Raw genomic sequence first — 144179 nt, 5'->3', positions numbered from 1 at the left:
TTCCATGACTGTTCATTTTCCGTTTAACTTAAAAAAAGAATCACACTGTAGAAATAAATCAATGAAATGTGAACATATATTAAATTTTCGGCACTGACTGTCCTTTCAACTAGTCTACTGTTTAAACTTTTATTCAGATTTATTCACATCCAGAATTAAAGTATATTAAATTACATATTACAGCCAAAATCTAAATGTTGTCAAAACCACAAAGCTTAACAAAGCCACCAAATGGAGTAACTGAGACGACTCCCATCAGAAAGCCACAAGCCAACTGGGAAAATGTCTGCTTGCCTTGAGATGTGGAAACAATTTTCTCTAAAATTCCCAGAAAGACATCATTTATAGCCTCTCTTTAGATGAAATGTGGTGCAAAGTAGATTGAAACATAAAACCATGCAGCAGTTTTGAAATATTTCAACATTTCCATGAATCAAAACAAATGTTGTAGCAAAAGATCGAAAATGATTAACAGCTAAGATATGAAATATAAATTAGCTCAGAAATTGTCAGCAGATATTAAGGGTGATTTGCAGATAAAAAAAATTTTTTTTTTAAAAAGTAGAAAAGAGAACCACCCTCGCTAAATATTTCCAAAAATATTGGACACACTTAAAAAATGCTAAAGGAACTAAAAAAAAACCATGTAAATAAATGCTGCTGTTTACCTCATGATTCAATGTGCCATCCTTCCGTGTCTTCCTGTCCGACTCTATCCTAATCCTCAGGCTGCCACCAGCAGAGAGGCAGGCTCCAACAATGACAACCAGCACAACTGCAGGAAAATTACTTTATGTGTGGGTCAGTGGGGGTGGGGTGGCAGACAGAAAACAAAACGAGAAACCCGCTCGGATGCAAGAACGTGGAGCAGAAACGTCAAAGAAGATGAAGAAAAACTAACTTCAGTTGGAAGATGGGAGTCCAGGAGAGAGGGTCCAAAAGTGGTGAAGGGGTCATGGGATTTAACAGCCAGTTGGAAATCACTTTATCTACTTTTTTCACATCTCTGGAGCGCTTTCCTTCTGTTGTATGATTAGCATAAAGCTAGCTTTCTTTTTTTCTGTCCACCTACATCTTTTCAGCTCTGGTCATACCAGTTTCACCATTTAGCTTCCAGAGTAGCTGCACTGCAATTGCAAAGACACGACACAAATAAAAGAGGATGAGATATTTATATTTAGATGGAGTAATTGGATTGTTAATTGCTGTGATTCTCGTGTCAACCTCCTCCAGATGGTCGAGTCATAGCTAAGCTTCCCTAAACACACTTGTTAATAAGGTTTTGGAAAGCTTTTTAAGGCTTAAAATACAAGAACTTTCACTGCATAAACCAGAGGAACTGTTAGAAACTGTGAAAAGACCAGACGAAGTTTAAAGAGGGTTTTAACCAGAGATGTAGTCAGAGTAATTTTCACATCTTTCTTTTGAGGAAAAATGCCAACATATGCTACTTATTGTAATGATACACAAAGTTAAATAACCTGGGACTACTATTGAGTCACTTAGCTATTTTTTTTAGTTGTTTAATTGTGCATCATTATCTTGACTGTGTTATATTAAGCAGGAACTGCCTACAGATTTAAATGATCATTTTTGTGTCTGCTGCAACTACACAACTTCCTGCCTACCTAGCCCAAGAGCTAACGGCATGTGCCTGGCTTCAATACACACCTGTAATAACAAAAAAAAAACAAAAAAAAAAAAAACACTTTATCACATTTTAAAGTATCATAAGAACAAAAAAACAGCTTGACAAATAAATATATATTCCTGACAAAAGTATCAATTTAGATGACAAAGCTAGCTTAGCGAAAAGCTAGCATGTTTCATTTCAACGCTTCAAATTTCAATAAAGTAAAAAACATGTTTGAATTTTAAACTATATTTTTAAAAAGTATTAATGTGTTGAAATTCAGTAGTGATTAAATAAACACGTATTTCTGAGAAAAGTATGAATTTAGATGACAAAAGAAACACCATGATCTGAGAAAAGCTAGCTTAGCAAAAAGCTAGCATGTTTTACTTCAATACTTCAAATTTCAATAAAGTAAAAAACATGTATGAAATTTAAACTATATTTTTCAAAAGGATTAATGTGTTTAAATTCAGTCGTGTTAATTTCTTAAAAGGTAACCCACATCTCTGTGTGCTCATAGGATGGTAACAATAAAAGCTACTGTTAACTATAAAATACATCCAGGAAATAAAAGTAATAAAACTCGCTCATATAAAATGAAACCTGATTGTTGTATTGCAATTTTTTTTTTTTGTGCAAGAACTGAATACACAAGATTTATCGAAGACCTTGTCAAATTAACACCATGAATTTATTGGGTCCTTGTTGTTAGCAAGAATACGTAAAAAAAAAAAAAGAACTTGCCCATATATACATTTTATTTTTCTGTCATGAAAATTGAGGTTCTTTGACTTCTTACTAACTTTTCTAATAGGTTACACTTAATTTGAGCTCAGTGGTCTGTCACATTGATACAGGAAACAACCAGCCAATATCGAACTGACGTATACAAATGCAGCTGCTTCTTCATACTCCAGGCCTGTAGGTGGCAGTAATCCAGCTGCAATAGGTTTTGCATTGAACTGAACAATTGATACAAAAGGAGAATTTGTATTATCCCATTTAATTAAATCCACAAATAAATGCTGCAATCACAAAAAAAAGAAACCAAATGAGATTCACATCAGAATGTACTTTAATTTGGCTTCAGCTAATTCTTTCGCAATGTGCCTGTTCTAACTGAGCTCAAAGACAATTCAGCTGGCATAAATAATAAATAATGGCAAAAGGTGTTGAAACATAACGCGCTCAAATGGATGGTCCCGTTTAGCGCAGAGTCTCTGATGCCAGGAAAAAAAGGAAAATTATTACATTAAACACAATTTTTTTCATATTATAAAATTCATGCATGAGTATGAATTACAGAACAAAGGTTTAGGGTGAAGATTCAGGTCCCAATTTTTATTTTGTTCTACGCGATCTTAAGTGCTTCAAAACCAGGATATAATAACTTATAATACTTTAATAATCTCAGGTGAAAATAAACCAAAGAGAAGCTAATAACCAAGGTTTTACTGATTTCCAGAAATTCTCAGAAGAATTCAAGGTGAAGTGGTGTGTATCTCTACTAAAGCAGGTTTTATCCACTGTCGCAGCCCTCCAACTGGGAATCAGACTCCCATTACAGAAACGCTCATGATTAAAACCAGATGAAACAGATTATCATTGTCACTGTGGGCTGAAAGCAGTCAGTGAGAACACTGATCTTTAAGGCTCCTCTCCCAGAGGATCATAGAAGTCCTTATCTGTTGGCTTCACCAAAGGAAATTGATTTTTTTTTTTTTTTTGCAATGACTTAAATTTGAGTCTTCTTTCTACGCAATCACATTCTGAGAAGTAAAAACCATATATCACTGCTTTTTTGTTATTTGTTGTCATCTGGTCCCTTGCAAATACCCCTTTCAACAACTTACTTACTCATCGTTTCCAAGAAAAGACGTCTCTCTCCACACAACTTCCCTGCTCGGTCGTTCAGATGAAACTGTAACTGGATGCGGATCCTCAAAAGGTTTGGAGCTGCTGGGAGCTGTCAAAGGGGTCAAGGCTTGGTCGGAGCTGACTGATGTGAGGTCAGTGCTGAGGTCAAACGATGTCCAAGAAGAGTCAGTTGAGAAGGAAGGGCTTGTGTCAACCCACGCCTCGTGCCATCCGTGCTTCAAGTCCATGGCGAAAGTGTGAAAATGATCCAAAAAGGAGATAAACAAAGGAAAGGGAGTGGCAAAACTAGAAGGACGATAAATTAGTTTGTCAAGAAATGTCTTGTTTGAGGATTTACTTGGAGAGGAAAGAGGGGAGGTAGGAAACGCTTGGAAATTAGATGAACACCAAGTGTGTGTGCTCCTCTAAAAAAATCTGATGACTCCCTTCTGTCTCAGTTCGATCCTTCAGAGGGTGAATAGACCAACAGAAAGTGAAAATCCCGATCACAGGGAACAGTAGAGGTATGGAAAATGGATGCGGAACGCAGGAAAAATCAACCCACTCAACGTCTAAAGGAGTGAGACTTGGAGATCGGAGACAAAGAGGAAAGCGCAGGAATCCACAGCTGAAGTTGGTACATGCAAACACAACCCAAAGAGACGCATTCAGGTGAAAGGTGCGAGCAGCAGCACTTACGAGGTGATAGCTCACATCTCATTACGTCCCATTTTTGCCAGGCAACAATTGAATTATATGGTAAGTTGATAGTGACAGCAAAGGATGGGAAATCGATTTGAGATGCACGGAGGCTTGAACTGGTGGCTTCTGTGGTTACATGATAGTGGCAAGCGAGAAAGTGCCGTATCGAATTGCAACGATATGTGGTTCATTACAAGAAGTCTGATCCAGTCCAAATGTAATTACGGTTCACCACTAAAACCCATTAGATCAGCGATATGGGGAGACCAGCTTCCCGCAGGTGCAATGGGAGTAAACTAAGAGCATGAATCTGCAGACACTAAAGGTACTCTTTAAGTTGCAAAGGAAGCACTTATTAAATCTAAATCAAGGATAAGTTCCTCGTCGGGATATTCAGCCGTGCAGCAGAAGGTTAATGGCAACAGAGTCAGAACGTGAACAAAACTCAAAAAGGGAAAAGCTGAATAGGGAAATGCTAAGTCAATAGATATCTCCATGAACAGAAGCTACAGCTTCCCACATAAAAAGAAAAACTAAAGTATATTGCCATAATATCTGAATGAATAAATGGTATATTTTGAAGTATCAGCACAATGTACAGCAGTAATGTAAAAAAAAAAAAAAAAGGACAATGGAACCAAAACAGTAAGACTGTGTCCGGATGTCCATGCTGGTCCCTAACCCACATTTACTACACTATACAGTACACTATATATCCCACTGTCTGCTGAGGGACCTTATATAGACACTTTTGCCTTTTCAAATTATGTCCAATCAATTGAATTCACCACAGGTGGACTCCAATTAATTTGTAGAAACATCTCAAAGATGAAAAGTGAGAACAGGATGCACCTGAGCTCAATCGTGAGTCTTATGGCGAAGGCTGTTAATACTTATGTACATGTGATTTCTTAGTTTTTTTTTAAGAAATATATTCATATTCATAAAGATTTGGGACACTTGTGCCATTTTGAGCTCCTGCCCACAATACATTATGGTCTATATTGACCCATCTAGTGACTATTGATGTTCACTACTTTTCAAGATGCTTCGAGTGCATTACTTTTTCCTCTGCACATTTGGACACCCAGAGAAAATTACGTGCCCGTAGATCACTGTTGCTGTACTGTATATCAGCTCATTGGTTTCAGTGATGGTCACGGTAGGGATTGTACTTATTGCTGCATTCACTTCAGAAGGTTTTCAGGTGGTACATCACTAATTCTTGCCAGAGGGTGCCTCACTCTCAGCTATGATGCTGTCTCTTAGGCTGATTATCCCCTCACCCATCTCCATCTCTGGGGCTTGGTACCCAGTCTCAATGGGGGAGTTGACGTTATCTCCGCCATACCTTTCCCCACCAGTGGTCCCATTTTCAGCGTTAGTGTTGTATGTTCTCAATCTCCAACTGTGATAGCAGCTCCCGTTGGCATATGTTGGAATATTGTGTTACTAGGTGTTTCGGTGTCTTTGTGGACTGTGGGTATTGAAGTACCCATATGTCCCACAGCCTCTTCATATAGCCCCGCTCACTAGGGTTCCTTGCATAGTAGCATTCCTACAGTTCCTTATTAGCCTCTCGTGTCCAGTGTCGTCTACTTTGTGTACCAGTAGCCAATTTCTCTTCACAGCACCCTGGTTCCTTGGTGTGACGGGCGACGTCTGAGCCGGCATGTCAGCTTCATTATTTCCACTCATCATGAGGCAGTTGGACAGTAGCGCTCAGGGTCTCGCCCAAGGACCCAACTGGATGATGTTCCTTTGGAGCTATTTAAATACCTAATATCTAAATACCTAGGACCAAGATGCATTGTGGGTAATTGTGAGTGAATTACTTTTTCCTCTGCACATTTGGACACCCAGAGAAAATTACGTGCCCATAGGGGACAATGTAGTGTGGACATTCGGAAACAGAATTAGACTTAGACTTAGTTTGCAGACTTAGCATGGCGACTCCCATCACTTCCAGGATTATAGCTATCATTTATCAATTATCTCTGGTATATAGACTGTAAATGAGATTTGAAAAATGATCAACATTTTTCTTAAGTTTTTGTCCAATTTTTTTTTTTCCAATCACCAATCTGTGTTAAACTTCTGCCCACCGTTACATAAGAGAGGCTAATACTTTGCATCGAATGGTCAAATGTTTCAGTTTAAACAACTGATTTGTTCATGGTCTATTGGGAATAAAATGAGTTTATAAGATTAGAAATTCATCAACAGCAACAAAAAAAGAAATGTCAACTTAATTCAGCATTCACAAGGCTGTTGTATGAAAAAAAAAGAAACAAAAATAAATGAATTGCTTCAGATCATAAGTCATTAACATCCAGCAGGAATGTCTACGAAATGTAAACCATAAGCAGGTTTCTTTTGCATCTTCACCAGAACGTCTCATCCTAACTTTGAACCTTTTAAGGCCTAAATAGAACCTAATAATTCTTAATGCTTAAACCGAATCAGACCGAGTCTTAAAGGAAAAATATGGATTTTAACATCCTAGTTGTGGAAAAGTTGCATATTTCACAGAAAGGGCATAATAATATAAACTGTTTTCTTTTTCTGGGAACCAAGAACAAAGATTTACAAAGGTCATATTGCACAGTATGAGGATTACATATGTCATATTTACCGATCATTTCACAAAACACCCAGAGAACATGTCGGAGGTCATACGGCCATATTTAAAAGTTAATCAAATAACTAAATATTTCGGAAACACAAGCTTAAAGGAATCATAGTGTTGCACATGCAATGAGTATATAATGATCTAATTAATGAGACATAATCGTTCTTTAAGTTCCACACTTGTCCAACGACAATGGTAGGTTTTTGGTATTTTAACAGCAGTGAAAAGAAAAGCTGCTACCAGATTTCAAAATGAGACAGTTGTATTGATCCTAACATTGGAAAACAGTTGCAAAGGATCAAATAGTCAACCTTTTAAATGAGTCATCATCCGGAAATTGCACTTCAAGTTGAAACGCGTGTATTGGTGTTGCACTTCCGGCGATCAATCAGAGTGCTCATGAACATTATTTAAACTAACATCTATGTTGATTAAAATCTCGAATGAAATCTCATGAGGAAAGTCTTGTCATGAATAAAGGGTTAACACTTTTACAGTTTCTTGTTGAATAAGTTTTTGAACAATTATTTAAAAAAAACTTAGAGGACAGTGGACAAATGAAAAGAACAGGTTATGACTCCTTTAGGACCCCGTTGGGTTCCCAAATGGGAACCCTCCAACTGGCTCCCTCGGCCAGCTGGAGGGTTCACAGAGCACATGTTCATATCCGTCCTGCAGGAGTTTTCTTTGTTTAGGCAAGCCTGAAACTACTTTATTTTGTGCAATATGCCATCTTCCTCTACATCCTTCATCTCCCCTTTCTGATTTAACCAGAAGTTTTCGACCAGACCTCGTGCTTGCAGAGATACTCTTTTCATTACAGGTATTTTTTTTAGCTGAGCCCTAAAATTAAGCAAAGGGCTCAAAGGCTTAAATACATTACATCCATGGAATATGAAAACATAGTTAAGGCTCTCATGAGTCATTTGAATATGAATGTGTCTAATCTTGGGGAGGAAAAAGGGGGATTTATTTGACAATATTCAAAATCAGTCCCTAAAGTACCCAGTCTGACGCAATCTATCAAACTACTTTTTTAGAAAAGCCCTTTGAGTCTTCTATAAAGATCCCGAGTTAACATATTTTTGGCTTTTCTTCTGGCAAATACTTCACTTTGATTAAATAGTGTCTGTAAACTTAATAAAGCCTGCTGCTAGCAGCTAAAACGAAAAGAAGTATGAAAGTACCATTTTGACAAAGTGAGCAGATCCAAAGTGCCAAAGGGACTGGAGAATCGTTTCAATCAGCTGTAGTCTGGTGGCATGCGAGGTCAAGACAGCTGATGAAATTCCCTTGTCTTCTAAGTCCAACTGCATGCTCCTAGCCAGCTGATGTTACGGTGAGGGGAAGATACAGGGAAAGAAGGAAGACTTAGAGAATGGCCTGTGCAACACACGTCCCTCAGCGGGAGGTTGACTTTAGGTATATAAATGGCCTGAGAAAGTTGAGGAACAAAACTTTATTTTAAGTCTGAACAAGGCCAAAACGGAAACGGTGAAACACACATGTGCTGATCTGGTTAAAAATAACTGACACTAAACAAGGTATGAAGTATTAAGGTTCCAAACTGACATGTGTTGCATTTATTTACAATTTACAGGATAATTCTATTCGGTAATCATTGATATTCATGCTACAACTGACCTTTATGTACATATACTTCTGAGTATTTACGGTGTAAATTAAATAGATTTGCTGCTCTTAAACTGGTTTGTAACATCAGGAGACACAAAACTCTAAATAAAACATGACTGCAAAGCTGTGAAGGTGCCTGAAGGTGGCTTCAGGAAGAGAAGGAGAAAAATAAACAATTATTAGATAGAGGAAAAAAGCAAAAGGAAAATAAAGATGATTTTCAAAAGGTTTGGATGTAGAGAAAAATCAGAAGGAAAAACTACATTTACGACTCGTTTCCTAAACAGTCAGTCAACCAGAAATGTTCAGTGGTCCAATCTGCTTCATGGAAAGTGCAGTAAGTCACTCGGGGAGGGTTAAGCTCCCCAAAATGGTGCACGATCTCCTCCAAAGTATCCAAAATGAGTTTACTGGGAAGGAAAAAGAAGAATAGTTTCTTTTCATCTGTCTCTCTTCCCCCTTCCATGAACAGATCATCCAACAAAGCCGGAGCACTCTGGTGTTAAAAGTCTTGGTAAGTAAGAAAAAAAAGCAACAATGAGGGTTAGTAGAGGCTGTCTTTGAAGCTTTCAGTTTAAAATGACCATAAGAGAGGCAGCCAACGCGCAGAGGAGGGCATGCGTCCAAGCAAAGCGGCACAGGGTGGGCCTCACATGCAGGGTGGGTTAGTGGATATGATGCCAACAACTGGTTCTGCAGAGCAAGAGCAAGTAAATGTAGCAGAGGATGGCCCAACTTGAAATAAAGCTGGCATTTATTCCTCTAAAACACCGGCCCAGACGAGCTGTGGGGGGATTTAGGTCAAGGAAGAGACAAAAAAAAAAAAAAAAAAAAAAAAAGGCAAAGGAAGAGCCCACGTCTCCTTCAGTAAGCCGGCCTCGGCTGTTTCATGCTGTAGTGGGCCTCTGATGCCGACACGTACGCCGACTCGGGGAAAAAATCCTCATGGAACTCGGCCAGAAACCTGAAAGGGGTCGGAAGGAAGGGGAAATCTCGTGAGATATTCAGCAAACGTTTAGAGGTTTATGATGACAGGTGAGGACATAAAAGCATCTCACGTTATCATCTGGTTTTCCTTGACATCCCTGCCTCATTCTGAGATCATCTAAGACCCCCTCCCTCCCTCAGCGTCTGTGGACATTTCAGAGACAAAGCCCTCGTCTTTCACCCCTGTCCCACCAGCAGAAAACCAATCGCTACCACAGACAGGACATGAGAATGACTGAGCAACAGTCAGGGAAGGAGAGAAAAATAACCACCCCCCCACTAATCAGTCGTGGGGAAAACTAATCTGGAATCTTCTTAGTATCCGCTACTCGGCCAAATCCTCTAAATCTTGCCATCTCATCTTAACTCCACCGGCCTTCCTAATCTCAATGCAAACAAATTATCCTCATCAGAGGAGAACGGAGCAACTCTAACAATGACTAACAATCCAGAGTTGGCTTTTAAGCCACTAATTAGGTTTGCGTCGTTGCAAACAACCGTTAAAAGCAACAAAATTCGCCTGATTGATTCCCCCCCCCCAATCGCAAATATTTTGGTGTCACAAACCATCCCTGCGTGTGGTAATCTCAGCCGCTGCTGGAGGAGTAATAATACAAAGCACAACACGTGTGCACACTCGCGCTTAATCATAATCGTTCTCGCACAGAGGAAAGAGGGAGCGGGAGATCAGCTGTGGCCAAATCCCAGAATGCAACGCACATCAAGTCTTCTGCGACATCAATCAGTCGTTGGCCGCTTTGCACAATCTGCCACGAGGCTGATTACAGAGTAAGAACACCAAGCCTGTCCCGAAAGGCTCGCCCCCCTCCCCTCCTTTCTTAGCGGACAGCGTCGATGTGTTAATTAGATCCTCAGAAAACGTGGCGCTGCTCTCCGTCCTAAAAACAACCAGTCCTGCATGACGGGCTTATGGTTCACTGCAGAGCACATTGCAACTGCTAAATTAATTTTTTAAGTACTTTCCTCTACATGAGCAACTTGCTGTTAAGTAGTATTCTGTGGAAGGAGATGGAGTCGTCACTCGCAGCCTGGAGCCACGGAAATGAATTAAAAAGACCTCCTACCCTCTGACCCTACCACCGAGATGCTTTCTAAGGGAAACTGCTGATGCTTGTGGTATTGGTATTTAATTTACAGAGTGCTGTGCTCCACACGATGCATCCAAAATATATCCAATACAGATGATGCTCCATATTTTTAGTTTGGGGGTGTAATCCCTTTCCAATCCCACATAAATGTGAGCTATAACCGTTACCATGCAAGTTCTGAAGCTTTATGTATAAATAACATTTAGTCTCTGAAACATCACTGCTGCTCTCCAATTGCTCCCTGCTGGTGGGAGGCGGTACTGCATGCATTTGATTAAAGAATGAAGAGAAGCTAAATCCCTCAGGTTTGGGAGCAGCTGAACTGAAGATCGCTGGGGAGGATTTAAAGATTAGACTCCCGTGCTTGTGTAACGCCCACTCATCTCCCTCCCTCTAACACATGTTCGTTCTCGCTCCATGTATGACTCCCTTCTACATCTGCATGTATTTAAGCTTCCTCTATTTATTTAGTTGCTTCCAGGTTGTTTAGATCTTTAGTTTTATTTACGATATTTACACCTTGACATTGGTTTCTCCTCACGTATCTGAAAAGACTAAGTTCTTCTCACTTTTCTTCAGCAAAGCACTCCTATTACTTGTTTTATTTCTCACCAAAGATGAAGGCTGGAGCTGGAAATGTAACACTAAAATGTGTAAACAAAACAAAGTTAATGGAAAAAATGCAAATTAAGAATGTAAACCTGCAATCAAATGACAGCTCTTCAAACTCTGCGTTAATCTGCTGAATCAGAAATCTCCACCTGGCAAGTAGCTGATGCAATATCTTCATGATGCAGCAGAAAAATCAGCTTTTTGATTCATTTTAAAATTTTTTTTTTTTTTAAAAATTCAGGAATGTTTTATTTGTTAGAAAAAATGTAAAAGATAAAAACAAACCTGAAAAGAATCAATCCAGTGAGAATTTTTAGGATTTTAAAGCAACAAAGAAACAGCTGAGTTTATAATAGAGACGATTATTATTGGCTTTTTTACCAACACAACTTTCTGTTGCGATATCAGCAGATAAATATTTTTGGAAAGAATTGTACCAAACAGACAAACTACATGTAGAAAACTAAACCACATCTCATATTTTGTCATGTTGAGATTGAGGAGAAGTACCTGAAGAGTTTGTGTATGTTGCGTGAATGTTGTGCCATTAAAATCGCATTTAATATCAATATCTGGCTATAATATTGTTCTGCAGATAATATTGGACGTTTCTAGTTTTTCATTTAAAAAAAGTGAAATCGTTATGCTTTAATTTGAGCCTCTTTTATAATTCCTTTTAAAACAAATTATTTTATTTGGAAGTAAATTATTTCTAATTCATCAGATCTTTTCATTTCTTGCTTGATATAAAATATACTTAATAATAATAACTCCGTAAACACCAAACAAAACAACAGGATTTACTACGAAGAGCACTTTGGTAGTAGAAACAGATCCATTGATCTGTGTGTTGTTCATTCAAACACTGGCATTGAGACAAACAACGTAAACTGTTTCCATGTTTTCCCACAGCTGTTGGTGTTTATAGTTCATCTATGTTATTATTTTTAACCAACCACCCTCACAAAACAAACTCAGCTACATTTCTGGCACCAAAGTGCATCAAAAACATCTTAGCTTTATTCGGACACTTAATATGCTTACAACTAGGGTGGACAGGGTGCTTTTCTGTGACAAGACCTAAAATGTCTCTTTTTTTTCATTTTATTAAATTATTTATTGTGGTTGATTTTAGGATCATGTGTACTTATTGCTATTTTAACAGTTTGTATTTTAGGATTTTAACATTATTTTTCTTTTTCTTGTGCACCACTTTGAACACCATTTCCACTAATATGCTATATAAATAAAGTGGATTGGATAATGTTTTATTATCTTTCTTCTTTTCAGACATACAGGTGATTTCTTGCTACTTATTGATCTCTGACTGCTTCTGACTGGACATTACCAACAATTCAAGCTGTCTGATTGATGCATGAAAGTGCACAAAGTGGTTTCGCCCATTTCTGGGCGGTTTGACAGCAATCTTTTCGTGAATTGCTCAGATTTATGATAAGGAAACTATAAATAAACCGCACATTTTGCAGCTGGATTGTAAACTTCCCTGATGAAATGTCTATAGATCATCTTATGAATCAGCTATTGATCACAATGAACCCAGAGTTACACACTACTGTTCCTCAGAAAGCATTAACACACGTGCTCTGTAGCGTCAGTGGTCGAGCCCAGTTTTACTGACTTATTCTACTTTATGAGTCAAGGTGAGGCGAAAAGTACCTCAGAAAAAGTTCCAGGTGTTTGATCAGAGCTCGAAGATTCCTCTCCGGGATTTGCATCTTCCCCAGGATCTCTGGAAGCTTCACTGGAAAAGAAAAGCGAGCGCGTGACACAGAGAAGACGAGACGGCCGACAGAGGCAAGACTGGGATAGAAAAACCAACCAAAAAGCCGAAGGAGGTGCTGGGATCCGTACAGGTAGGAGGGCGGAGGAGGCTGGTCGCTCAGAGGGTAGTTGTCAGGAGTCAGCTTCCAGCTCAGAACCTGCTCGGTACAGAGACATCCACTTATAACAGATGCTACTGAGCTTCAGTAAGCAGCAGTAACACCACAAGCAGCAGTAATGATCATCACCTCATTAAGCTCGTTGTTTCTGCGGCTCTCCAGGCCGTAGAAAGGACCACTTCGCTCTTTGCTTGGTGTCAAGGGCAACGGGGAAGATGAGCCGCTGTGGACTGGAGTTTCTATGGAAGGAAGGGACAAAAGGATTATAGTCATATTGACATTGTTATTTCACAGCTGTTTATTCTTCAGCAATTTAAGAGAACGTTGGAGCAAAGAGGGGGTATGGCACCATCTACTGGGGTAAAGTGGCGACTACATGTTCAAACAGCAGGTCACTGTCAGCGTTGACTCCAAAGAAAAGGTGGAGATTTCTTAGAAACCACACAGCTGTGACTGGAGGATTGAGTGAACAGCGTTAGCTTACTTCTGTCGAGGTTGAGTAAGAACTTGGGTTGTGACGAGGCGTCGAGCGATCGCCGCTTTAGCTGCGGTGAAGCCGTAGCACTCCCTCCTCCTGTTAGACATTCATGTAAATATGAAGAGAAAAAGAAAGCAGATAAGTTCTCCAAAAGACTTGAAACACAACTAAACTGGAAGAGTTTTCAGTGTTTTGCAGCTGAATGTTGTGTAATGTCTGATCTTACAGGAGCATTTTCAACCGATCCCTTCCAACATGTAGTTTTAACCAAATCATCCAGTTGAACCAGGGGGGTCAAACTCCAGTCCTGGAGGGCCGGTATCTGGCAGGTTTTTGTTGTTTCCCCTCCACCAACACAGCTGATTCAAATCAAATGGATCCAGCAGCTTCTTGTCAACCAATTTTTGAGTTCCAGTCAGGTGGGTCGGAGCGTGGAGACAACAAAAAGCTGCAGGATAGCGGCCGTCCAGGACTGGAGTTGGACACCCCTGAGTTAGAGACTCATCACATCACCAGCTTTTCATCTGGCAAACACAAAATAAACACTTCCACACCAAGGCACTTCTCTGACAAGTCCACCAGAGTTCATAACCTTCCGACTGTGAAGCACATCCTCATGTCTGTGGTTACTTTACCTTTTGGGTTGGCAATGTGGTTAGAACTGGGCGATACAACCAAAACTTCATATCCTGATTAAGTTCATTTTATATCCCCATATCGATATACATGACCATCAGTTATGTGTCAGATGTTGCTAGGCAACGGCAGCAGTGATCTCCTTCCATCTGGAGGAACTATGGCCGTATGACGTTCCACAGGTAAATACCTGCTGCAGCGTTTGGTTTGGAGTTTATTACGAGCTTTCGGCTCCACTTGACGCAGCTTTTGCTGGTTGACTCTATTCTTTATTCTGTATTCTTTATCCTGATTCTTGGCAGGTGATAAAATGAGTTGTGTCAGAGTCCGTTGTTGGGACTGTGAGTTAGTCTGTTGTCGGTTCCACATCAGTCTTTTTATATCCAAACCGCATCCATGAGACAGAAATTTCCCCTCTTTTAGGAACAAGCTCATCAGTTTGGGTTGGCTGCTCATCTATTAGTGAATTATCCTCTGAAACACGTCTGCTACCGTCTTCCTCCGTGTTTGTTTGTATATTGCAGCGTGCCGTAAAGTGCATCTTGATGTAAAATTCTGCAGTAAAGCACCTAACTGTGGCGTAAACGATGGAGCCTCATATGAAACGATGGAGATTTTCTATCGTCCAGGTGATAGAGACGTCAGCCCTAAGTGTAATCATCTGTAACTACTTACACGTATTGATCTTTTAATACCCTTTATGTGTGTACTTTCTGCTGTATCTGTATACAGATACGTTCTTACAGTAAAATGAAACTGTAGCTCTAAAACAGTGCTTCTCAAACCTGTGGAATAATTCAGCCCAGGCTCTCCAAAACCAGGGGTCCATCTCAATTTACATTTTAGTTTAAGGTCCACAGACAGTACAGACTGGTCTCAGGTGAGCTGGACCAGTTAAACAACGGCACAATTACCTTTTAATGAGTTCAAAACATATTTAGCCCAAAAAGATACATAATTACAGAAGCGTAGAGCTGTCATCCCCATAAAAAAGTTTGGACCTTATCACATTACGTGATAGTTTTATTGTAAAAACGAGAAACGCATCATGCTATAACGTGATAAGGCCCAAATTTATATTCATGAGGATGACAGCTCGATGCTTCCGTACATAATAAAGATGTTTATATATATAAATAATTATCCTTCACAAAAACATTAACAGCCTGAAACTTCGAGTAAAGTCAAGTGAAATTTCAGTTTTATTTTGCTTCAGTTGTGCATTTACACTACTGTATCTGCATTTCGCGTATTTACCGTTAACCTTACTATTGGGCCGAAAACAGGAAATGATGTCATTCTGATAAGTCCGATATGATGACAAGTTACTCTGATATTTCTGTCAGCTCCATAGTGCTCTGCTCGCACTAAGAGACCTGAAAGTAACGCTGGTATAAAAATAACGTAGCGTTAAGAATGTAGCAAAACTCCCTCGTGTTGGAAAACAACTTAAACTCAGCAGTTTTTAATTATTAAGCTTTAAGTAACCAGAAAACTGACTGAGTTACTGACCTAAATGGACATCTAGTACAGTTTTTAATTATAGAAACCCGAACTTAAAAAGCCAAAAAAACGACGAATTTCCGTCACACCTGACCGCAGCGTCGTGCAGCGCAGACGGCTTACGTTTAACATCAGAACAAATTGGCGCCAATAGAGTGGGACATCTTCAAAATTTCCGAAGAACACAGTTACTTACCAAGTTCCACGAGGGGAAAGTAGCACAAGCTTCAATATGTCAAACCTGATCCGTCACCTGAATCGTAACCATCGCTTTGACTGAGTTTTTAAAAGCTTACGAAGACGCCCGCGCTGCTAAAGACGCTAATAACTTAAAGCAAAGAAGTCACCGGGACTTGCTGACATCCGCGAGATTTTTGACAAATCCAAGAAATTCGCCAGACATGATCCACAGGCTGAGGCTAATGAAGATTTACCGTACTTTCCGGACTATACGTCGCAATTTTTCATAGGTGAGCCGTTCCTGCGACATATACTCCGGAACGATTTATGGTTCTAGGTATGTACACTAATGCATCTCTACCTGAGATTTCTGATTTTGGCCCTTATGCACAGAAATTATCTGACCTTTTTTACAATCTTCTGTTACGTTAACGTCTAAAAACAACTTTCTTCATAATTTTGTATTAATAAATATTTTTAGAGAAACTACTGATGATTGTTTGGGTAAATGTGATGAACAACCCATCTATGCTTTGAAAGATGAAAAGTTTGGTGGTTGTACTTTTTATACCCAACCTTGGCATCCTCACCCATTTATTGATCACCTGATTGTAGAATCTGTGATTTGTATATTCCTTAAATTCATCTTTCTTTTCATATCTCAGTCTCTTTGTGTGTTGCAGACTTGTTTACATCTTCCTTACACAATGCGACGCTTTAAACTTTAATTCAAATAATGATGACAGATTTAAACTTGACGGATTTTAGGAAATATTGACGATCCAAAACTATAATAAATGTTTTGATAAACTGTTTTAAAAGAGTCTGCTCACCTCCGCTGCTTCCCTCTGCAGGACGATCCCCTCCTGATGTGTTCCTGGTGGAGCGCCTGAGTGACTGGGACTGGTATGAGATGCAGTCCATGTCCGGGTGGCGCCGGCGCTTTGGAGTTGGGGCTACAGCGGTGGGCGTGGTGGCAGACGTGTCGCTGAGTGCCGGCTGGCTGTCTGTGGACTGAGGAGTAGGGGGATTGTGCGCCGGTGGGCTCGGGCTGCGCTCTTGTTGAGTACTGTGGGGGAAAAAAACAGAACTTTAATGGATGATCACAGATCTTATCACATGACGACGTCTATCAGAGCGAACGTACTTGCTGGAGCATGGCGAGCCTTCGTTCATGGCGAGGAAGAGCCTGGAGGAGCTGACCTTTTTGAACTGAGCTTGCTCGCAGGGGTAGAGGAGGATCATGGGTAAGGTGAAGTCAAACGTGATCCTCAGGCCGTCCACCATTTCCTTACAGAGCTCCTCGCTACCAAACAAACACAAGGAAGCTACTGAACACAAAGTACAAAGGGAAGATGGGAAATCTTTTAAACAGTTTACAGCTGTGGTTGTTGACCTTTATAATAAACGTTGCTGTTTGTGACACCCTAACTTTATTCACAATGTTGGAAATATTTACATTATATATAAAGAGAGGAAATCGGAGCCTAGTTTGGGGGTCCGATACTTCTGAATTTGCCTTTAAACAACCAGTGATGGGAGTAATGGTGTGAACATAATCAGCACTGACAGTTCCTTTGTTCCAGTAACTGGTCATCTAAATAATTACCCTTGAAACGCGGTTACCGTTACTGGAAGCATTGAATGAGTATAGAGATGGGTGGAGCCTCCATGACGGAGCTAACCGGCTAACGGAGGTAAGCGGGCTAAAGCTAAGTCACGTTGTTAACCGGCTAAAAACCGCGGTTGTTCTACGTTCTTCTGACTTGAAGCGGGAGATCAGGTACCTGTCAATCAAAAGGACACACCCCTAAATATGCCGAACTTCGAGATTAAATTACTTTTAAACGGGCGAGTTAGAAAAAAATTCACTCCCCCCACAGTTGTCATGAAGGTAAACCTGACCTATTAAACCTAACATGGATTTTTGTACCAGGCTGTAAACATGTTTATTTCTGCTGTAAACATGTTTATTTTAAACAGCAAAACAAATAAGATAATTTATTCCATATTACATCAGTCATAAAGTAATATTTAGTTGAACAATCCTTTAAAGTTTCCGCTCCAGTCAGGTGTTTTCTGTTCCTCTCAGTCAGACTTCTGCACCTGTTGACAGGTATTTTGTCCCACTGTTCAACAGAAAAGTCTCTAATTTGTCCAGGACCAATTAGCTTGTTTTTTCTTTAACTCAGTTAAATGAAAAAAACAGTGTCTTATATTACTAAATTATATTTTTAGTACTTGTTCCTTTTTTAAGTCTCCAGTTATGTTGTAAATTCAGCCTTTTCTTAATGAAAGCGGATGAATGTAGCTTTAGAAAAGCTCTCCGTTTCTGCCGGATCTGCTTTGTTTTTCAGGGAAAGTTAAACAAAGCAGCAGCTTCCTTGCTTAGAAGTGGTTAGAAGGTTTTGAGTACATTTGCTTACTTTGTTCAGATTTTTCTCAGGTAGCCCATCACAGTTTTGGTTGGAGCTATTTTGGAGCGTTCTAGCATTCTTTGTGTTTCTCTTGGGTTTGTGTGCATCCATTTTGGGCGGATGCTGACACCGGGGTGGGTGGGTTGTTGTTTATTGTACTTGTTGAATGTGTGTGATTTTTGTTTTTTGTATATTCTTTTAATTCAGTGTTTCCTTTCTGCTGCAGTGCTGTCGGTCCATTCATTATATGTTAATATGACTTATTATTCCATTTATAAATGACTCAACCCAGAAAAAACTTCAGTCCTGGTGGTGGTGAGCTCAAGTTTGTTTCCTGGAATTGTAAAGGCCTTAATTCTCCAGTGAAGCGCACTAAAGTCTTGAATCATCTTCGTCATTTGGAGGCTCAGGTAATTTTTTTGCAAGAAACTCACTTTAAACCCACAACACATCCACAAATAAGATGTAGATGGATTGGCCAAACGTTTTATTCTTCATTTCACAAAAAATCTAGAGGGGTTGCGATCTTAATAAACAAATCCATTCCGTTTGCTTGTTCCTCAGTGGTATCTGATCCAAACGGTCGATATTTAATTGTGTCTGGCACTTTATATGGCACCCAGTTGCTTTTGGTTAATGTGTATGCTCCCAACTGGGATGATGCACAATTTTTTAAACATGTTTTCTCAAACATTCCTGACATGTCCTTTCACTTTCTTATAATGGGAGGGGACTTTAATTGTTGGTTAAGCCCACATCTTGACCGTTCCTCAACTAAATCTGCAGGAATTTCTAACTCTGCTCAAGTAATCAAAACCTTTATGGGTGAATTTTCTGTTTCAGACCCTTGGCGTTTCTTTAATCCTACCGGTAAAGCATATTCGTTTTTTTCCTCTGTTCATCATACATTTACTCGGATAGATTACTTCTTATTAGATAGTCGGCTTCTCTCTAATGTTGACCCTGACTCGTGCTCATATGAACCTATTGTTATCTCTGACCATTCTCCTGTTACCGTCAGTATTAGGTTTAGTGGTAATACTCAATTGCGGTCTCCTTGGCGTTTTAATACTAGCTTGCTGTCAGATGACAATTTTAACAGTTACATTTCTGAACAAATTGATCTGTTTTTAAGTTTTAATAAAACACCTGATACTTCAGCTTCTGTCTTATGGGAGACACTTAAAGCATATATTAGGGGGCAGGTGATTTCTTACTTGAGCCATGAGAGGAGTAAAAAGAAAGAAAAAATTGCTAGTCTTACTGAACAAATTGCTCAATTGGATGCTACTTATGCAAACACTCCCTCTTCTGATATTTACAAACAGCGACTTATAGCACAGTCTGAATTTAATACGTTAGTCGCAGATCATGCCGTTAAATTACTACATAAAACTAGTAGTGTATTTTTTGAACAGGGCGACAAAGCAGGTAGGCTTTTGGCTCACCGTTTACGTCAAAACATTTCCTCACATCAAATAGCTAAACTTAATACTTCCTCAGGTGCCACAGTAGACCCACTAAAAATTAATGAGGAATTTAAAAACTATTATGAAACTTTATACACCTCAGAAACCAATGTTGATGGCTTAGAATATGAAAACTTTTTTTCTGCTTTGGAAATCCCTCAGGTGGCTTCGGATACATCAGAAGAATTAGAGAAACCAATTACTAATGCAGAATTATCTAGAGCTGTTAAGTTAATGCCTACTGGTAAATGTCCAGGCCCGGACGGATTTCCAGTGGAATTTTATAAATGTTTTTTGGGGAAACTAGCTCCACTTCTAATAGACATGTATAACGAATCATTCGTCGTTTCAAAATTACCTCCTACACTTAATCAGGCCTCAATTTCTTTACTTTTGAAAAAAGACAAGGATCTTTTAAATTGTTCTTCTTATCGGCCAATTAGTTTATTAAATGTAGATTTTAAATTGTTGTCAAAGATGCTTGCAGTTCGATTAGAATCAGTACTACCTCATAATTTCTCCTGATCAAACAGGGTTTATAAAAAATAGACACTCCTTTTTTAACCTGAGGCGTCTGTTCAATACTATTTACAATCTTCCAACATCTACTCTTCCCCAGGCGGTCATATCCATGGATGCCGAAAAGGCCTTTGACAGGGTAGAGTGGGGATATTTATTTTACACTTTACAAAAATTTGGGTTTGGGGTAAATTTTATTTCTTGGGTGAAACTTTTATATTCGTCCCCTTCGGCTTCAGTTAGAACCAATAATAATCAGTCTTTATACTTCCCTTTGCATCGTTCAACACGTCAAGGCTGTCCTCTCAGTCCCCTGTTATTCGCTTTAGCTATCGAACCTCTGTCTGTTGCTCTCCGTAGTAATCCTTTGATCAAAGGCATTGTCAGTTGTGGTCAGGAGCAAAAAGTGTCGCTGTATGCAGATGACCTTCTTCTTTATGTCACAGACTTCTCTGGGTCAATTCCTGCTGTGCTCTCGCTTCTTGACTCATTTGGAGCTATATCTGGTTACAAACTAAATTTAAATAAAAGTGAATTACTTCCTCTTAATAAGGCCGCTTGTGAATACCCGACACACACTTTGTCTTTTAAGATTGTTTCCAGTCAATTTAAATATCTTGGAGTACAGGTAACCAAAAACCATGAGGAGCTTTTTAGCGCAAATTTTACTCCTCTCTTGGCTCAGACCCAAAAAGACTTAGATCGTTGGTCAGTGTTGACTTTATCATTAGCTGCCCGTATTAATAGCATTAAAATGAACATACTTCCCAGATTTCTATATCTTTTTCACTCACTCCCAGTTTTTCTTCCACAATCATTCTTTCAAAAACTCGATTCTATTATTTTAGACTTTATTTGGAACAAGAAAACTCCAAGATTGCGTAAACAATTCTTACAGAACCCAAAGAAATTGGGAGGGATGGCTCTGCCAAATTTCCGATTTTATTACTGGGCCGCTACTATTAAAATCATACAGTTTTGGTTACACTCGCATTCACAACTGTCTACTCCTGTTTGGTTAAAGATGGAAGGTGCCTCTTGTAGAGCTACTTCTCTTTCTGCTCTCGTTCATGCTCATGTCAAACTTTCCGTTAAAGAATATACTAATAATATTATTGTAAAAACAGGCCTGAAAATTTGGAACCAGTTTCGCCGCAGTTTTGGTCTTATAACATATTCAACTTTAGCCCCAATACTATCAAACCATGTCTTTGCTCCATCTTTAATGGATAGGGCTTTTAATATCTGGTGGTCTAAGGGCATTAAGACATTTAAGGACCTTTATATCGACAATACATTTGCCTCTTTTGCACAATTGTTAGAGAAGTTCTCAATTCCTAAATCTCACTTTTACAGGTATTTACAATTACGTAGTTTTGTAGTTGAAAAATTTCCCTCCTTTCCTGCTCCTCCTCCTGACTCGCCTCTAGATATATTCTTTGAACCAGCCCCTGCACTGAAAGGCATGATTTCATATTTATATGCTCAGATTCACTCACTAAGAATGGCATCTTTGACCTCTATTAAGGCTCTTTGGGAAAATGATTTGGAGGTTGAGTTGGGTGAGGATATGTGGAAGGAAGTTCTGGATAAAGTCCACCGCTCTTCAATTTGTGCCAAACATGGCCTTATACAGTGCAAAATTTTACATCGAACCCATTTGACGAAGGTCAGGATTTCAAAAATGTATCCAAATGTAGATCCCACCTGCGATCGGTGTCATCAGGCAGATACATCTCTTATTCATATGTTCTGGACATGCCCAACATTACTTACTTTTTGGTCCAAAATTTTCGACACTATAGAGTGAGGTTACTGGAGAAGTTATTGTGCCAAACCCTATTATTGCTTTGTTTGGTGCGACTTTAAATGTCTTGAGGAAAAAGATCTTTTATTGCTTTTGTGAGTTTGTTAGCTAGACGATTGATTCTTTTAGAATGGAAATCAGCCTCTCCGCCATCTCATGCTCATTGGATTAGGGATGTACTGTACTTTGCTAATTTGGAAAAAATTCGATATATGCTAAGATCTTCACAACAGCAATTTTTTAATATATGGAACCCTTTTTTTGAATATGCTCGGAAGCTGGACTCCCCTCTAAACTCGGACTGAGTTTTGTATTAACAAAGCTAATTCTAACATTATTTATTACCGCTTCACCAGCAGCTTGTATTTTTCCTTTTTTATTTTAATTTCGATTTTTTTTTTTTTTAATTCTGTTATTTTTTTGTGTGATAGCCCTTTGGTGTTTATATATCTTGTATATTTTTGTCCTCAGTTTGTGTATGATGGTGTTTGTTTTGTTTGTTTTATTTGTGTTTATAATGTTTAAAATGCTTAATAAAGAAACTGATGGAAGAAAAAAAAAAGAAGTGGTTAAAGGTAGAAACTTGTGCACGGTGCCGACAGTTTGGGACCTTTCTGTGCATCAGACGAACCTCTTCTCTGGAGGAACCGGCTGCGGACTGCTGTTCTGCGTGGCGCTCTGCTGACGTCTGTACCTCTCATTGGCCATGAAGGCTTTATTGATCGCAAAGTGCTTGACGTAGGACTCCAGGATGTGCACCACATTTGTCTGACAGGGAACCATGACCAGCTGCAGGAGGGAAAAAGGAAAGGAAAAATGTAAAAACAATGAATTCTGTTTGATCCAACATGAACCCAGCTGTCAGATTTGACCTTTTTCCTCTTGTTGATGTAGAAGCAGTCATCTTCCAGCTTCTTCTTCAGAACATCGGGGATGCTGATGTCCACGTGAATGATCTTCTCCTCGCATTCCCTCTTCACCGTAACATCCGGTTCGACCCTCTGAAACGAAACAAAAGCTGTGACTTCGACTGAGGCTGGTGTGGAAGCAAAGCGGAGGGAATCTCTCCCACCATCTTGTTGATGTCCTCAGAGAAGGCGCTGTCCCCGCTGTTGGAAGATTCAGGGTCGGAGTTGTCCCCGTCGCTGCTCTCTGAAGTGGAAATCAAGCCTGAAGACAAAAAGCAGGACGGCTCAGTTTGCCTGCAGGAGGAAAGGGAAGGGGAGGAGATAGGAGAGATGTCTCACACGCGTCATCGCTGTCGTCCTCCTTCGGGAGAGTCTTCAGAGAGGATTTAGAACCAGAGTGACGACGTCGCCTCTTCGTCCATCCTTTTCTCTTCCTGTCGCCGAGAAAGGAAACAAAGTTACGAGGCCTTTCTGCAGGCAGAACCAGGTCTGCTGTGTGAGAGCAGCAGCTTCAATAAAAGTTTTAAAACGACTAACATGAACTTTTTCTTCTCATTTATTCATAAATAACCCGGGTGGCCCCCATGGTGATGGCCTGGGTGGTCGTGGTTGGGGGTAGCCCTTTGTGTAGAGGCTCCCTGAGAATATCGTTTCCTTATCTGGTGCACATCTGGTACAAATGTACCCGGCCATTCATCTTCTTTTAACTGTTACAGGACTAATAGGGCATGGGTGAGGGTGGTTGTGGGTGGGTGAAAGGGGACTATGGGTGTGTGTGTGTGTTTTATCTATTTTAATGTAAATTGTTTTATTATGTAAAGCACTTTGTATTGTTTTTAAGCACGAAAAGTGCTGTATAAATAAAGTTTGATTTGATTTGATAAACCACTGATTCCAGATGTTGTATCCCAGCATGCAGGAGGTGCACTCCAGGCGGGTCGCCACAGTCAACATTAAAGGCGAGAAAATCAAATTGAAAAATCGAAAAAAAAAATTTGCTTCACAATTTTAAAAGTGATTTTTTTTTTTTTAAATCGATTTTTTCCCCCAAATAAATAAAAATGTCAATTTTATATTTTTTATTGATCTTTTTACTTGTCATCTTTGGCATTATATCAGCACAATGATGATCTGGTGACTGTATGGACGCTGTGACGATATGCTTTTGCCCTAATTCGATTTGATTCCAATTTTTTGGGAGCAGATTCGATTTAAATTGCGATTCTTCGATGTTGATGATTTTTGTAAATTAATAAACAAAATAAAAATTTTTCATTTTTCTTGATTTCAATTAGGAAAAAACAACGCAGACCATCATTCTGCTGCGTTAATGCCCAAGAAGACAAGTTAAAAGATCAATAAAAACAATATAAATGACAAAAATTTTAAAATGGACTATTTTTATTTTTAAAAAAATAATTTTTCTAACAAAAAAAAAAAAAAAAAAAAAAAAAAAATCGATTTTAAAATTGTGAAGCAAAACAAATCCCAATTTTTGATTTTTTTTAATTTGATTTTCCCACCCCTAGTATGGACTGTGTATTACAGGATATGTATGAATTGGCTTGAAAGGATTCTTGTATGTAAAGTGTCCTGTGACAACGTTGTTGTGAAGTGGCGCAAAACAAATAAAGTTGAATTAAATTGTTGGTTTTTTTTCTAATTAAAATCAAGAAAAATTGTGAGCAAAAAAAGTTTTATACATTTTTTCTTTTCTTTCTACAAAAAAATCTGAAATATCAAAGAATTGTGAGAATCGCAATTTAAATCGAATCGGCTTAAAAATACAAACAAAACAAAAAAAAAAAAAACAGAATTAAAACAGAACAAAAGTGAATCAGGACAGCCCTGGTAAACATAGAAAGAAAAATAACTAATTATGTTTACAGTTAGGTCTGCTCGATTATGGCAAAAATAATCATGATTATTTTGACTGAAATTAAGATCTTGATTATTTAACATCCAGTATTTTTAAGAACATGAATATAGTTAACATTAAACCGTGGCTTTTAAATAATGTCTGTAGGAGTCGACAAATTTTAGAAAACAAACAAATAACATGAAGCTTTGTCTTGACAAATACTGATGTAAACTGAATAAATATAATATAAGACAAGACTGAGTGTCGTGGTGTTCTTGACTGGATTTCGGGCATTATAACCGTCTAATGCGCGATTTTGAGTTGTTTAATTCGCTTTTACCACACAGTAAAGATTTTATAACAAATTTGTATTTCTTTTCTACAACATTTGCTGAAGTATAGGAACTATTTTACGTTGGCCTCGATGTACGGTTTATACCAAACAACCGCTGTCAGGCTGCAGCGCGTTTCTCTCATTCACCTGTTAAAAGACAGCCGATCAGAACCAGCTGGTTAACGCGTTGCTATGGTAACGCCCCGTAACGGAGGGATATTACAGCGTTTAACTGGCCGAACTATGTATAGGAAAATAATGCAGCCTGTTCCCACTGACAATGGTATAAACTATGTTTAGGTGAACTTCCACAACCTACTGCAGTTATTCTACATTGACCTGCAGCCGGAGCCGACTGAGACTGGCCGCCTGGGAGTGCTTTAGGACGGGAGAGGCTCCCGCTCCTTCCTTACAGTAACTGCAGAACAATATGTGCCTTCAAGTCAGTCGCCAAAACACCAGAAAAGTCTCCAATAACTCCAGTAAAAGCTGCTAGATTTGTCGCTTTTAACAAAAAAAGTCTCCAGATTTAGCGAGAAAGTCTCCAAGTTGGCAACAGTGTCTGAATGAAAGCAAAGCGGCTGTGGGAGGAGTTTACAGCACAGCGCTGCAACGCCAGAGACGCTCGATTAGCAGCTGAAGACAGCAGGAGAGGAAACTGCAGAGAGAAAAATAATCACACCCTTTTATTATTATCATCGTTGAAAACCCAGATCGTACTGAGATTAAAATCCGATTAATCGCCCAGAACGAGTTCACACCAACCAAACCATGCATGTCTGAGAGGTGGAAGGAAGCCGGAGCACCAAGCAAAAACGCTCCTATTAGAAGCTAACCACGTTACAACCATTCAGCCTCTTCTTTGGTTTAGTTTTCTCCACCACTCATTCCAGTTTGGGGTTCGTGGTAGCTGGAGCCCATCCCAGCAACTAGCAGACAGGAGGCAGGGTGGACACAGGACAGTATTTCCATTCCTCTCAAACTTACATGCGCCCAAGAGCTTTGCGAGCCAGTTTACGTTGCAGTTTACGGTTTTCTTCAGTGTCCCTTAGGACATGATCTTCTGCAGCCCAGCGATCCCAGCTGTACCAAAAATATACAGAGAAACACTCAAAGCTTCAGAAAAAGACAAAACAACAGTTTTCTGTAATCTATGAAGACAAATTGGCAAAAAGTTATAGAATATATAAGCACTGTAAAGTCTGTGCAACTGCGATGGTTTTTGGTGAAATAAACAAATCCAGGAATGCTTGTTTTGACCTAAAAGATATCAGGAGAGTTTGGGAATAACATTATTCTGCATGGATATCTGGGTATTTCCATTTGGACACCATAAAGCCGGCGTTCTCTTTGCTTTAAATAACTATAAATCAGTGCAAATTATTATTATTTTACCTCCTGCTCCAACCATTGAAGTGAATCAGGTACTTTGGGATTCGTCTTCCATGTTCATCTGTACCTATCAAGACATCAAGGACCTGCAATGTAAACAACAGAGAGTAAAGTCAGTGGCGAGGACTGGAAATAGACATTTTTAACAGTTTTAATCATAGTTTTTAATACAGTTTCATCTAAACTTTTAATGCAAAATGAAACTTCAAACAACTGAACATGAACACACAACTTGACAGTACTAGCACAATTATTTCTAACATGTAAAGATGCTAAATGTCAATGTATTCAACTCTAACTTGTTTGCAAACACATGATTCCTTTCAGATGCAGAATAAAAGTCTTTAACATTTAACACTTAAAGTCAGGCTAATGAATGCTAATGAATGAGCTAGCACCCTTCAAATGCTGCCCTGCTCATAAGAAAGAACATCTAGATAAGTTATGGTTGATGCAAACAAAGGAAGAACCTTTAACACATCAGGAAAAGCATTTTAAACTCACAGGAAAAGCATTTTTTAGACAGCTTGTTAGCTTAGCTTAGCTAAACATGTGTTTTTAATCAGCTCCTTTAGCTTATAGCGTTAGCTTCCTAGTTAGTCGCCTCGTAAAACCTGTGTGCTATAAGCTTAGCCTTTCTCAGAAGTGTTAGATATTAATTTATTTATTTACAAAATGATATAGTGTCTCCACAGCTAGCGAACAAAGGCTGCAAACTAGCGGCAACAGATGACGCTGCGCCTGTTTGCGGCGATCATGTTGGGGTTGGTTTGTTTTGCTTACCAGGGCTTTGCACGACAGGCGGTGACATCAAATCAAGCCGCCTCTTAAATGTTTTCCCTGCTTCAAAAATCTGTTTGTTTTTTTCTTTGACAGTATAATTCAATGAGTTAGTCGGTGTGTCTTTTTTAAATCCACAAAAAAATTAGATTTTTGGATATAGCCGACCCATTTTTCTTAAAACATCTCAGTTACGTGAACTCTTTAGGAATGACGGTTTTCAGCGACAAACATCAAATCGAACGTACCCGGAAAACAAGGCAAGCGTTTATTTATTTTTTTCCTCATCTTGAGACAAAAATGGTCTTCCAGGACAACATATCGTATGGAAACAACCCCATTTTCTCGGATAAATTACAAAAAACAACAACAAAGAGTTATATTTTCCAGTTTAAAACATTACCTTAGCGTCATACAACACTTTAGCCTTAGTAGGGTCGGGTTCAAAGCACAGGACTCGTTCTCCTTTGTGAAACTGATATTTAATTCCCCGCGAATTCATTTGTTCATGACGACCCGTGGGAGAGAAAGCATCGATCTGAACCTTAAAATCCCTTAACCCTTTCCTTTCCCGCGTGGGGTCCTCCCACCAAACCATGCTATGAAGAGATGGCGCTGTTGCGGGATAGCGGCAAACGTCTCTGCCGTTGCATTCACTTACCGCTCGGATTTCCTGCTTTCTTAGGAAGTTCTGGTTGCGGGAATTCACTTTTCTATTGTAGAGAGTGGAACTTATGCTCAACTGAAACTTAAATGGTTAATGAACAGACCTGCTTATGATAAAAAACCAAATACATACATACATACATAAAAAGCACGTTTATTAGTGTTTATGAAGTAGAAAGTTAAGCTTACCCACATGTCATATAAACCTGAAGGCATCAGTAAAAGCGCAATAAGGGAAGTTGAAATGACCTTTGACGGATGCCGTAATAGTAACGCAATTTCAAACACCGGTCAATAGATGTCAGAATAATCACACAGTTAAAATTAAAACGTTTTAAAGGCTCGACTGTTTATATGAGGTTCGTTTAGTTAAATTTGTTGACATTTAATTAAAAACAAACATTATCACGTGATAGTACTGTCACGTGCAGGGCCGGATTAAAAGTGAACAGGGCCGTGGGCCCAGCGTGGTCCAGGGGCCCCCTTCCCCACCACAACCTTTTAAAAATTGTGAATTTCTATCATCTCTCAGCCAATGGTACCAATAGCAAGATACTAGACCAGAGCTACTCAATTAGATAATCAGGTGGGCCGGATTTTCAAATAAAAAAATTATCAGAGCCAGTAAATAAAGTAACGCAAAATAAATCAGCAAAAATACATTAATTTTTTTTTTTTTTTTTTTTTAAAAGAGACACATTTACATTTTGAAAAATAAGTAGTTTTATTAATTTTTCTATTTTAAATTCAGTCCCACATGACAAGGCTAAATACACAAAATAAAATAATGAAAATTCCAGTCAGAAACTATATTTCTCCAAACATTTAACATAAAAAGGTCATATCAAACCAACTTCTTGATGTGGTGCCTCCTCATGTTATAATCTTTAAACACCGCCACACACTCATTGCATATTAAACACATCTGTTTGGTGCTCGAATGTGACGGAAAAATAAAGAAAAACTTATCAGTCCAGATGGGATAAAATCTGCGTTTTTTTGTTGTCAATTTAGTGTTTTGGGACAGAGAGCGACATGCTTGCTAGCGCTACTCTTACAACTTCAAAACACAACAACACGGCTGGGGTTGATGTTGCTAGGCAACCAAGTGTTGCATTCATGGTCTGCGCAATGGTAGGATTGTAGTTTACTTAATCAGCGTAGAAATGACTGACGGTTCTTGATTAATATCTTTATTCTTTACATAAGTTGGACCATATAGAAGTTGGTTCTGGGCCGCCATTTGAAGAGGTCAGCACTAGACACTGTGGTGTAACCATCTGGCTTTTATGTACAGTACGTTTCATGTCCAAACTGCTGGTGTTTGCCCAACTTGGGCCTCAAGTGGGCCTGTGCCCATAATGTCCATTGGATAATCCGGCCTTGGTCAAGTGTACTTGACATTAATGGAGTATCCCTGTATGGACCACATTGCCCATTTATATACTTTATGGCTTTAACTGATTTAAAAAAAAAAGCCTTTTACCTTCCCCCTTAAAAAAAAAAAAAGTCCGTCTGTATTTATCGCTGGATCTCTAATATAAAAGTAACAGCTCCAACTCCACATGTTTGTACTTTTCTATCTCCAAATTAATAACCGGAGGATCATGTATACCGTTGCTCAGAGGCACAAAAACATGTCATCTTTGGTATTCTCAACTGTGGGAAAGTCCCTTTTCCTTGAGGCAAAGTACACTGAAAGAAAATTCATCATGTCTGTACTGTCCAATCTCCCTCTATTGGAACAATATGGTGACAGCGTGAGGATGCAGTCACAGCAGGAGCGTAAAAAGTCTGCAGTCAGACATACATTGCTGATAGGTAAAATAAATAAAAATCAAATGGATGTAAAGCATCATGTACATTTGTAGACATATTCCTCTTATGTTTAGTCTCTTAAAAGGGATCAGATTTGTGTGCATGAGTAAAAAGCTGGATATATGGTCGATTGTTCTACAGACACAATTAGACAATAGCTTGCAAGCCGTTTACGAGTCCAGGTGTGGGCCTTCGAGGGATTTCTTTTATTCTTGGCCTTGCAACCTTTTTATTTAGGCTTGAACAATGAAATGCCCACTGATCCCCAACAGGAAACCACATCTCAAGCTGAATGCCGAATCGAGACTCATTTTGCTTAAAATGGTTTTCAGCGCTGCCGCTGCTCTACTATTGTCTACCAAATATGGACAGCGCGAACAAAACCCTGAACATGACTGTCTAAAGTGGAGCTCTGCTGATTTACTCTCCTTACATTTGACCCTGAATGGATCTTGTGTGATGTGACAGTCATATCAAATGACTTTTTGCATGAAACATTTCCCTAATCATTCTTTTCAAATGGGACCATTTTCAACCCAACTGTTGCTTCTGGCTTTTCCCCAGATTACAAAGCAGCATGGGCATTGCTAGGGGCATAAACTCCTCAAGTGCGAAGCACAATGTTTACTTATGTTGTGGCTTCTGTGTTCCACTCTCATGCCCTCCCCCCTCCTTCGACTGTTTTTAGAAGGGTCAAATCTATCTGGGTTGTTATCAGTGTTGTGTCACATTGTGTTGTTTGTCTGCAGCGTGGCTTCATAAACTGCTTTATCAGCCAGCTGGCACCCTCGTCTCCTGCTGTCTCCTTTCATTTTCCCCCCATACTTTTACATGCTTCTGCTTTGTCTCCTCTGGCTAACACACACTCTCTCCAACTGCTGTACTCCTTGACTGCGCGAGCATCTGTGTAAACTAATGTCTGGCACACAGCCTTGCAGACAGGTGTATAAAGTAAAAGTAAGAGCGATTAATCCTACGGCTCACTTATAGTTTGGTTAATAATAGCGCACGGCGGGGAGCACCGATTGGCCGCTCGCAGACAGACAGGTGGATTAATGGGAGAGGAGGATTAATATTACTATTTTCATCCAGAGCTAAATCATTCCCGTCTCTGTGCATGACCTACTGCCAGTCTGATTATTACATCTGTCCTTGGCTAATAAGCCTTATAAAAATGTTATTAGCTGCAGAAATCTAAAGCATTTTGAGGAGGAAAATGATTTAATATGGTGGCCCTGAAGTTAAAGACACAACAGAGGAAACACTTTATAAAAACAGAGAAGAAAAGCATTTAGCTACTAAAAAATGTCGCTACAGTAGTTTTGGCTTTGGTCTAAAACACCTTAGAAGATAGTTTAAAGTAAAAAACACCACCTAGAGGGATCAAATCTGCACTTTTCCTGCAAAGTTTTCAATTATGCAGAAGCTTTTTTTTTTTGTTAGTTGAAACACAAAAAAGTAAAGATTTGACATGTAATGTTGCAGGTTTTAATTCAATCTGTCTGTAGTGTGTGTTTACAAAGGAAAACCAGGGTGGGCACGGCAGCGTTGACCTCTGAAATCCAATTGGACACCCTGGGTGACCTATCCAGTGTGATTGACAGGTTACTGGGGGAGGAAGAAAGAAGCGTCTTTCCAGGCATGGATCCCAAGCATCCTTATGCCAATCTGAAGTCAAATTTATAGGGTTTTCTATAGACCGTATGTAAAAGATGGACGGAGCCTCCAGCGGTTAAAAGTGAAGACTATATGGAAGTGCATAAAACTGCAGTTCCCCCTTCATCCACTAGGGGCTGCAAAACAGAGCGAATCCCCATAGACTCCCATGTTAAAAAGACCAACTTCACAGCAGAAATAAACGTGTTTACAGCAGAAATAAACATGTTTACAGCCTGGTTCAAAAATCCATTTTCGGTTTAATAGGTCAGATTTACCTTCATGACAACTGTGGGGGGAGTAAAAAATTTTTCTAACTCGTCCGTTTAAAAGAAATTTAATCTCGAAGTTCGGCATATTTAGGGGCGTGTCATTTTGATTGACAGGTACTGATCTTCGGATTCAAGTCAGAAGAACGTAGAACAACCGCGGTTTTTAGCCGGTTAACAACGTGACTTAGCTTTAGCCCGCTTACCTCCGTTAGCTGGTTAGCTCCTGTTATCTCCGGGTTAGCTCGGTTAGCTCTTAGCTACAGAAAGCTCGGAGTTCGCTCGATGTCAATCATCCATCATGACGCTCACAGCCCCCCTCTCAGCTCCACTTCTTTGACCATATTTATATTTTCCGGGTGAGACGACACGTATGCCCCTGCCAAGATGGGGATGGTAGGAACCGCCCACAGAGCTTCAATTCAGCTCTTCAGAAACCTACGGGTGACGTCACGGAGGCTCCGTCCATCTTTTATATACAGTCTATGGTGTTTTCCTAATTATTTATTCTTTCAAATGTTTACATTTGCTTTCACATCATAAGAAAATAATTTATTCCCATTTCAGCACAGCAAAAGGCTATTTACCTGGATGTTAGCATGAAGCTAGGTAGCAGTGCTAATTGAGCTATACAGTAGCATTATTAGATCAGTTTTCAGAAACCAGTGTTTAGGGATGACACAACAACTCAGTAAACCAAGATTTTCATGTTGGAGCTGAAAATGAAAGAATGCTCCTGAAGATAAAGTTTCTTTAGCACTAACTAAGCTAGAGCGACATGATCAGTTTCATTTAAACAAGCTAGCAAGACTGCTAGCCTGCTTTTAAGTATCCATAGCATGGAAATGTGCATAATATATTTGTTTTGTACAAGATGATGTCAGAATGAAGAGAAAGAGAGAGATTTTTTCATATATTTTGTAAATAGGAAGGTTGAGACAGACCCAGTGTTAGCCGCCCGACAGCTACCAAAGTAAAGCTAAATCACAAGTCCGAGTCATAAGGATCCAGTTACCATCACCACCAGACACAAAACCACAACTACTAAGCAAGAAGCAGTTGATCCCTTTACTAAAACTTCAAGTGCCACATATGACCCAACATATTCAGCTTAACTTTATATGGACCTTTTTTAAGGTTGTTGCAAATATCACAGATTCAGATTATTAACGTAAAGATGTTTTATTTCTTGTGTCTCTCTAATTTAATTAATGACATTTATCACAGTAGTGTTTGTGAGCGTGTGTTTTAGAAAGGACACCATTTCCACATTGGTTTTGTTTATGCCCCCCCTCCCTTCCTTCCATGCAGTGAGTCCTGCCCCCCCTCCTCTGGCCAGTCTAGCTCCGCCACTGGATGTGAATTCATGTTGGAAATCATGGACATTTCGTGCAAGTTCAGACTTGGAAAAACTGAATCTAAAGTTATTTATCACATTAAACTGGCTAATAAATACATTTTTAAAAGTTTTTTTTAACCCCCCACCCCTTTAAAAGACAAGTCCGCGCACATGAACGCGCTCACTCCCTCACACCGTCCCGTTGCTCCAGACCAGTATGGGACTGGTCAGCATGCAGACGCACAGAGAGAACTAGGAGGACTTAATCCGTGTCCACTTTACGCAGCGTCTTCAGCTCGTTTTTTATTTTTAATGCGGCATCTTTAAACTCAGATGTTCTTCTTTGCTGGGGGAGACTTAGACAGAAGTTTTGAGTGGATCTGATGTGAGATTTAAAACCAAGGAGACATGTCAGCCGCGCAAGGACTCCTCAACAGCGTTTTCTCCTGCTCATCTCCTGCCTCCAAAGCCATCGCCAAGCGGCGGCTGCGCCAGACGCGCAGTCTGGACCCCGCTATCATCAGACACTGCGGCACCGGGACCGATGGGGTGGGTGGTGCGCCGTTTCTCCCAGCAGCAGCAGCAGCAGCAGCTGGGGGGGACGCAGGTGTGTCTCCGGAGCGCTTAGCTGCCAAACCGGCTTTACGCACCAAGATCCCGACACTTAAGGAACCCATTACCCCTTCAATCTCCACTCCTTCCATCCCCTTGGATGTATCTCCATCCTCCAACTTCCAATTTGACTATGACATAGTGAAGCGTGCTAAAAGGAATACCGCGGGGGATTTACCGTTTCTGGTGCGCGGCGCCGGGTCCGGAAGCACCGGCACGCTCTTCTCTCCACGGAGGTGGCTCCAGAGGAAGGCGCAGCCAACCTGCCCTCACGCCTACGTCGTTTGGAAATCTGAGGTAAACTGTATTTTAGTGGCATTATCTGGAACCATGTCACCTTTTTGCACTAAAAAAAAAAAAAAAAAAAAAAACTCAATCTGCTAAGAATCACGGGTTTTTTTCTGTCATAAATCCTCCAGATATTAAAGTTTCAGCTCAAAACCACGTGTTTAATTAAGTGGGCACTGACAGAGGAAACAGCTTTTGTTAACTTCTCCCTCTTGGGATTTAATTCCTGGTTGCTTCACCCCTCAATTGTGAGAAACAAAGGAAAATCTTAGCGCTTGTAAGGCTTAAATAACACCAACAAAAGGAGCAGTGAAGTGCAGAGCCCCCCCCCCTATGCTGCCATCACTGGCTTGATTGGACTTTTGCCTTCATATAAACTTCTAACCAAGTGTGAACCAGGAACAGGCAGGTATGAAATCCCATCCAAAACATACTTGGGAGACTTATTTTAAACGGGGCAGGAAGAGGGGGGTGCGTTGCAGGCTGCATACTTGGCATGAGTCCACATGCGCTGGTGGAAAGGTATGATCATTTTCCAGCTTCTTTGGAGGAATTAGTCTCCTTTTCTGCTTATGTTTTATTATTCTTGTGGCGAGCGTGGGTGTACGTGCAACAGTCCATGTGTGTGCCGATCTGAGGGCCTTAAGGACACATGGCTGTGGAGTCAGTTCTCACGACTGGGAGCGGTCAAAGGGTCAAAAGCACACAGCCGCTGAACAGCTCTCCCATCAGTTCCCATTAGAAGGAACAGCTCCAGCTTCACTCTCCATTTCACTTTCCTTCCAGCATGCCTCCATGTCTTTAAAAACACACACTCTGAGATGTCTGCAAGCTCCCTCCAAGCAGTTTCCCACAGCTTTAACTCTACTTTCCGTGCACTTTTCCCCCCTGATAAGGCCCGCCGAGTCGAGCATGAGGCCGTCAGCGTGGAGTCATTAGCACAATCTGGACCGTGAAGTTATTGCACCTCAGAGCGTTTGTAAAAATACGAAGCCAAAATGTGTAGCTGGAGTGCTGGGGCACGTCTCACACAGTCAAACCCTGAGATTAGGAATAAACAAAGACTAAATGAGACGAGGAGTTAGCGAACGCTGAATCTGCTTCGATATATTTCCACATGCAGAACCTCTTTTCTTCTCAAAGCATCCTGCTGCAACAGCAGCTGTCAGACAGTTGTAAACCATAAAAATCCCACTTTTCATCTTGATGGAGACTCGTTTCGTTAAAGCTGGACGCACCAAACCGATTCCAAGAACCACCAGCAACAGATGACCCCTTACTGCGTCTTCTCCAGTTGTTGGCATGTGTAAGAAAACAGCAACAAAAAGCTCTCCAACACACTGCAAAGATTACGCCAGCCCAGTTCAGATGTCGGTTTAGCCAAGAGTTGAACCAACAAATGGATTGATTCATGTTTTTACCAAACGTCACTGAAAGTGTTGAGTTTATTCACAACACTAAGCAGGATCCCAAGGTGTTGATACCATTAAAACATTTATTATTTACATATTTTATTTCACTTAGTAAGGTAGACTGGATGGAAAAAAGTGGAAAAGAAACCAAAACACAAATGGACTAACTATTAGATTTGTGTCTATAAACTGATTCTATGTGCTGGTTTTTTTTAATGACACACATGCACATTCATCATTGCTGCCTCCTGAATGTTGCATTTGTTTGGAGTGTTGTTTGTACGCGCAACCTGACTGGATTTAAGCAAGAGCAGTAAACATTTGAAGGGTTTTTACATTTTATATTCGATAAACAAAAAAACATACCGATAATTTCCAATACTGCATTTTAATGTCGATATTGTCTAATAATATCAGTGTGCCGATATTAGTAGATATGTGTAGGAGTTATATTTGTATCAAAGTGTCAGAAAAGATGCCATGTTTTCCCCCCAACACCATTAAATACCATCGAATGAGTTTAATTTGTTTTTTATAATTAATGTAAAGTTCTGCACATGATTAGCAAGTCCGTAAAATCCAAATGATATTTTATTGAAGATGATTTACTGAAATGGTCCTGCAATGGACTGGCGAGCTGTCTGGGGTGCACCCTGCCTTTCGCCCAGAGCCAGCTGGGATAGGCTCCAGCTTCCCCGCGACCCTTCATCGGGTGAAGCAGTCAGGATGATCAATGAATGGATTCACTGAAATTTCAAACACATGTAACTGATTGACCATAGACTGTATGAAAGATAGACGGAGCCTCCAGCGGTTAAAAGTGAAGTCTATGTGGAAGTGTATAAAACTGCAGTTCCCCCTTCATCCACTAGGGGCTGCAAAACAGAACAAATCCCCATAGACTCCCATGTTAAAAAGACCACCTTCACAGCAGAAATAAACATCTTTACAGCAGAAATAAACATGTTTACAGTCTGGTTCAAAAATCCATTTTCGGTTTAATAGGTCAGATTTACCTTCATGACAACTGTGGGGGGAGTAAAATTTTTTTCTAACTCGTCCGTTTAAAAGAAATTTAATCTCGAAGTTTGGCATATTTAGGGGCGTGTCATTTTGATTGACAGGTACTGATCTTCGGATTCAAGTCAGAAGAACGTAGAACAACCGCGGTTTTTAGCCGGTTAACAACGTGACTTAGCTTTAGCCCGCTTACCTCCGTTAGCTGGTTAGCTTCTGTTATCTCCGGGTTAGCTCGGTTAGCTCTTAGCTACAGAAAGCTCGGAGTTTGCTCGATGTCAATCATCCACCATGACGCTCACAGCCCCCCTCTCAGCTCCACCTCTTTGCCCATATTTGTATTTTCCGGGAGAGACGACACGCATGCCCCTGCCAAGATGGCGACGGTAGGAACCGCCCACCGAGCTTCAATTCAGCTCTTCAGAAACCTACGGGTGACGTCACGGAGGCTACGTCCATCTTTTTTCTATACAGTCTATGTGATTGACACATTTTACAAAAAGGATGCTTTTTAAACAGTGGAGGATGAAGAGTTTACACACAAAATGAGGAAAAGAAGCTGCAATAAACGACAGCAACCAACCTGTAGCAGAATAGAGGATTTGGGAGCAAGTGCTTCCTGCATTATCCAAACATTTATGTGATTAAATTCTTATTGTAAATCGTTTGCATGTACACCACTGAGTGTTTATGCATGTGTGTGTGTGTGGCAAGTCGCTCAAACTGATGTCCTGTTGCCTTTTTAAGGACGGAGACGCGGGTAGAGAGGTAGAAAGGCAAATAATAGAAAGCAGAGACAAAGAGCTGTGGGGTTTACACAAAAAGCAATGTCTGACAGTTTTACTGGCTGGGATTGCTTAACGGCTACTCCGTTTTTGTCCTTTTCGTGGCCAGGTTGTACGTGTTGAAAGAGCCGTGATTAGGGAAATGATCAGAAAGGGCCTCCTGTGTTATTACAGTAGAGGAGTCAGGGACTGGATTTGGCTGTTATGAAGGGATCGGCTCCAAATCTGGACACCGTGTCAACGCTTGCTCCTGCAAGAAAGAATGAAAATAAAAATGGCAAGAGTGTGTTTGAGCCTGTGAAGGATAAACTGAACCTACGCAGTGCTTCTACAATACTTTAGTCAGATACACACATGCAGGCTCAGCAAGGAAACAGTTGTCAGCCAATTTAACCCTGGTTGTTTATGGAGTGCCAGAATGTTGACATTATACTCCTATTTTTAGACCACTTAACGTAATGCTTTTAGCCGAGAGCCCAAGTGATGAAAATCATTCCAAAATGAGATCTAACCCATTTTGAAAACCATTCTTGAAGGCTTGATAAGAGAGTTTTATAAGAAATTCAACAGTTTGGGTGTTTTTTGGGGTGAATGCTCGCTGGTGTTTGCATGTTGTCACAGCTGCTTTAAAAACCAACAATTCCCAACTGAGCCGCTGACATGCAGTAGAGGAGTGGAAGAGTGTTGTAATCTAATGCAGACAGACACTATTTACTGTAAATTGGGGATAAATGGATTGTTATATTTGAAAAAAAGTGACTTAACTTGAATAAATGAAATAAAACATATACCCTGTTAAACTAAACATTCATGACAACTTGGAGAGATTCCTGGTTGAAATTTAGTGATTCCTGCTTCGGATTTTGTTTAAAAGTGTGCTTTTCCAGATGTTTTACGAGATGAACATAACCATCTGGAATCCCTGGACTTACTTTCAGTGTTTTTATCATTGTGCCACTACATTTCATCCTGAGATCTTATTCTGAAAACATTTGAAGTTACAATTTCCTACATGTGGCTTTTACTCTTCTTAAAATCCTCCTTCCGCCTCCACATTGACTTATGTTTCTGCACCATTGCTGAACCTACGTCAAGGTACTTCGAATTCAGAAAAGAAGCAGAGAGACACCTTTGAAATGGTGCAAAGAGTCAAGTTGTGTTCTTCCTTATTGGCTTTGAGCTCTAGCTTTGTGTTTAAATGTTGCTTCTCCAGGTATTCAGCCACATTGCTCCACCTGGATATTTCTGAACAGCAGATGGTAAAATGTTATGGAGATGTTCCACTATGCCTGAATGTGGCTCATTTGTCCCAGTTCTCCACAATCTACATGTATAATATCCAAGGTTGCATTTAAAAAAAGATTGGATCATTTTCACTGTCCAAGGAAAAGCCGAATGAAAATACTACAGTATTATATATGAGTAAACAGTGTTTCAGATTCATTTCTATTTGTGCTTTTTGACCAGAAAACATTCAACACATTTACATAATATAAAAAGACACATTTTCTGTTATTCTGACTAAGATTATGACATTGTACCACTAAAACAAGCCAATCACACTTTGACGTGTAGACGTTCATTATCTACCTAGACAGCAGAGCCGTAAAGTCCATAGTAAATGTATATTAATACATTTCTTCATAAAGCTTTCTTTCCTGATTTTTTGTGCTAAAAACACCAGAAACTGACTAAAAAGCAACCCAGTAAAGACCATGTGTCAACTTGCAGTTGCAGTAAGTATTTCCAAATTGTCCCACTGCTTTAATGAAATCCTGAATTTAAAACAAAAGCTGGAAAATCCGTTTTCAGGTGACTTAAAAGCAACATCTAACGACTGCCTTAACGTTTATGATGATATCCTACAGATAAAGTTAGACGTAGCAGGATATCTTGGAACCGTCCACCCAACCAAACCTCCTCTGTATGCAACCTTTTGCCATAACTAAACATAACACAAAAAAAGCAAGGTAATTTATCTTTGAAATATGATCTCTCCTTTAAATAACACCAACTGCTGTAGTATTATACCTTCTTGGAAAGCCTGACGTGTCCCTTTTACAGTGAGGTGTAACCTGTGAGGTTTGTGTGTGTGTTGAATGAGAAACACAGCTAAATGCGTACGTAGTGGCCCCCAAAAATGTGCCAAATCCTCTGCAATATTCTGTTGTTGGTACCGCTCTCCCCCAGAGAGCCGGGATCATCACTGAATGCATCTGGAATTTGGGAGTTAAGACGCTGCAATGGGCTCCCATTAGTCCAGATCTTAACCCAACTGGACATTTCCAGAAACCTGGGTTGACTGATGTGTTTAGTTGGGTTCGCTACAAACACCCAAGCAACACCACAACACACATTGCAAGGATGACTAGTCTGGCTTTCCAGTCATGTATAAACTACAACAATTGCTTTTATTAAAAGGTTAGAGATAATTAACCAAACGCAAATTTCCTAACTTTTGACGCTTAAGTTCATTAACTTTCCACTAACTTTCATTATATCTTTTATTTTAAGCCTCATATCAAAACAGGACTTCTGTCTTATCAATATCCTGCTTTATTTAAATGAAAGCTATGATGAGGCCTCAGCGGAATATAACAGAGCTGCTAATGGGATGATGTTGTGAAATAACCGTACACAGAAAAAACACGTTTTGACTTCCTCAATATGTTGAAGAATTACCACATAAAGAGGTATTTTTTAAGACAAATGACATGGAATCAATCCCTTTTCCTGTGACAAACAGGTGGAAGAGTAAGGGTAATATTTCCTTTGTAACATTCACAAATGGTAATCATTAGAGCTAACTATCACCGGTCGCCTGAACCTTCTTGAGAAAGTTTGCTGCTTCAACGAGACGCAGAGTTTCCTGTTTATTTTTACCACAATGTAATTCAAACTAACCCCCCATAAAGGTATGTAAAATATCTAATTAAAAGCTTTTTGCTGCATGTTTTGAGTCAGAACTGCTGCACATGTTTGCCTTTGCTTATGCTGTGAACCATACAAACTGGGGAGTTGACCTGGGCCATGGCTCTATGCCAGGAACCAGCAGCAGCATTTTTTTTTCCTCCTCAAACCTGGTCCACATTGAAATTTTTATAACAATAATAACACATCTAAGATCTTTTACCTTATTGGTTCAATCTGCCTGACAACGGAAGACTGTAGGAAGATCAGGTTAGCCGTAATCCTAAAACAAATAGCCAACCGAAGACGTTTGGAGAACAAAAACATTGATGGAAGATGGCAGCTCAGTTCTGCTTGGATACATAATGAAAACCACATTTTCCAAGAAGGATTCCAAGACAAATACCCTACGTCATAATTAGTAGCTCTGTCATGAATAAAACTTTCGCGATTCTGGATCATGTAAATTAGACCAACGGCGAAGATGAAAACGTAAACCGAAGCAGGAGAAACCTGGACGTTTACAAGCCGGTGATACTCCGACATGCCCTCCAAACAGAAATGCATGAACTTGTGAACCGAACTGCCATCTATTTTGCCTTTCCTCCCTTATTTCCTCCCTATGTTCCCTCAAAATGATGAGGCTGCGTTGGAGGAACAAGACCTTCACGGCTTGACATCATTGGAATGCGTGTTGCAAAGATACACTTTAAAGAAAAAGGATCGCACAACTTTTGGGTAGTTCAGCCAAGTTTCGAAAACACTCATAAATCTGGAGATGCAAATTCTTTTGGTTTAAAGGTTTTTATTTTATAGTATCAGCTAAAGAGTGATTAGACCAAAATCTCCATCAAGGAGTTACATATGGGACGTCATCATGCTGTTACAAGAGCCCCCCCCACCCTCCAGCAAGACACCGACTATGTTAAGAAATAGAGGTAGATTTTTTTTGGCTTGGAGTTGGAGGTTGTCGAACTGCTCACAGATGTCAAGGTTGGATCCCAAATTGGGTTTAAATAACTCCCACGGCGTCCGTTAATGTCCATGCTGGATTTAAAGCTCATTTATTGTGCAGAGCTGAAGAATGAGGTAACAGTACAGATGTGGTCATCTAACCCAATAAGCTCAGTAGCTTCACAGCTAATTTCTTAAAAGAATTGCAAAGTAGGAGAATACAGTCACGTGCCAGAGTTTTACTGGACTGGGGATGTCCGAGGCTCAGCCAGCCACATAAACCAGTGCTCCAGCATGAATCTCAGGGTTTTGCTTCTGATTAAATGTTTTTTTTTTTTAAACAAATGGAGATTGTTAAACTCCTTTGTGGTTCTTTTTCTGCTGTGAAATAACTGATATCAAGAAGTCGAGTGAGGCTGAGGTGATCAGCTGAGCGTGCTCAGAGAAGCCAGGGCATGCTCGTCATATTTGTGCACACAGTGGATTGATTGTTGGATGATGATGCTTCCTTGTTTGCAACTGCTGTATTGTTCCCTCGCAGTACACAAATACCTCCTCGCTACATGTGCTTTTACTCACAGGGACTACTTGTTCTTATTATGTTTCCATATTTGCTGTTTATCATGTTCTGACTCTGAATCTAAATGCGTATCGCTAACACCGAAAACTCGCCAGCTTTCGTCCATTGCCTAATTTCCACCAATGGGTGCAAGACGGGATGGTTAACTGTAATGTCGTTGCATTTCCACAGCCAACCATAACCTTACCTGAGAGGCGGAGTATCAGCAGCATCGCGATTGATGCTTCAGTTGCCAAACTGCGTGATGCCATTGTAGCATGACGCCTTCCTTCATTAATTTCTCTCTGGACTTCTTCCACTGCAATGAGTGCAGACAGCCACATTTTAAATGGAGATTGAATCAACAAAAAGAAAATCTGTTGCTCTAAACAAGGAGCCGTTCCTGCTTTGTTTTTATGCCAAGTTGCACTGGAAGTGACGTTTTTCCTTTTCTTGTTCAACCATTGTGTCAAGCTCTACTCTTTTAGGTCAAATTGGTTGAATTGATATCCAGATGGAGGGGTTCTAAAAAGGTAGCACAGGTTGGGTTAGAATTTAGGGTACCCTTTCCAGTCTTTGCATGTGGAAACTCAGCACCCATTGTTAGAAACGAGGCCTTTCTCTGCCAAAACCAGGGCCGGATTTATATAGAGTCTATCACAAAAGGGCACAAACTGTAAAAAAGGGGGCACAAAACTCAGTAAATACAAAAATATGTCGAGATTTTAAGCAATAATGACCTGATTATTACAACTAAGGTGGTCATGTAATGTTGAAAGCAGACAGACGGTATTTTTCCTCAGTTGTTTCTCCTCCTTCAGTCACAGTCACAGAAAGACTTGATTTTCATTGAATAAGACCATGAACCACACTGCAGGTTTCATCAGTTATTCATCATTATTGGCTGTTTGACTTCAGTCGTCACACCTGGTGGCGTAGGACTTTTACATCCCCTCCCCCGCAAATACCAAATCCCCATTTAATGATTTACAGTCAGTGAAAATATGCTATCCTTTTGAAGTAATGTCCTCTCGCTAAATCAGCGGCTTCAGGTAAATATTTCTTGTTGCCAAACATTTCTGCTTAGATGACCTCTGCAGAGTCTTTCCGTACAGTTTCCCTCCTGGGAAAGGATCTGGATGTATGCGTGCGGGTCTGCAAGGGGCTGTAGTTTGATTATGGCGCTTATTAGGTTTAATGAGCCCTGTTGTAAGCATGACACTGACAAGCAGGAAGGTGGTCTGCAGTTATTAGAGGTAAAAGAAAACTGGACAATATTCAACATACCACGTTTCTGAGCTGTAACTGTCTTTTTGTTGTGTGATTACTAATTGATCGGTCTGATCGGGTTATGCCAGATATCTGGAAACCCCTTCTTTCAGATCTTTTTTTTTTATTTTTTTATTTTCAAATGCTGCAGATGTTTGGTCTTTCACAGCATTGTGGATCAAAGTAATTGATTAAAATCTTCACTTTTTCTGGAATCTATGAAGTTAGTTGATGTTTGTACAACCAGTTGTGTCTGTTTAGGACAATAGCACAACACAAACTGGATTGGAAAGAACTCAGTTGGTAGCTGGGGTTGGATAGGGCAGTGGCTCTCCAGGACTCAGCCCCAGTACTTATGCTGTACCACCATCTGACACTTTAATTTAAAAATACATATTTTAAAACCTTATCCAGCATGACAGACAAATAGTTAAAGTAAAAGGATATGAACATTTTACATTGTGTTATTACCATGTAAATCATCTCAAAACTAGTTAAGACCAGGGGCATCCAAAGTTGGTACTCAAGGGTCGCTGTCCAGAAGGTTTTCAATGTATTCCTGTTCCAACTACGGTAGCGCACATTAAATAGGTCCAACAGTCTATGACGTTCTGCACAATGACTGTTTAGCTTGAATCAGGTGTGTTGGAACAGGAATACATGAAAACCTGCAGGATTGACGAAGATGGAGCTGTGTCAACCTGTTTCACTTTGAACCTGTCAATTATGCTCGAGTTTGGAACCATGCGCACCACCTCCTGTGCAAATGTCATTTTGTCATTTTTAATGTGTTTCTGTATAATTTCTCTTTTCCATGCTTTCTGGTAGACAAAAGACATTATCTTGGAATTTTAGGAAACAAACCAGCACCACTACATTTTGCTTTGGTTTCCCAGCGACTTGTTTGCAATGATCGTATGCTTACGGGGGGCTCAACTCAGGCCATTTAGATTACATCTTGCTAATGAAGTTAAAGAGTGATAGTTTCCCCTCTGTTCCCTCTCAAATGCAAATGATGTGAAAGTTCTTTCTTCTTACTCAGTTCTCCAGGTCATCCGGTTTAGCCTTGGGGGGAGTTATTCGCTTGACAGCTGAATCCAGTGTTTCTGTTTTGAGTGCTTTCTCTGCCTTGGTGATGCCAGTTTTGTATTGGGTCAATACATGCTGTTATACCTTGATTACTTTACTCGTCAATACAGGTACTTGCCATTCACATCAGTCATATATAATTATTACCATACTTACTCCAAAGAGAGTGATTCAATCCCGCTCAGCACCTCAACTATGCTAGTCATGTTAGCATCTGTGTTGTTCAATGGGCTCTGAGGCCTTGATTTTGCAACTAATCTTCTTCTGGGGATAAAAATTTCTCACCTTAATATTTTGACATATAGAATAATGTGTCCTTTAAAAGATACTAACAGCTTAGATTCTGGTTTGTGTGAAAAAACTTATCAAAATCCTTATTTAGCCTTCTTTCTTACAGTGCAAAGTCTAATTTATTTGACCTGGTTGGTGCAAACAGTGCCATATATTTTGAAAATAGTACTTTTACATGACAATTTACCAACTTCTAAAATATATAAAGATACAAAAACATGGTTATATATTATATGTATGCACATACAGCTGATACAGGTTAAACTGATTTATGCTGATAAAGTATATATTGTGTGAAAAAACAAACTCTTTCCAGATTCAATTTTTTTCTACATTTAAATTGAGTTAATTTAATTAGTGTTAACTTACAATAAAACCAATCAAGTCAGTTCAAACCATGTTCATCTGTGAGTGAATACAAGTCTGCCCAAGACAAGAGGTGATGGCATTTTTAAAGCTCACGACAAATATATCATCCAAGTCTGGTGTATTTACCAGATATTTGGTGCCAATCATAGACTGTAAATAAAAGATGGGTGAAGCCTTTGTTACGGCACCCGTCGATTTCTGAGGAGCTGAATTGAAGCTCAGTGGGTGGTTCCCACTGTCGCCATCTTGGGAGCATCACAAGTATCGTCTCTCTCGTAAAACACATAAAGGGCAAAGAAGAAGAGCTGAGATGAGGGGCTGTGAGCGTGGGGGTGGATAACTGACATCTAGCAAACTCCGAGCCTCTTGTAGGTTGTCACTTGGTGCCAATATACTTAAGTTAAGGTTCCTTTGCCTTAAGGAATATACGACCCTTAATATGAGGCAGCTCAGTCTTCACTGTTTTGCATGGTAAAATAATTTCTTACCTACCTGCCATAAACAAATCAGACAATTTTAATACCTCAGCATTCAGTCTGAAGTCCAGGTCAGAGGCCATAAAGACATGACATTAACAAGAGAGACTCAACATTTCTTGGCAATGTGTGTGAAACTATGTTATCCGCCTCCTCTCATTCGTGCACAGAAACACGATACCTCACACTGCAATTTTTTGACAAGTTTCCGTGAAACGCTGCTGAAAAGAACCATATGAAACAGCGGGGTTTGTTTGGCACTGTTTTGGTTTAGCAATCTCATGTCTCCTTTGGGATGTTTTCTCAACAATGAGGGAAAAGAGAGCAGCTTGAAATAGAGACGGCTGAAAAGTAAACATTAATTTCCGTAGTCAGAATCTCTGTGTCTGTTGCAGATTAAAGCTCTCCTTTGGTGAGAAAGAAGCAGTGTTGAGTTACTTGTTGTGTAGACAAACGTGCGTTTGTATTTGTGGGACAGAATCCAAAAATCAGTAGATGGATGATCTAATTGTGTGTTTTCTTGTCTGATGGCAAAAAAATGTTCATCCCCCCCTTGTGTATTACACTGATCCCAATGTCCACTAATGTTCACTCTAATGTGGTTTTTCATGGGCCAGAGAGGAAACCCTGATAAGATCCGCTCACATATGCCACACTGTGTTAAGTTTACAACTTCCCATTTATGTAGTCATCTCAATCAGAGTATAAACTCTGGTGATGTGATACTCACGGAGGGGAGATGTTTCACAACTCAAAAACACATTTTCTAGTCTTGAAACAGTTCGAAAAAGATAGATTTAAAAACTGGTTGTGTGCATTAGTCATGCTTCAGTCATCATTGTGTTTGGTCTTCCAGAAAGCTTGATTTATTGTCTTCATGATGAAAGGTTATAAAGAGCTACTTTATTTTTCACAAGCAGATGTATCTCACCTCTACTAATATAACTAACGTTTAATAACGTGAATGTACTGAATACTCCTGTTCAAATCTTCCTAACACAAATAGCTCATCAGCCAATCACATTACAGCAACTCAACGTCTTTAGCCATGTAGACATGCACAAGGTGACTTGCTGATATTCAAAGCTGGGGTAAAAATGGGGAAGAAAAGGGGATTTAGCCAAGTTTAAAGGTGATTAAGTTTTATACACAATGATTTCCAGGCTTTACACAGAATGGTCCAGTCGACAGCAGTTGTTTGGATGACAATGCCTTGATGTTACAGGAATGGGCAGACTGGTTGGAGATGACAGAAAGGCAATAGTCACTCAAACACTGGTTCCAACGTAAGAATGAAGAATGCCATCTTTGAAAGCACCGGACATCCAACCTCGAAGCAAAGGGTCTACAACAGACAAACCATACTGGGTACCACTCTTGTCAGTCAAGAACAGGAAACTAAGCTACAAGTAATACAAGTTGAAGAAAATTTGATTATAGAAGATCGGAAAACCATTACCCAGTGTGATGAGTCTCCATTTCTGCTGCAACATGAAGATGTTGGGATCAGAATCTGGTGGAAACATGGGAGTATGACTCAACGGTTCAGGCTGCTGGCAGTATAATGACGCAGCGGATATTTTCATGGCACACTTTGGGCCCCTTAGCAACAGCATGACATGGTTTAAACACCATGGTCGGTACTGTTGCTGACCTTGGCAACAGTGTAGCATCTTCTGATGGATACTTAGAGCAGGATAATGCACCATATCACAAAGTTCACATCATCTCACTCCAATAGAACCCCTCTGGGATGTGGAATGGGATATTCTCATCATGGAGGTGCAAATCTTCAGAAACTGTGATGCTTCATGTCAATATAAAGCAAAATTTCTGAGGAATGTTTCCAACACCTTGTTGAATATATGCCATGAAGGATTAAAGTAGTTCTGGAGGCAAAAGGGATTCCAACCAGACACTAGCGAGGTGAACATGAGTGTTTCGAGTCTATACTAATATAACTAACCAATCATTGTTGTAGTGGAGGTATGGTCAAAGTGATGACTATAATGTCTTACTTTTTCCTTTACCAATTACGGGCGGCTATAGCTCAGGAGGAAAAAACATATGTTTTTCAACCAGAAAGTTGAGAGATTGATTCAAGGCTTCCCTGACTACATGCCTGAAGTGTCCTTGGGCAAGACGCCGTACCCCAAGTTGCCCCCTGATATACCAACCAGGGTGTATGGGTGAATGTAGTTAAAAAGCACTTTAATTGGTCAATATAATTGGAAAAGAACTATATAAAAACAAGTCCATTTACCATTACAGCTGATGAACTGGTAACCAGCACAGTGATGCATGTCTTCCTTCACAGATGGTCTGTTCCTTAAATTTAGTGGGCATAGCATCATGGTTTTCTTTCTTTTGGATGAGCCCCAACATAAAAATCGCAAACGTCAATGTATTATGTCATACTTTGATTGTGTGTCTTTCAGTGTGTGTGTGTATCAATATTAAGGTTAATCAAAACAATGCTATGTTCATATCCTGTCCTGTTACGAAGAAACAAGCCCAGAGGAACGGAATCCAATTTTGATGTTTTGATATTATCAAGCTCTGTAACAGCTGATTGTGAGATTCAATTTGAAAGTCTTGTGAAGACAAAGACATCTTGCTCACTGCCCATATATTACGTTAGCGGTCAGCCTGTTTTAGCCACAACAATATCCCATGGACTCTTCTAATCTCCCTTCAGTGCATTTTAATTACTTGTATGTTCTGCAGAGCTTTTGACCCCGGTGTCAGGGCTCCACTTGCATGCCTGTTTATTAATGAATACAGCGGTTTCATGCTGTGTTTGGTAAGGATTAGCTGAAAGTTCCTGCTCGGCTGATGACAGCGCTTCCAGAGTGAATTGTTAGGCCCTAAATAAACCAAATACTTAAAAAAATAGTTTAAATAAGCCAAAGGTTTGGATAAATGGTTAGTTTTAATTGGTACATTCCCTTCTACCATGTGTGTATGTGACTGAACCTCTTCCAGTTTGGTGTCAGGGAGGGGTGGGTGTTATGGAATTCTTTATTTGGAATTCCAGGTTAGAGCTATATACCGATGCCTCAGGGCTGGCTACTGACTGAGTGACCCCTAGCTCCCTCTGTTCCCTTCTGCTCTTCGGCTGGTTTTATTTTTCCTCGCTCACTCTTCTCCTATTTATCAACTCACTTTTACAGACACGCTTGCGAAGCTTTCCCTTCTCTGTCTAAATTAATGCAAAAGGCAAAAAGACAAGCAAAAACTAATTATTACTCCAGTTAGATTTAATATTTTAGGTCACATACTGCTCTACTCTTAAAACATTTGCAGATGAAGCTGTACTCATGAACTGGTTAACTGTCAAAAGATTTTTCATAGGTGGTGGATATTTTGAGGAAATTCTATTTTAAGGGAAGAAAGACAAACTTTTTTAGTACCGTGTTCACTATCACGCCATCATTTCGGATTTCCTTGTATAGTAAAGTTCTCCAGGCAGCGTGCTCCAAATAAGGCATGAATGCAAAGTGTTTCCATGGTAGGTAACAAGTCATCTGCCACTAAGTCTGGCACTTGGTTTTTGGTTGAGATTTCACCTACACAATATTTTTTAGAGGACAATCCGACTATTCAACTTCCCAAAAGATCCAGAGATCTTGGATTATTGGAAGTAGTTGGTTTTTTCCTGGCTAGCAACACAGTCACAAAATCCTATTACTTGCTCGCTGCACTTTTGTGACAACTGCTTGTTTAACCAGGCTAAGTGCTACATGATGCTACAAGGTTGCTCCAGCAAAAGGGTTGGGTTTGAGTTTCAAGTGCTTGGTCAGTTTAGTTTTAGACGTCTGTGTTCTGTTGACATTAGTCATGTTAATGAAAGCAAGAGCGAAGAGACTGTGTTCAATTCTAGACCATATGACAGATGTGTTTTGCTTTATGGTGCAGCATCACATGCTAACAACTGGATATCAACACCATAGCCACTGACATACACAATGGTTAATTCAACCAAGAAACCAATGAGGACATTATTGATGGAAGTGAGGGGGAAAAAAGGGAGAAGGTGACAGAGCAAGATATAAGACGAGAGTCAACATTTGACTGGCCTTTACTTGTTGGCCAGTCAAGTCAAGTCAAGTTTCTACAGAGAAGAAACAGGGTGCAAGACGGATGCTGAATTAGCCTTTGTTGGAGGCACCATAAGGAGAAATTCCATCAAAGCTGAGTTGTGCCACTTTAACATGGGAGTAAACAAAAAAATCTGTATGGCCAGGAACTTAAAGAAACATGTGTTTGCAAAAGTTTTACCTTATTTAAGATTAACTTTAGCATGCTGAGTGGCAACATTGGCAGCCACTTTTGTCTCAATCGTCCTGTGAATTCCCTTGGAATTTGGCCAGTCAGATAAAGGACCAGATTCTCTCATTCCTCGTAGATTTATTGGTGCAGAGCTAATCTAGAAGTATGCAAGATTGAGAAACAGCTGTAAGGACCATACCATGTGGATTGAAACAAACATGCAGGATTCAGGTGGAAAATAAATCTGGGTTTCCCAACATAACTTCCATCTTTCTATTGGAGTATTCTAATGCATATTAAGTGAGAGTGCAAGACTGAAAGATACAGAAGATCATTCCTGCCAGCAGCCATCAGCCTCTGGAACAAGACCTCCTCAAATTAACTATCATATACAACAATATTGAATTTCCCTTTGGGGATTAATAAAGTATTTTTCATTTCATTTCATTAAGATTCCTACTTTTTAGTCTTTTTTTCTGCTTTTGGTCGGTCAATGCAGATCAAGTTGAGTGACAACCTATGGAGTTAGCTACATTCATCTATTACAAGTTTCCTTTCAGGGTCAGTAGGTCAGTAGTGTGTTTGGATAAGATGTGATTTCACAATATGAGAAATACTCTGGAGACACCGACGCAACCTACTCACTAATGAATTAATCACAAGCGAAACATCTTTGTCCCACCGGCCACTAGGAGTACAATCTTTCCATTCAAGGATCCAAAACAACACGTTTTCAGTTTCTAAAAGGCAAAATGATTTAAACTGGATCACCTTTAGTGACCTCTCTCACCCCTACTGCCACCCCCACAAATCTGTCAAACACTGAGGAAGCAAAACAGAATGAGACAAGCGTTTTGGAGATGGCCTGAGCTCAGCGGCTATAAATAGAAAATAGCTCAGCAGAGGAATGGGTCCTCACGCTCATGTTCCTGGAGTCGAGGCATATTGGTTTCAGGTGGGTCTGAGTGTGTTGAGGAAAGGACAGCCCAGCCACAAACTAATGCAAACAGTTTATGTTAAACACACAAAGCAAGGAAACCAACGGACCAGAAATCAGTAACCAAGATAAATGGGAGGCCGTGTCAAGGTGACCTTGTGCCATCTAGTGGACAATCATACAAACTAATTTCCAGTTTACATGCTTTGTCAAAATGCTCCATAATACAGTTTATTAAAATCATTCATATCATGCAACAAATTGCTTTTATAATTTTATATAAACACACATCTATCATTCAAATAAATTAATTAACGCTCATTTCTCCTTATTGTAAATATTATCTATTAAATGAGTTGAGCTGAAATTGTAACGCTGTATTGTTTTTTTTAGAGAGATAATTGTCATGCATATGGCTTCAAAGAGTGATGGCTGGCATCTTTGTCTTGCGACTACTTGAAGAAGCCTCTGACTGAACAACTGAACCTGAGTTGTGCAACATTCTCTAAACAATCCGCTCCACATCAGTGCCCAGTCGGCTACAGAGCTTGTCTTTGTGAGCTTGATTCTCATCCTTGAAAGATCATGTGAATGAAAAGTGAAGGCAGATCTTTTGCTTTGCTTCAACATGTCCAAGTTGAAATGCACCGCAGTAGCTTTCTTTGAACTTTGTTGTCTTGATCTTCTCACACCAATAATACCCAAGAGTCCAGGAAATGTTTCTACAGCCATGTCTTGAAACACATGATACTGCATTCTCTGTATTCCTTCTGCAACCTTGTTAGCATGTTGAGCTTGTACATTTGACTTGCTAGCAACTTCTAATTTTTCATTAGAGTTGCTGGAAAAGATAGTTAGATTTTCTTCCTCTTTTCTCCCTGCCTTGGTCCTCCCTGAATCTTCTTTAACATCTGTGGGATTTTATGTTGTTTCTTTACTGATTTGGTTTTTGAAGACATAAATCAGATGATCCCACTGGTAGATAACTTCTCCATGGCAAAATCTTAATCCTGGAAGAGCCGAATGTAGTACTGCCTCTTAGCCAGTGTGAATAAATCTGTTTAGATAATAGCAGTCCTCGAGGGCGACACTAGGGCTGCTTGATCATAACAAAAATGATAATCACGATAATTTTGACTGAAATTGAGATCTTGATTATTTTAACACAATTATCCAGTATTTTTAAACAACGCTACGCGTCGTGGTGTTCTAGACTCTGTGTCGTACATTATAACCGTCTAATGTACGGTTCCGAGTTGTTTAATCCGCTTTTACAGCTTATATAGGAACTATTTTATGTTGGCCTGGATGTACGTTTTATGCCAAACAACCGCTGTCAGGCTGCAGCGCGTTTCTCTCATTCACCTGTTAAAAGACAGCTGATCTGAACCAGCTGGTTAACGCGTTGCTACGCTAATGCCCCGTAACGGAGGGATATTACATCGTTTAACTGGCCGAACTATGTATAGGAAAATAATGCAGCCTGTTCCCACTGACAATGGTATAAACTATGTTTAGGTGAACTTCCACAACCTACTGCAGTTATTCTACATTGACCTGCAGCTGCTCCTTCCTGTGGGAGGAGTTTACAGCAGAGCGCTGCAACGCCAGAGACGCTCGATTAGCAGCTGAAGACAGCAGGAGAGGAAACTGCAGAGAGAAAAATCATCACACCCTTTTATTTTTATCATCGTTGAAAACCCAGATCGTAACTGAGATTAAAATCCAATTAATCGCCCAGTCCTAGGCCGTAGTCTTGCAAATGTTCGGAGTTTCCCTGCTGCAACACACTTGATTCAAATCAGTGGCTTATTAGCAGACTTGTGCAGAATTTAATGTCAAGCTCTGCACAAGTCTGCTAATTGGGTCTGATGTGTGCCAGGTCCCACCGTCCAAAGACATGCATGTTAGGTTAATTGGTTACTCTAAACTGCCCCTAGGAATGAGTGTGAGCGTGAGTCGTTGTTTGTCTGTGTAGCCCTGCAGTGGACTGGTGAGTTGTCCAGGGTGTACCCTGCCTTTTGCCCAAAGCCAGCTGGGATAGGATCCAGATTCCCCGCGACCCTGAATTGGATTAAGCGGTTTAGAAAATGAATGAATGAAATGAATGAATGAGTGTGCCAGGTGTGTTGCAGCAGAGAAACTCCTAACATTTGCAGGACTGCGGCCCTCGAGGACTGGCGTTGCCCACCCCTGGTCCAAAGAAAACTCCCTTCCAAAAATGAAAATAATAAAAAAAAAAAAAGGTTTGATCAGACCTATAAGATCCAAGACCGAGTCACAACTGTTGACAGTTTTCAGTAAATAACTCGACACCTTTCTCCTTCCTGTTTAGAGGAAATATTGTGATTTCTGAAACTGTCAAACATTTTCATTATTAAAGTTAAAACTATACAAAAGCTGCAGTTAAGTAGACATCATTATCTTGGAGACATTTAAGTCAATTACTGACAAATCTGGTTGAAGTAAATAGAATGGACTTATTGTGTCAGCAGAGGGCACCAGTGAGCTGCTTCTACACCTTCCAGTAAGAGGACAAACTTTAGGAGCATTCAGGGGTGTTTTGATTCTCTCTTTCTCACACACACACACACACACACACACACACACACACACACACACACACACACACTAACAATGAAATGATGAATCAGAAGAATATGTGTGTGGGCTTCACAGTGGCCAGTCACAGCTGTACACATCTGTCTTCTCTATGTCATAAGTATCTTCCAAAAACATCACAGTAGCTGATGCCAGCTGCAGTCAGAGCATATTTCACACCAACACGGCCAAATAAAACTGCTTAAAATGCATTGGACAAACCCAAACCCAATATTTGATCCTTGTTCTTGCATCATATCAACAACTCTCTCACACACACACACACACACACACACACACACACACACACTTACCTTTCAAGTTATTTAATCAATAGAGTTCCAGTCAATGTGAGTATGTATTGTTATGGTACACACTCGCTTCACGTTTTTATGATGTCAGCTGGCATAGAGCAGAGCTGTTTGTACTGTCACCAGCTCACAGATATTCACACACACACACACACACACACACACACACACTCACACAAGCATAACAATGTGTGTTTGTACTGCTCAATAGGGAACAGCGTCACTTCCAAGCAGAGATCATGTTCCCTCCTGCAGCGTACCTTCCCAGAACCTTCAGGTGTGTGTGTGTACTTATTTTACCCAATGATGGGGATATAACTGATGGTACAGCAGCTTATTGGGATTTATGGGGATTTTTAGGATGTTAGGTCTTGATTTTAGGGTTCGGTTTTAGTTTAGGTTTCGATTAAACGTGCTTTGGAACGAGTCAATGGAAAATCCTCATGAACAACGTCAACCAGACATGAGGCTGTATGTACATGAGATGCAGCAGCCATACATTACAAAAGGACTGGCCTTGTTTTCTAGTTACTGCTTCAATTGGGGGGTTTCTGTTTCACACGAGCCGTGCACGCCAACGCCAGCTCTGGAGGGATTGTTGGATTCTTGGAAAAACATGCCACTTACTCAGGAAGCGCATTTGAAACTTTAGGAAACAGCAACAGTGATTTGTTTGCACTAAACAAAAGAAGAAGAAGCGGGCAGATGAGCAAACCAGCCTCATCTCTCACATCTCTGCTTTATAAGCCTGTTGTCAGTGTGCTTCATCTTCTGCCTCGTAACTGAGCTACTCAGCTAAATGGAAAGCTGATCATTTATCTTTTTCTTTCACATCTTATCTGTTTTCATCTGTTACTCTCAAACACTGAAGATGAAAGCTTAGAAGAAGCTTGTATAAGCATGTCTGCCATGATATTAATTAGCATATGGGGCATCATTTCTAGGGGTAAGTTGGGACTTGAGTTGGCTTGGCGATGAAGAGGTGATGCCCTCAGCAGTCTGCTTCAGACTGCAGGTGAGATTATTGTGCCTAATTGGACAAACAGCAATGAATGTGTCAGTCTGGCGCCCCACTTGGCGCTACGATTTGCTTAAATTGGACCAAATCGGAGGCGGTTTCGCTGCCAGATTGAAGTACGAGCGTGGGAAAATTAGACTTTACCTGCAGCTTGGATGTCAAGATGAAAGACACCAAGAAGGGAAGAGACTGAGAAAAAGAAAGTGGGGAGAAAGAGAGAGGCCAAAGAATAAAGTAAGTGGACGGTGGTGAGATGAGGGGAATAAAAAGCCACAAACACACACACACCTGGTGTGGATTAGCTCTGGCTAGCAGGGAGGCTGCGTGTTAATGGAGATTTAACAGGCTCTGAAATTACTCACTGCAGTCGTAAAGTGTGTAAATCCCTTTGTGTGTGCTTCAGTGTGTAATTTTTATTTCCAGGCACAATTTCTGGACTTATGAAGTTATTAAATCTTTCTACTTTACTTGCTGTTACGAGTGGAGACAGTCAGCTATTGAAAGGTCAACATGAACTCAGTTGGGTTTCTCCATCAGGCTGAGAGGTGCCCAAATACTGTACATACTGGATGTAAAGCTTGGTCTTCTGACACGACTACCTGTACTGGAGGTTTCAAAATGGGTTGAACACAACAACACTACACAATTACCTGTGCTGAATGAATCCACTGAGCACAAAGTCTTCCAAAACGTCTTTTACAGATATGTTTCATTGACCTCAAGTAAATTCAACCAAAGTGATGGTTATCAAGCTGTCAGTCCTGGATGTTGTTAGCATTAAAAACTAATTGATGTTTTCATGCCATGTATGGCAGTTTAATGACCTATTACAGACATACACATGCAATCTTTGCTTTTAACTGCATGACATATTTCACAGGAGGGATTTAGGGTCAGTTTGGCTCAGTTTCTTAACCAACTCAGGATTTGAAATCCCAACTTTGAGGATTAAACCAAAGTTCTTCTCTTTACAGATACAGATTGCGTTGGAGGCTCCAACTCAATCTGTATCTGTTGGTTTCCTAATATAGGCTATTACGAATTGGCTTTCATTATGTTGTTTTCCTGTCTGTAAAGTGTCTTGAGATGGCATTGCCGTGATTTGACACTATATATTTTTATATATATATTTATATATATATATATATATATATATATATATATATATATATATATATATATATATATATATATATATATATATATATAGTTGAATTGAATTGAATTTACACGACTGCGATAAAACTACGTCTTGAACTTAAACCAGTTGCCTAAAATCACTCATTGCCAAGCATATCCTCAGAAAAGCTTGCATATGTACACCAAATGGTTTTTTTTTTTCAGGAAAAGTTTGAAGACAGCAACCCTAGAGACAAAACAGGAGTCAGAACTGCAAGATGCAGAGAGGTTGAGGTTTTCTTTAGAAGTCACAAGGATGAATAGGATCATGAATCCATACATCACAGGACAGCACATGTTGGATGTGTTGGAGAAAAGTGAAAGAGGCCAGACTATGATGGTACCGAGGCCGGACGGGGAGGTTGGGACCATCAGGCAAGAAGCTCAGACAAAGACAAAAGACGTTAATGGATGCAGTGAGGAAATACCTGGTGGAAGAGAAGAGCATTGATGACAGGGTTAGACGATTTGCTGTAGCGACCCCTGAAGGGGGCAGCAGAAACGGTAAACAAGGAGAAAAAACAGGATTTTGCATCATTATCACCTCAATCCATGGTTCTCAAAGTTTGATACTATGGACCTGCAGATACAAACTAAATACATCTGGATGATTGACTGAAGAACCAATGCAAAGATTGACGGTCAGTCAACATGGTAACAGAACCAGAACCTTGAATTTCCCCTCGGGGATGAATAAAGTATCTTTAATTGATTGATTGAACCAGTTTGAGTGCCATTTTTAATGGTTCACCATAACTTTTAAGAATATGACTGCCATACCAAACAGACTTTGTCCAAAACCCTCAAGAAGAGAGATCTTTTGGGATCCTTACAGCAAACTGTGATCGTGATACTGTCCAACTTCCTAAAACAAAGTCCATGTGTACATGTCTACATATACAGATACCTGTTGAGCCTTTACCTGCATGAAATGCACACAGTGCAGAGTATTAATTCCCAAATGGGATGCGAATAAAGTTAGAAGTATTATGAGTTTAATTTGTGCCAGCACAGGAAAAGAGATTTCTGATATTGCTGGGTTTTGTTGGAACTATTTTCCCAATTTCCGAGTCACAGTTCAAGTGCTACAAAAACCACTGGCACCACTGTTGCCTTCATGTCCCACGGTGTTTCAGCTTGTCCTTTAAGGCCTTGGTATTATAACTAGGTTTGGTGTTCACCCTAACTGCTGCGCTCATTTCATCCGATCTACACTGTTTGGCCTTTTCAATGGCAGATAATGTATTTCCACAAAAATCTCAGAAAAAGTGGAGAAGTGGTACAACATTGTCCAAAGTATCTTTTTACCTTCTTTTAATGCTATTGTTTTAATATCAATACACATACAAAACAGCTGGTCTTTCCTCAGTGTGACGTCAGGTAAATACAATCTGAAATGAACAAATGAATGGATATTTGACAAAAATCGTGCCCATATGTTAAAAACTATGTGCACACTGTACAATACCAAGCAGGGAAGACACCGGTTATGACCTTAAGAGAAGCATTTGCTGCTACTCATCAATCTGAGAAGGCTTATAAGTATGGATGTTTGATACTGGCTTTTTTTTTTCTTTTTTAAGAAACATTTAATATACAGATTTTGTCCAGCTCCTAATTTCTGATACCAAGAGAAAAATATTTTTGGAGCAAGTTGTGCCAAACAAAAATATCTTAAAAACTATACATCATCTATCTTATATTTTGTCATTTTGAGTCAGAGGAGACGAAGCTGAAGAGTTTGATATACAATTTGACGCTCACAGCCCCCCTCTCAGCTCCACCTCTTTGACCATATTTGTATTTTCCGGGTGAAATGACACGCATGACGCTGCCAAGATGGTGATGGAAGAAACCGCCCACCGAGCTTCAATTCAGTTCTTCAGAAACCTACGGGTGACGTCCATCTTTTATATACAGTCTATGGTCCCAACAGGTTCAGCCTCAGATCAATGGGACGTTTAGAGAAATCAAAAAATAACCTGAAAGCTACACCTTTGTTTTTATAAGCTTCTGGTATTCATGACTTTGTGATAAGAATATTAGCAGCTTTAAGCTTCTTCTCCTGAAAAACAACAACTTCACAGCTTAGATTTGCAAAGTTGTGTCTAGACAGACCACATGACTTCTGACACGCTGTCCTTCAACGCATATCTGTGCTTGTTTTGCTTCCATGGGGTCTGGACACCCTGCAGCCGTTGAGTCAACTATGAGATCTTCTGTGTACCAAAGTGTTCTAGAAACAGATCCCGAACGCGGGAACAAATATACAACAGGTTAGAATTATAGAAGACACCTTCATCACACAGATATTCAGATATTACAGGTAAATGAGTCTCTACAACTGTTGAGTCATTTAGTGCAGGTGTGCCCAAGTTCGGTCCTCGAGATCTACCATCCTTCCACTTGACATGTTCCCGATTTTACCTTTTTCCAACATTCCTGAATCAAACGAATGTCCCGTTTCCAGGCCTCTGCAGAGCTGGATGACATGCAGAAGAGGGAATTCAGCTGTGTGATTCAGATGTGTTTGAGTTCGCAGAACCGAACTTGGTCACCCCTGATTTAGCATATTTGTGTTTCACATACTGCATCTACGATTTGTTGAAAATAGATGTTAAAAAATGTGTAATATACTGCATTTCCCATCATGTAATCATACGTAAAATTAGTTTACTTTCAAATATTTACTTTTTATATTTGCTCCCATACAGCAACAGTCAGACTATGTTTCATGGATTTCTGAGCCTCTCTTGCGCTATGACCGTGAGGCTCTGTCTGTTGCCACAGCAACAACTCGGTGATGTAAACACTGCTGCTGACTCTGGCTGTAGGAGTGAGAACAAAGAGAGCATCTTTTTGAAACATAAGCATTTAGGGATAGTTTATAAGTCGAAAATCTCTGACGCAGTCAGCACAATGTTGCCGCAATGGAAAGGTCAAGGCACGACGAGGCTCAGCCATATTAAGATGGCAACACGTCATTTACTGCACCTTGAAAAATCCTTCATGTCTGAACAGATTATCGTAGCAAAATGTTTTACATAGGAGTGATTTAGGTCTGTGCTTTATGAAACATTTACATTTTTGTGCAACTCAGCAGCACAGCTGCAGTTTCTAAGCAGCACATGTCCTTGCAACTCAAATTGGGATGTCATTTGCCACTGAACAAAAATGGAAAAAAATGTCTGATTATTACTTTTCCTCACATTTTGTTTCCCATTATGGCAGGAGTGTCAAACTCCAGTCTATGAGGGCAGGTATCTGGCAGGTTTTTACTAATATACTACTAACATACTGTCCTCATCGATGGATATGAAAAAAAGCTATACAAGTATCTACCGTGGTGGACGCTAAGCATGACAAATCCGAAACAAACCATTTTATTGCCTAAATCCAACTCAAGTGTTTCTGTCATTGTGAAGTATTTAATAAAAAAAAAAAAATTAAAAAAGGCACAAATTTTGGCTGAAAATGTTCATCCTTCCCTCATCCTCTCTTTCAGAACATCACTACAGGTCCTAGTTAAAGGAATTAATAAACCTTTTTGGTTGTTTTGATTGGAGGATGGAGGAATATCTGCTGCAAGTCATAAAACGTAACTCACTTTGTGAGCTAAATTCAATACTATGATCAGCTTAGTTTGAAAATATATGATTAATATGTGTTTATGTTTTCCAAGTGTCATTGCAACATACACGCTTAGTTAGCATGACTTACTGCAGCTGATCTGAGAGCTGTTAGTCAAGTTCTTCATATGATTTTACAGCATAAACATGTTTGAAATGGTTGCGTTTTTGGCTTGTTTGTGAGCAGCATAAAATATTTCAACCTCATATTTATAATCACTTCACCAAATCTGAATCTCAAATATTATTGAAATAGTAAAAAATGAGAAAAAGATTTGTGATTCACTGCCTTTTAAAGCTGCGGCAGGTAATGTTGGGTAGCTAGCAAGATGTGAAAGTGGCACCCTGTCTTGGCTCCTCCCCCTGCTTTGGCTCCTCCCCACATCTTGGCTCCTCCCTACACACTGGCTCTCCCCATGTATTGGCCCCTCCCCGCGTCGTGGCCCTCCCCCTTCCTTAACTCCTCCCCATGTTTTGGCTCCCCCCTCTGTCTTGGCTCCTTGCGTGATTCAAGGCTTTTTTTTATTCGCAGCTTTTTCCACCAACGATTTTCTCTTTCTCGGCTGTTTAGCAGGAGGAGGCAAATAAACCAAGTCGGGTCGGGAAATCCTTCCTGCATTTTCTCAGCCATGTTTGCCTTCTGAGTTTCTTCTTCACTACTTTGTATTTTCATCCTAACACGCTGTTTATATGCAGGGTGTGGCTATCAGGTATGTGCTGCTGGAGGGGGAGGAGGGGAGCCGGGAGAAGGAGCTACGGAATATAAGAAATGAACAACTTCATTTGGGTCGGAACGTTTGGATTGATCAGAGTTTTTACAGATTTACAGTAAACTGAGGGGTCTAACTATATTTCTTATTGTTCATGATTACAGAATGTATAGACTACTATCAGGACGAGGAACCACTTCACCCAGAGTAAAAAAATGTCTTTGAGCAAGATGACCTACCCCAACTTTAAGAACTTTAAGGCACGACTCAAGAAAGGTCCATCAAAACCAATAAACATGGATAATAATTTGAATTTAATTAATGGAAAATGTCCCTATTGTCGATGCAGTCTTGCAGCTGTGTTCATGTTAGAGTTCTGTAGTGTGCCATGATGTGTTGGGAGTGTAGGTGGAGCCAACAGGGGAGGCGAGCTTAGATTCCAGCTGCATTCCACAGAGAGAAAAAGGGATGGGATGGATCTGTCAACCCCCTCCCCCTGTCCTTCTCCCACTTCTTTCTTCTCCATCCTGCACCTCCACCCAAACACAAACACTTGGCTCTGCCTGCTAAAGCTCATGTTGAACCACATGACAATACTGTCTGGGAAATTAAAAACCTCCTGGGAACATAAAACCTGCTGTGTGTAAATAAAAATGCTACGTTTATGCTGCTTTCTACAGTAAATGTTTCAGTCCGAATGAGAACCAGCAACGACAAGGGAATTTTATACTCTGAAGGGATTGTTTTCTGGAAAATTGAGTCTAATTCATTGTTGGAGGAAACCTTTATTAACCACCTCAGCCCCCATTTTTTTAGGCAAGCCTAATTGGTTTTTTCATTTTTGCATTGTCCCATATTAATTTTTGTTTTACTGAAAACCCCATTAACTAACATTTACACATCGACAAATCCTTGCTTAATTTATCCAAAAAGTATTGAATTAAATATTGTGGTTGCAGATTTATGCAAGATCTGTTTCCATGTTTGTGTACAGTTTAGATTATGTGCATCAGCCTCATCAAAATCTGTTTTACTAACTTTGGTTCACCAAGCTAACATCAAATATGTTGTATTTACCAGTTTCTGTTCACCAAAATGTTTTGATTGTGTGCTTAAATGTACACCATAGAATATGGTTTTGTGGATTTTCTGAAATTATGGATTTATTTATTAAAGTGTTTTTCAGCATTTGTTTCAAATATCAGGAAATAGCAGTAAGATTAGTAAAATAGTAAATTTAAATTTCAGTATGATTAATGTGACAAACTTGTAGGTGTGAAAATGTATTCATTTTTTTTTTTAGTTTAAGGAACAAATTGTTTTATTTTTGTTAACTAGGTTTCAAATGGGATTTTTATTTACATATACTGTATCATTATACATGTCTAAGTATCATAAGTAAAATAAGATAAGTAAATATAAGTATAAGTTTAAACCATTATAATGGAAATCTACCTTATTTAGACTTTGTCATTGTAAATTTTACAGTGTAAAATACCAAAAATACATAATTAGTGAGTTATTCTACATTTATAAGCTTTGTTTTACAAGATAATAAGCAAATATATTTAGTTGTTTAGACTTCAAAAAGTTAATTTTGGGATTGATGGAAAAACAGCTGCTGGTTGAAGCAAACAAATCAACGTGCATGTTTTTACCCTTCTAAACTACCATAACAGCATTGGAGAACAATTAAATTTAGCCAGGAAACAAATTCTGGAGTTCACCATAAACATTTAAGATTAAAAAGCAAATAAAGTTGCTATAAACATGAAAAAAATAACTTCTCTTGAGATCACATCATAATTAACTTTGCCAAAACTCCATCACAGTTAATAATTGGAGCTCCCAGCTCCCGTTGATTTCAGTGATTTGTTCAATAATCTGATTAAATTACACTAAGACAAGTTGTCAAATGCTGAAACTGAGCAGTTCTTTGTTCGAGATGCATCGAAGATATGTGATTAGGAAGTTGTGGCAATCATTTATCTGGCGACTCGGTGCTCCATCTTCTTGGAAAAGAAGGTTAAAAAAAGATAAGCAGGACCGCTTGTGATGGTGCTTGCAGCTGAGAAGTTGATAAGAAAACTGATACAGACATGATAAACTAAAATTGTACATGCAGTTAATGCATTGATGCACAAGTTTGGAGGAAGTAATGCTTCAAAATTCTTTCTCAATCAGCCCTTCTGCCTCTTATGTACTCAAACAAGTGCAGGCTAACATTTTTCTGCTAAGACAGACTGCTCTTCAGTCGTAGGGTGGCGATAAAATCACATTCTGCTCATAACAAGAATCTAATACTGTTTTACACTGAATTATCAAGATGCCATTTCAAATTAATCTTTGACATGACTTATAGTATCGACCACAAGAGCTGATCTTAGTGAAAATGCTTCTTTTGCAAGAGTTTTATAGGAATCTTTGGGCTAATTTGTTGACAAATCTTTAATTTTTCAAAGACGACAGAATCAGATCTGTCACATATTTGGTTAAATCAACAATTTTGTCTTCTAGTCATCTTATCAGGAGAGTAATAAAAGCATCGCTGTCACATGCGAACAGAGCATTCCTAGAAGGCCGCTGTGTTTATACTGCAGACTAAATATTTATCCCACAAGCTGAGAAGAATTAAAGCTGCTCATCTTGACTTTGGTGGAGGTTTTGATATGTTTCAGGCAAGGTGACCAACACACAACACAGATCAGACACATCCTGCAAAGCTGTGTATACAACGACACAAACATACAGTGTTCAGTGTATCCGAAGGTCCAGTGTGTGCAACAACTTATGTATACATGTATAGTTGTAAAAAAACCAGCAAATATTGGAAAAATCTGAGGAATCCAAATAGATTTGAATGGTTACACTTGCATAAACACAAATGAAGGCTATGTCCAAACAATGGCATCTGAATTAATCGGTATTTGACACCATTTTAGTTCACATTTTGTTATATCATTTTTACTGTACTGTTGCAACTGAGTATTTAGGCCAAAAAATGAGAAAAAGGTTGGTAAATCAAAATATCTGCACTCATAAAAAATCTCTTTTTGAACAATAAATAAAAAAAATAGAAATAAATATGGTCAAATAAGATAAAAGCGTTGTGCGGTGTGGCGGAGAAAGAGATATCACTCAAGAGACAAAAAAAGAATGGACCAAACCCTTAGATCTTGCATGTCTGAATAACGCCACTTTTTATAAAATGGTTCATGTGAAACAGCTGCACAGATGCATTGTATACAGCCAACTGCATTGTAGTCCATTTGCATCCATAAACACCTGAAAATTCATGAGATGAGCTGATTTGCATGGAAAATAAGAGCAACTGTGACCAGACTGAGTGGATTATAATAGAAAACAAGCTAAACAATACGGGCAATTGAACCCATTCAGTCCCATGCCAATCTTCATGTCCTCTTTTTATTGGTTTAATTAAACTAAAAATGCGACAGAATACAATTTGCCTGCAAGGTGCTTCTACATGCACTCCCATTATTCATGAAAAGCTCACCAGTCTCCATAAATTCACACAGGCTTGTCATAAATGGACTATTTTATTTCAGGATCAGATGAATTGAAGCAAATACATGTACAACTGAATCTTTATCAGTTATAATTCATTTATAGCTGGAGAGGAGCCAAGCAAAATACCAACAGACAGGTGGATGAATAGAAAGTAAAAGGCGAACCAAGCAACAACCTCTGCTTATGGTTTCAAGCAACACATCCCCAAATTGGTAGATGTACCTGCTTGACATTGTTCAGGCAGTTTGGTCCCCTTGAGTAAAGTTCAGTCTGAAACCAAACCAAATAAAAAGTAAAACATTTCTTAGCATTTCCAACTCAAATTGAATCAAGTCCCCCAAACGATTCCTGCATGAATAAGGTCACATTTACCCGTAATCGTCTACCAGATTTGTTCAACCCTTGGTCAAACAAATGGAGCCTTGTGAACGAGGCATTCCCCTGCTATCCAGAGGCAGCGCTGCATCAACATGACTGGAGATGTAACAAAACCTGAACAAGAACACTTGCTCATCTATTGGTTATCGCAGAACAGTTTCTGTTTCTGCAGCATAAGATGCTGTCCGCTTCCTGCCTACGTTTTCAGCAGGGCAGAATTTGCTTCTTGGACGCGCTTCTGGGTTCGGTCATTATTTAAAAAAAGGCTGGTGTGAATACACTCGGGGTCTTGTTCACAAATGAGGGAAGGATGGAGCATGAGATCAACAGATGGATCGGTGCGGCGTCTGCAGTAATACGGACTCTGCGCCGGTCTGTCGCAGTGAAGAAGGAGCTGAGCCAGAAGGCGAAGCTCTCGATTTACCAGTCGATCTACGTTCCTACTCTCACCTATGGTCAAGGCCGGATTTTCCAATGGGCATTTTGGACACAGGCCCAGGGGCCCATACCCATTGAGGGCCCATGTGGGGCCCACACAGGGAAAACACCAGCAGTTTGGGAATTAAACAAAATGTATATAAAAGCCAGATAGTTACAACGCAGTGTCTAGTGAATTGCTACTGGTACCACTGGCTGAGAGATGTTAGAAATGTTGTTTCACAGTGTATCATTCACAATTTTTACAATGTTATGGTGTGGAATGGGGCCCCTGCAACACTCTTGGCCCAGGGGCCTGTGCACTTTTAATCTGGCCCTGCCTTATGGACATGAGCTGTGGGTCGTGACCGAAAGAACGAGATCTTGTATACAGGCGGCTGATGTGAGTTTCCTCCGCAGGGTGGCCGGGCTCTCCCTTAGACATAGGGTGAGGAGCTCGGTCATCCAGGAGGAGAACAGAGTAGAGCCGCTGCTCCTCCACATTGAGAGAAACCAGTTGAGGTGGCTCGGGCATCTGGTCAGGATGCCTCCTGGACCTCCCTGGTGAGGTGTTCCAGGCACGTCCCTCTGGGAGGAGACCCCGGGGAAGACCCAGGACACGCTGGAGGGATTACATCTCTCGGCTGGCCTGGGAACGCCTCGGGATCCCCCCCCCCCCCCCCCGCAGAGTTGGCAAATGTGGCTGGGGTTAGGGAAGTCTGGGCTTCCCTGATTAGGCTGTTGCCCCCGTGACCCAACCCTGGAGAGGCAGCAGAAGATGGATGGATGGATACACCCCTAAATTTCCAAAAAACAGCTTATTTGACCAGCGATATACGAATTGGGATAAAGCTCAGTTCAAACATCCTTTCTTCTGAAACATCCAAGTACAGTCAGATGGATCCTAAACTCTCATATTGGCAAATTCATACAAACACAAAAGACAAAACAACTGTGTCGAAAGGCACACAAAACATTTGGAGAAACGTACCAAGTGAGATGCTATCCTTCATCTAAAGATGTTCCAAGTCAACACACGTCACAACACTTGGTCAATGTTTAATTCTGTCTTTCATGTTAGTCCAAACTCATTTCAGGTCTCTCTGGAGATGAACTTGCCAGAGAGTCTCTTCAAAGCTTTTATCCTTTCGTTGACATCGGAGCATGTCTAACCTTACTATGAAAGGCATAACTGTGTCAGTGACAAAGGAGGAACTTTGATTTTTGGGGATGACTTGACATATTCTTGCAGATGTGAGACTTTTTAAACATTAAAAACCTGCATTTTCAGGAAACAAATGATTAAATATGTCCAACTGGATCTGTGAAATGAGTTTCACACTTTACAAATACTAACCACCACACTTCTCGGCTCATGTGAGCACGATGATCTCACATAATTTTTCAAGTTTCCCATCATGACTTAGATGGTTTTGCTCTGGTGCTATGGCAACAAGGACATGCTATTTTCTGCTTTCCTGCCACCAGAAAATGCATCACAGGGCACAAGAAAAATGTACAAATATCAGCAATTATTTTCCCACGGTATGTTGCAATGTTTTTCCAACCGATTAGCCCAATGTGGCAGAAATTCAAGGTACATTTATTTAAAGAACAATTATCATCGACATGCATGAGCCTGAGAAATAAATAACTTGTGGTTCAAGAGGATTTATAGGACTTTAGCATGTCTGTTTGAAAATATACCACTGATATGTAAATGCTTATATGTACACAGAGATGCTATCATTGAGACGCACATGTCCTCGTTTGTTGTGCTGTCTGGCCCGGCTGAAACACCATGGCAACTGTTGTGGCAGAAACATTAAGGAGGCGTGGGAGGTGGAGGACAGTAGGTAGTGTGTGTGAGTGCATGTGCACATCAGGGTGGGAGAGCGTTTAGCTGAAAGACAAGGTGTCTGAATGTGGGAAAACAAAAGGCTTTATTACACTGATGATTATTCACAATCAGTCACGTGTGTGGTCCACATTCAGCTGCAACATTTCTAATTATACAGATAATAAAAATGAAATCCTGATAAAGAACAGCTTCATCATGTAAAAGGACACTAAAATGTTACTGAAAGCACTGAAGAGCAACAGATTATTTCTTTTTAAAGCTAAACATGTATTATCGCATAACTCTTCCTAATGTTAAATCTGTATGTTTATAATTAAGATTTACTGAAATAGCAGCTTTGTACTAATAAAAATATTCAAATAGTTACATCTTGAATTTACTGAGGATAATTGTGTGGGGCAATAATGCTTGTAGCAAGTTTTATCTTCACGTCATCAAGACAACCACATCAAGCTAATTTTAAATTAAAATGACTTTCCAGCTTTTAAGGTTTCACATCTTTTGTAAATTTTTTCATTGTTTCCCTTTCATTCTTTTTCTTTTCAGACATGGTTTTTGGAGGAATTGAATTATAAATACTGAAAAATATAAATTACAAAAATTATTCAGAAAACTTTTTGCAGCATGAATAATTAAATTTTTATTGTTCATTGCAAGTATTGAAGATATATCTATATATTTATTTATTTAAAGGTTTAGGAAATACACACACACACCTACCTACATATCTATCTCTATCTATCTCTCTCTCTCATATCTTTATCTCTCTCTCTCTCTCTCTCTCTCTCATATCTTTATCTCTCTCTCTCTCTCTCTCATATCTCTATCTCTCTCTCTCTCTCTCTCATATCTCTATCTCTCTCTCTCATATCTCTCTCTCTCTCTCTCATATCTCTCTCTCTCTCTCTCTCATATCTCTCTCTCTCTCTCTCTCTCTCATATCTCTCTCTCTCTCTCTCTCTCTCTCATATCTCTATCTCTCTCTCTCTCTCTCTCATATCTCTATCTCTCTCTCTCATATCTCTCTCTCTCTCTCTCATATCTCTCTCTCTCTCTCTCTCATATCTCTCTCTCTCTCTCTCTCTCTCATATCTCTATCTCTCTCTCTCTCTCTCTCATATCTCTCTCTCTCTCTCTCATATCTCTCTCTCTCTCTCTCATATCTCTCTCTCTCTCTCTCATATCTCTCTCTCTCTCTCTCTCTCTCTCTCTCTCTCTCTCTCTCTCTCTCTCATATCTCTCTCTCTCTCTCTCTCTCTCTCATATCTCTATCTCTCTCTCTCATATCTCTCTCTCTCTCTCTCTCTCTCTCATATCTCTATCTCTCTCTCTCATATCTCTCTCTCTCTCTCTCATATCTCTCTCTCTCTCTCTCTCATATCTCTCTCTCTCTCTCTCATATCTCTCTCTCTCTCTCTCTCTCTCATATCTCTCTCTCTCTCTCTCATATCTCTCATATCTCTCTCTCTCTCTCTCTCTCATATCTCTCTCTCTCTCATATCTCTATCTCTCTCTCTCTCATATCTCTATCTCTCTCTCTCATATCTCTCTCTCTCTCTCTCTCTCATATCTCTCTCTCTCTCTCTCTCTCTCTCTCATATCTCTATCTCTCTCTCTCTCTCATATCTCTATCTCTCTCTCTCTCATATCTCTATCTCTCTCTCTCTCATATCTCTATCTCTCTCTCTCTCTCTCTCATATCTCTATCTCTCTCTCTCTCTCTCTCATATCTCTATCTCTCTATCTCTCTCTCTCATATCTCTATCTCTCTATCTCTCTCTCTCATATCTCTATCTCTCTATCTCTCTCTCTCATATCTCTATCTATCTATCTCTCTCTCTCTCTCATATCTATATCTATCTCCTATCTATCTATCTCCTATCTCTATAGATATAGATACATACATACACATACACAAAAAAAAAAAAAAAAAAAAAACTCTAAACAAGCAGCTTTTTTAGAAATTACCTTTTATGGCTTTCCCTCCATGTGGAGGGTCAATCATCGTCTGACATCTGTCAGGTCAGCCGTCTTCTCCATGATTGTGTGGCCATCTGACCAGGACTGAGAGACCATTTAAAGGTTTAGGAAACCTTTGCAGGTGTTTTGAGTTAATTAGTTGATTGGGGTGTGACACCATGACTTTCTAAGATTGAATTTTTTCACAATATTCTAATTTTCTGACACAGCATTTTGGGTTTTCATTATCTAGAAGCCACAGTTATCAACATTTCCAGGCTTTTACATTGAACAGCACCTCGGTCCCAGCAGCACAGGTGATTTGAGATGACTGAGTTACCAAGGAAACGGAGCAAAGCATGTTCAGTTTGAGACATATAGAATTTTGATTTCAGCCCTAAGCAACCACAAAAACAGTGATTGACAAAAACAACCTGATGTTATGAAAATAATTTAGCTGTTTTATGCTCGTAATGACTGGGTCATTTCTGAAGGCGAATCCAGACAAGTAGACCCTCCGGTCTTCTAGTTTACCTTTCAGAAGCAGCAACTTACAACAAATCTGGCTGGCAATGGTTGTGGGTGTTATTGGCAACTTATGGACAGACGTTAAAAGCACTTTTCATTCAAACTCTTCACCAAGACAGTGCAGGGCGGATTGATCCAAAGAACGACACTATCAATACCAATGCAGATAACAGTATCGATCAATACAAGTGTGATAACATCGATACTTTAGTTTCAGTTCTCTATGCAGCAGGTGTTGCTATGCAACACCCTCTTGCGTTGTATTGTCACATGACTCAGCTGTGCAGGTAAACAAGTAGGGCTATGCTCATTTATTTGTTTAGCATAGTTCAACAACAGGGTGATTTAAAGTGCTCTACTAAACATCAAAAAGGAAGAAGCATAACTTCAAATAATAGATAAAGGGGAAAAAAACCCACTAAGAACATCAATCCATCCATTTTCTTCATCGCTTCGTCCAATTTAAGGTCACGGGAAGCTGGAGCCTATCCTGGCAATCATAGGCCGAGAGGCAGGTACTCCCTGGACAGGTCGCCTGTCCGTCACAGCCACTAAGAACATGATCAAAATAAAAAAAATTCTAGCTTAAAAACAAAAAAGGAAACAGATTTGGACTTTTAAATAAAAACTTGAAATACAGCAGAGAACTGGTGGGTCTTTAACTGGATGTTTCAGCTGATCTGAGGCTTTCTGGGAGTTTGTTCCAGAGATGTGGAGCATAGAAGCTGAATGCAGAATGAATCCATGTCTGGTTCTGAGTCTGTAAACTGATGAAAGACCAGATACTATGAGGAGGTCACACTGAACCGTTTTTGTCCTGAACCAGTCAGAGCTGTAAAGTCTATCCTCTGATTGCCAGTGTAAAGACCTCAGAGCTCTGACCAGTCTCTTGGTCTTAGTGAGGACTCAAGCAGCAGAGTTCAGAATAAGGTGCAGTTGTCCAATAGATGCTTTGGGCAGACGTGTAAATACACTGCTACAATAAATCAAGCTGACTACAGATGAAAGCATGGACTAGTTTTTCCAGGTCCTGCTGAGACATCAGATCTTTTATCAAGCAAGCAGGCAGGCAGGCATCAGCCAGCAGAACACACACACCATTAAAAGGTTACATGTGTGGACCAAAATGTCAGATGCAACCACCTATAAAGTGTTGGTATGAACAATAATATCCTTTTTTTTTTTGCTTGTTATCTAGATACTAAATCTTGCCGTATCACACACCACCAAAAAGGACAACAGTGCCACCATCAGCCCCTCCCCCATCTGAAAGAGTCAATGGTGACTCGGTGCTATGCTCAAATAACATGAAAATCATGCACAATACCTCTCCTTGTGCAGCTTTACACATTATCAGAAGGATGACACTAATGCTGTAACATACTTGGTGGCCACAGACACATAAGCAATGCTTTAAAGTATTGTATTATCAATTTTTGACAATATTATCCATCCCTACTTCACTATATTGACAATAAAGTCAGATATATACTGCTAAAAACACTACTCTGAGGCTGTCTGAGCTAAGAGACCTTCCCAGTGTCACATGGAGGTCCCAGACGACGCCTGTGGAGAGAGATATCAGTGTGACTGTTTCCATTTATTAAAGCTGGACCAGAGAGGGGAATCAGGCTGCTCAGACTCGCTGAAAAACTTTACTTTCAGTTGTTGGAAAGACGCTCCAACTCATTTTCAAGAGGAGCAGTTTATGGAAGATTGAACAAGATCTTTACCCTCAGGGAGTTACTGAAGAGGTCATGGGAGATTGGCCATCCAGTCTAGATGTGTTGGACTTGTAGGGAACCTCCCTCTGGAGGTATCAGGCATATCTGAAAGGGAGGATTCTCCAAGAGAGACGCTGAGGACACTGGGGGGATTATAATACATATCCTCCCTGGCCTGTGTCCTCCTCCTGGGGGATGTCTTAGTTTCCCTTCAAGACCCAATCTCTAATAAACATGAGAATACATTGACATGTCTGAACGTTTGAAAGGATACAGTAACATAAGCTTCTAGTTTATGCTCCATTTATGTGTAAAACATCACCCTCATGTGGAAAAGTTACCCAGCATTACTAATGGATTCTCAGGAAGAAAGCTGCCAGCCAGTCAGGCAAACAAGCTGACAGGGCAGCAAGCAGAAAGATGGGTGGAAGGGTGGAAGGTCAGATCAGCAGATCTGTACATCAGCAGATAAAGAGACTAGACTGAAGCAGACCTCAGCAACAAAAAGTTTAAATTCTTCTCTTCCTCTGTGGTGACGTCAGGAAAGGTCAGGCATGAAGCGACTTTTATAATGGGAAATTTTTGCACTTGAAGGTTACATGCATTGCATTTTTCTGTTTTTGAAAGGACACGCATTCACCCATTCACCAAGCTTGAAGCTCCTACTCGAATCTTTTTGTGGCTATTATTTGAATCGCGGCCCTCACATCAGTTTGAGAGGTTGTTGCACACGAAGCAATCCAGTCAGTCTACTTAGCGGGTGACAGAGTCAAAAACACTGGTTTTCAACAGAAAGGGTTTCAATTGGAACTAGACCAAGAACACATTTGTTGTTCACAGTTCAGAAATTATTTATATATATTTCTATGTCCTAATAAAGAGAGCTGTTCTCTTGTTGGCATCACTGCTTTCTCATGCAGTGCCAACCATGTTTGGATCAGATTTTTTTTTTTATTCCTTTTTAATGTGCTGTTAGCCCAACTCAGAACAGGATATGACCCAAAAAAGAAACAAAAGCATTTGTTTAAGAAAGGGAATGTTGACATGTGATAGCAAGACGTTGGTGTTCAGAGGGTTTGGCGTAACCAAAAGAGCTTTGTGTAAATGAAAGCTGGACTGCAATAAATCATACAGGGAGCTGGAGAATGTTTGCAAGTCATATGTCTGGGTCTATCAACTAATTTACATCCATTTTTTCCCCAAATCTAACTTTCATCATTTTTATTAATCCCAGACATCACAGGCTGCTTTTAAAAATTACATGAGATCAGAGAGCTGGTCAGTCTGCAACCTCATGTCTTTGTTTCAATGTGCTGCCTTCGTGACTTGACGATTCATGCATTCAATTTTGTTTTCCAAATGGTGCTGTCCAATGGTAAATTAATTCAATCTGGAATGTTTCTCTCCTCTTATAATATGAAGAGTTGCAGAACATTTTAGTGACAAGGAACTTCTTTGTACAGCTGCAGCTACTGTATATCACAGAGTCAGGTGGGGATGGGGGAATCATGGAGTAGTTCTTTGCTAGCTTGATGCTAGCTTGAAGCTTACTTGCCAAGCTTGCCTTAAGACCAAAGTATTTATGCACTGGAAAGCACAATACCCTCTATACCAGGGGTGCCCAAATTCAAGAGAGGAGCAGATCGACAGTGGATCGGCAGGGTTTCTACAGTTATGTGGGCTTTGCATTGGTGGTGGTGAGGAAGCATCCGAGCCAGAAAGGCAAATCTCTTGATTCACTGGTCAATTCCAGTCGCCACTCTAATGTATGGTAACGAACTGTGGGAAGTGATTGGAAGATTTCTGATACAAGCTGCCAGAAAGAGTTTATTCAACAGGGTATATGGGCTCTGACTAGTGATAGGGTGAGAAGACAGACATCATATATACGTAGACGCCTCATTGAGCGCTGGAGAGTGACCCAACGTCACCGCCATATTGGATGGGTGTCTGCTTTCGAGTCTTGCTGCAGACTCAACGTAGTTTCCCCACAACTTTTAGTGTATATATGACACACAAAACACTTTTCTACATAACTGGTTTATAAATAATTTTAACAGAGTGAATGATCTATTTGTAAATGATAAATTTTACTCCTATGAGGTGTTTATGCAAAAATACAATATTGATGTTTCAAAGAGTTTTACATGGTAGCATAATTACCACCGCCAATGAGGTTATGTTTTTACCGCTTTATCTGTTTGTGTTCAAGATAACTTAAAAAGTTAAGGACGGATTTTCATGAAATTTTCAGGACTTGTTGAAAACATGAAAAGGAAGAACTGATTTAATTTTGGTGGTGATCTGGATCACCGTTTGGATCCAGGAACTTTTAAAGGCCTTGGTGGAGGTTTACGTTCTCCGAGCGTTGTTCTGGGTAACTTCTGAATTGCACAGTTTTGATACAATATTTTTTCAGACTGTGTACAACTGTATGTCTATATTGATAAATTATTGTAAATAAAAGAAAGAGTCAACTGTAGTCAAAAAGTAGCAACTATTCCCGTATTTTGTTCAGCATATGGTTGCAATAACCAGCAAAATATTGAAAGAATGTGTGGAATTACATTTCACAAGGTTGAATAATAATTTATTTGACGAGATAATAGATACATCCAAATACATCAATAATATTGTTGTGGTTGTAGCTTACACCCTACAAATAAATGCATTTGAGACTAGGGGTGGGAAAATTGAATCGAAAAATTGAAAGTTGGGATTTTTTGCTTCAAAATTTTAAAATTGATTTTTTTTTTTTTTAAACAAAAAAAATTAATTTTTCCCCACATAAATCAAATTAATCCATTATACTTTGTCATTTTTATTGATCTTTTTACTTGTCTTCCTGGGCATTATAGCAGCAGAATGAATATCTGGCTGCTGTGTTTCCTCATTGAAATCAAGAAAAATGACGAGCAAAAAAAGTTTTACACTTTTTTGTCGTTTTTAATCTACAAAAATCAGCAATATTGAAGAATTGTAAGAATCACAATCTAGAAGGAATCGGCACCCAAAAAAATCGTAATCGAATCAGGACAAAAGCCTATCATCCCAGCCCTATGGGAGACCCATCCAAGATGGCGTGATGAGATGTTGGCTCGGATAGGCAGTGTGACACGATGCGCCGTCTATGTATATATAATGTCTATGTGAGAAGCTTGGCGATCCAGGAGGGACTTAAAGTTGAGCTGCTGATCCTCCATGTTAAGGGGAGCCAGATGAGGTGGCTTGGACATCTGGTTATGATCTCCCTTGGACACTTCGCTGGTGAGGTGTTCCAGATGAGAACCACTGGGAGGAAGTCCCGGGGAAGAACCCTGGAGGGACTTCATCTCTTGGCTGGCTGAAGAGCAAAGTGGATGGGGTGAGAGGAAGTCCGGGCTTTTGGACTTGAACCATTTCCTCCACGATAGAAAATTGGGATGGGTTGGTGTCACAGCTTCAGGAAGTAAATATTCCTCTTTATGTTGGTGCATCTTTTATTTCCAACAATGTTACATCATCACAACATTTCATGTTGAAATGGACGTGGTATGGAGATGAGTTTCACAGCACTGCACCGCTAGCCCCCCCCTTTTCTCCATCTATTGGCCTTCAGGACTTAGTATGGAGATTCAGGACAGCGGGTTGGCCTGTTGATAGAAGCATCCAGATTGAATCCAGACCCATGCCGTTGTCACTGTGTGTGCGTGAGCGTGTGTGTCCTGTATTTGGTGGATGTTGATTGATTGGTTTCTCCAAAGAAAACATCTTTTTCTGCCAGCCGAGGTTCATCTTTTAAGTTTTATTGTGGTCTAAGACCCCGAAGAAGACGTAATTGGTCGGTCATGTTTGTTTAAACGTCCACCATTACCCTACGCAGAGAAAGGCTGAGCGTACGTTGCAGTCTTTTTTTCTTTTTCATATACACACACACACACACACACAGAGGCACACGCACACATTCCCCAGTCCTGAGGTCATCCCCCAGAGCTGCTTTGTGCAGCTCCTGCTGTAAATTTGTTTATGTGTGCCTTGTTTTCTACCACCGATCCCCCTTTCGCTCCCCTCCATCTCATTTTTTTTCTTCTCTTATACTCATTTATGACTGCATTGTGAAACCAAGGTCAAAGTTCAACATCAGAAGACAGATGGAAAAGACAAGCAAAGCAAGCAGTCAAAGGCAGGCTGTGGTGGATAAAGTTCTTGTTTTTCTGTTCTGCAAAGTAAAGAAATTCATATTTTGTGGTGGAAAAAATAAATCTGTTCAGAATTGGAGTATCCATTGAAGCTTTTGCTTGTGTTGCTTTCATAGACTATATATAAAGATGGGCGTAGCCTCCATGACGTCACCCATAGGTTTCTGAAATGCTAAATTGAAGCTCGGTGGGCGGTTCCTACCATCGCCATCTTGGCAGAGGCATGCGTGTCGTCTCGCCTGGAAAATACAAATCTAGGCAAAGAGGTGGAGCTGAGAGGGGGGCTGTGAGCGTCATGGTGGATGATTGACATCGAGCGAACTCTGACCTGTCTGTAGCTAAGCGCTAACCAAGCTAACCCGGAGATAAAAGGAGCTAACCAGCTAACGGAGGTAAGCGGGCTAAAGCTAAGTCACGTTGTTAACCGGCTAAAAACCGCGGTTCTACGTTCTGAGTTAAAGCAGGAGATCGAGTACCTGTCAATCTTAAGGACACGCCCCTAAATATGCCAAAGTTTAATTTTAAACGGGTGAGTTAGAAAAAAATTCATCATGTTTATTTCTATAGCTGAGAATCTCAGAGGTTTTTAATCTGATGGTCTTAAAAGGAAAACAACTTCTGGAAGTTGTTCCTTTATTCAGTTCTCATGCAGTCTGGGGAAAAAAATGGATTTTTCTAGGAATGAAAAGGGTTAAATAGTGCAACGCTTAATGGAAGGAATGAAGCATTTCCTTCTGTTAAAGTTGCATTCTGTCAATTTTTTACCTTAAAAGTCTGCGTGACATCTCATGTGCGTTTCTCGTGCCGCTGCTACCCAGCAGCGTCACAAGAAACCAACACTTTACAACTTTTACATCCGGGATACGATGTCACGTTTCGCTTCATTGTAAAATAAGGAACTGGCTGTTCTGAACACACAACGTTGCTGATTCAGTAAAGAAACAAGAAAATTAAACGAGAGAAAAAGGCTAAATAAGAGTAATCGTAAGATTGTCTTTAGCTGGTTGGAGAGCTAACAGGTCAGCTAGGATGCAACATGGATGCTGAATTAGCCGTCAATTGAAGGGCACGCAACTGGGGAAATGTGTCTTTAAAAAACTCTTTATAAAAAAAAAAAAAAACAACCAATCCACAGCAAACATGGCTCCAATATGGATTTATTCTTAGTGCTAACTCACAGTCTAGGACAGGGGTGGGGAACCCTGGTCCTTTTGGGCCAGAATCCTGCAGGTCTTCCATGTATTCCCACTCAAAAAAAAAAAAAGTCTGCTTAAAAGAATAGACAGGTGTGCATATTCTGGTTTATTAAAACCTATTTAATGCACTGCAACTATTCAGTGCAGAATCATCTGAAATGCTGTATTTTGAGTGATTAAGAAAAATGTAAATGTTTTTCCATTTGGTTTTTTTCATTAAGATTCAAATTATTATACAATGCAATGAGTTTGGATGATTAAAGAAAAAAAAACATTCACATCGATCATGAAGATGAACGAACTGAAACAGCACATGCAGAATAATTAGCAACATGGTGCAGACCATTATTAGGGTAATTGGAGGGGCTGTATGACTGCAGTCATACATTGATCACAACATTCAACACAACTGTATGCTCTGGTGAAAACAGCTCTCATCATATTAAAATGCAACATTGGACCACATGCATGGATGAAACTGGATGAATTGAATGACATTTGCCTAAAATTTCTGCATACCAGCCTCCTCCTACAGCAGCAATCTCTCCAACAGAGACGCCAATCAGCCTTGTGAAGTTAGCTTCTAAAAAGGACTAAAAGAACAAGACAAAACGTAGGAAGGCTTCACCCATCCTCCAGTCTCCCAATCGGACGGAATAAATTGGAATGTGTAGAAATCAAGCCGACGCCACAAAGACCTCTCCCCATAACCAACATGTTCTGATCTGTGTATTTCACATTAGGACATGAAAACAACTCGCAGTAAATCCGCCAGTCAGAACATTTCAACCATGAGGAAAACAAGGGCAGCGAGGACATTTTTCAGTGTTGAGTCTGACAGCTGCATGAAAAGGGCTTGTGAAGGACTGGACGAATGCTTCTGGAATTTAATATCGTCTCCAAATAGACGAGAAGAATTTGCAGATTTCGTCACCCTTGCAACATAAAGTTAATTTCTTTAGTTAAAAAAACAAAAAAAACAAAAAACTGAATTTGAGGAGAATCTGATTCTTCTTGCATGGCCAGCGTCCGTTACTTCTTGCATCAAGTCTCTAAACTCTGAAAGAGTTCCTTAAAAGCTGTGTGGGGATGGCGAAGGGGCGTGTATGAGTGACACATGCAAACTCTTGAGCTTGCGACATTAATTTGTGGCGCGCTTAAGAAACCGATCAAAGACTTCAGCAGATTTTTCTCAGTCATTTTCTGGATGGTCTTAAAGTACTTCAGTGAAATACTTTCCACTTGATGGAGTGACTCCACGACTCAGGCATTCGGCTTTTGGAAGGAGGACGCTGCACCTCCCCAGTAAATTATGTAAACATTAGCATTTTGCAGCTTGTAAAAACAGGAGACCATGCAACTCTGCTAATATGGGCTGACCTCATATGTTCCCTGTTAAATAAGGACAATTCAAATAGGAATGATTTCAGCCACTTAGGTCACAACTATTAATATTTAGATGCTTTTATGTCTGAGAATATAGTAAATGCATATTATTTTAGGCTAATTAGGAGAATAGGTGAGAGAGATGTTGAGGTGGAGTTTTAAATCTCTTAAAGATACTCATCTTTTATACTTCTTTCCTAAATCTGAAAACAGCAAGGTGGGCAGGTGGCACAGGGAAATTTCTAAAAATCTAAAAATGATTGATCAGTTTCAGGAGGAGATTAGAAGTCCTGGCCAGATCAAGTTAAGTGTCGCTTTGTAACATCTTACAAATAATTTCAGCCTGTTTTGCCCCATTTCTCAACTTTGTGTTTTTTTATTCCCTTTCAATCTTTATCTGAAGCTCCCTCAACAAGTGTTTGCTGACATATTTAACTAATAACCTAAAGAAAAAGAAATCCAACATCTTCGTCTACATTTCATCCAGACAAACAGGAACCAATTCTACTAGCTTAACCTGCCCAAGTTAATAAATAATGGATCCTTGCAGATGAAGCCAATTCATAGGATTTCCTGTTTCAGCCTCCAAACATGCAATCCAAATAGTTTATACCAGCTTTGTGTGCACCTTGTAGATTTTTGACTGGATCACATGCTTTTTAAGAATTTTAAAGATAACCATGAACACTTTGATATCAAATTAAACAGCTTTTTTTGTCCATAAAAGCAGATTTTAGGAGGCATTATTAGACAGAAATCTGTTTTAACTGTTTGTATATGAGCAAATTATTTAGATGTATAAATCTTGCAGGACAGGATTTCCTTTTTCACTTCTTTTGGATTGGATATTTGGCATGATGATAAAATGCAGCTTTGGAGAAAAACAAAATCATCTGTGGAGAAGATTTAAATAAATGATAAAATAATTAAATAAATATAAAAAATAAAAAGAAAGAAAAACAAACAATGAAAACGAATAAAATAAATAAATGAATAATATAATAAAATAAATAAATACTACCAGGGGAAGTCGTTTCTGAACTTATGTCTCCACCTTTTTTCTTTTGTTTTGCAGGAGTTACCATGACAACAGGAGAATCACTGGTTGCTGATCAAATCAATATTAGCTTGCAATCAGGATTAATCATTGCATTTTAATATTGTTCACAGGATGCATCAACCTACTCCAGATTTGATCAATAACGCTTCAGTTTTTAACGTGGGACAGTTTGGGATTTTTTTCAGTTGTAAACTAACAAACATCTTGTCTGATACTTTGGGAACGAAAGGAAGAATAAGCAAAATATCCATTATCTCTTATTCTAGGTATATAGAGCACAGTGAATATCAAGCTTTGAGAAAAGAAATAAAGTATTAAATATCCGACAGGATCACAACGAAATAGACCATAAAGGTAAAAAATGTCTGCTACATATAAGATTTAAGTGGCTGGATTACATTAAAATCTTACATAAATACTCTTCAGGTCTTTTAAGCATCTTTTCTTTCAACTGAAACCTAATTTAACCAAATAAACTCTCAAGATTAAAATATCTTTTGCAACCACACGATGGTCAAATGGCTCGGCCAAGCAGGCAGATGTTCATAAAAACAAGTTCAACTCAGTTTAAAACTGTCATGCAACGCGATCTGAAACCACAACCGGCCTTGTGGCCGCTAACCAGCCAGGGTGGGGATCATGCAGAGCCTAACAAGTTGATGGACATCAGGTGTGCAGGCTGATTAGGAAAGGACACAACATTTAGTCACAAACAGCCATAAATAAAAGGGCTGAGAAAAGTAAGGGATAATGAAATACTACCCATTTTCCTCCACTGTTTCTAAGTCGGTTAGCTTAAAAATGAACAAACAGCAAGTTAAAATAGAAAAATAAATTATTAAATGAAAAATAGTTTCATACTGGATTCAATCATCTGGATCCAGGCACAGTCAACTTAGCATGTTTTAAAAATGCATTTATGAGCTTGGCAGCTGGCATCAATGTGCAACGCTGGCATAGAATTAACCCTTTAGCTGCCTGCTTCATTGTTTGGTAAAGTGCACAAAGTAACGAATGAGTTTTATCAAGAATTTGAGGAAAAAAAAACCTGGCTGGGCTATTGCTACCACTTGGTTTGAGTATGTGATCCCAAAAGGAAACTCTGTTATCCCAATATTGTTTCAAATAAACACCTTTCAACGATTGTTGCTTTATTACAGTGGTTCCCAAACTTTTTCTGCAGGGCCCCCTTTTCATCGACAACAATAATGTCGAGCCCCCCCCACCCGTCACATGAACCACAGAAACATACTAAGAAAAGCATCTTTAGTTTTAGTGGCTGTACTGTGGGTATCTATAATTAAAACCGTGTCAGTACTATTATCCATTCTCCAGAAGTATAAACCAGGAATCTCCGGAAACAACTTCAGGTGAGTGAAGTTCACTATGAGACGATGCTGCTTTAGTAAAACAACTTTTCTATATATGATAGTTTATTTCCAAAGTAACCTGCAGGCTTTTCTTTGTGTTCAGGATGAAATGTACTCAAGTGGTGGTGTAACTTGTTTGGCTTCATACTTCATTATATTAGATGATAGTATTTTGGTACACGCAAAAGATTGCATTCTCATTATTACCCACCACTGATTATTGTTATTACTGGTCAAGCAGGGACAGATATGTTCCATCATAGTTTGTTCTCTTTTTTTTTTACTAAATAAAGTCTCTCTTGTTGATTTATCATTATTTCCTATGAGTCCGGTGTAAAAACTCCCAAGTTTTATTTAGCCTTGCCGCGTCCCCCCTGTGATAACTCTGGGCCCGCCCCCCAGTTTGGGAACCACTGCTTTATTAAAACCAAACCATATTGAAAAACATGAAATGTTTTTCCTTGCCCAGGGGAAAGGAAAAATGCAAATAAATATTTTTCATTTGCTTTTTTTTCTTATTGTATTAAAACATTGAGGAAGAAACAAACTTGTGATTTAATCAAGCTCAGTTTGAAAGCAATTATATAAAGACTTGTATTAGACCCAGTTAGGTTCTACATGTAAAAAACAAATAAAATGAAAACAAACAAAAAAAAAAAAAAAAAACACTTACTTTTTGACTTTGTTATTTTGAGACTATCTGGAAGGAGGAATGACCAGTTGACGCACTGACCATGAGAAAGGCAGTCTTACTTAACAACAAGCAGATGATGACTAGCTTAATTGGATATCTGAGCACACCTGTGGAGCTAGTGTTAGCTAACAGTCGCTAATGTTGTTTTCACACATTTAGTCTGGAAGCACTTTGTGAAGGTGAAGAATTGGTGGCTTCTGTAACCACAAACATGAATGCTGATGTTTCTCAGTTGAGACAGCAGGATTACATTCCACAAAGCATGTAGAAGCAAATAAAATGGTTTGAGATTGTTAGCAAACACTGCTTCACTCCATAACTCTTTAGCTACAAAACTGTGTTGTTGTTTTCTCACATTTCTATAGTATGTCAATGAAATTACAAGTTATAAATGAAGGAAATCCTTAGAAATAATAAAGAAATACTCAAATAACTGACTGAAAATGAAACAAATACTTTTATGTTGGTGCATTAACATTAGCAACTATGCTAAAGCAACATGTCCACCATTAGCACCACCAGCTGCGGTATTTTTACTTTTAATTGTTTATGGTAATTTTTAAGAGTTAAAAATGTGACACATGAATGCATTTATGAAAATTTTTTTATTTTTTAAATAATATGCTAGGCATAAGTAAAGCTAGTATGCAAATCAATTGGGAAAAGCCCAAAATCTGTCTTGTAAAATTCAGTTAATCAACATAAAATTCAAGATAACAATCAAAACAAGCCTGAATTTGAATATCCTAGTTTTGACATCCTAACCAAAACTTCAAATGTAAACCAACTTTATGCCTCCTTCAAACATCTGATAAGCAGGAGCCTGTTCTGTTTAAAGACATGTTTGTCTTTCCTGGTAACCTTATAACACTGAAAGGTTTTGATGATGCCTGTACAAGATACACATCACTATACATTTCAGCACCTGGTTTACGGCTGGGTCAGTCCTCAGAAGCCTGTCTGTTATCTGTAGATTTTTAAACTAAGTGTTCCTCTTAACTTCTCGGCATTCTTGAAATGGTTTCGGCCCAATCTGATAAGCAGAGAGGAATCCAGTCTTTCTCACTCACTAACTCATTCGCACATTCTGCATATTAAATTAGAGAAAAAGAACCTGGTGTCTCGCTCAGAAAGAAAAAAAAAAGCAAAGCAGATGGTTTTTATTAACTCTCACTGTGTGCATGTGTATGAGGCCTTTTTTTTATCCACCGTGTCCTTGATGAAACCAGGTTGTGCTATGTTTTGCCTTTCTGTAAGTGGAGTCTTTTGACACATATTTTGCCAGAGCTGGTTCTACATTAAGTATTAAACCAACTGGAACAAAGATGCTTCACCATTTCGGATCTGTCAGTGGTTTTCATGTCATTTTCACGGTTGTTTAAAAAGGAGAAATCTCCTAAACAGAAATTATTACTGATCTTTAGAACAAGCATTTGACCACAGTTTCATCCTGTAATCCTTCTGGTAAACTCTGTCATCTGTAATTTTTTCCTCCTGCGGAAATTTGGCTTACCACATACTATGTCTAAAGAAACCTTACACTTCCAAAATATTAACGTCCACAACATTAGGATAAAAGGATCCATTATTAGCTTGACTAAAAGTACTTTTTTGGATATTTTAAGTGGAAAAAGTTCTCAAAACAGACTTTAAATCCCCCTTTTTGGAAATTAGATTGAACATAATGCCTTGCTTCAACTACTGTTAAACATGCAGCACAGTTACAATTGTCAGACATTAATATGTCTCATGGTCATAGACTGTATATAAAAAGATGGGTGGAGCCTCCGTGACGTCACCCGTAGGTTTCTGTAGAGCTGAATTGAAGCTCTAAAGCTAAGTCACGTTGTTAACCGGCTATAAAACCGCGGTTGTTCTACGTTCTTCTGACTTGAAGCCGAAGATTGGTACCTGTCAATCAAAATGACACGCCCCTAAATATGCCGAACTTCAATATTAAATTACTTTTAAACGGGAAAGTTAGAAAAAAATTCACTCCCCCCACAGTTGTCATGAAGGTAAACCTGACCTGTGAAACCTAAAATGGATTTTTGAACCAGGCTGTAAACATGTTTATTTCTGCAGTAAACATGTTTATTCCTGCTGTAAACATGTTTATTTCTGCAGTAAACATGTTTATTCCTGCTGTGAAGTTGGTCTTTTTAACATGGGAGTCTATGGGGATTTGCTCTGTTTTGCAGCCCCTAGTGGATGAAGGGGAAACTGCAGTTTTATACACTACCTCATAGGAAGTTGCCGCTTGTTCATGGCACTAAAATCCCATGGCCAACCATTTTCTCACCTTTTCCTTTTCAGTCAGAGCAAAGTTGTCTTCCTGTTTAAAAAGTTTAAACTGACTTTTACATAGCTGCACTAAAGTATCAGAATGTTGACATATTCACTTTCTTTAAAAAAAAAAGAAAAAAAAGAAAAAAAGACCATGTTTTACACGCTATGGTCTTTACTAACGTAGCATTCACAGCAAGTTTTCCCATATGTACTGTAGCTGCAAAGTGACTGTCAACAGTCACAGGCCTAGCCATAGATGCTAACTGCCATAGCAACAAAATAGTTATGACCACTACCTGGCTGGTTGCAGCAAATAACTAGCAAGTGGCTACCTGCCTGTAGCTAATAGCTAGCTTAGCTAGCGTAGAGCTAATCAGCCAAGGGAAGTAGGCAGACTAAACTTGCCGATTAAAAAACACAGTTAAGTTGTGTTGCAAACATTTTGCAGCCAGATATTTGGTACCTGTCAATCAAATTATGTTGAATTTATAGACTAATTACTTCTAAAGGGATGAGTTATGTATAAAAAGAAAAACTCTCCCCACCGTTATGAAGGTAAACCAGACCTATTAAACCTAAAATGTTTTTTGTACCTGTAAACATGTTCATTTCTGCTATGAAGTTGCTCTTTTTTTTTTAACATGGAAGTTTATCGGGTTTGACTCCCTTTTGCAGCCAGTGGATGAGGGGGGAAATCAATTTTTAGCATTTCCACTTCATGGCTTCATTTTTAACTGCTCGAGGTTGCTGCTTGGATAAAATCATATTGTTCTCAAGCTTTTTCATTAGTTTCTCACATATAAGCTGTAGAGCTCCAGTGCTAATATAGAAAACAGGTTGTTGGATGAAACTTATAACCAAGAAAAAAACTCTTTGGCACACATCAAAAAGGTTCAAATAATTATTTATTAAAGTAGGACTCTGAGCATTTTAATATAATGTATTGCAAGACAACAGCATTATGACAAGCAGGATTGTGTGAGTCCTCCTGCTGTTTCCCCCCCACCTCCTGCAGTAACAGTTACTGTTCTGCACCATAAACTATCTACAAACCAAACAATCTGCACGTATAGAGTTTCTCCAGTCAAATCTTATCAAGTGTGGAGCCCCATTTGTGGGTCACTGACATGAAAACATTTGAGCAGCCCTGCTGTTGATAATCAAAAGCTTCTTCCACTGCTGGTCCTCCTCCTCCTCCTTCAGTGCCCCGCCTATCCTTCTCTTTTTCTCTGTGCTTTTTCCCCCTCTTGTCAACCACCAAGAAACACATGAAGTAAAACAGGAAATGGGTGACTGATCTTTCAAAATAAATGAATAATAAAGCAATTCATTTCGTGTAGAGTAGGATTTATTTTTTTATTTTATAGTTTATTTTTACTTGTAGTTTATTTTTATAAACCAGAAAAAAGCGTCATTGTAGGAATATCTTTGATCCATTAATGCATTTCTTCACGTTATGTTGAATAAAAAGTTAAATGCAGCTCCTATATGATTTCTAAAGCATATGTTTAGGTCTGACATTGAAGGAAGTATTATTCTAATCTCCTTTACCAGACTATTAACCTAGTTTATTTGTGATATTTTGCTTTGCTGAAGTTTTTTTTTCTTATTGTTAAACTCTGCACAGGAAGTTGTGTGTGCACCAACAGGAACATGACGGCGGTGTCTGCCTCCGTGCTTTGGTTCAGCATCTGTCTCCACCAGAGCCCACGGGGCGCGCAGTATGGATCCGTTACGCATTGCGCGCTACGGTGTGCGTTCTGGCACGGTTGGCTTCCTGGCGTGCGTGTCGCGCTGTTGTTAAGACATCAGTTCTTTAAAGAGATTCTGCTTTGACTTGCACTTAAAAAAAAAAAAAAAAGGTCCGGAGGTTCCAGCTTGTCTTTCATGTAGAAGACGGGAGAAGGAGACTTTTCCTCCGCGCGCACACACACTTTTCTGGACTTCGATCATTTGTTGAGCTCCAGTTTGGAGGGGTGTTTACTGTATGTGGATAATCATCCGAGACGATGGGAGACTCCGTGTTCCTGGACAGGCACAACTCATATCTTGTGAGTATTCTGTTTATTTATGCGCCTCTGAGACGTGACGGATTACATCTCCTGTTGTCTGAGGAGGTCGTACGCGCGCATGAGAAGTGTTTTGAGCTGCACTTTGAGAAAGAATAAAGTTAATTCAGCCTTAAAACGTGCACACAGGTTCTGATGCATCCCTGTTTCCATGTTAAAACTATCTTTCTTCCCTTAAAACGTAAAATGTGCATTGCAGCCAAAAGCCAGTGCATCATGGCATGACTTCATGTGCACGCTTAGATATGCAACAGATAGATCAGGCTTCAAGATGGTAAGGGAAAGGGCGCCTTTCCTGACTTCTACCAGAAGCAAAAGTCTGAAACTGAGAAGACCAAAGAGGCCTCAACATGCAAAAACATCCTGTGATGGAAGGTTCTCGGTGACATGTGGTGCACAGAAGACAAATACATTCAGACACAAGACCACACATGTTTCCTGCTTTGACAAGGAAGCAGCTCAGTAATGATAGAAGAACCTGTGGCAGGATCTATGCATACAGGTACAGGTGTTATGGCAGCCTGCACCTCGAGGCTTGGTGACCAGATGAAGGCAAAACACACAGATATGGGTCAAGGCTGCGAGGACTGATGAGGGTGCCTGTGAGAACTCCAGCTTCTAAATGAAACTGTCAGCATTTCTGCAGCACAAATCTAACTTTTCGGTACATTTCGTGCAAAAATGAAGAAGTACTTGAGAAACGGGTCATTTAAATGTGGAGGCAGCATCTCATCTGCTGACTGCTTCACTTCTTCTGTGGATTGAATCCCTTTAAAAACCGACACATTGATTAGGAAGCAGTTTTCTTTGGCGATTGTCGCACTGTAATGTGGTTTTAATCAGGCCTTTGCGACAGGGTTGTTTAGCGTAGAAGCTGTTGCCTTATTGCCCTTAGTTGTGTGTCCAAAAAATCATCCAACTGTCAGAGATGCTGCATGTCAGCATCACAGAAAAACTTACTGCGTTTTGACTCGTGTTTGAGATTCTGGCCTGCTTTTTCTAAACTCTGTATAACATGGTAGAAAACCATGTAAATCCTCAGAATAGCTGGTGTGATTAGAAGCAAAAGTAATGGGATTTGATTGTGTTAAAGCCACAATGTGGAGAAATCCCATGAGATTATAGCATCTTTTAAATAATTGTGATGGTGGAAGTTTTTCTATGGATTTAAAGGAGAATCTAGAAAGACTGTGGACTATGATAATTTCCCCTTTTAGTGTTCATGTGATGTGGTCAGGCATGTGGACAAACCAGTGACAGCTGAGATTGCATCAAACACTGAATGTAAATATTCCAGCTGGTAGGAAACCCCGTTTTAGAGCACAAATAGAGCAATGGCGTTAAAAGGAATTGGTGATCCAGCTCCATTAGGAATAAATGGAGGAAATGGTTTAAAAAATGGAAAGAAGTTTCCTTTCCTTGCTGCCACGATGGTGCAAAGCCAAACAACTGCCTGAGAATCGATAAGCTGCTGATGCTGAGCAAGGATTGTGAAAAGGTTTTGAGCCATCTGAATTTTACTTCTGAGAAACCCAAAGTTTTCCTTTGGACAGTGACTCTTTGGCCAATTTTAAGTCCTCAACCTGACCATATTCAGAGGAATGTTTCTATTCTCTAGTTGTTAAGCTACTTAACGTACGAATCATTCAAGCATTAAAAAAAAGGTGGCTTACCCAACGGATAAGGCAGTGTTTTGACCACACAACAGACAAGTTTTAATAGGACTAATTTTGAATAAAATGTTTAAACTTGGCATAGCCCACCATTGTCTGCCGGGTGTCCTGAAGATTCTGGGGAAACTGGACACGTAGAGGACAAACGAAGACACATTGGACCTATAAGTATTTATCCACAGCAAATGAAGAATTCCTGAAAGGGATGTCCTTAAGAAATAAGAAAAAATCTCCAGCAAGACCTGACAGAGGAGCAGAGAAATGCATCTGGACCTTCAGGTAATCCTTCTGCTGTTAAGTGAAATGGTTTCTATAGAAGCATGGCTGTCAGGAAGCCATTCTGAAGTCAGGAAAACGGGGAGAAAAAGGCTGAGTTACGCCAAAGGACACAAGAACTGGACTGAAAATCAGTAACAACAGGTCTGATGGAGAGATGAATCCTCCCCAGAGCCTGGACCTCAGCATTACTGAAGCAGTGTGGAATCATATTGACAGAGAACAGAACAAAAGGCAAGTCAGTTCACTGGAAGGAATGCCAAGAAAGCTACGAAGTTTCCGATTTTGTTCAAATATGAGCTTATAGGGCACCAAATATTGACTTTTAAGCTTGTTAGAATCACACAAGCTTGCTTTTAACCCCTCAAATGATTGCATTGATAAAAAGCTTTCCAAGCATCTTGTTAAGAAATTAGATGGAGGTTGAAGACTTGCACAAAGCTAGGCCAAGTTATGTGAAAACAGAAGTTGCAGGGGAAAAAAATGGGTTATTTATATAACTTTTGCACCAAAGCTATTTTTTTGTTACATAATAAATGAATCATTTGGTCAAAATGTCATGAAAGAGTAAGAATCTGTTTAAAACAATTTCCTAAAGAAGTTTATGTAATCCAATTCAACCCAAAATAGATTAATTATTTTTTAAAAAAAACAGCAACAATTGCTTGTTTTATGACAGTAATTTGAAGCTGAAGCACTCTTTTAGGTTGATTTGGATTGTCCTTAAACATGGGGTGTTTTCGACTCAGTTTGTATTGAGGTGGACTTGGGATGTTTCTGGGTCCAGCCAATGGAGTGGGTGGGCTGGCTGTGGTCATATGGACACATCTGGTGATTAAGATGATCTTGATTCTTTTAACTTCAGGAACAAGTGGTAAAAACTTACTTAAATAACTTGGCTTGGTTATTCTAGAGCACTGCAAAACAATATTTATTTCACATTCAAAACTATGTCTAGATAAACATCTACTTTGTAGGGGCTTTTACTGTATATGGTAAGAAATCCATTCAGACAAAATCTGTTATTTTAAACATCTTAAAACGTCCCGCAAGAAAGCTTAAACCAAAAATGTTTTTACAAAAGCAGGCAGTGCTAGCACAAGACTTATGTCCTGACAGTACATCATAATCAAGTACAAGTGCACTTCTGCCAGGTTACCGTCTCATAAATCCTTAAAACGTAGCTGAACTTGGTAGAAGAGGTGCCTTTTAAAATATGACAAAGTAAGAAACATCCAAATGAAACTGCTAATGGAGGAGAGAATTCCGTTCCAAGCCGCTCTTCATTGGATGAAGGTTTTCGTCATTCCTGCTGCGGTAGATAAATACTTCAGATTCTGGCTTAACCAGACTGGAGACACAAAGGGATGGAAAAAGTTTAAAGAGAAGCAGAAAGCAGGTGAGAGAGATGGTCAACAGAACCTTATGGTTTGCCATTGCGTAAATGTCTAATCCCCTACTCCTCACTAAACACGGCCGCTCATTTGTTCCATTTGTATTGGTGTACGATGCATTGTGCTTATGGCATGAAGGCTTTGTGTGCTACTAACAGAATACCAACAGGGATAACAGTCTGGATCGATTACTCAGCTCATGTGCATTGTAAGGAATTTGCTCTCAACCATTGCTGGATGCAGATTTATGTGGCATTATGAGGATTATAAGAATGATACAAGGTGACTTTTAGTCAGCATAATCACGATAATGGCTAAAAAATGACAAAAGGAGGTAATCATGCCAAGTGTGATGATTGCATTGCATAAAAAGGGAAAAGTAGCAGAGAGGGATTAAAATTCTGACACTTTGGTTTTGATTTTGCAATTTAATACAGAAAAACCAACTCATTGTTTGACATTTGCCTTCCAATATAGATTGTTAACTTTCATAAGTGATGAATAACTGGTATCATATATTGGGATATCTTCTGTATACAAGTTAAGCTTGTTATTTAGAGGGTATATATTACAATCACTTCAATGGTACTATCAGTATTGACAGTAATTTTCATGGAAACTGAAGAAAAATGTATCTCTCTTACTCCTAACCTGTTAAAAATGTGCCATTTTAGGGATGTTTGATCACAAATTGGGTCACACAGGCCAAAAATCACCATTTTGGAAACTTTTGGGATATTTATACTCTTCTTGAAAGTTTTTTTCTTTCAGGCAAGGCTAAAACTTTTTCATTTGTGCTATCTTTACTTATTCTTCACCAGTAACACCTATACTGGTATTACATGAACACATTTCACATGGTTTCCCTTTGTGGGACTCCTGAAGTCATCAAATAGACCTTGTGGTTGTACAGATGCAATTTTAAAGCAGAGTTAATAATTAAAAATTAACAGCAGATATGGCAAAAACTTTCAGCCAGGAGAGGTTTCAGTATTGGTTCAGAAGCTTTTTCATTTATAACTGGCTAGCTAACTACTTAGCATTGTTAGCAGCAGCTGATTATTTTAGCTAGTTAGCCGTGGCAAATTATTTCCAAAAACTGATATCACGTGTTGAGGTATTGTTAATAGTTTTTTTCCGTATTTATTTGTGTTAAGTCACTAGCTGCGTTTCCATTTCATTTTTTCGCAAAATAAAAGCGATATTTGTAAGTTTTGACAAACAACAATTGTGATTCGCGGGTGTTTCCGTTGAGTAGTGTTTAGCGCATTAGCCTCTTGTTACTCATCTTAGCCTCATCTTGTTACTCCTGCGAGATTTTACAAAAATTGCGGATTAAGGTAGCCCCGTCGCAATATTTTGGGGTTTTTCTACTTGCTGCTACAGATTTTCAAAGCTTTTGTCCCTCAGTTTGTTTTCTAAAACTCTGAAATTCGCTGTTCTTTCTCCGCACCGAGCCATCTTTACCAGAAATGAACTGGTCACGACCCCCACGTCATGTCCGGGGACACGTAAATGTGAAAAAATGTTTCCATTACACTTTTGTGATATTTTTCTATACTAAACATCTGAAAACCACCTCATGACAGAGCAAATACTTTTTAGCAATATTTAAGACTTTTTTCGAACTATAGGTATTTCCATTTGCATTTTTTATTGCAATATTTAGTTTTTGCGCGATTCCAGGTGTAATGTAAACGCACATACAGTTTTTTTTATGGAATACTAAATGTGTCGGCAGAGGTTTAACAGGTTATGGTAGCTAGCATGGCAGACGGTAAAAAAGTTGTAGGCATCGTCTTAGTAAGTGTAAAATCTGCTGTTTTTGAATGGATCAAACATTTACCAGTCAATGTCAACATGTTACTGTAGAAGACAGAGAACATTGGATGTACAAATATTTAATAATAAAGTGTAAAAAGACAAAAATGTGAGATTTAGCAACAATATTCCATTTGAAGTTTTAAGCTACACGAGAATGTGCACAGGTTAATATATCCTGATCGCCGTCAAGGATTATAACGCTGCCGGAATAAACACAGACTGCATATGAAAGGCAAGGCAAGTTTATTTGTATAGCACCTTTCATGTAGAAGACAATTCAAAGTGCTTTACATGAAACATTAAAAGCATTACAGAAAAAAAAAGCATAAAAGAAATTAAAAATAACAAAACCACAATAAAATCATAAAATATAGTAGAATGATTTAAAGCAGAGTTAATTAAAAGTTACTGTGCAGATATCATGCATAGGCACATGAGAAAAGAATGAAATGAAAGCTAGACATGGCCAATTTGCCTTAAATATGAGGCGAATTGGTGCGTGTCATACAGTGCAATACCACTGGCATGCATAAAGCTACTTCCAAGACAAGGATGAACTACTTGGATAAGAACGTGATGTTAAACAGATTCACTCCTCCTGATGAGTGAGGTCATAAATATGATAAAACCAGTTGTACAAAATGACCGAATGATTTGATGCATCAATCCCCAGTTCTAAAAAAAACCATGAAGGATGAAACTAGATACTGAAAATGATGCGATAAAGAGTCTCTTTGCTCGGCTGAATAGCTGATCTGTTCACATCCATCTAGATTAATTTATTGTTATCATTAGGAGATAAGATATCAAGTCGTTTATTTTACAACTGAACAAATTTTGATTGATCTCAGGAACCCAAGCAGGAAATGTAAGTCATGTACACCCCATGAGCACAGAGTCTCCGTTGATCCAAACAGCAGTAATCACATTTGACGCTTTTGAAGAAGGTTGCGTATTTAACCTGTTACAGTAGATTTTCCTCCATTAAATTGAATTTTCCCTTTACAGCAACAGCAACAGTGGGTTTTACTCTCTGAGTAGCATTCTTGAGTCGAAGGTTAAGCCGTGGGTCATGTGTGCCCAGAGACATTATGTTGTCTGGATGTAAAATCGTGACAGAGAAATGAATGAACAAGGAAGTTTCAGAACGTTAGCTTTGAGCGAGCTAATCCTGGAGAGCAGCCAGCCGGCCAGCGTTGATGCTTTGCCAGCGGTCAAATAAAGATCGCCTTTGTCTGGAAGCCTTGTTTTGTGTTTACAAGCGCTGGCAACTGGTTAGTAGTTGTGAGTAGGAGATCACTTAAATGAATCATTTGTTTAGGGAGTCTAGGCTTCTGCGGATTGTGCTTTAAGACCTGAAATCTGCGTCTCGACAGGCTCAAAATCAATTGGTTGTTGGTCAGCTCAGACTACATAGGAAGGGTTAGGGTTAGGGTTAGGGGTTAGGGTTAGGGTTAGGGAAAGAGCTGCACGTGTTGACATATAGGACTAAAGAAACAAGGTAAACACAAGAGGTATTAATGAAATGATTATTGTTTAGATCATCTATCAGCCTAACGGCATGTTTAGACAAGACCCCGCCCCATCCTCCATTTCTCTTGCTTTGTCTCCAACGTTTTCCTCGTCATTGTTTTCATCAACTTTATCCCTGTTCTTTTAGGTCCTCCTGGTTGCCTTCAGTAAGTCGGTCATGCTGAGAGCAAACACTTTCCACCACGCTGTCCTCTTCTTACCTGCTGATGTGTGACCTTGCTCTATTTCGGAAGGCGTGTTTGTTTTACTCCCGGCCACTCCTAATACAAACAGCACGGGCTGAAAAAGCCACAAAGAATTGACTCATGAGACTTATTGAAAGCAGGGTTAGCAGATTGGGTTATGCAAAAGAGAATCTCTGTAAATATCTCTTTGGATGTTGCATATGTGGTCGTCTTGATCGACGACATGTCTGTTTGGATGGGTGGATAGCATCATCAAATGATGCGGCGAGTTTGTTTATATTAATCCCAAGTTTTCCGAAGCACACCCTGACCCAGGAGGAGATGTAGCACTGTTGCAATCAAAAGGAAAGCACAAGTTTGGGGGTTAAACTGCCTTAATTTTTCCAACAAAACCCCGCTTGACCTTTTATTGTCGTCTCTCAAATGCTCACGCTTTACATATGTTCTTTTACATTCATTAACACGAAAGGAGTCCTGTTTGTGGTGTCGCTCGTGGTGCAACACCAGAGCAAAGCAGGAAGAAAAAAGAAAAACGGCTCTGTGCGTTCCACAGCCGTCACTTTTGGCTCGTCATGACAACACTGTCCTTCCCTTGTTTTTCACCCCGTCAGGGAAAAGGCACTTGTTTAATTATCAACAGCGAAAAGAAAAGTCCGTCCTCTTCAAAAACTTGTCTTTTTATGGAGACGGTGGAAGGCTGAGGGGGAAAACAGAGCAAGGGGAAATGCAGAAGAGAAAGTTCTGGCGAGATATGATCCACTGTGCGTGGAGGCAGATGTGCTTGAAAGCGGCAGGGGTCTGTAGTGAACTATGTGCTCTAGATGTTTTTAGAGGTTTGATTTACAGCCGATGCTACTGCCGCGCTTTCGTCATTCGTTCTCTTTCTTTATCTCCCTCCCTCATGCAAATTTAAGAGTTGGTGAGCAGGCTAAACAGGGGGTTGGGTGTGTTTCCTGGCTGTTGGTACAACAGCTATAGGGCATGATGTCATTCAACATATCACCGTGTGAAGTATTACAACAGAGTTCAGGAATTCTTTAGGACTTCCAGCATCTTGTTTTCATTAATTTGCCTGTACTGTTGTAAAGAAACAACAAGGCAGAGCTATGAGAGTGTTTTATGAGTTTTCAAGCAGAACTAGAGGGTAAATTTGAAGAACAGATTGTGCTGTCCCGTGTAGAAACGCATCATACAGCTGGTGCTTTCTGCAACACGGCTACGCTAAAAACTAGATGAAGCTCTTCAGTTTATTTAGTCCTCTTGCATCCCATCGAAATCTTCCTCATAAAAGAATCCAACAAGTCATAAAGGTCGAGCCGAGGGTCTCTGTGGAATCACGTCGTCGTCTGTTGCTGCCTCATTGTGTCTTCAGAGGTCAAAGAGCAACAGCCAACGTGTGTCTCTTGAGTGTTTTCGCTCGAACAAGGCAGATGTGTTCTAGGGCTGTGACGATATGCTTTTGTCCCGATTCCATTCGATTCCGATTTTTTTGGGTACCGATTCGATTTAAATTGCGATTCTCAAAATTCTTTGATATTGCTGATTTCTGTCGATTAACCCCCCCCCCCAAAATTGATAAAACCTTTTTTTGCCGGTTATTTTTCTTGATTTGAGTTAAGAGGAAACAACGCAGTAGCCAGATCATCATTCTGCAACTAGAATGCCCATGAAGACAAGTAAAAAGATCAATAAAACCAATAAAAATGACAAAAATCTACAGTAGATTAGTTTTATTTCATTGGAAAAAAAATAGACTTTTTAACAAAAAAAATAAATTTTAAAATTGTGAAATAAAAAATCCCAATTTTTGATTTTTTGATTCGATTTTCCCACCCCTAATATGTTCCACAACGTAATCTGTGCAATACACTTTATGACTGTACAGTAGAGGTGGAAAATCGAATTGAAAAATCAAAAATTAAGATTTTATTACTTGACAATTTTAAAATCGATTCTTTGTTAAAAAAAATCTATTTTTTTTTCTAAATATATAAAATTTTTTGTCATTTTTATTGTTTTTCCTGATTTTTTTACTTGTCTTCTTGGGCGTTATAGCAGCAGAATGATGGTCGGGCTACTGCGTTGTTTTTTCCTAATTGAAATGAAGAAAAATGACGAGCAAAATGAAAGTTTTATACATTTATTTTGTTTTTAATCTACAAAAATGAGCAATTGATTACAATACTTTATTTTCAGACTTTGTACAACTGTATCTCTATATTGATAAATTTGTAAATATAAATAAGAGAAAGAGTGAACCGTAGTCATGAGAAAGCAGCAACTATTCACATATTTTGTTCAGCATACGGCTGCAATAACCGCAGAAATATTGAAAGCCGGTCGTGTAGAATTACATTTCACAAGGGTGAATAATAATTTATTTGACCAGATATAAATAGATAAATCCAAATGCATAAATAATAAAGTTGTGGTTGGACCTACACCGTACAAATAAATGCATTGGAGACTAGGGGTGGGCATATTGAATTGAAAATCAGGATTCTTTGCTTCACAATTTAAAAATGAATTTGTTTTTTCAACAAAAAAATATTTTTTTCCCCAAATAAATCAAATTAATCCACTATCATTTTTTTTGTCATTATTATTGTTTTTACTGATTTTTTTAAAACTTTTCTTATAGCAGCAGAATGATGGTCTTGCTGCTGCGTTGTTTTTTTTTTCTCATTGAAATCAAGAAAAATGACGAGCAAAAAAAAAAAAATATTATGCATTTATTTAGTTTTTAATCTACAAAAATCAGCAATATTGAAGAAATGCGAGAATTGCAAATTAAATCCAATCCCAAAAAATTGGAATTGAATTGGGACAAAAGCGTATCGTCACAGCCCTACTGACCAATGGATGTTCCAATTATCATTCATATATCTGCCGTTGTGAAGCAGAAATGGCGCTTTTCAGGGTTTTGAGCAACACTAATTTTGTGCGCGAACGTGTTCCTGGGATTTACTGTTTATGTAACTACTTCTGTCCAGAAGAACACACTGGGATTGATAAACAGTTTGTGATGGTTTATGTTTGACATTTTTCCAGTTTTTTTTACTTATGATGTTCATCTCCATCACCTCTGTTGGCATCTCTTCAACTTCACTGTTGGATTCTGATGCCTAACATGTTGATGACAGAGATCGGATGATTGAGAAGCTTCAAGGCTGAACTTGGAGGTTTTTATTGCCGTCATGGTGCCCTTTTTTATGGTATATAGTTGATAAACAAGAATGTGACACCTAATTCTTGTTGAAACCCTAAAATAATCCTCCAAAAATGGTATTGGATCAGCCCTGAGAAACATCCCTTTTCTTAGTTTGAAAGATATTTCTGTACAGTTGATTTAGTCCAGTTACCCTCCCCTTGTCGATGGTCGATCTGTGCTTACAACACAGTTGCACAAATCTCTCAATGCTCCATGCACAAGTAAAAAAACAACACTTTCAATGATTTACTGTCCCATTTTCCACCTCTATCTCTGCTGGTACAGTCAGCTAGAGTCCTGTGTGTACGATAAAAGGCAGGAATATGGTGGTGAAAGGAGCTTAACAGTCTAACAAATGCAAATGTTAAGCATTTATATTGCGTAATCATAAAATTCAATGGTCATGACAGTATTTAGAGTGAAATATATGGAGGAATTATGGAAAATCTGCATCTGTCATTTCGGGGTATTTATGGTGAGTATTGCCAGCAGGTCTAACAGCTGGAAGAGAGACCTTGTCTTTCTGTTTTTGACCTTCCACTTGACAGAATGACGTCTCTTAATCCAGCAATATGTACAGTTATGCTTATGTAAAAGCCTCAAAGCATGATGGGGCAGCAATGTATGGTGGAGTCCATGTCAGTAACACAACAAACCAATGCAGTGTGAGTCAACAACACAACAAACTATTAAAACAAGTAGGTTCACGGTATAGATGGCCTTTCTGTCCCATTGTGACGGTGGTGCTGTCTGTCAGGGATTATCTGAGATTATTGCAGGCATGTCTACGTGACCTTCTCTAATGTGCTCACTGGAGTCCTCATCAAGCACACCGAGCAGAATGAAAAGCCCACAGACCTGCAGGAGTCAGATAGAGTGATAGATCAGATCTGCTGACAGACAGGAAGGTGGAAGTCAAATTTCCAGCCTGGTGACATGTCAGAGTGCCTCACTAAAGGAAATATTCAGATAAGGAGCAACCCAGATGGTAGCAGCGGTAAGACAGGAATAGCCCAACCGTTTGGTGCAGCAGGGAAACCATGCACATGCTTGCAGTGGGTGTGTATCTATGTTGTCCTTGGTATGCAGATGTGTGCAAACTTGCACACACTTATGTGCCCGTGCGTTTAACTTGCAGCTTGTGTGACGCCTGGTAAAAACTGTGACCTGGGAGTGACAAGGGGTCTTTTCCTAAAACTGGATTAGCTGCTCTCAAGGCTGGCGCTGGAATGTAAGGATCAACACGTCTGTTGTTGCAGTGCACGTTCAAACACACGCTCATTGAGTCATGGCACACTCACTATTTACCTACCAGCCTATCACTCTGTATTAATATGCCCCCGTTGCTCCTTTGCTATTTCCTTTCTCTTTTCTCACTGGGATTATCGTTGGAATTGGATTTCAAGAAAGTGGTGACACAAGAAAATAAATGGTTATTTCCATTATTTAGATCAGCGCATGGCTTTGTGTTGATGTAAATGAAGATTAATTGACCTTTTGCATGACTGCTGGTTCTGCAGACTGTAAATAGATCCATATGCTCCACTATAACTCTTTCTTTTTTAATAAAAAGAAAAGTATGCTGTTGCCATGAAAAGGGTGGTAGTTTTACATTTTGACCCTTTCACCAAATTAATAAAAAAAAAAAAAAGTGTTAAAAGATGGAGAAATAGGTGGAGACAAACAAAGTCTGTAGGACAACCATTTTTTTTTCTTCTTCCATAAATTCTGTTTCAAGGTTTTTTCTTTAATAACATGCATTTTAACTTTCATTGAAAATGATTATTTGTTTAAATAAAGACGAAAAACATAGATATTCTATAGATAAAATGTCTATCTTTATAAAGAATAGTTATTAGTTTTAATTGACAGTTTATATTAGATGGACTTAGCGAACATGACTTCACTCCTTTGGAGACCCCTTAGCCATTACCATTACAGATTTTTTTTTACACTAAAGTGACATTTAAGGGTCACCAATAATATTTAATGTGGATTTTATTGAATTTCTCTTTGAGGATTACTAAAGTATTTTTCATTTCATTCATTTATTTTAATTTAATTTCATCATAGCAGCCATGGCAGTCCCTGGCACTCATTATTGCTAACCTTAAAAGTATGTGACACGTATTTTACATGTTTTGATGACACACTGACACAAACTATGTACTTTGCCCTAAATGAGAAACCATATTTCACAACTACGTCACATGATGGCTTTATTTTGTCTTCGTTTTAAGGGACTGAACCACTTGCTAGCAACTAGATATCAACACACAGTTTTTTTTTCAGGCTAGCAACACAGTCTTAGAAATGTTTTTCTTATGTTGATTTTATGCAGAGACTAAGATTGAAAAATCACAATTCACAACAAAGAACAGATAAAAACAAGTCACCTTGGACCTGTACTCACTTAGGAGAGCTCAGAGAAGAGACAGGATACAACATGGCTACTGTGTTAGCCTTTGTTAGAAAACACCAACGTGTGAAACAGAAAGTTTAGCTTCTTTTACAGATGTTTTGTAGCTGAAGATTGGTCCAATAAATATTCTTTTGCTAATTTTACAATCACCTGATTTTATACTGACATGAAACAATAGACTTGCTCTGCAAGATATGGCTAATGTTACACCGTGGCATCCATGTGATCGCTGTGGAAAATTGATTCTGCTACATGGCTGGTTTGCAGTTGCAGTTAGCAGTGAACATATAATCAATTTCTCCAGCCAATATTAACACTCTGGGGACGCTGGCATCGTCCGCTGCCAGGGACCATGTTGTGTTTAATCGAGCATAGCTTTTGAAGCATAAAAGATAGAAACTTACTTCCCCCCCCCCTCTTAATCGGGAGACTCCGGGCTTTCAGACGGTAGTTCCAGCATCACTGTAGCCCATTCATAGGTGATACAGTGTTGTGTCAAAATAGGTGTTCCAATCAGAGCCTTTGTCTTTGGCGCATGACACGTGTTTGTCCAATCAGAGCTGACGATGCCTCCTTATTTTTGGAATAAAGTGTAATATTCTAATTTTCGCCTATTTTTTAATTGTATTTTTTATCATAATACTCTTTATTTCAAGCAAAGGAGCCTCATTTACATAGCAGTTTATGAGATTTCAATTAAAAAAAAAAAAAAAAGATATAGGACATTATGGGGCATTGAAAGGTGGTGGTTATTAGCATTTAAACTAAAAAAAAAGTCAGGCAAGGTTTATTTCTCTAAAATACCCCTGGTCCCCAGAGGGTTAAGAGTTATTGTGTGTCTGAATTGATCAGCTAGAATGTGGGATGTTAGTTTTTTTGTGCTTAAAAGTTAAAGTCAAATCAGATTTGAATCCATATTGATGCACTGATCCACTTGGATGGTTTATTTTTACTTCACTAGTACCAAACAGGACCAGAAAGAACACGTTTTAATGGCTCTCGCAAAACACTACCAGTGGGGAAGTTTACTGAGTTCATTAAACAGCTCATTAGCACTTATCACTCTCTGCTTAAAGCGTTCGCCACCTGGCTGTAATTGTCAACACTTCGCGGCTCTCCTTGCTGGAACACGTTCACACAATCCCACATGTTGGTCGGCGGAAGGTTGGCTGGTTTGTGGGGAAGGACATCAACAGTGGAGAGCTGCGTTCATTCTCACTTTGTCCGGAAATCAATAATAGACCAGCTGACCCAAAGATGACCCGCGTTGCACGTGCACGTACCTGTGCATGTGTAAACACATGCATTGTCACAGCTACAGTGCAGGGAGAACAAAGCATCGCTGGGCTGTGACGGGTGTGGCGTTGGTCTCCAGGAAGTTACACTTGGTTAACACTTCCTGAACAGAAACAAGAGCGCAGCTTTTCCATGGCTGAAGTGTTTTCTTCCATATTACGTTTACAGTCAATAAATGGCTTATTGATTCATGTAATTTGATGATTTTGTAACTGATGTGATTTGTTTAGATTCAATGTTAATGAATTTTGTTGTTTTCCTTTTAAAGGCAGATTTTTTTATTTTTTTTTTTATAAATGACAGATTTTGGTTGATTTTTACAGATTTTTCTCTCAAAAATACATGAAATTATTAACATAAGAGGAAGAATGTTAAAATTATTCTGGTACCACAGAAAGCTTAAAGTTTCCCTCATTGTCCAAACCTAGTCCAATTTTATTTGTACTAAACTATTAAGGCATTTTTTCTAATGAATTATAATTATTTTTCCTGAACCTAACCAAAGCTAATGCTACCAAAGTAGTAGCATTAGCTTAAAAATCATGAAAAAAGAAAATGTTCCAAACTTCTGCTATGTTTTAAAACATGAGTGTTTTTCTTTTTTGTGGGAATTTATAATAAAAAATTGAGGAACCAAGTTTGGTTCCTTAAAGGAGACAAATAAGACGTCCATTTTTGAACCTGGATGTGTTGTTTCAACCAGAACAAATCTTTGTTTTTCGTTGTTTGCATTCACATAACTGCAAGATAAATAATGTAGCGTTAAAGGCTCATTTATACTCCCTTTAAATACGTAAAGTGATAAATCCGCTGTTTACGCTGGCCTGGTTGCTGGGTAGTACATCCACTAGGGGGCAGTGCAGAGTTTGGCGTTTTCTAGCAAAAAATTTTGATGTCTGTTTCAGACAGGAGCAAACATGGCAGTGGTGGAGGAGATCAGGATAATGTAGATTCTCAGAGAGAGGCATAAGAAGAGGTCTGTGTTAAAGACATTGCATTATTTTCTTCCTTGTTCTCCATTTTGCTGGTTGCACGTCAGGTGTTCTGCGCAACACTGCCCCCACAGTTTCCAGTGGCACTGCTCTCGCTCCTGCTAAGCTAAGTTTTGGTGTGATTTCACAGGTCGTCCTATTCCTGATCTAGAAGAAAAATGGCATCTGACAAGTTCTACAGCAAACAATATATTTTATTATAAAAAGAAACTGAAAAGTAAGAAGTGTTCAGAGATTTCCAAAGAAAAGAAATGTAGTAGTCAGATTAACGGTAGTACACACAGTATGTTGCTAATGATGCTTTTGCATACAAACAAACATTCTTTGGTAACAATCCACAGCATTTTCAAAGAGCTATTTAGACATTTTACAAATGCAGCTGCTATATGGCTGCATGGTATCTGAAAGGCATGCAACATGCAGGGTTGTTGTTGCACAGGGATTTATGGACAAACACTTATATTTTTGCATTTTAGTGCATGCATGCTAGTTCGTTACACAACACCTCGACTGGCTTTGGTATTCAGATTATATTGTTAATATTACAATTTTGCTAAATGTTTGGTTTATGATGCAGCTGTTATCTGACAATGAAGTCCCAGTTTTTGGGACATCTCACCTGTATTTTTATTTATATTTTAAACTGTTCAAATATGTAAAATTAGGAGTATAAAATGCAACAATGGATCAGGGTCAAAACCAAAGATTTACGAGAGCGTTTAATGAAGATGGTGACATGTTCATCTTTCTGTAGCCGAGGGACTGAAATCTGCTTCGTCTCAGTCCAGTCAAACATTCCTGTCCAGTCATGGAAGACTCTCTATTGCACAACTCCAAAGTGAACTAAGGCCCTACGTTTTACTGAAAGAAGGACCCTGGAGGGCAAACGACTGGATATATTTCAGGTCAAAGATAATGTGGAAGACGTTGATCAAACTGACATGTCAGTAAAAACACGAAAACAAACTAAAACTAGTAAAAAAATGCACTTTTAACTCTTGTTCCACACAGTGTAATCTTCCAAACATATGTTTGACTTCATGCGGAGATTGTGCACATGCATTTCTTTACAGCAGCTTGTAAATGTTGCCATGTGCCTCATAAAGCGACCGTGGCTTTGTTTTTACTGTCGTCTTCATCAGGAACATCATCCGGATCCTGAGGAGCAGACCAGCGTTTTATAATCCCTGCCCTTGAGCTACCTCACGGGATTAACAAGCAACCACATGGAAAACTAGACCCTTAAGAAGCCTTCATTCTGAGCCTTCCGTGCTGCTTGGATTGGGTGGAATAAACAAGGAAAACCAAGAAAATGTGCGGGACATTTGTCGACTCACATTCCCACCAGTGGTGTGAAAAATAAATACTTCCTTAATCGGATTGAAATATAATCTTACATCCATTAAAAAACACAAAGACTTGGGTGTAAGTTCCATTTCTTCATGAGAACAAGATGCTGAAAATATGAGAAGAGAAGGACTTGCACTTAACTCCAGTTACCAAACGAGGCGTGCTTTTTTTTAGAAACAGTTCAGAGAGAAGTCAGACGTATCTTAAAAGACAGTTACAACCACACTTCCTGAAAAAAACCAACAACATGAAGTCCGAGATGTTTTAGGTTAGGCGAAGTGGAGGGCTGCTCTCTGGTTGCAAAACTGAAACTCCTACATTGAGACAGTGAGAAATCAAGTTTGTCGTGAAATTTAGCAGAGAAAATTGTCAGCCTCCGGATGGGGGGGGGCTGTTTGGAAGATGGCAGCTGTTACTGAAATGACAGATGACCAAAAGTAGCTTCTTAGCATGACAAGTTAATTTCCCCAATTTGTTCTGTGCTTTCAGGGCATGTCTTTAAACCTCTGGAATACATAACTTTGGGTGTATCCTTGTCCTTTATTGCAACAGTGTGTCTTAACAGCAGGAAGTGAGGTGAAATGAAGTGCGTTGGAGGTATGTGCCCATGCACATTTCTGCTTTCCGGTGGAGTAGGTCGACAGACAGCTGATCGTCAGAGATTTCTTATCAGCCAACAAGGTTGTTTACATTGTGTGCATTAGTGAGCATGAGGATGAAACCTGAGTAACCATGACTAGTCCGCTGGATTTCAGAACACAAGCAAAGCAAAGAAGAAAAAAAAGATGAGGCAGCATGATTGGAATTCCTCTTTTACATCTGACCGGCACATTATGGCGTGTTTGCATCGATTTCACTGCGAATCAATTTTTCTGAACGTTCCCGGATTGATGGATGAACGCTGCTCCCGTTGGAGTGATGTCGGAACTGCCTGTACAAATGTATATTCATGTGTGTGGGAGATCGCGTTCTCACGGTGCCAGCATGACAAGTTGATGGGAACATAATACCCGTGGGGCTACTTACAGAACCATTTGGACTGATTGACGGATAAAATCGGCTCAGACAAGAAAACCGACTCTTTTTCTGTATGCTTTCATTGTCTGTCATTGGAGGCACACAGAATATATTTGGTCAGACACTTTTAATTTATTTTCTTTGCATTGGTTATTCTCAGGGGAAACCATTTGCTTTAAAACTGTTGGTCCATTCATGCTACACTTCTGGTTTCCTTGCTGTCCGTATAGCATGCCACCTCTATAAGATATGGTGACACAATGTAAAAATTTCATTATTTGCAATGTTGTTGATAATTTAAAGCATTTATTTTCATTTTTAAAAAGTGTGAAGACGGTACATAAAATGATCAAATTTCCTTAAGTTTTAACTTTGTTTTGACTGGATAAATATCAAGGATCCACATGCTGTAGGGTTGCGATTAGCAATTAGTTTATGGTAATTACACTTAGTCTGGACATAAATAAACAAAAAGAAACAATTTTCTTGCTTTTATTGTGCATCTAAAACCAAAACATAGACTAAATAAAACCACTGGTGGTAGACGGACGTGAGTTTTGGGGTATCTGCTTATGTTTTTCTTCATTTGGATGTTTTATCCATATGGAAACAGGCCTTTTGCAAACCCCCAAACCACCTATTTTTTCAAACTTAGTTCAAAGTTAAATAAATCTGAAGACGCCACTGCTTCCCTGTTTACAATCGCATTTTTGCTGAACTGATGATGCCATAGTCTCATTACCTTCATGCACAAACCCATCAACAGCTGCCGAAGCAACCAAGCATGATGTGAGTTTCACAGCTAAATCTTCTGCTACAACCATCAACTTTTTAAAATGTGATTTTCCACCAACTTTTTTGCATATTATTTTTAAATATTACACAATTTAATGCACATGCTCCATGTGGCATGTTTATACTGCAGTGTTACACTTCCAGACCTAGCATGCTACGACAGTATTTTACTGTGTACACATTTTTGATTGAAAGGTGATTTTGGAAAACTCTTTTTTATTTTATTTTTTTTTTATTCTTGCTCACATAGTTTTACTCTTTAAATTGTACATAAATTTCAACCTTAACAAGCCCAATGTGTACTTATCGTAGTAAAAGATGTAAAAGCTCCGTCCAAAAAGGGAAGGAAAATATTAAAACTTCTGCCTTCTCCCAACAGATGAATTATTTTGACCAATTGGGAAACTTAATTGTTCAAATGTTTTGCCCTGAAAGGTTTTGCATTTTCAGTACTGTATGTGTTTTCTATCATTTTAAAATATATTTAGCATATTCAAATAATATTCCATGTCAAACAAAAATGCTTTCAACTCCTTTCCCTTAAAACTCCTTTTCATTAATCCCATCCCAACTTCTATCCTGAATATGATTTAGGACTTCTGATCGTACACGTTTCATGCAGATCAGACTCTAGCTTCTAATCTTCAAATGCAGCCTCTAAACTATCATACCTGGACCCTTCTTTCTGACCTTTAATCCTAACCCTCTAGGATTGACAGATCCAACCAATCCAGCCAGACACACTGGGCCTCCTCTACTAAACACATTACACAGCAAAACAAACAACCTTTTTTGTTGGCTTTCGAAACCACGAACAAAACAAAATGGACACCAATTGCTTGGTCACACCATTTAAATGACTGGCAACCTTTTTTGAAGATTTGTATTTTACAGTCTTCCAGTGTTTTAAGGCTTGCATAAGGCCGCAATATTCCAAATGTGAGGTCAAACTTTCCAGATTGCTTCACTGTTTTTGTCAGAGATTTAAAATATGTGCCAAGTTTTCAGGATTATTTTAAAACCAGGCTTAAAACATGACATGAACATCTGCACAGCTGGGAAGGCAGTTACTGAAAATGTTTTTTGTAATTTGTATCTGTTTAGTAGGGCTGTGATGATATGCTTTTGTCCCGGTTCGATTCGATTCTGGGTGCTGATTTGATTTAAATTGCGATTCTCACAATTCTTTGATATTGCTATTTTTTTGTAGATTAAAAACAAAAACAATTTATAAAACAATTTTTTTCCTCATAATTTTTTTTCTTGATTTCAATTGGAAAAAAAAAACACAGTAGCCAAATTATCATTCTTCTGCTATAATGCCCAAGAAGACAAGTAAAAAGATAGAAAAAAAAGACAAATATTTTGCAATGGATTATTTTTATTTATTTGAAAAATAAAATTGATTTTTAAAAAAAAAAAAAAAAAAAAGTCGATTTTAAAATTGTGAAGCAAAATAATCCCTATTTTCAATTTTTCGATTGGATTTTACCACCCCTACTGTTTAGTAAAAAACATCTGCAAGGTGGGATGATGGATTCTGGAGGGAAAACACTTTTTTTTTTGTTTTTGTAGATATTTTTTCTTAATAGTGGAATTCTATTTTCCAAAGATATCGATCAGTAAAGCCTAATTAAAACTATAAGAATGAACACACCATCAACTGGTTTTAACAAAATTAATTTTTTGTCTTTCCACTTCTCCCCTGGCAGTTTTTGCTCGCCTGCACTTGTCATTGGTTCTGTCCTTTTTGGCAGGCGTTAAGTTACTGCTGAGTTGTGACCTAAATTTGAGCCTCATCTCACTCCATAACACACAAAGGCTGAGGAGCTAAATCACAAATCCATGCATGCAGGTCAAGAACTAAACAACGACTGCTCAGACCGTCTCTGATTCCACTGTCACAGTCACATAGTCTCACTTCAAGTGAAGCAATACATTTTTCCCTACTTCTCCCCCTCCACCACCCTTCCCTCATGCACCTACAAACACACACATGCTCAGCTGTAAATACTTTATTTTCCACACTGAATTAGTCATGATTAACCAGCTTGAATAGCTCAGCTGTCGTGTATGGTCACGGAGAAAGGAAGAGGGTTTACTGACTTGTATACAGTTGAGATCACACACATTCTTGGACAGGACTCCATTTGTGTGTGTGTGTTTGGATGTCCTGCAAGGATAGGGAGATAAAATGCTGGCTGACAACACTTTACGTGAAAATAACAATAAAATGCTGATAAAGTTGAAGAGTGCAGACTTTTTGACACCGTCCTCTTCCAGGTTTTGTCCCATATCAGTTAGCTTCTTCACTCCACTTTGCACATCTGTATCAGAGGCAAATACTATTTTATTTAGGTGGTGCACTTTTAAAAAGTGTAATTTAGAAACTTTTACACAGTTTAACCTGCAAGCGCTCATGTAAAATAAAAACAAACACATTATACACTAAAAGACAGGTTAATCCAGTATAGTGAGTCGGTCATTTTGTTGTTTTGCTTGAAACTTCAACTAAAGTGTCAAATTCACCACAGACAATGACGTGCTACATCACAGTGTACACAAAATGTTGTGTTGAGAGGATGTATGCAACGTGAGGATAAATAGATCATCACGCATCATGTCCTGAAGCCAGGAGCTAATGGAGCGCGCTAATGCTAGCTACTGCTAGCTACTGCTAGCTAATGCTAGCTGCTCCTAACACTTACAGCATAATATTGTGATTTTTCTTACCGTTGTTGGCAAAAAATACTCCTTTAATGGCTCAACCAGGAGTAGTTTGTTTCTTATTATGTTTGAGACAAGTTAGTGGAAATGCAGACCCAATTGTTTACCTTTCATTATGTTTTCGTTGTGGCTTTCATTATGTTTTTTTTTTTTTTCCTGTCTTTAAAGCGTTCTTGAGATGGCATTGCCGTGATTTGACGCTATATAAATAAATTTGAATTGATTAATGCTAGCTCCTGCTAGCTCCTGCTAGCTGTTCCTAATGCTTACAACATAATATTGTGACTTTGTTACCCTTGTTGACTAAAAATACGTCTTTAATGGCTAAACCAGAATGTAGTTTGTTTCTTGTTATGTTTGTGACATAAAACTTGAAGAATATGTTCATTAAACATATTTATAACAATTTAGTGGAAATGCAAACCGACTTGTTTACCTTTTTATATATTTATTTACTGTTGTTACTCCCACAATCTTTGACTACAATATTTTTTATTTTGAATGATGATGAATAATACAATAAATATAATAGTAAATGCTTTTGGGGTTGATACAGTGCAAGTTAAAAATGATTGAAAGTGTGTAAAGTTTCTTGTTATCAAATATATTTATCATACATGTCAAGTTCTGGATTTTAATATATGGGACATTTTCTGGCAACCGCGCAAAGTTCTTTCCATGAGGGAAATTAACTTATATGTTTGCTGGTGTGTTGCAGGTTTATTCTTCGCAAGGTTGGGCGGTTTTGTTTCCTCATATTGGTGTATTTTTCTCCCAATATCAAAATACAGGAGATTTACGGGAAAATAAAAGTGTGCGAGGACGACGGGAAATGGAAAAATATGGTAGTTTCTTGGCCAAACGGGATACTTGACAGTTATGATTGATGTCAGTTACACCATGTTTGCAACCAAGAACACAACACATTGTGATGTTTAGCATTTCACATTTAGCAGAAATGCATCTTCACTGTTTGTTTATGCTACTCATTCATTCATTGTTCTAACTGCTTAATCCAATGAAAGGTCGCAGGGAAGATGGAGCCTATCCCAGCAGTCTTTGGGCGAAAGGTAGGGTACACCCTGGACATCTCTCCAGTCCATCACAGGGCCACACAGAGACAAACAACCAATCATACTCACACTCACTCTTATGGGCAATTTAGAGTAACCAATTAACCTAACCTAACTGTACACGGTGGGAGGAAGCCAGAGTACCTGGAAAGAACCCACACATACATGGGGAGAACATGCAAACTCCACACAGAAAGGCCACTGACCAAACCTTGCCCCAGCCAAGGATCGAACCAGCGAGGTCTGTGAGGCCACAGTGCTAACCACCATGCCACCGTGCATCCCTGTTTATGCTACTCATGTAGTAATTATCAATCTACTGCTCATAATTGGGAAGTACCGCTGTATTCGAGTCGTTCTCAAAATGCGGTAGTTTTCCAGCCCTTCCAACTATTCAGACCCTAACAGTGAGGGAGTGAACTTTTCCAATATAGAGTTCATACTGTAGAAACAAAATGACATTAATCTATGAAAATAGGATAAGGACAGGACTGGTAACCAGTCCAGGGTGTACCCTGCGGCTCACCTTGTATTTGCTGGGATATGCTCCAGTCAATCTGCATTGGAGTAGGGTGAATTGAAAAGGATGGATAGGATAGAAACTTAAGGACAAAGCCTCTTCCACCATGAACAAGAGCTAGTAAGCGCAGACTAAATCCACAGACAAAACAGTAGTAGTTTCAAACCCTCACTTATTGATGATGTTTGCATGGATGGACATCTGAACAACACTGTGAAACCAGCCATTGTTTATAGTTTGGCTCTTGGATTGTCCCGAGATTTTGAAATGTCCCAAAATGCTTTCCAAGTAAATTAATGTTTTGCAATGCAAAACAGATGTGTGGGCTAGTTCTTGTGCAATGCCTACCTGCCTAAACCTTTCTATCTAAGTGTAGAATTACAATGCAGTACAAAGCATTTATCCAAAGACACACCAGACTGAGAATCATTTGTCATTATTTGCATTCTTTCGTGAAAAGCCAGAAGAGAGTTTAACATATGCTTCAGGATTTCAAACATCTAATGTCTCCTAAATAACCCAATCTGTCACTGACAGCTGATAGAGGGATACCCTCACAGATTTAGTATGCAGTCTGTGGTTGGTCGGCCATCCTCGGTTACTCTAAGCCAATACCATACACACAAATACCCCCCCGCATTATCTTTCTCCTTTTACTATCATCTGTGGTGTTGATTCAGTGCCTGATTTCCTTTGCTTTTGCAGCTTATGTAACCATTATGCAAGAATTTAGGTCTATAATGTCACGGCTCATTATTACCATAGGTCTGTCATATAATTCTGTATGTACTTTAAAATGTTTGAAGTTTGCCTAAGGCTTTAGATGTTCTTGCCAAGCAATGATTTTGGGGATGGAGGGGGTTGGTGGGGTATTTGGAGCAAGCACTTCAAGTTGCTCATTCTTGTCAGTAAGCCAGCAAGAGCTCATTAAAAGTGAGGGCTGACAAACAACAGTGTGCTGTGAAAGTGTTCCTGTGCTAATTTTTTAATCTTGCATTTTTTACACCTTGTGGTGTCTTATCACAACCAGAAAAACCAGTCATACCACAGAAAACAGCCATTCAAACCACAGTTTTAGATGCAATAATGCGGTATACAAAGCATGATTTTTGAGTGAAATATTCCTAAAAACACACATAAAACTTTCAGAGGGCCTTCACACTCGGACAGTCCAGGGGGCTCGGTGCCTTTGGGCAGGGATTTCGGAAAAGTTTCTCACCTTTGGTTTGGTTTAAGTTCAAAACGCACCTAACTCAAGCAAACTAAACAGCCTGGGCAACATCACTTCAGGTAAAACAACCGTTCGCTTTGGTGCGACACTCCCACAACAGCACATTGCAGGTAGAAATGTCAGATTAAAGCTGATGCAGGCAGGTATTTATGCAGTGCAGGAAGTTGACGGAATATCTTTTCTTTTTCACTCTTTTCTCATTTTTGTAGACATGAGTTCCTTTTTTCTTTTTTGCCGTTATCGTGAAGCTTAGCAGGAGTGTTTCTAAACCTTGTGACGATTGCGAGGAAACTTCTTGCATCCCATTCAGCTCTGCAAGGGAGATATTTTTCTACTGCTGGTTCTGTTATCCAGTAACAGAACACGGCTGGATCCAGAGATGCTGGATGATGGTTTATGCAACATTCTGCCAATCATACTAATAAAACCCCCAAGCAGCAAAATAACGGACTATAAGGAGGTGGTCTAATGGTTCAGTGTGATATAATACTGTCTTTATGATCAAGTTCTGCTTAGAATAAACCTTCACATGGTCTATATTTATTGTGTTGTCATCATTTCCTTTTTTCCATTGTAAGTGATGACAACACAACATTAATCACATTAGATATAAGAATGAATACAGAGAAGTGATGTGATGAAGGCTGGATGGTGCTTTTCATCAATGGGTCAGGTCCAGATTTTAGTATCTCAGCCAGTTGGTTTTGGTCATCGTACTGCATTTGGTTGGGTTTCCATTGGTAAAACTGGACTTTCTGCTGGACTCTGGCCTTGGGATTCCAAATTTTACTGCAGAACATGAGTTTTCTGAACACATGCTGCCGGTTTTTCCTCAAACAATAACCTGCATCGCTTCCCTCTTCTTCCTCGTACGGTATTCCGTTAAACAGATGTTACTTTCTTTTTGTTTGCTAGTTTGTTAGTCTGTTTGTAAGACGAAATGGTTCTTTTATGGCTATTTGTACTCAATATTATATCATGTCAAAATGTTTTGTTGAACTAAATTGAATTAAATCCGTTTGCACAAACATCTACTTGCTACCTGTACATAAAGGAAGTTAGTCAAATCCCGATATGACGGCATGGATGGTGTGATCATTTAATTTATAATCCTAACAGTCTATTTCCGTTGCATACAGTAAACTTCCATCTGCCTGACCTCTTTTACTGGAGGCTTACATGAGAAATCTAACGTTTAGTTGCGTAATTTTTTTTAAAAATGGAAAACCATGATCTATATTCTGTGATCGTTTTCCATCAGGCGGTGTCACATGTCATTGTATGACCTATACATGTACACACATCCACATACACACACTATCCAGGACGACTAACAAGCGAGGGTGGTCAGTAATTACAAGCATATGTGAACTTTGCTGCGGTTCCAGGTCAGTGAAAGCAATGTATTATTATTATTGTATTGTTCTGTATGTGCATGCATGAAGTCAGCCCATAAAAGACAGAAGAAGAAAAAAAAAGGGGAAATATACTTGCGCATTCCTCTAGTTCAGTGTTGTGGCACAAAATCTCTGCTCAGGGGTCATTTAAAACCAGCTGCAGCTCTAAGCGGAGACGAAAACAAACTAAAAGCACAATGTGAAATATTTTGGAGTGTTTGTGTTCACTCCTTCAGTATTTCCACACATCATCCTGAACACAGTAGTTTATGCAGAGGCATCATCTGGGCGTGGAAGAAAACACAGGATTAGATCTCAGAGCTGCTGTTTTGTTTCTGACACAAGATCAAATGCATTAAATCCATAAAGACCCAACCCATGTAAAACAGTTTAGATAAGTCCAATTTTTTAATTTGAGGTCTGTTTATTCCTTTAATAAAATGTAAAATAAAAAGAAACCTAATTGTTTTTAGGGATATTTACCATTTATTACCATTTGATTTCTCAAAATCTAATAAATAAAGTAAAGTAATGCCAAATGTCTCAGAACCTGTATGCATCATAAATGTCATGCTGGGTTCCTATGAGATTTGGCACCTTTTTAACTTAAAGTACACAAAGTCAGAGTCAGTAAAATGATTTAAAAAGCAGAAATTAGAATAAAAAACAAGCCTTAGTCATCGTGTCATCTTCACCGTTTCCATTCATTGTCACGTTGTTTAGAAATGAATCGCCGTCATCAGCTACTTTTCCCCAGAAATGACAGACTTCTGACTTTTAGTACGAAAACATAGCTAATAACCCAGAAGAGGAAATGAGCTACTTAACATAAAGGTTGTGCGCTTGCACTCGGGTCTTGCAAGATTTTCATTCTGTTAATTTGTCAAACCAGTGGATTAAAAGCTTTGGAACACATGGCAGAAAATTCCTTCATGTTTTCGTTTACTGTTGTGGTGCTAATGTAGGTAAGAAAGTTGTGCTTGATGGATTGAAAATATGCAAATTTTTGCACAAAGATGACAAAGTTTCCTAAAGTAAAGGAAAATAAACTTTATTCCTGGTTGTTACAAAAAAGTGATGTAGTAAAATATCTGTGATATAAAATAAAGGTATTCTACAATTATCCTTTCCCAGTCTGGTGTGAAACCAGGTTTCACATTTCCTGAAGGCATTGATGAGTCCTGCCCAGAATATTTAGCCCACTACAGATTGATATAAAAGTTTTACCTCATACAAACCAAACCTTTTATCATGATTGATATTTGCATCGCTGAAAAAGCTGAAATCGACTGATTGTTCTGTAATTTTTTTTAATTCTCTGGTTCAGAATGATTTGCTTCATTATTGATGACTGCCATGTTTTACAACAAAGTGATTTTTTTTAATGGAAATATAATCCTTATAGTGTAATCAAATACTTTTATTTTTTTACTTTTATGTTTTTTCACATATTGGTTTGATATATTTCCCACCATAATGTTCTGAAATCTCATATTTGTGAGCAGTAATACACTTATGTACACACACAAAAGTAATAAAATAATAAAGTTTTTATTTTTTATGATGTAATGACACGATTTGCTTATTTTTGGGTCATATTTTAGCTTGGTGCTGTCTGTAAGGCAGTGATGACTGAAATGACCCATAGAAAACTGTCACTGAAAGCCGTTTAGAAGTAAATACCGTATTTTTCCTCATGTGCATTTAATTATGACGATATAACTTTCAGGACATGTATGTTTAACACACTATATCAGTAAAACCTTTCACATGCTGTCAGCTGTGTTCAGTCATGGTCACGCAGTCTGATGATTTCCTCCGTGCATCATAGCAACAAGTGTCCAACTGCTTATGAGTGTATCTCCTCCAAGTGCGTTACCATAGAAATATTTTTCTCACTTCCTGGCTCTTTTGATTTCTGTATGTATATGTTGCCATGGAAACTTTTCTTTTTTTTTTTTGTTGCGCCACTTGTCCCCTTGTCTGAAATAGAACTGGAAACCACATGCTGTGCTTGCCCTGTACATTATGTCCAGATGGCATTAGTCATCTAACTGCATGGTGCGCGCGCACTCGGCACAGTCATTAATCTTTCCAATGAAACGTCTGTCAGATGTGAGCATGAAATAACAGCAACAATGACAACTTAATATGTGCTGAAATCAAGCCTTTTGTGGAAGATTTATATAAGGGCATTAGATAATATTCTACATTGTTCTTGTGCTCTAAAGAAAGTCTGGTGGAAACATAAATTGATGACCATTTGTTACCATTTCTATTGTTTTGTTTTTTTTTGTTTTGCTCTAAAAATTTGTACATTTTTTACAGTGTATTAGTTCTTATTAGGAACTTTAAAGTTGCAAGAACTTTTTTTTTTAATTATACAAGTAGTTATACTTATATATTCCTACAAAGACCATCAGTTTGTGGCTCAACAACCACAGAAATAATAAACTCCTTGACTGTAGCGGTAGCTGAAGGGCAGATTTGTTTTTGCAGCGCCGAGACAAACAGTACGTCTACAAATCACTGGGATTTCTGAGGTAATGAATGCTTCCAGAGTCGTTCTGTGTGATGGTCTACCGTCGTTTCACATTTCCAGAATAAGTGGTGTGTAAATGAACGAATGAATGTTTTAAATTCAATTATATGTGGTTCAGCAACATGATCAAATTAACTTTATTGGGTCTGAGTTTAATGTTGGGAAATTGGTTATGATGTTATCATGTGTGTTTTCCAGCTCCACCGATGCCGTCAGAGACAAACTACCCTGTACTCTGTATAATGTGTATATAATCGCGTCTGGCCATCATTATGACAAGAGTGAGAAAATTGAACTCTTTACTAGTTGAGCTACCAAGTATGTATTTCTGGATTGGGTTATTAAAATCATGAACACAAAATTACTCTACAAGGTACAAAATGACCCTTTTCGGTGTCATTTACTTCCAGTTTAAAAATAATAATAATAATGATAATAATAACAATAATAATAATAATACAAAACAGAGGAATTACTGTAACTTTTTAACAATGTGTATTCAAAATGTGGTGTTTTATCTGACTAACCCTCTTAAACACACAATTTGATCAGATTTTGAATCAATGTCACAAAATCTGTGATTAAATTACAGATGAAAGAAATATTTTTGAGAAAAAGTATCTACTTTATAATCTGTTTGGTGTGTTTGGTCTGAGCATGTTTTGCTACATGCGCTAGCATGAGCGAGCTTGGAGTAGAAAAGGTTGGACTGGAGTTAGATGGTTCTCGCTACACCCCCAAAACCAGCTGGTCTGAAAAGAAGTGCAAAATCTCAAAAGAAAGGAGCTGATTTATCATCCTCAGGATGACAAATCCTTCAGGGAAATGTTTCAACATTTAAAAAAAAAAAAAAGAGCAAAATGAGCCTGTTGGTAATCTTCAGAAATCAGAACATTTCAGTCACTGGATCTGATGTGTGATCCTGAAATGCAAAAAATACAAATAGAATGTTAATTACAAAATAAATATATTACTATAGAAAAAAACATTCTTCACAGTATTACATCCATAGATGTAAAAGAATAAAATAAATAATTTTTACATTTATACATTACAGGGGGAAATATGTGTTGCGTGTTGGGGAGTAACGTCAGTGTGTAAATCTGATTTCTTTTTAATAAATAACTGCTGTTAGCTGAGAAAATACATCATATTATGCTGTTTACATGGTTACTTCAATATTTTGATGACTCCAAGACCTTGAGTTTGGAGTTTTAGTGTTTCCCTGAAACAACACGCTTCATCCAAACAAAAAGGTTCTCCAACAACTTGTTCTGCCTGTTAATGAGCCATTGGTTTGGGTCAGGTGTGTTGCAGCAGGGAAACACTTAAACCTGCAGGACCGGTGTTGGTGACCTCTGCACTAGGGCTGCTTGATTATGACAAAAATTATAATCACAATTATTTTGACTGAAATTGAGATCCCCTGCGATGGACTGGCGAGCTGTCCAGGGTGTACCCTGCCTTTTCGCCCAAAGACTGCTGGGATAGGCTCCAGCTTCCCCGCGACCCTGAATTGGATTAAGCGGTTAGGAAAATAAATGAATGAATAAATGACTAAAATTGAGATCTCGATTATTTAACACAACTATCCAGTATTTTTAAACAACGCTGCGCGTCGTGGTGTTCTAGACTCCGTGTCGTGCATTATAACCGTCTAATGTATGGTTCCGAGTTGTTTAATCCGCTTTACCGCTTATATAGGAACTATTTTACGTTGGCTTGGATGTACGTTTTATACCAAACAACTGCTGTTAGGCTGCAGCGTGTTTCTCTCATTCACCTGTTAAAAGACAGCTGATCTAAACCAGCTGGTTAACATGTTGCTATGGTAACGCCCCGTAATGGAGGGATATTACAGTGTTTAACTGGCCGAACTATGTATAGGAAAATAATGCAGCCAGTTGTCACTGACAATGGTATAAACTAGGGCTGTGACGACATGCTTTTGTCCTGATACGGTTCGATTCCGATTTTTTGGGTGCCGATTCGATTCAAATTACAATTCTCACAATTCTTTGATATTGCTAAACTTTGTAGATTACAAGCAAAAAAAATGTAAAAAACTTTTGTTTTTGATCGTCATTTTTCTTTATTTCAATTGGGAAAAACTACACAGTAGCCAGACAATCATTCTGCTGACAAATTGCTAGATTTGTTGCTTTTAACAAAAATAGTCGTCAGATTTAGCGAGAAAGTCGCCAAGTTGGCAACAGTGTCTGAATGAAAGCAAAGCGGCTGTGGGAGGAGTTTACAGCACAGCGCTGCAACGCCAGAGACGCTCGATTAGCAGCTGAAGACAGCAGGAGAGGAAACTGCAGAGAGAAAAATAATCACACCCTTTCATTTTTATCATCGTTGGAAACACAGATCGTAGTTAAGATTAAAATCCGATTAATCGCCCGGCCTTACTCGGCTCTAGAAGTTGTATGTTTGGTTGGGAAAAAAAAAATACAAAATGAGATTCCATGATAAATATAAGGGCTGTGACGATACGCTTTTGTCCCGATTCAATTCGATTCCGATTTTTTTGGGTGCCGATTCGATTTAAATTGCGATTCTCACAATTCTACAATACTGCTGATTTTTGTAGATTAAAAACAAAAAAAATTTTATAAAACTTTTTTTTTTTTGCTCGTCATTTTTCTTCATTTCAATTAGGAAAACACAACACAGTGGTCAGACCATCATTTTGCTGCTATAATGCCCAAGAACACAAGTAAAAAGTTCAATAAATACAGTAAAAATGACAAAAAATTTATAGTGCAATAATTTCATTAAAAAAAAAAAAAAAAAAAGATTTTCAACAAAAAAATTGATTTTAAAATTGTGAAAAAAAAAATCCCGATTTCCGATTTTTTTAATTATATTTTCCCACCCCTAATAAATATGATTACTAGACATTATTTGCAGATTGAATGCGTGTTTTTAATTCGACCGCATTCATTTTATCCACAACAAATCCAACAGAAGCCCTGTTATTTGGCAGGTTAATCATGCTGGGTGACTTTGCTGCATGTCGGTCTGTAAATTTTTTATGTCCCTGCAGGTAGACATTTGCTTTATTGTTGCCAGAGTCCAGCAGTGATACTCGGATTTAGACCCCCTCCTTCTCTTACTGTCAGCATTCCTTGGGTTTCATAGAAGCTCATCCATCCCCGCCAGACATCCTGCTGGTAAGAAGCAGCTCGAGGAAGGAGAGGCCTCCCGTTTGACTTTTCCAACTGGTTGCTGCAGACGTGAGGGTGCGTACAGGCATGTCTATCTGTGTGCCCCATCAAGCTGTGAGAGGGGTCATGCGGGAGAGAAAAGGGTTTCCTCAGTCGGCGATAAGGAATGGCGTGTAAACACAACAGCACAAAGAACAGCTGTGGTGGATGAAACGCTTCGACTGACCGGTTCATTCATTAGCACACACACTCAGGTGGTTCTACAAGTTACGTTTATGTTAATGATGGCCGGATGACTGCTCTGTTGCCTCTGAGAGCCCAATTTGACATGGTTGCCCAGAGCATACGGCAGAACAAGAAATTCCACATAAACGCAGGGCGTGTTGGTAAGCCCTCTGTCTGAATAAGGCATTAAATAAATTGCAGCAGCGTCTTTTGCTTTTTCTCTCCCTCGACTTGACCTCAGCAGACACAGAGGAATGCATGACCAGAGATTTAGATGACTCAAATGTTCATCAAAGCCAAAGCTGTCTCGAGGTTTCCAGCTATTCATTACTATTCACTTCGGTTCAGGCTCACCTTGATCGCAGGCAAAGCCAGAGCTGGGAAGCAGATCTGAGTGGGAGGGTCGTTTCTGTCGTTTCTGTACCCTCCAACCCTCTAGCAGAGAAACACTTCCCCTCTTCTCATGTGTCCTACATGATTGCTTGTATTTTACTGCTGCGCATGTTTGAGATCCATCAAGAAGATGAGATCCATTAGAAGATGCCCTTTGTTGAGATTTGTTCCGACATTTTGTTTATCATGGACATGCATTTCCACATATAGAAGGGAAATGTTAATCATATTTCCTGTTTGTAAAAGCAAACAAAAAACTCTATTGTCATGGAAATTTCCAAAAAAAAATGGACCTTTTCCATGACTGAAGTTTGAGCTCTATGAAAAAAGGACCAGGATATTTTTTAAAACATGGATAAAGGTTGAGTATGAATAAATGCATCCATGCTTACATGTGCCTTCTCCTCTGAACTGGTCGTGGCAGATGGCCGCCATTCCCAGGTCTGGTTCTGCAGGTATTTTTCCTTCATGCTAAAATGGAAATTTCCCTCTCCACGGTTGCCTATCATCCTGTGCAGACTCAGGATGGGGGACTGAATCGAGATCTAGAGACAATGCAATCTGTTATTTTAATGAATTGGGTTATATGAACCTAATCTATGCAGTTTTTTTTAACCTGTTAACCAGCGGGGCTCGCCCATGGGCTGTTAAACAGATCCAGTACATATATATATTATATCAGAAAAGCATTGATACCTTCATTGATACCGTAGCATAGCATCAATATCGTATTTTAATACGACTGACAGACCGACAATAGTATTGAAGTATGAAACGTCTAACAGATTGTGTAGGCTACTACAGATATTTTTATGTACATGGTATTTAAACTTAAAAACACATAAAAGCAGCCCGGGGCGGAGCCCCGCTGGTTAAGGGGTTAATTTTTCCCCTTACTGACTGAAACTAATGGTGACATACAGAAGGAACAAGTTTTTAATCTGTAGATGGGATAAGGATAGAACAGTTTGCAATTTAACGCCATCGTTCCTTCTGTATAAGCGTTTTAAAACTTTATTACAACTGTCCAATTTTTCTTATGTGACAGTTTTATATGCTACACTTCATAAAGGAAAATGTAGCCTTTTTGCCACTAATAGAACTAATGGTTCTATTCTAATTGCTCAAGTACACCTCAAGTACACGGAGTTGTCATTGAAAGGCAACCCTATTTATTTATTTATTTTTATTTATTTATTTGATAGGGACAAGTATGCTTCATATATGATGTCACATACTACAGCATTTTAGCCAAGGCTTATTTGTCAACGCCCGTCCCTAGTGGAGCTTTTACTCTATACAGACATGACTAAAAATATACACAATGCAAAAAATAAAAAGTATACATAGATGCATATACATTCATACACACTCACACAAAGACATATATACATCCATCAAAATTTAAAACTAAGGCAACAATATATTTGGCCTATGATATATTTCAATGTAAGAATTGGCACAAATATGAGAGGACAATAAAAGATATCAAGGCAACGGTACGCCTGCTTTTTGTAAGACTCAAAGTAAAGGAAGAGAGCTTGAGAAAGCCACTAGATGAAACACTTTGGAAATGTACAGGAGAGTTTGGTGTGCTTTCTTAGAGAAAATTTCACTCTTGACTAATCTAGTGTCATCCACAGTTGTTCTGTAGGCATCATATTTTTTTAGATCTAGTTCTAGACTTTCTTCTTAAGACATTCATATATCAAAAATTATTTATCTCTCTTATTGAATTTGTTCGGCTTTATTATATATACATTATATTTCACTCTATGGTTCATGGAGTCACCACTGCAGAGATGGGTTGGTAGCGTCCTTCAATGACCTATTGGGTAGTGGTGGGCACCATGGCCTGCCATGGACTGGGTGGGTCTGGCAGTGGTGGCCTCTGTGGTTATGATACGTGTCCTGGCGTGGATAGATCCCCAAGATATCACTTCCTCATAGTCCACTAAGCCTGGTGTTGGAGTCTAATGTTTGTTCAATAAGATTAATTTAATATCCATAAACAATCAACTCATCTAGTCAGAAACTGCATGAAGGCCAATGTTCAGGTACCTTCAGGAGAAATTTGGGAAGTTTGTCTTTCAAGAAAGGAAGAGAGGAAAGAAATATAGAAAGGAAAAGCAAGAGGGAGCAAATATAGAACTTGAGCCAGGACCGTACTGACCTTTTCTGGCTGGAGAGAGCTCTGAGACAAGACAGGGTGCAACACCAATGTTGGATTAGCCTTCGTTAAAGACACATTACAGAACTTTTGCCATTTTCCCCCCATCACGCACCCCTATCTACAGCTAATTTGGCACCCATCTTGCACCCTACTAGACCTATTAGCTCTCTCCAGCCAGCAAAATACAATCTTTGCTGAATCAGCGATGCTTTTTATTCAAAACAGCCACTTCCTAATTATACCGTGAAGCAAAGCGTTGCTGAAATGTCTAGTCCCGGGAGTAAAAGTTGTATCATGAAATATATATATATATATATATATATATATATATATATATATATATATATATATATATATATATATATATATTAGTATAGCATCGGTTTCTCAGCTTCGGGGCAGCTTCGGGGCAGCTTGGTAGCAGCGGCTCCAGAAATGAACATGATAGATACCACTGTGCCATCGAACAAGTCAGGGATGCTGAGTTTTAAGGTAAAAAATTTACTTTAAGTCTGTCAAAGTTCAGTCATGATACGTTAATTATATTCATTTTTGCCAATGATAATGTCAAACAATTCAAGGTTCAGTTTATTGTTTGAAAAACTTCAATGTAAATTTCCTTACAGAACATGAAAATGCAATATACTGTATATCCCAGCAAGCTGGTCCCAGATCTCGTATTCTTATCTTGCTCTTTGTTTTAACTCTGGCCCTGCTTTTCCTTCTCAGGGTGATTTCACCTGGAGCAGCCTGTCGGGGCGGAGTGTTCGCCTGATGCCAGTCGCCATCCAGAGCCTGTCAGAGCTGGAGAGGGCCAGGCTGCAGGAAGTGGCCTACACCCGTTTACTCCAGGACTATGACCTTGGATGTCAGATAACGATGCCAAAAGGTGAGACCATGTGTGGTTTTCACTCAAACTTTAGACACGACTTGTACAATGTTACATAAAGTTTTTGTAGGGTGGGATGTACAGGTCAACTGGACATTTCTGTGACTATTTATTGTCATTGAGTCCGAAACCGGTACATTGCATAAATTGCTCAATTTATACACTTAACGTAAGTTTACTGAGGAAACTTTCAAGTGTCCCATAAAGTAAAGCCACCACCGGAGCCTCTAACCACATCCTTAGACATACTTTAAGGGAAGTCATGTATGGCCGATGTTTAGGAAAGTTTTGACAACACATGAATTTAGATGTAAACCACACTTCACAGAGGAATCGGGTGCTTCCTGTTTGACATGGTATCTTTTGACCCTCCTCATAATGACACGCGACTCCCTTTCCGCTGTAGCTGAGGCTGGGTGTGTAGTCACTCTACTCGCAATCAAGTACACAAAAAGTCCTCTGTTATGAAAAATATCTTGCAGGTCAATACGTTTTTTTTTTCCTCTTACACAGCAAGTGGTTAAGTGGATAGGTTTTTGGAAAACAACAAAATTAGACCATTTAATCCAGTTGCATGCAAGGACAGAGGAGTTCAGTCAAACTGCAAGTGCCCAGTGGTTTTCCACTCAGTGTTTCCACTCAAAGTAGTCAATTTATAGCTTTCACAAAGTAGGCAAGTAGGAGCAAAGTGTACTAAATAATATGTCTCTTAATTACAGGATATTAAAAGTGAGTATTAACTGTTTCATACAATGTCGGCAATCTGCTTGCAGAGACCGACTTTAACCAAGCAGGCTTCAAATACATTTAACTCTGCATTTCCCATTAGGCAGATCATTAGTATGTTTTATTAAAGTACCCATGATGTCTGAATAGCTCTTGTATTTTTAAGGCCAACGTACTTTAAAATCCAGCTCAATAAATGGCCAATCAGAGTGAATTATGAGACAGCTGCTCATTCTTTAGTGGGATGCAAAGCAAAGCAAAGGGAAGTCATTTTGCAAATGTGTTTAAATGTTATGTATGAATACCCAGACATAGCAAAAGTAGCACTACTACTGGTTGGATTGTTGACTAGTTCCCATGCATGACCAGCAAAAGTAACAAGAGGAAGCCATGCTGTATTTAGACCACTGCTGTCTATCACTTCTTTTTTTTGTGTGTTTTTCTGAGAATATGCAATATAATGAAGTCCTTCACAATTGTCATGTTTGTTGTAAATGTTATTGAACATAGACTAAGTGCAGTACCACCAAACCAACGCCAGGCACCAGTTCCAAAACATCTCTGGCTCCTGTAAAAATGCAATGTCGTTTCCTTTTTTTCACAGCTCATTATGCTTTACTTATTTATATTTATGACCTTTTCATCAGTTTTTGGTTAGTCTTTTAGAATATTTTATGGGTACCCCATAGTCTGGTTTTAAAGCATTCTTTCTGAAAAGTAACAAAAAAGAAATGCAAAGATGTTTTTATCTGCTGGTTTGGTGCAATTCAAGTAGAGTGTGTTGCATCTTTTTATGGCATAGAATTAAAAAAATAAACATGAAGAAAACGCCAACAAGTTTGGAAGTTGTTTTTTTTTTAAAAAAACAAAAAAAAAACCCTATATCTTGACTTAAATGAAACCTGTTTTTTCTTCAGCCAGTCATTTCTGCCTTTTGTCCAGTTATTCTCACTTCTGGCTCCAGAAAGATGAGCATTGCAGCAACTATGCCTTGAACTTGAGTCTTAAAAATTCACTTCACAATCCAATAAGTACCCATTCAGTAAAGTACTGAAAGTACTAGGGTTGATTTCCTTTTTATCTCCAGCCTTTTGTTTGGTTTGTGACCAGGTCTGTTAATATTTGTACATCACATCAATCAGGCTTAAAGAATAGTATACCAGTGGTAAAACATTTGGTTATGATTTAACAGCCCAAGAACTATGTCGAGTCATTGTTGGATGTAAACTCCACTGGTTTGGATACATTGATGAACTTTGGGAGCATTTTGGTTTACAATCTGTGATTCTGTCAAAGTTTTAACCATCTCTTAGACCGTTGCAATCTTCTCTTTGGTTCCCAATTTTTGCAATTATGTGAATCTGAAGTAGTAAAAAGCACTTTGTGGTAAAGAAAAAGGATTAAACTTCCTTTAATTCCATTTTCTTAAAATTGCTTCTTATTACTTGACAGTCAGTCCATGTTCACATCTGATGCACATCAAGTACAGTGTGGGTAGTGTTTGTACTGCAGTGTATAGCAGTGGAGTGGGTGCCATAGCAGCAGTGTAGTGCAGCCAATGGATTATCCAGGGCCTTGCATTCCACCTGAAGGTTAAAGCTCTCCCCACCATGATTTAATACATACTTGTCTGTGTTGCTTATGAATTCCAGAGGCCCTGATGGCCGCCATGTGCAAGCAAGAGAAATATTTCAAATGTGTAAGAGTGTGTATGCATGTGTTCATGCTCTTTCAGTTGCACTAATGCGTGTTTTTCAGTACCACGATTTTTAAAAAGTATTTATCCGAGCGTAAAGGGTCAGGTTTCTGGCCTTTCTTTAAGAGTGAAAAGTAGATGAAAGTAAGACAGGGTTTAGAGAGGTAAGGGGGGATGGGGGGAGGTTAAGATGGGATAGAACTGAGCAAAGGTTCATAAAATGGTGTCACAAACTGGTCTGGTGTTGAACTGGGGAGTGTGAAGGTTTGGGGGGATTTCCGCACGGCTTTGGGAGCCATCTGTCAAAAATCCAAACCATTTCCTATCCCTGCTTCTCCCTTTCCTCTCTCTCTCTCTCCCTCACTTTCCATGGCAACATCTGCTTTTCTTTCTCCTTCTATCTCCTCCCTCACCTTCCCCGTTTCTCCTCCTATTTGTCTCTTGCACCCCCAAAGACTTTTACCTCCTGTCCTTTTCGAAAAGTAAGATTTTTATCACTTGTAGACAAAAGGTGTCAAAATTGACTGTTCAATGGAAGCAATCAGAAAATAACTGCAGAACAGCAGAGCTTGAAGCTGAACCTGCTTGCTGACGTAAGCTGTTAACACGAAAGCAAAGCATGTTGTGGGAGCTGGATAAAATTTCTTCGGCCCCACTGGTGACTCATTCGATGTGAGCCAACGGGAACATCTGGGGTTCAAACTGAGGTTGCAAAATGATTTAAGGCAAACACATAAGTCCAAAAAAAAAAAGCGTTGCGTACAAGAGCTGGTTTTTGATACTGAAGAAACAAATAGCCTAATGACAAAATGATAACATGAGGAGCTGCTTAGGTCTCTGCAAGCTGAGATCCTGGCCCAAAACGAGAATTCCAGGACTTGAAAGTTGCGTGTGCCACAATTTTCAGAGTTTCCTGATTGGTAATCAGCAGATCCAAGAGTCATTCATCATGCTGGGAGCTGACAAAGTGGCTTTCTCTCCTGTGCGCACAAATGCACTCGTGATTGCAAGAACTCAGCTGTTTTCTTTGTGGAATTTCTTAAGCACAGGTGTTTTTGCACAAGTCTGTCCAAGTGGTGCTTTACATTTGTTTTTGTCACCTTTAATCAGTTTGATAGAACAATTTAACCATGTATGGCTTTCTGAAGATGTAACAGGTGCAATGCATAGTGAACAGTTAGATTACTCATCGGCTGCCAAGCATTGTTGGAGCAGAGAGCCCAGTGTGTTTTGGAGCATTTGGCTCATCTTTTGGGACTGTGGAATGTGGGGGGCCAATTTGGTCGGGGGCTTGCTTTGGGGCGTCTACGGTGTGCAAAGTCGGAGTTCAGTCTGTTTCAGTTCATTTTGCCATTTGCAGTATATAAAACCACATTGTGAAGCAGTAGTCAGAGCACATCTTACAAAACATAAAATATACGTTGAGCCATGATAACTAAATAATGATGAGGTGCACCCTGCGATGGACTGGCAACCTGTCCAGGATGTACCCCGCCTCTCACCCAAAGACTGTTAGGAAAAGCTCCAGTTCCCCCGCGACCCATAATTGGACTAAGCAGTCTGGATGATTAATGAATGAATGAATGAGGTGCATATTTGAGGCTTTCTCAAAGAGTATTGTTTAAAATCACAACTGCTTGTAAACAAATAAAATAAAATTGTGTGATGAGATGTAGTAAAGATCTAGTACATTTAATAGTGCAATGTTGTTCACCTGAGGGCAGTACCTCAAACATTTTGGTAGCAGGGTGGCCAAAGGGATCGCCAATGATCTCTGAAAATCTTTTTAAAAGTCTGGATTCATAAATGTCCTTCAGAATTGGTAGGTTTTGTGAATGTTGTCAGAACATGTTGGATGCACGCGAGGTAAGTGCTCATGGATGTCCGAATGACCAAATCGGCTTTCCGTATTCAACAAACCGCAAAAGACGTCTTTAGCTGCCAATGAGTTAACAATAACAATGAGTAAATGCCTGGCCACAAGAGATTTGACAGGGAACTATCCTCCTGTCAGTTCACCTCTGCATTCCCGACATAAGCTTATTAGATATATTAAGCCTGATGCAGATGTAGAAGTTCGGGGACCATAATAATTAACTACATTTTTTTTCTCCTCTGGCACAGATGGACAGAAGAGGAAGAAGTCACTGAGAAGGAAGCTGGACTCCTTAGCAAAAGAGAAGAGTAAGGACAAAGGTATGCCAAAGCTCTTTTGATAATCCATCAGAAATTTAATTTCAGCCTTTTTCATTATGAGACAGAAGAGCTAGTTTGTGTTCTCCACCTCTTGCTCAGGGGAGCAGTGGGTTCTAAAAATAGTGTCCATTTACTGCCTCCAGCAGCTTCTATTTAGTGTAAATGGTGGGACTTGTCTGGAAAAGGTGAAATGATTTAAGCCAAGACTAAACAGGAACAGCATTTAAAAAAAGTGAAGGCTTGTCTCATGTTGTGTTTATACAAAATACTTCTACTTAGAGTCATGTAGAAAATAAACCCTATTTCTATTCTAGTTGAATGGGAAAAAATAACATCAACTGGTTTTTTACCAGTTCTTAGAATTTAGGCAAATATAACCTCAGATGAACAATAAGCACAGCATTTATTTCACAATAACTTGTTGAGAACTGAGTACCATCTCTGTTTCTGTAAGGTCTAAGAGGGTGAATAGCAGGGTATGTGTTGCACCCTGTGAAACAAATACACTTAACGAACTGATCATTGATGTGATAAGACTATAAATTTATATTTGGAGAAATTAAAAAAACAAACCTACAAAAGGCACATCCCAGACTCTACAGGCCTCATCCAGTTCATGCCTGTAAAGCAAGAAAAGTATGGAATGGTTTGCAAACAAACTAATTTTTAATACTAAAATGTATTTTTAACATATATAAATATAAAAAATATATATATATATATATATATCCATCCATCCATCCATCCATCTTCTGCCGCTTATCCGGGGTCGGGTCGCGGGGGCAGCAGCCTAAGCAGGGAAGCCCAGACTTCCCTCTCCCCAGCCACATTTGCCAACTCTGCGGGGGGGATCCCGAGGCGTTCCCAGGCCAGCCGAGAGATGTAATCCCTCCAGCGTGTCCTGGGTCTTCCCCGGGGTCTCCTCCCAGAGGGACGTGCCTGGAACACCTCACCAGGGAGGCGTCCAGGAGGCATCCTGACCAGATGCCTGAGCCACCTCAACTGGTTCCTCTCGATGCAAAGGAGCAGCGGCTCTACTCTGATCTCCTCCCGGATGACCGAGCTCCTCACCCTATCTCTAAGGGAGAGCCCGGCCACCCTGCAGAGGAAACTCATTTCAGCCGCCTGTATACGAGATCTCGTTCTTTCGGTCACGACCCACAGCTCATGACCATAGGTGAGGGTAGGAACGTAGATCGACTGATAAATCGAGAGCTTCGCCTTCTGGCTCAGCTCCTTCTTCACCACGACAGACCGGCGCAGAGTCCGCATTACTGCAGACGCCGCACCGATCCGTCTGTCGATCTCACGCTCCATCCTTCCCTCACTCCTGAACAAGACCCCGAGATATTTAAACTCCTCCACTTGAGGCAGGACCTGACTCCCGACCCGGAGAGGGCAATCCACCCTATTCCGGCTGAGGACCATGGTCTCAGATTTTGAGGTGCTGATTCTCATCCCAGCCGCTTCACACTCGGCCACAAATCGCTCAAGCGAGAGCTGGAGATCACGACCAGATGAAGCCAACAGGACCACGTCATCCGCAAAAAGCAGGGACCCAATCCTGAGGCCACCAAGTCGGATCCCCTCAACCCCTCGGCTGCGCCTAGAAATTCTGTCCATATAAGTTATGAACAGAATCGGTGATAAAGGGCAGCCTTGGCGGAGTCCAACCCTCACTGGAAACGAATCCGACTTACTACCGGCAATGCGGACCAAGCTCTGACACCTGTCGTACAGGGACCGGACAGCTCGTACAAGGGGGTCCGGTACCCCATACTCCCGGAGTACCCCCCACAGGAGCCCCCGGGGGACACGGTCGAATGCCTTCTCCAGGTCCACAAAGCACATGTAGACTGGTTGGGCAAACTCCCATGCCCCCTCCAGGACCCCAAAGAGGGTATAGAGCTGGTCCACTGTTCCGCGACCAGGACGAAAACCACACTGCTCCTCCTCAATCCGGGATTCGACTATCCGGCGGACCCTCCTCTCCAGGACCCCTGAATAGACCTTACCAGGGAGGCTGAGGATTGTGATTCCCCTGTAATTGGAACACACCCTCCGGTCCCCCTTCTTAAAAAGGGGGACCACCACCCCAGTCTGCCAATCCAGCGGTACTGCCCCCGATGTCCACGCGATGCTGCAGAGGCGTGTCAGCCAGGACAGCCCCACAGCATCCAGAGCCTTAAGGAACTCCGGGCGGATCTCATCCACCCCCGGGGCCTTGCCGCCAAGGAGCTTTTTGACCACCTCAGCGACTTCAGCCCCAGAGATAGGAGAGTCCACCCCTGAGTCCATATATATATATATATATATATATTTATATATATATATATTTTTTTTTTTTTTTTTTTACACCAAAGTGAAGATGTTTTGTTGTGATCCACAGCAACTTAATTGGTAAAAGCCAAACAGGATATCAACAGAAATGTGTAGTACTAGCTGTGAAGCATGGTGGTGGATGGCTAAGGATTTGGCCATGTTTCGCATGCCATATCTTGCCACCACTGAGTCAATCAGGAACTCCTACATATACTAAATCATTGTAGAGTCACGGTGGAGTCATCCCCCAATGATCCCAAACACTGCAGCAAATCTACCAAGAAAAGCTGAAAATGAAAAGAAGAAAAAAGAAAAATCAAGTTTTTACATTGATGGGGCCTTGAAGTCCTGTTTCCACCAAGGGGACTGGGTCAGGATGGTACAGTTTCATACAAATCCCTGATTTCTGTTTGACAGCAAACTGTACCCTCACCCGGTAAGCCAGTCTGGAGTTGTATAGTGATGATGTGCCAGCTATGTGATCGTGTGACACATATGTGCTACTCCTTTGTGTCAGATTGGTAAGATTGGTCCTAAAACAGTAGGATGGCCTGGGTTGGATATTCTGGTACTCTTTCCAGTTTATGTCCGTGAGAATGCAAAAAAAAAAGCGTTGCGTCCCAAGCCGGACCCTTTGGTAGAAACAATGGACATCTGTGCATAAATGAATGCTTGCATACCTCAGTTTATCATACAGAAAGGAATTCTTTAAGTTATTCCTGCTAAACAGTTTCGACAAGCTAAGTTTCATGACCTGCTGGTAGTTTTTCCATATTTTGCACCTGCAGCTTAATTTAAATTTTGTTAGATTAATAAAAAAAATTGTTTTGCAATTCCAGAAAGATCCAGCCTGATCCAATTGGTCAAAAACATGGCCAACAGTGTAGCAGCTGCTCATTCTTTGTTTAATACATTCCAAATTAGCCACTTGGCAAGTATTATACAACTGTGGGTCATGCTGGTGTCAGTAAGTAAGCGAGACAAAGACCTCATCTTGTGTCATAACTAGAGATTAACTCCTTGCAGACCTTTCTTCGTGTAATAAATGTTAGAAAACACAAAGAATCATTAGGGGTTTTCTATTCCACTTTATTAAGAATGCGTCAATCTAATTTTATCCTAAAAATGAACTACAGATGTCCTTTGTTAATTACTTTTAAAATGAAGCTTTTTGTCAGCGTTGACTGTAATGATGATGAGGCCTTCATATCCCAGCTGTGGAAGTACATTCTGTTGCACCAGCTCATGTTGATAAAAAAATATTGAATTTTTCTTTTATGTTTGAGATTTATTTAGGTTAAATTAAGTGTAAACTTACTGTAGATAGTTTTCCCTCCACTGTATGCCTGGCTTCCCCTCCAGAGCCCAGAAGGCTCAGATGTACTTGTGCTCTCAACAGCAAAGGGATTCCAAGTTTAATTTTCTCCTGGGGTACCCAAATACCAGCCATGTATTACACTTTGAAGTGGGCTCAGGCTTTTCTCTGCAAGAGAGAGGAACAATGCCATTTATGCCAATGTTTCTGCAGAAATCTAGGTTCTAGACATATGGTGATCCTGCATCTTTGTTGTATGGATTGCTGGTTTGTGAATTGCCAAAGGCTGAATACCCGCCAACCAAATCACAGTTTTACTGATCATTTTCGGCACGTTTTCACAAGTTTTACCGCCAGGTAATCCCCACCCATCTAAAAAATAGATTCAAATCATGCAAAACGTCCCTGAAGCTGAGATAACTGCCACACTCCAGTGCATGTAATAAAATGTTTGTACACACATCGCATAGATGTGAAGAAGGATAGCCATGTCCAAAGCCACTGCAGGCCTCGATAATGTAGATTTATTTACAATAATGTCAGCTTGACGGATACAGCTTGGTTGTGGGCTGTTGTCTTGACAAAGCCCCGCTCATCATGCGTATTAGTGAGCATAAAAATGCACGCTTCTGTATGTGTGTGGTTATGTAAGTCCTAACACTGTAAGGCTACAGAGCAAACTCGTTGTGTCACAGTGTTAGCGGTCATGTTGTTCGCAAACCGCAGCCCTCCACTTGTGTTTGTGGAATGCACTTTGCCTTTCCTCTCCCAGTATTCCTTTTCTGTGCTGCATCTCTCTCTCTCACACACACACACACACACACTGCACAGCTGGATGTTTTCTCAACTGTTGGCTCAGGCTCTGGGATTGTGTACCATGGAATATATCTTGTGATAGCCCAGTATGACATCATCCTGCTTCTAGGGAAGCCAAGTGCATAATTGGATGTGTGCAAACTCCAATTTTCATCCAGACTAATCCTTAAACTGATGAAAGTTTCTACTTGAGCTGATTTTAGCTTTAACTTTTGCTTTTTAGGTGGGAATATTTCTCCATTACCGCCATTTGCTTTCATAAATTTAATGGAGCTTAAAAAGATGCTCTCATTGACAGTGGTCTGGGATGGCCTGGTCCTCTTGTACGCCGGGTGGAACCTCTCCCAGGGCTCTCATGGGGTCTCTGGTCTGGTTTTCTGTTGAAACATGCTACTTTGTCAAAACATCCTGAATTTGTAGGTTTTAGTCAGTCTGTTTTACTCTATCAGGAAAGAATACTGTGCGTAATTTTTACACAGTTTACAGTTTTGTGTAATCACAATTTAGCATTACACTTCACAACTGGAAATTCCCCAATCAAATTGGACTGCCTTATATATTGGTACTGATAGGATTTGTCAGTGTAAATTAATGAATGCATCTATTTACATATTACATAATATTGAACAATGATTTCTATGAACATGCATAAATTAGACAAAAGGAATTATTTGTGCAGCGTCTTTGACATGGTGTTCCATGACTATGGGGCTTCTGGAAAGGGCTTTTTGCTGCTGCCCTCTGGGTAGGTGTGTTATTGATGGATGGTTGGGTTGCACAGGCCCTGTCTTGCTTGTTAGATTTCATACCAACAGCTGTAGTTATTGGTTTCACAGTCTCATTGCTGGTTTTATTTAATGGTAAATATTAGGGCTGTGACGATATGCTTTTGTCCCGATTCGATTCGATTCTGATTTTTTTGGGTGCCGATTCAATTTAAATTGCGATGCTCAAAATTCTTCAATATTGATGATTTTTGTAATTAAAAACAATTTTATTTATTTATTTATTTATTTTTATCTAAAACTTCTTTTTGCTAGTAATTTTTCTTGATTTCAGTTAGGAAAAAACAACGCATTAGCCAGACCATCATTCTGCTGCTATAAGGCCCAAGAAGACAAGTAGAAAATCAATAAAACCAATGAAAATGACAAAAATTTTATCATGGATTAATTTTATTTATTTGAAAAAAAGAAGATTTTTTTAACAAAAAAAAAAAAAATCGATTTTAAAATTGTTAACAAAAAAAATCCTGATTTCCGATTTTTCGATTCAATTTTCCCACCCCTAGTAAATATAATATTTTTGGATGAGCTGTGATGGACTAGTGACATCTCCTGGGTGTACCCTGCCTCTCTTCCAATGACTGCAGGGATAGGCTCCAGCTTCCCAGTGACTCTTAGTTGGACTAAGCAACTGAGAAAATGATTCAATTAATCTATCAGTCTTTGATTAGATTAATACTGTGCTATCCTGTTGATGGCACTCAAAGTGCTTGCTTTGAATCTGTTACTCATTCACTTCACATTTATAAGCCACATGTATATCCAACGCTGTCCTGGACAAGACTGGTGGTAACAAAGCACCCGATGCACAACAACGGTCTGTCTCACTACGACCAAACACTTGTTCACATTCTTACACCAACAATGCCAACATTGAAGGACGTCCCATTCAAAGAAAACCTGAATGGGACTAAGCAGGACTCAAACCGCCAACCCTCTGGTTATTAGATGACCTGCTTTACCACCTGAACCACTGGTTGTGTTGTTATATGTTTTCTTAGCATTCTTATAGGTGCTCTTGAGGATTGTGTGCTTTGTTTTTTCATTGAGGCTGTTATGTTTCTTCACAGCTGTTTTGTTTTGGTTGCCTTCCCTTGTTTCCTAAGATCCAACATGAAACGGTAATTTAATAGTATTTAAAACAAAGAATAATAATGAAGTATTTTCCGTAAGGCTGCGATGTAGGACAAGTTTCTAGTTTCTGAAAATGGTGGACAAGCTTACACTGGTAGTAGGTGGGAGGCATCACAGTGGGGTTATTTTTGCATTTGTGGGCTGTCGTAGCCAGACGTCTGTTGGCTTTTTTTCTGTGACGTAACATTGGAAAACAGATGTAAAACTTTTAATCCTGCGGTGAGAGTTTGAACCAACACAGTACAGATGCTTTGTGATGTTTTTATTAGATATGCGTAAAAGCAAAGCTGTTTCTCTTTTAGCTGCTATCTTTGGTCGTTTACTGTTATTTAATCAGCTTCCTTCCCAGATGTTACATCCTTCCGTCTTCCTGACTTCTTCTTTTACCCCACAGAATGCATTCCGCAAGCCTTCAGCATAGCCCTCTCCCAGGTCATCGCTAATGACAGAACACACAGGCAGCGTCAGGATGGTTATCGTCAGGACCATCCACAGCGGGAGGAGCACAAGGACTCCTCCGACCTCGTTTCATCCATTTTACAGGTCTGTCAACTCCTCTGGTGAAATTTTCCATGCAGTCCTGTGCAAAAGTCTTAAGCCACCCCTCATTTCTTCATATCCTGCAAGGTGAATATATGACTGCTGAGATTTACAAAAAGTGAACGATAAAGGTTCTGCAATTCTAACAAGCTTTAAATTTAATATTTGCAAATCGCAGCTTGTTTCTTCCTGCAGAGTCTGAACTGTCTTTGCAAGACTTCCTTTTAAATTCTTTAGTCTGCAGTTATTATTCCGTGAGCATGTTGAGACCTGTTGCCATTTTCAGTCCATTTCTTATGTCATTTGGCATAGCTCAGACTTTTCTCCCTGTTTCCCTTCACCCTTCCATGGAGACCATTTCTGACGAGGCTTCAGCCAAAGTTAGATAAAATCAACTGAACATCTAAATGTGTCTCTTTGGTTTAGTCACGTTGTTTTATTTTTATTTTTTGTATTTCTTAAGGATATCACTTTCACATACTGATTACTGCCCATTTTTTAGGCCTGCAGCACTTTTTTTCCATTCAATAGCTATTTGGTAATAACATTGTTTGGTGCAAAACCACATTTTTTTTGTGGTCAAATTGTGTGATCTGTAACATTTTTATGGATTCAACATGAAAAATGTGATCAAGCTGAAGGACTGGTCTGAAAATGTATACTAAAGCAAATAAAAGTCTAGAAAAACGTCTGCTCAAGACCATTATGGAAAATTACCAAAAGTCCGGTGGCTTGGAAGGAAACCAGAAAGAAATGAGAGTTAGCTTAAGCCTTCACGCAGAGCTGTGTGAAGTATCTTCAGGTACATGTCACAAAATAAAGCACCACATGACAAAAAATTGGAAAATACTGAATAATTTATGTGCTGTGCAGTTTGCCACGAAGCGACCGTCCAACAAGGAGTTATCCAGCAGTAACTCCTCACTGAGTTCCACATCAGAGACAGCCAACGAGTCGACGTCCCCAAACACTCCCGAATCTGCACCACGAGCCCGCAGGAGGGTGAGGCAGCTGCTTTAAATTCAGACTGGCCTCAAGTGTTTGGTTTTTTTTTATTTTTTTTATCCGTTTTCACTTTGCTGGATTCAGTTTGAATCAAATGCATGATCACCCCCCAGGGAGGCATGTCAGTGGACTCCATCACAGACCTGGACGACAACCAGTCCCGCCTTCTGGAGGCACTGCAGCTCTCCCTGCCAACCGAAACACCCAACAAAAAGGAAAAGCACAGGGACAAACGGCTGAGCCTGAATCCCATCTACCGTCAGGTACCCCGAGTGGTTGACAGCTGCTGTCAGCACATCGAGAAATATGGTGAGCTGTTACTAAGCTGCTGGGACTGTCAGGCATGTACATCCAGCTCTGACACTAAAATTACAGAGTTTCTTCTATTTTGCACTCAGGTTTGCAGACTGTGGGGATATTTAGAGTGGGAAGCTCTAAGAAAAGAGTCCGACAGGTGAGTATTCTTCAGTTTTTCCTCATTTTAACAATGAGGAAAAAAAAAATCATGTTTTAATCAGAAAGAGCATCTCTTAATGTTTTTGTTATTCCAACAAGTGAAATTATTGTTTGAACATGCACACATTTAATTTTCAGCGACCTTTGATTTCAGAACACAGAAGTAAAGGAAGTTTAATGGTGCAATCAGTGCGACGCTTCTCACTTGCATCCGTTTTGTTGAATGATTTCATAACAGGCTTTCTCTTGTTGCAGTTTCAGAGATGTGTTTGTTATTGAAGGGAAAACGGTTTAATTCACCAGCATCCACAAAAGAAAAACCTCTGATTGTCCAGACGGCATTAGCAGAACTTTGAACAATGTCACAATAAAAAGGAACATTTAGTTGTGATAAACTTTAAAGCAACTGTGCTGTGCAAAAGTCTTAGATTACTCTATGATTCCGGATTTTGCTTCCATGGAGACAGGTTGCATTTTGGCCCCATATCCTGCCATATTATTTATGTTTGCACATGTTTTGAAAAAAAATCATTTTCCTGTTTTCATAAAGCAATGGAGGGGTGGGTCGACAAATTTGCACAGTATTTTACAATGAGCAGAAGTATGTTACAATAATATCCTGCTATGAACTAGCGAGCTGTCCAAGATGTACCCTGCCTTTCAACCAAAGACTGCTGGGATAGGCTCCAGCTTCCCCACAACCCTTAATCGGACTAAGCGGTTAGGATAATGAATGAATGAATGAATGTTACAATAATGGAGCTAGAAAGCCCATCCGAAAAGATACTAATTATATAATCCATACTTCTCAATTTTACCATTATCTAATAGGACAATGTGTCCTCACATATACTGATATTTCATTTTAGTCATGGATTTAAATTAGCTTGAATTAGACTGTGTATGCGCTAATCTTTTTATATAAGGACATGCATGTATGTTTAATTATTTTTGGTTTGTTGCAGAATTTCTTTAAATCTTACTTAAAAGTTTTTATTTGTTGGTATGAAGTAGATCTACTCAAGCAAAAGATGACATGCAGAGTTCCCCAAGGCTTCAGTTTGGGCCCTCTATTGTTGTGCATCTGGATCAGCGTGCCTAAAGTCGGTGCTTGAAAGCTGCTGTCCTGCAGGTTTTTTGCTGTATCCTTGCTCCAACACACCTGGCATGCATTAAGTAAGGGATAATGCCCGATGAGGTGTCCATTATCAGAAATTATTGGACAACGTGGAGGCGTGAACCGTCCTACACAAAGCATCATCCATTAATTTCTGATAATGGACACCTCGGAGGGCATTATCCCACTTATACCATGGTCATTCACAATTTAAGATCAATCACTAATGTTGTTCTTACTGTTAAAATAATGTGACTATTTAATGTCTCTTGTTGTGGCATTGCCAAAGTAACCGCCGTTCGCAGCACCTGCAGTTCATATGGCAGCAGATACTATTGCAACAAATCACAGTTGATGGTGAAATATGATAGTGTTGCGAGATGTGTGTGACTGTGTGGTGCAGGGAGCTTAGTGTGTATGAACGTGAGTGAGTGTTTCCGCACGGCACGCCGTCAGGTGATCGGCCTGAGAGATAAAAGTGTTGATCTCCCTTAAATCCCTTAAACGGATTCAATGAAAATATGGTGATTTTCTAAAAATGCATATTTCTTCACAATATGAGGGAAATCAGGGAGGATGTGCGATAGTTGGTTCTTTAATAGCATAAGAAATCATTTGGCCATGGAAAAATTTAAATGTGAACAGCACGGACCATTTTAATTCTTGAAGATCGCTGTGAAATTGGCATAACCACTGGAGCATTAATGCAGAAAAAAAACAGACACACCGCTGCAGGGTGACGTCAGAGTCACTCTGTCCCTGTTTGAGAGATCTGGAGCTTCATCACAAACTAAATATAAATATACATGTAAATGCTACAGGATTGTGGCCCTCAAGGACCAGAGCTGGACACCTTTGATCTATATGTTTCCACTAACTCCAATCAAAGAAACAAACAAAATATCTTATTAAAATTATGCTGACACAATCTGTATATTACTGTTTTACCAGAAGCCATTGCAAAGCTAATGGTGACATTTAAACCAGCTCTTCTAATTCAAATCTTAACTAGTTTAATTGGAAACGCTAATCTCGGTCCAGTTCAAGTTAACCAAATGTAAGAAGCGAACTACAATGCCTGACACTCTTGGTACAACACAGTACATTGTGGGTAAAGGTGACCAAAAAATATGCACATAAAACACAATAGCTGGGGGAAATGGCTCATGGTCAGGCATGGAAGAAGGCACTCAACATTTCTGGATGGACCAGAAAACAAAGATCCATCTCTTTGAAAAGATAGATAACTATCGCAAGATTTCTCCTCAACTTTAGTCAGCTTTGTCAGAAACAACGAGTCAAGGTGGAAACCTTGGTGTTATTTTGGATCCTTAGTCTAATCTTTTTACTGTAACCATATCAGCTTCTAACACGATCACTTTCTGTCAAACATTTTCTCCACTGATGGTTCCTAGATTCAGGAGAACCAAACCAATTCACAGTGATTTATTTGTTCCAAGTCTCCAATTTTTTCCTGAAGACCAACAATTTATGAGAAAGAGTCCAAGTCAGTATTACTGCCTGTTTCTTTAAAATAATGATAATAAAAACCTATCATCATGTCCTGGATTTAGTGATATAATTCCCTGAAAACCCTCCATAAAAAGTCAGATGGTCAAGATTACAGCCCATACTGGTAGAACTCGCTGGAATTCAGAATCCAGCAGGTCACTGGAGGACCAGAAGGAAGGGATTGTGTGAGGGTGTGTACTGCATAGAGTATAATGTTCATTGTTATGTCCAAAGGATGTTTCTGAACACTCCCCTTCCTCTTTTTCTCCCTCCTCCATTGCATTTCTTTATGAACCGCAGCTGCGCGAGGAGTTTGATCGCGGTGTTGATGTCCAGCTGGATGAGGAGCACAGTGTTCATGATGTGGCTGCTCTGCTGAAGGAGTTCCTCAGGGACATGCCTGACCCTCTTCTGACCAAGGAGCTCTACACGGCCTTTATTAACACCACATGTGAGCATCCTGTTACAGGGTTTATATGTTTTCAAACATGTGCAACAACTTGTCTCTTTATCACTTCATCCTGATCTGCGTTGCAGTGTTGGACTCCGAAGACCAGCAGAGTGTCACTCAGCTTCTGGTCTACCTGCTCCCAGCATGCAACAGTGACACTCTCCACCGACTTCTGGAGTTCCTGTCCACCGTGGCTGATCACGCCCATGACCAGCAGGACAAAGACGGACAAGAGGTGAGAGCAAAACGAGATGGAGAGGAAAAGAAAGAAAGAAAGAACCACATCCAGTTGTTGGCTTGCAAACTTGGTCTAAACAGCTTGTGGGAAGCTTTCTTGCAGCTCATTGGGTGTAAATGACCAGGAAAAAAAGTGATAAGAGGTGATTGTATACAGAGTTGTCAGAGTCTGAACACATGCACTGCACAAACACTGATGTCAGATTACAAAGTAGTTCTGCAGCGATTATGTGAACGGCTGTGTTTACTCCCAATCTGCTCTCCAGACGACTGGACTCCCTGGCATTTGCTGCTACTGGTTGTAAAAAGCACAAGGAAAGGCCAAAAGACACCTTAACTCGGAGAATTATGTGCTTCTTCCAGTCGGGTTTCGTAGCCTGAATAGGAAAAATGTTCCAAGAATCTCCTGAAAAGTATGATCAACAGAAGAGCAATAATCAGACGTCCACATAAAGTATTTTTTTCAGCTATTCAGAAACTCTGCAAATCCTTGTAGCAACATAGTGGGATTATACTCACACCTCCCATTTAGGAAAAAAACAAACCAAATCTCTCTTTGTTGTTGGTATAAGTACAAATAAAGTTAAATTTCCTCTTAATTTTTTTCCCCCCAGTTTTGGCTTAGCTTCCTGAACAGAGCTGGCCTCCAAATACCTCTTCATTTAGTTTCAAAGCTTCAATTTTAGCACAACTTAGCAATTACAAATTATTTATATGCTGTTGAGCAGTTTAGCTTTTAGTTTTGTTTACATGATTTTAATGCATATTTTTGTTTTATAAATACCAAATTAAATAATTCAACACAGAATTACAGCAAGCAAATCAAATAAAGGCCAAAAGGAACATTAAAACACTTTAGATGAGTTCATTCTGCACTGTTTGCCAGTGCATTTGTAATGTAAATCCAACTTCCAACTTGGCATGTGCGATGATACTCCCAGTCCTCAAAGAGCCTCCCCTGCATTCTTTCACATAACAGTATTATCATGGTCTTTCCTTGTGCGTGATTGGCCACTTGATCTTTCATCAACATCAGGCCCCACCTCTTCTTAGATTCCCAACAGGAGTGGGCTCTAGTGGCTTGTTTGTGAAGGGTATGTTACTATTCATCAGAACTTTGTCTTTAATGCAGGGATCTCAAGCTCCAGTTCTCAAGGGGCCATCCTGCAGGTTTTAGACGTTTCCCTGCCTCATGGATCATGATACAGAACTTTTAAACAAGTTGTTGGATAAATTTAATTTCATTAGCCTCATAGCATAACAGCCGAAGTCATATTTTTGGCTAAACTGTGATATCGTTTTAACTGTACTGTCTTGATGTGCACCATTACCTACAATCAGGCAGATTTGGAGAGTTCTTAGGGAAAAGAAGAACCTAAAACCTTCAGGACAGTGAGTCTGAAGAGGGGCAAAGTTCAGGTCCCTGCGTTGATGTGTTTGCAGAGCTCCTTGCTTTTGACAGTGCTGCCAACTGGTGCCTTTCAGCTCATGTATATATTATACTGAGATCATGTGACACTTAAATTACATACAGGTGGACTTAATTGTGGTAATTAATTTGCTTTTGAATATAATTAACAACACCAGATCTTAATTTGAGCACATACATTTAAATTAATATGCACATGCTAGTTTTAGTATTTTACTTTCCACTGAGTATTTTAAGTTGCTGACTAAAAACCCCAAAACGAATTACAGGTTACAATGCAACAAAACAGGAAAAGATTCAAAAGGAGGAAAATGGTGTTTTATTTAGATTATGTCAAAAGAAGTCCCCAAAGCACTGACTCATACATGTGTGCTTGTCAAAGGAAAATTTATTTCAGTGTCTAAAAATGACCTTGATGTACTGTGTTTGCATGATTCGCGGATTTATGGCAACAGTATCTGGGACTGTGGCCGGAAGTCCAACTGGTTTAAGCTCGTCTGGGAGAGTTTCTTGGCTGCGAATGGTTCCCATCTCTCTGCTGGGACTGGGAGTGGAAAGGGAGTAAACTAAACACGAAATAAATTCATTTGGTTTTTCCAAACATTTAAGGGGTTTTAATCTGAGTTGCTAAATGTGTGACAAGATTGCATCATTTCTCAACCCCAGTGAAAATAAAGCTAGCTGTTGTAGTCTCCAGCGCTTGCTGAAGTTGACGAGAAACAGAGAAGGGGATGTGGGTAAAAGGTATAAAATTTGTAACAGAGAAGTGAGACGATTTATTTGAAATGATGGAGGAAGGAAGTTGAGGAAAGGAAGGGTCAGCAGAGAGGAGACTAAAGGATTACGAAATGACATCAAAACACCCGTTTTAATTTTTAAGTACATTTAAAATTTTTCTTTTAGGGAAAAGCAATTTTTCCTCATATTTTCATAGACCTCCAATCTATGGATTGAAAATTATTTTCAGTTTTCTAACCTTAATGGAATTATGTCTTTGTTTTGAGACTGAATAAAAGGCCAGTTTATGTGGTCTTTACTGTGATTGCTAACTGTACTACACTTAAAAAGTACATTTGGTTGCTGCCTTAAAGAAATGTTGTATTGCCTTTCCAGAACATGTTTCTTATTGTTGGTTTGTGACTTTGTACTCTTTAGCTTCTTAAAGGAAGGTCTAAATCTTCGAGTTAAGTCATCAGCTAGCAAAGGGCAGTTGCAGTACATCAGTGATTGAGGTGCTAGTTTATGCTAACTGCTCAGCACAGACCACATAATTTGGGCTGCATATTAATGCATGCAGTTTTGAAATATGTTTAAATTAAAGTCGACATCATGTCAACATTTCACTCTGATTTGTGTTGATAATTAGCTAATTGTGCTATTTATGGTGAGAGAAGCTGTAGTTTTTGCAGATTAGCCAATTCTGGTATCAAAACCCCCAAATGAACATGGTAACCATTCACTTTACATCATAGCAACAAGTAAGTGGTAGAAGAAAAGGATCGCTAAAATGCTAATGACAAAGCTAACAGAGCTGATAACATTGCTAACCTGTGGTTTACCATAATGGTGTAAATATGTCTGTATCAATGTAGGCATTGATTGTTTGAATTGTATAGTTACAATTTCACACATTTTGACAATGAGTGGGACAGATTCAGTGGTTTTCAAATGGTGCAAAGGCCTTTTAACATTTTTCTTGCCTATACTTAGTTGTAAACAAGTCCATTTGAATAGAAAACACTCTCAAGTGACCCCTTTGTTTAACAGGGATGTATGTTTCTGTCTTAATGTGATTTCAGATCACAGGAAACAAAATGACATCTTTAAACCTTGCTACCATCTTTGGGCCCAACCTGCTTCACAAACAGAAGAGCTCAGACAAAGAGTTCAGCGTCCAGAGCTCAGCCAGGGCTGAAGAGAGCACAGCTGTCATTGCTGTGCTGGAGAGGATGATCGCTAGCTATCAAATGCTCTTCATGGTCAGTGACTTGGCTTGATACACAATCATTCACTCATGCATGTGGATTTAAAGTAAGACCATCATTCCTGGCATATCAGACTGTATCTTTTACTTTGCCAAAGTTTAGTGGACACAAAGCTTGAAAAAAACTCAAAATATCTGAATGAAAGATGGCAAATATATGAAGTGATTATGTTTGTCAAAGCAGTTCGCTGACAACAATATCAGGAAGATCTTTCCTCCTATGGGTTGTCAAGAAAGGTCAACATTGCAAAGAATACCACCTCATTATTTAGCAAGGAGACCGGGTCACATCCAAAGTGTCTTGCAATCTGAAATCTTTCCCTCGAGGCTTACATTCCTCCTGTAAGCCAATGAAGAGCTTTTAACTGCACATAATTAACTGGACCTGACTTTGCTAAGTCAAAACGATTTTTAGGCAGCTCATGTTCTGTGAATGACAAGAAAGTCGTTTTGTAACCTGCTTATGTCTGGGTTTGCTAAAGATCTGGCAACCTTTACTTTTAAAGGATTTGAGAAAGGAAGCCAACATAGACTTTGGGTTTCTGGACGGTCTTCATCTAAATCCACATATTTTTCAAATAATAATGAGTCTGTATGACTGGTGACCTTTTGTTTGGAAGGCAAATGTTACCAAGAGTAAATTATTGGTTTATTTAAAGCTAAAAGGTTTTTTAATTGACTTAAGCAGTTGGTCTTGTTTAGGTTCCCCCTGATCTTCAAAATGAAGTATTGATGAGTCTCCTTGAGACTGATCCAGATGTGGTTGATTACCTCCTAAGGAGAAAAGCATCACAGTGAGTTCCACTCATGCACTTTCACTTAGGTCGGTCCATCCTCATTGTGTTCTTGATCCCTAGTTTAACATTTTTTTTCACAGGAGTCCGGACTTGTTGCAGGCAGAGGAGCCCTTCAACCTGAATGAGCACCATTCATCCAGCGATTCCAACAAGGTGTCCAGTGGTGAAGTGTCACCTTATGACAACAACTCCCCAGTCCTGAGCGAGCGCAGAGGGGAACCAGGGTGCCCACCTGGCGAACAGAACTTCCGTGTCCCAGATCAGTACTCTGTGGTGGGACAGGTGGCTGGCTGGAGCAGAGAGTCTGGAGCTGATACCTGGGGTTCCAAAGGTGAGCTATACATTAGCTACAGTTTGTACGATAGATTATTGGAATAGGATATCATCCAAAAGGACGTCAGTAATTAGCTTTTCTCTATTATTTATTTCAAGTAATGGTAGGAATTTGCTTTTTTCAGAGGAACATGCTAACATTTGGGGTACGTGGCACAGCACTCTCAAACCAGCTCTAAAGAACCAACCATTCACAGGTAACCAAATTTAAATCAGTCCAACCTTTTGCAAATTGGATTCCACGAAGTAGTGAGGATACACATTAACCCAGCTGTTAAACACGGTGGAGGTAGTGTCATGGTTTAGGCCAGTTCTACTTCATCTGGACTAGAACGGGTTGTCCTCATTAATGGAAATCTGAGCATACCAGTAAATACTAAAATATCCAGACAACTGTTTATAAACTGTATCTTGAGGAGAGTAAGTTTCATGAACGATACAACATTCATGACACTTCTGGAAAATTTAGCTCCAAAGTCTTGACTTTGATCTTTCTCTTTATTTAAAGACGTCAATCAATTGATCCATTTTTACTAGATACATGAAGCTGTGGGTGATGTTTCCAAAGTGGATACAAAAAAAGAGATTTTTTCAGTACCTATACTTTCTTATATGTACAACAATTATTCAAGCAATTAACTATCTGAGACTGCAGGAAATCAGCACTTCAAAGAGGTCCAGTCCAGTCAGCTGGACTGTTCTCGGAAAATGTTTTTTTTCCATTCAGAAGGTTATCTTCAGTAGTCTGGAAGCACTGATGTTTTACAGTCTGAAACCATCATTAAGAGCCATGGCTACCCTGCGTTCTTCATTTGAGACTGAAGGCCAGATCAAAATAACACATAAATATGTGTTTCTATGAAGGAAAAGGAACAAGAATAAAGTTCGTTCTGGCCTTGCTATTTCATACTTCACGAGAAGCTGCATGTGTGGCGGGTGTGTAATTTGTAAAGGGCAGTGTTTGACTTTGCCAGCTGTTACTTTTAACCATCCATTCATCCATGTTGAATAATTTACATCAACTGAAAGATGAAAATTTTGCTTCCCACTTTTTCTACATTAACCTTTCCCGTACTAAATTGCTCTCCAAACAAATAGTTGTTTAGAACAACAATTTTGGCACAAGTCGGAAGAGGTGTTGTCAATCTCTTTAAAGATCCAGAACGTAACTTTCTGATCTTAAAACTCTGCGTTCCAGACTTGTTCAATGCCACAGTGACATTTATCATGTGCATTTCTAGCCAATGCGGGGTTAGCACTGTGGCCTCACAGCAAGAAGGTCGCTGGTTCGATCCTTGGCTGGGGCGGGGCTTGGATGGTGGCCTTTCTGTGTGGAGTTATGCATGTTCTCCCTGGGTATGCAGCTTCCTCCCACCATCCAAAGTTAGGTTATTCTAATTGGTTACTCTAAATTGCCCGTAGGAGTGAGTGTGAGTGATTGTTTGGCTCTGTGTGGCCCTACGATGGACTGGCGAGCTGTCCAGGGTGTACCCTGCCTTTCGCCCAAAGACTGCTGGGATAGGCTCCAGCTTCCCCGCAACCCTGAATTGGATTAAGCGGTTAGGAAAATGAATTAATGAATGAATTTCTAGCCGATGCTACCCGGCAGCATCCCAAGACCGAGAAACCGCACTAAATGACTTTTACGTCCGGGACGCAGCGTGACGTTTCGGCAGAGTTTCGCTTTACGGTATAATCAGGAACTGGCTGTTTTGAACACACAACGTTGCTGATTCAGCAAAGAAACGCAAGAAGATTAAAGAGAGAAAGGAACAAAGCAAGAGTGATCGTAAGATCGCCTTCTGCTGGCTGGAGAGAGCTAACAGGTCAGGTAGGATGCAGGATGGTAGGATGCCGAAGTAGCCATAGATACCGGTAAATGACGGCGGAGATGGCAAAAGTTCTCTAGTGTGTCTTTAAGATAGATGAAAGGGTCCTATTTGGCGATGTCACATTCTTACTTCACTCTCCATCTGGATTAAAGAACCTCTTCTAAATTAAATCAAAACATCTTCAGCTGACTGCCGTGGCATACCACCGCATGTTCATTTCTAAAAAATTCAAAGAGTTTTTACATGTTAATTAGGCTTTTCCTTAATGACAGGGATCCATTTGTTGTCCATCTAAAGTGGTGGTCCTGTTTTTCTAGGTTCCCATGGCAACATGTCAGAAGGAAGCTCCCGCAGCTCACAGGAAGGTCTTGATGGACCCCATGGCGACATCAAGCAGCAGACAACGGTTCAACGGACTCAGACGACGCCTGGCATCTCTGAGTGCAGACCTCACCGACCGGTCACCCGGGTGTGCACGAGCCCTCACGCGGAGACGAGGCGACCTCGCCTGCAGCTGAACAACCCCTCTGTGACGTCACATCTCAACAGCACACAGGGCCCCCAGCGAGCAAGCGGACAGGGGGTCAACTCGACCTCCAAACCTCACAGTGGAGCAAACGCCAGCGAAGGTCCCCGCTCTCCTCCCCCGTATAACGCCCAGCACCGGTTGGCCGGCTCGCAAAGCTCTCCTCAGCTCGCAACATCGCAGAGGCCGAGCGCGGTGCCGAGTAACTCAGGCTCAAACAGAGAGCCTCCAATGGCGCCACAGAGCCCGGAGTGGCAGGACTGGCAGAGGGATCGATGGCAGATCTGGCAGCTGCTATCCTCAGACAATGCTGACACACTACCTGAAACGCTGGTGTGATCTCAGACTACAAACTCCTCAGAGTCTCTCTGGAGCTTCTACCCAGAAGCCAACCAACGGCACGATCAAAACGACAATCGCTTCCGATCATTTTGTTCCCTGTCGGCTCGCTTTTGTTTACGTGTGCAGCTGCTGCCTCAAACAGACTTTCACATCCAAGAGCCACCTGCATTTCTTCTGTATCGACGCTAGAAAGTCACTTCTGGGCCATGTGTTCTGTCCATTATGTCTTCATGACTTAGGAGCATGAAAGAAATGCTCACCAGAAATACCTCAAAAAACAACCCTTTCAAAGCATCACCTTATTTTATTTTGTAATTCTGAGTGAGTTCCTCCTTCTCAGTGTAGAAGAAAACAATCAATTCTATTTTTAATACTTGCATCATTCACTCTTACAGACACTAAGATGTACGCGTTAGTAACTGCTGCTAAATGTAGACGTTTTATGTGCATACTATTAATATAAATCGGTGAAATGCTGACTTTCCAGTGTCAGATTATGATGGACTGTAAATATATCTGTGCATACACTAACTTGCATAAACATTACATGTAAATTGATTTGTAAAATCTATAGTTTGCCTCAAAGTATCTACCTAAAACAAGTCCTGTCACTTAACTGGCAGTCTAGACTGCTGTTTCTGTCTTTAACAATGAATGTAAAAGCATTCAATTCTAGCTTAAACATCATTATAAAGCACTCAGCTGTGATTTTAGCTCCTGTGTGCTCCTGCAGGAACTTCGTGCCAAAGCCTCTTTTCTCTGCACGCCAAGCATTTGCCGAGCATTTTGTCTAGAATCTGACAAAAGAAAGATTTCTTTAAAAAAAAGAAAATGAAATTTAAAAGTTCAGATGTATTTTAACTGAATGCCGGAAGGATTTGTAATAATCATTTAAAGATATTCAAACTGTAAGAAAGTACTGAAAGTTTTAAAATGAGATAAAAACAACCTCAGTTGAACATCTGAAGTCTCTTAAACAGAAACAAAGTGAGTATTCTCCATGATTCAGGAACTTCTACAACTACTTTAGTAGTTTGTGCTTGTTATTTTCAGTCTTTGAAGTGATTTCGGATGGCTTTTGGCCCACTGACGAGCGCACCGAGGTTTGCTGACATTTCATCCAGGAAAGCCCAGTGAGTCTGGACTCTGACTCGGTCGTTTCGAAGCCATTTTGACGAGTTAGAGCAGAGCTTTAGCTGCCAGATAGCTTCATATGACTCAAGAATACTTTGGGAAAGTTCACGGTCAGTTCAGTGACTGTAAGGTATCTAGATGGAGTGGCTGAAAAACATGTCCACATCCTCATTCCTCCACCTATCTGCTTCACTTGGATTTTTCTCCAAAGAGCATTCTTCAGATTTTTGCAGTTTATCTGGTTGAGATTTGATCTTTGGTGAGCTCACCAGGTCTGCTTGGTTTTTTTTTTTACTATTGTTTGACTTAAATATTTGTTATGTGTGAATAATCGTTCTCACAGTAGGCTGATAAACTTAGAAGCCTTCCCAGAATGGGTACAAACAGTTACTCCTCTACGACCATTTCTGATGTCTTTCCTCCTCGGCACCTGGACACCTCTGGAACCTCGTATGGATCCAGTATGGATATATTTCGATTTAGATCAAACGAATGACTCACTGTGTTGTTGAAGTTACAACTTGAGGTTGCATTTTTCTGATTTTAAGACTTATTAAGGAGCAGATTTTATTGTTATAGTTCTATCCTGACATGTAAAACCTTTGAAGTGAAAGGATAAACATTTACTTGTCGGCATTACAAAATATTTTTACATAAAACTTCAATGTTTAAAAGGATGTCAACAAAAGACTGAACTTCAGAAAGTGTTTGTTAACACTGAGGAACAAAGTATTTTCTCACCAAATAAGGAGATT

General features: G+C 39.5%; 2 protein-coding genes across 4 annotated transcripts; one reads left to right on the top strand and one right to left on the bottom strand.

Annotated features, from left to right (window-relative positions):
* Positions 1 to 8319: 8319 nt before the first annotated feature.
* LOC306774051 (MSL complex subunit 3-like) lies at positions 8320 to 27939 on the bottom strand. 2 transcript variants are annotated; one of them, XM_079264032.1, is made up of 14 exons: positions 27759 to 27939; positions 26579 to 26661; positions 26171 to 26266; positions 23328 to 23422; positions 23153 to 23250; positions 22953 to 23081; positions 22712 to 22869; positions 17016 to 17174; positions 16702 to 16937; positions 13556 to 13645; positions 13201 to 13310; positions 13011 to 13110; positions 12848 to 12932; positions 8320 to 9426 (listed from the first exon to the last, which is right to left on the bottom strand). In XM_079264032.1, the coding sequence occupies exons 1-14, from the start codon at positions 27855 to 27857 to the stop codon at positions 9327 to 9329; spliced, it is 1638 nt and encodes a 545-aa protein (XP_079120158.1). In that variant the 5' UTR covers positions 27858 to 27939; the 3' UTR covers positions 8320 to 9326. The 2 variants fall into 2 exon arrangements, with proteins under 2 accessions (XP_079120158.1, XP_079120159.1); XM_079264033.1 differs by lacking the exon at positions 27759 to 27939 and adding an exon at positions 27080 to 27192.
* A 5477-nt stretch (positions 27940 to 33416) lies between these two features.
* Positions 33417 to 142424, top strand: LOC306773744 (rho GTPase-activating protein 6-like; the record flags this gene model as incomplete). Of its 2 annotated transcripts, none has more annotated exons than XM_079263642.1 (14): positions 33417 to 34012; positions 118580 to 118739; positions 123286 to 123357; positions 130124 to 130272; positions 131143 to 131271; positions 131388 to 131583; positions 131673 to 131728; positions 134660 to 134810; positions 134897 to 135045; positions 138276 to 138455; positions 139163 to 139254; positions 139338 to 139588; positions 139716 to 139787; positions 141740 to 142424. In XM_079263642.1, 14 exons carry the CDS (start codon positions 33512 to 33514, stop codon positions 142285 to 142287), a joined length of 2706 nt encoding a protein of 901 aa, XP_079119768.1. In that variant the 3' UTR covers positions 142288 to 142424. The 2 variants fall into 2 exon arrangements, with proteins under 2 accessions (XP_079119768.1, XP_079119769.1); XM_079263643.1 differs by lacking the exon at positions 33417 to 34012 and adding an exon at positions 84372 to 84413.
* Positions 142425 to 144179: the final 1755 nt, after the last annotated feature.

Source organism: Telmatherina bonti (assembly GCF_933228915.1).
Source record: "Telmatherina bonti genome assembly, chromosome: 24".
NCBI lineage: Eukaryota > Metazoa > Chordata > Actinopteri > Atheriniformes > Telmatherinidae > Telmatherina > Telmatherina bonti.
This window is presented reverse-complemented; position numbering and strand designations above follow the sequence as displayed.

Excerpts from the sequence above, each read along its gene's own strand:
- LOC306774051 (XM_079264032.1), bottom strand. The coding sequence starts at position 27,857 with ATGAATTCGCGGGGAATTAAATATCAGTTTCACAAAGGAGAACGAGTC. Across the intron at positions 26,267-26,578 it reads TTCAATGGTTGGAGCAGGAG|CTGGGATCGCTGGGCTGCAG; the intron begins GTAAAATAATAA and ends TTTTTGGTACAG. Across the intron at positions 17,175-22,711 it reads CCGGTTCCTCCAGAGAAGAG|CGAGGAGCTCTGTAAGGAAA; the intron begins GTTCGTCTGATG and ends TTTGTTTGGTAG.